Genomic DNA, 111182 nt, shown 5'->3' on the forward strand with positions numbered 1-111182 from the left:
ACAGGTATGAGGCTCTGGATGTGGAAGACCAGTCAATGGATCATGAGGATGAAGGCCCATCCACACCAGAGGTGTTGACAGGGTCAGGAAGCATACCTGCTGTATCAAGACCAGCTACACGAGGAAGAACAAAATGGGTTTCAGTTGTAGGTGACTCGCTTCTGTCAGGAACAGAAGGTCCAAAATGCCAGACAGACCTTCCCCGTAGAGAAGTCTGCTGCCTCCCTGGGGCCGGGGTTGAGGACATTGACATGAAACTTCTGAGCTTGGTACGGCCCTCAGACTGCTGGTCTGCCCTTACTGGTCTCCCATGCATAACAAACATACACACACAAACAACTCCAGTTCCCTCAGCTGTTCCTCCTAAGACTTGTGCTCTAAAATGCTGAAGGTGTCCCTGCTCATTTCGGGGGCTTGGAGTAGATGATCTTCAAAGGTTCCAGCCCAAACTATTCTGTGAAGATTCGCCAACACAGGCAGCCCTGGTTTGCCCCTCCCGTGGCTCTGCCTTTTGAAAGCATCCTTTTGCTGGCTGAGGTCACACGGAGCAGAGAGCTACAGTGGTGAAGGCAGTCAGCACATCTCCAGTGATTGTGTTCATGGTGCAGACAACAGGACACCTCAGCTTCACCACCACAGCCCATCAGAGGCTCCAGCTCGCTGTGTTTAAGCACATCTGCTGCTCCTTTGCCAGCTCCCACAGGGAGAAAGCTCCAGCAGGGCTGACAGTGCTGTGGGGTCAGTCCCGCCCCTCTGCTCCCCCAGCCCAGGGCTGTGAGGGACACGGGGCACAAAAGGTGCCAATGTGCCACCAGCTGCCCAAAGCAGTGTAGCTGGGCTCCTGCACACACGTGTGATGATCCCCAGGCAGCTCCAGCCCACGCTTGTGTCCTGCCCAAGGTCCTGTGTGCAGAGTGCCCAGGGACAGCAGAACCCCCAGCTGTGTCTGCAGGTACTGACAGGACAGGGCAGCACTCGGAGATGACCGAGTGTCCCTGCAATGGCAGTTCTGATCCAGTGTTCTCTCCCCAAGTTCTCTGTGGGAACCTTCAGTGGATGTCCTTGCAGGGATGTTTTGGTTGGAAAACAGTTTTGACTGAGCGCTCAGGGAGGTTTCCTGCACTGCTCGAAGTTTCCTTTAAAAGCAGAGACTTTGCAAATGCCCCCCACCGCAGGGTTTGGTTTTTTTCCCAGGTGAGGCAACTTAGTCATGGGACAAGAGACTTACCTGTGTCACGGGTAGGGCAATGATAACCACGTTTCCCGCATCACTATCCAACCATCTGTCCTCTAAACTGAGCTTCCACCTTTGCTGCAGCCCCTCAACCCCAGCCAGTTGCCTTTGGCACAGCTGGGACTAACCAGCTCCACATCTTGGGCGGGCGTAAAATGCACCAGTGAAGACGGGGAACACACAGCGCTCTGACTTGGTACAAGGGACATGAACGGAGACAGTGAGATGGGAACAGAACATTCCTACAAGACACGACTTGAATTTATGTTTATTTTATATATATATTTATATATATATACCTTTGTATAGATTAAACTGGGTGGGATTTTATCATATACATTGTTTTGGTATAATACATGAGAAACAGGAAAGGGAACATAGCAAGTATAAATCAGTACATTCCTTGAGCAAACTCTTTGCCACACTGAGACTGTAAAGTTGCATGCAATGGGGAGACAGAAAGGAAACCAATTTTACTAAAAAAACCCCAAAAAATAAGACAATCTAGGTACAACTGTCAACAGAGGAGCAGCACTTTATATGGCGACCTGTATAAATTAAGTTCCACTCTGACATCTACTATGCTTTAAAGTGCAATGAAGCCTGATTTATTTACCTACAGATACAGGAAAGATTACCCCCTCTCCCCATTCCAATCTATCCCTCAAAAAAACAACCCAAACAAACAAACAAAACCCAATAAAATAAATCTAAAGGATATACATTATCCACAGTCCTATAGAGACGCCTACATCTACTCAGTAGCACCAAGAATCTGATATGGGTGTAATTAAAATCAATTAAAAGTCGGGAGCAATGGTAACATCTGTTTGCTGCTTTTGCAGCCCTCCTGCCCGTTGTTAGTGTGTCGGAGGAGCGGCGGCTCTCCCTGTGCTGCCAGCGAAGGCGACAGTGCCCTGTCCCCTCTCCATCACCGGCCGGACTGTCTTGGCAGTGGGTTACAAAGCCACGGAGCACAGCGAGAGCAGCTGGGGTGACACGGAGGGGACGGGACGGGGAGCTGAGGCCCCACGTGCACGCTTGGGTGTCTGCACGTGGGTGCGTGTGTGTGGAGGGAGCGGGACTAATGTACACAGAGCTGAAGGGTTGTGCTAGTCCACCACACGCCACGAGCCTCTTCGGTGATGGGAAGGGAAGGGAGGGAAGGGGGGTCAGCACAGCCCCCCTCTCGTGAGCCTCTGGTTGTGTCGTCTTCCAAAGCCGGGGCCCGTGTGCCACAGTTCATCTGTCTCCACATGCCACCTCTCAGCAGGCCTCAGTAGCCAAAGGTCTCCTGGGATGCATAGACCATGTAGAGGAAGCCATCCTCGTCCTTCTCCTGCTCGTAGATCTCCGAGATGGGGGTGGACACGCTCACCATGCTGTGCTGGTTCACCAGCAGGAAGAACGCCTGGGTGGGATTCAGCTGCAGGCGACGCCTGTGGGGACAAGGGCAGGAGGGCTGGGGTCAGCCCACCGGGCACGCACCATGACAGCAAGTTCTGCCTCCCTCAGCAACACTGTTCACGTGGGACCAGGCCTGCACAGCCAGAACATGGTGTCTATGAGCCCAGCTGAGCTGCTCGGGGTTCTGTGGCCTCATGAATTGGGACTCTGCAAAGCCCCTTTCTCCAAGCACTGGTGGCAAGGGCAAAGCCAAGGAGCCTCTTCCATCTGAGCTGACGGACGAGAGAAGGGCACTGGGGTCGCCCCATCAGCTCATGGAGTGTCCCTGGCAGGGAGAGGTCACAGTCCTTCACCAGATGTGAAGAACCTGCCCCCTCCAGCCCCCTGTACCACAACACAAGGATGCTGTGGTTGTCATGTCCCCATCCCCACCCTCAGCAGCTGCCTCTGCCTCACCCTCGCCCACCACTCCGTGCCCAGGTTCTCGGCATGCCAGCTGGGGCCACCCCACTCACCGGATTATTTTGACCAATTCACTCATGTTGACATGGTCTGGGACAAGGAACTTGGTCTTGTCCAGCACTGGGAGCTGTTTCTCCCCTTTATAGCGTTCGATGATGACCTGGGGAGAAAGTCAACGGTAGGGTTAGCCAGAGTTTACCGTGTCCCAGGCACTGCCCTCAAGGTCAAACCCAAATCAAACTAGTACAAGTTAAAAAGTTGAGGTAAGGCCCCACTTGGCTTCACCCTCACAGGAAAACAAAAGAAAGGACATGAGCAGTGACCACCTGGTTGGCTGCAGACAGCTCTTCGGCAAAGAGTCACCAAAGAGTCATCTGTCTGTCTGAGCCACATGGTGGAGAGCACCTAAGACAAGCGAACCATTGCTCTGGCTGGCTGGGACGCAGTAGGTGTTAGGGTACTGATTTAGCTGCACCTCCCAACAAGCAGGAGACCCACAAGAGGAGTGAGGTGCATCGTAATATCACTTTCAGACTGACCAAAACCACAGGTTTTGCTGGCTTGAGCTAAGGGCTGAACTCACGTTTGCCTTCCCTTCTGTGGCACAGCTCTGTGCTGCTGCCGTTCGGCATCACCTTGTTTGCTCAGGAAGAGCTGCAGATATTCCCAAACCAGCAGTTCTTACAAATCGCTGCAAAGCCACCCAAAGCATCCCTTCAGAAAGGGAGAGGTTGGATTTCACCAGTCACAGCCCCCGTGCTAACGCTCAGACGCACTGACTCCAAAGCAGATCAGAAACCCATGGCCACTTCTCCCGTATGCCACAACGGTGGCACCATGGGGACAGCCCAGCCTGTCCTCCCCTGCAAGAGGTCTTGCTTGGGAAAGCTCTTACCAAACCTACATTCTGAAATGGCTAAACATGGATTTCTGTTCAGTTTTCCTGCTATTATAATTAATTAATTTCTTCCATTAAGGAGTGTCTGCCAACAGCTACAACTGCTATTCTAAAACAGCTTGGAAATGTACTATTTGTATTCTAAGAATCAAGGTGGTAAGTAAGTGATGATATGATTTATAAAGCTCAATATGTTCCCATGACAGTGATACTCTGACTCTCTCCAGTACCCAGTTGTTTTCTCTACAGAAAGACACTTCTATACTAATCAGTTCATCATCCTCTCTGAGTTGAGATTGAACATTATGTTTCACTATAAGGCAAGGAGTTCCCATAAATCATTTTCCTGGGTCTTTTCCAAAAATATACGGGACACTGCACATGCCCTCGGACAGTGGAGGGATGGAGCAGCGTGCAGAGATCAGGATCCCCAGAAGATGGCTCTCTGGAGCCGAAAGGATCAGTCAAACCTCTGGGAACACAGATTTGCCTTTCCTTTAATCGTCTGGTGACACACTGTTCTCTATCAGCAGCAACGCAACTCCTGCTGCCCATCTACACCAAAGGCACATCAGACGCTCTGGTTGGGATGTGGTATCACCAGTGAGCTGGGAATGTTCCGCGGGTTCTCCAGACCACACGGATGGTCTCAAGGTCCACCGAGATGGACCAAGCTCCGCTACAGGCAGCTCCCGGCTGAGGGAGGGTACGAGCTGCCGCGCTGAGAGCTCTGCACCTAAACGCGCTCTGAAGAACCCACCCCGGACAAAACCCAAGAGTCTGAGCGCTGGACAAGCAGCAAACGAAGGACCCCACGAGTCCACCAATGCTTTCTCACACTGGCCGTGTCTCCTCTTGATAACAAGCGAGAGTGCCAGAGGGAAACAACCAACCAACCAACCAACCAACAGGGAAAGCCACATACTGCTCCTTCAGCCCCTTTTGCAAGATGGGGACCTGATGAAACAATACTTTTCTGTAACAGACTAAATCATGCATCAGGATGCCCCTACCAACCTCCTAGCATCCCTTGCTCCCTCCAGGGGTGGGCAGAGAAAGGACAAAGACAAGCAGAACCGCCCTACTGTAAGCCTTACTTGGACAAGGAGTATTTTGGCTGTAGGGAGGTGAACAGTCTCAGGGGCTGGACACTCACAACAGCTCCGGCCACTGGGGAACACAGAGACAACAGCCAGACCTCGAGGTTTTAACACTCGTTTGCACAAAAGGGTGGCTGTGCAGCAGCTGTGCACACACCTTTACACGCACAGAGGGCCCGTGCACCTGGGCTACGCCTCATTTCTCTCTTGTATCTAGCAGGAAGAGAAGCAGATGTCTCCGATTACCAGCCAGTTCCATCCCACAAAGAAAAGCCCCTCAATTAGTCCAAGAAAGGGGCTGAAAGGGATGTCATGGCTGTTAAAGCAGCAGCTGCCTTGTGCCCTGAGCAGGCAGAACGGCTCCAAGAGTTTCTGTTTCCAGATGAGCTGCTATTTGGGTAACCCAGCTATGGGAACAGGTGGCCAATGGACAAAAAGTTCTTGTCTAGCTTTGGAGGGAAAAGCATGACCAAATGCTAATATTACATCCCTGTGGCCGCAGGGCCTGTACACAAAGCCACCTCCCATCCCGTATCCTCTTCCAAGCTGCTGCCGCAGGCCAGGGGGCTCCTCAGTGCGGGACATCTGCTCTTGCACTGGGAACCCACCACAGAAATAACACAAGCTGGGCACAGGTGGAATGGGCAGAGCCTGGGGTCCCGGTCCCACTGCAGAGGGGGCTTGGGCAGCATTTGTAACCTCAATCCTTGTTCTGGGGCCAGTCTGAAGGGGTGGAAAGGGATTATGATGGGGAATGGGGCCAGATCTGGCAGTCCTCATCCCAAACGGTGCTCGGGTGTTGGTCCATCTCGAGCCGTGTCAGCCCTGGACACTGGGTCTGCAGCTCCCTGCAACAGCCCTTGCAGGCGCCCACAGAAGGTTGTGCCTTCCTCCAAGCCTGTAATTTGGGTTTCCATCCACCACTGTGCCAGGGCAGGGCATTATTCGGGCTCCCTCACCCATCATTGCTTCTCTGTGCTCCTCTGAAGGTGTGCAGAGGAGCTTTTGATCATGTAATTTAATAGAGATGCCATCAGCCTCCCCATCAGCATGAGAGGTGGCTCTGCCCTAACACACCCTCTGAGCAGGACAGTCTCATCAGGCCTCACTGAATTTGTTATTACAGTGCTGGAAAATGGTTTGCTCCTGTTGCTGCCCAGCACAAGCTGCTCCCCAGTGATTTTAGACTCCCCAAAGCTCACCAGAGCTGGCTTGGAGCTTGCAGCTCGTCCTCAGCAGGCTCCAGGAGGGCACTGGCGCTGCCAGCAGGAGAGGGCGATGGGCAGACATAAGCTTGGGCTATCATCTAACAGTGCAGAAGGCGATTACTGAAGCACCTGCTGAGGCTGTGTATGGAGGTCCCAGCGAGAAGGCAGGAATCTGCTTGCTCTGACTGCTCAAAGAGGAGCCCCTAGGTCCTGCCTTTCTCCTTAGCACATGGGCCAGTGAGGCGTCCTGGGATGCTGGAGAGGGGCCAGAGGAGCCCCAGAAATGATCCGAGGCTGGAACAGCTCTGCTGGGGACAGGCTGGGAGAGCTGGGGTGTTCAGCTGGAGAAGAGAAGCTCTGGGAGACCTTACTGCGGTCTTTCTGTACTTAGAAGGGGCCAATAAGAAAGATGGGGACAGGCTTTTGAGCAGAGCCTGTTGTGATAGGACAAGGGGTGATGGTTTTAAACTAAAGGAGGGAGATTCAGGCCGGACATGAGGAAGAAACTGTTGCATCTGAGGGTGGTGAGAGCCTGGCCCAGGTACCCAGAGAGGTGGTGGATGAACCATCCCTGGAGACACCCCAGGCCAGGCTGGACGGGGCTCTGAGCAACCTGAGCTGCTGAAGATGTCCCTGCTCATGGCAGGGGGGGCACTGGGGAGCTGGGAAGGTCCCTACAACACAAACCATTCTGTGATTTCCCTTCAAACACAAGCAGAGAACTCCACACCTCAGGCAGGGTCCAGGTTATCTACTGCTTTGTGTCCGGTGGGCTCAGCCAGACACAGCACCCGCTCTGTCCCCACACCGGCCCCCCAGGTGTGTGTGGCACAGCCTCCCCCCAAGCCTGCCCTGGAAGCACCTCCATGGAAACAGCAGAGAAATGCCCATCCCTGGGCACAAAGCCAGGCCAGGCACTCTGCAAATCCTCCTGGCCTTCTGTCAAAGCAAAAAGGGACTCACCCAAGGGCTCTGAGGGGAAACTGGAGATGCAAGAAGAAGGGCAGCAGCTGCAGCACTGCTTGCTGTGACTTCTGCCAACAACAAGGGGGTGACCCGGGCCATTCTCCCTGACTGTTCCTGGGCTGCCGGGTCAAACCCCAAACCCCTCACCTAATTCCAAGTGCCTCTCCACAAAGCCAGGCTCCTGGCAAACACAGTTCCTGCCTTTCACAGAAGACCAAGACGTCCCTACAGCCCACCTGCCTGCGCTGCGCAGACCCACGGCCATCCCCCACACTGTGCTCCGTTCTGCACTACGAGGATTTGCTCACAGCCCGAGCACCGAAAACTGCATACAGGGACTTGCAGAAGCTTTGCTATGTAAAAGAGAAGAGACAGCAGCAAACTTGGTGTCAGGAGCCAATGGGGACCAGGCCTTTAGAGCCACCAAGGACACCAACAGTGCTGGGCTTCCCATGGCCTTCAACACCCTTCTCTCCTCCCTGTTCTATTTAAGCTCCAGTAGAACTTGCAGCTAGACTTATCCTCCTGTCACGTCGGTCAGCCCAGGGAAGCAAAGCTGCGGGTCCAGCTGAGTCCCTCCTCCTCTCACAGGGCTGGCACTCGGGACGCTCTGAACAAAGAGGCCAGTGGAGCAGGTGTGGGAGGGCTCCGGTCTCTGCAATGGCTGAACCTCCCCAGCCCTCCACACCTGGGCCAGGCCCTTCTCCTGGGACACCTGCTGCTGGACCCCAACGCAAAGGGCACTCCAGCTGTGGGAGCCCTCCCAGCACGTTTCAGTAACACTGGTGAAATTCTGCATGTGGATGCAGCGCCCGGGCTCCTTCTGCTCATTTCCCAGGCAACACACATCTGTGTACAGGCACTTGATACGTGTGTGTGCATCATGGAATCACAGAATGTCCTTAGTTGGAAGGGACCCACAAGGATCAGAGTCCAACTCCTGTCCCTGCATATGACAACTCCACAGTTCACACCTTATACCATTCTATTACTCTGCATCCATATTAAGTTACTAATTGTGACCAGAACAGTAAATTACCTATAGTGGCATATTTTGAACCAATTAGAGGTTAGTTTTCAAGACAAAAGGACTGATTGTCTTGAACCTTCAATTTTTCCCTATAAGAGGTGTAACTGTTCATTGGTCAGGCAGGGATATCCTGGGTTTTGGCATTTTCAAAGGATTTTCTCATTGCGAAAAAAAAAAATACCATAGCAACAAAATGTGGTGTGGTTTTCAGTTGGTTTTTTGTTTGTTTGTGTGTTTCAAATTAATGTCATTCAAACTTCTACCACAGCTGAGAACTTGTCAGGCCCTGGGCGCACCTTCAATTCCTTCCCAGCCTGATGCATCTGATGGCAACAGCCCAAGCACAGCGGCCAGTGAAGCTCAGCGAGCACCCAGACACCCAAATCTCCCACATCCATGATTTCCCATCAGCTGCAGGCATGGGACAGCCCTGCACTGGGGACTGTGACCTCCCCATAGCACGTATATTCTATGTACAACTTACTTCTAGCCTGTCCTTACTGCTAGAGCCTTAAGGCATTATAATTAGCTCAGCCACAGCTCTGGAGAAATGCAGAGCAAGCCTAATGCCATGAAAACCACGTTAAAAGCAGTGGTTAAATGTGCAGATGATGCACACACTGGTATGGACACCACACTGCTGGTGGAAGAGAAGAAGAGAAAGAATTCTTTTTGCTAGTAGATGTTGTGCTAAAATGAAAAGAAGAGCGAGGCAGGAATGGACAAGTGTGTGCAAAGAGCAGTGTGAGGCGTTAAGCCTTGAAGGCTAAACACGGAGGAGCTGTACGCATTTTAAAGACAAGACTGATGTGCATCCAATGTGGAGAGCAAGCTGAACTAGCAACACTTTCCATTTTTTGGTTATATGTGCTATGGTATTGCAACTACTAATGAGCAAGCCCTGAGTATGTCACCTCTCCATCTTCCCAGGAAGAGAGGCCAATACTCAGCTGGGGTATTTAAAGCACACTCACAGCCAAAGAGCAGGGCAGCGTATTAGGCCTGAAGAACTGGAAGGAAGAACTGGAGACAATTCAGAGTCTCACCTACATATACAACCATTTGGCTGTGGTATGAATCACCCTAACAGAGTCTCTTTGCTTTCAACAGAACAAAGATCATCTCACACATCTTTCCCTGGGCAGATGCAGAGAAATCCTTAGCATATTATCCAGGAAAAGTCAAGTAGCTACTGCAGCAACAACAACAAACACCACTGCAGAGTTTTCTCCTGCTTGCAAGTAAGTTTGGGATCAAATTGGTTCCTTGCCTCTGTGGCAGGCATGGAGCTTAACACAAAGATTCTATTTTGCACTGCTGACAATGTGGTCTGCTCTTGAGCACCAGCATGCACAGGGTGCTGGAGGCTTGTGGAGAGCGTCTGGTGTTGATTCTGAGGAGCAGAGCTTTGTAAGCTCCATGGCTGGTTATCCAGCAGCACAGAGGGCTCAGGAGCACAAAGTCTGATGCAGAACAGTGAGAAAGATAACTTACCGGGATTTTGTTTGGATGCTGCTCTCGGATCTGCTGTACTTCTTTGCAACGATCCGCTGGAAAGCAAGAAGTACAGAAATGATGTTAGAAACACATGGCTGCACTAGTTCAGGCAAAAACGAGGTAACGACCCTGCAAGCAGTGAAATTACTCTGACAGACATTGCAAAAGAAATACAAATGCTGTCCAGGCCTTTTCTGAATGTTTCACAGCAGTGAGATGGTCAGTGAGGTGTCAGCTTCACCTTCATGGCTTCCTACGACCGCAACCATCCCCCAAGCCATAAATGCAGGCAGCACACACAGATACCAAATGACTTAAACGAGCCCATAAGGATTACAAAACCGTATTCCTAAATCCACCTTGAGCAAATACAGCCCTCGATCATCAGTGCCGAGCGGCAGAACAGATTGAGGGTCCCAGCCCTGGAAGTCCTTTGTGTCTCCTGGCCGCCTCCCAGAGATGATGCTCCAGCTGGCGCTGGGCTCCAGCCGTTTCCTTCTGCCTGTTGTGCGCTTTCAAGCACTACCTGGCACGGCGCCTCAGTCCAAAACCAACCCACCTTGCCAAGGAGGACTCGTTCACTGTCACAGATCTGCAGAGTGGATACAACAGCTGCTGGCCTGACATACTGCTAGAGAAATCTCCCGTGTGAGGAAAAGCTGAGGGAGCTGGGGCTCTGGAGCTGGACAAGAGGACCCTGAGGGGGGACTCATTCACGGGGATCAAGATGGAAAGGGGCAGTGTCAGGAGGATGGAGCCAGGCTCTTCTGGTGACAACCAGTGACAGGACAAGGGGCAATGGGTGCAAACTGGAACACAGGAGGTTCCACTTAAAGATGAGGAGAAACTTGTTTGGGTTGAGGGTGGCAGAGCCTGGCCCAGGCTGCCCAGGGGGGTTGTGGAGTCTCCTTCTGTGCAGACATTCCAACCCGCCTGGACACCTTCCTGTGTAACCTCATCTGGGTGTTCCTGCTCCATGGGGGGATTGCACTGGATGAGCTTTCCAGGGCCCTTCAACCCCTGACATTCTGGGGTTCTGTGAAAACTTCAGCAAGATTAGCCACAGACTAAAAGATTTTTTGATGCAGTTGTTCTCACACTTTGTAACCTGTTTTCCTCCAGAGTTCACATTTACCGACACATATAAATCCTGTATGCTCTTGGAGCTTGCAGGAGAATTTCAGTGCCCTCCCAGTGCTCCACCAGAGAGCCAGCCCTCCGCTTTCCACAGCTCACAGCGGCACAAAGCCGGGGAAGCAGCCGTCCCAGGGCCAGGAGCAGCTCTGTGCCACAAACCATCGCCTCCCTCACATCACCACCACCTGCGAAGGGTTCAGAGCCTACAATGGCCCCTCTGCAGTACCCAGGGGAGGCAGTTTCATGGATCACAGTAAGTAAAACTGAGAGTGAAGGCCAACGTGTAAGCAGAAATGCAAGATCTGGGGATCACAGGGTCTGTCCTGGATCATCCCATCACTCACAGTCACTGCGGCAGCAGCCGCTTCAAACCTGGCTCCATACAGCCCAGCTCTCATCACCCACTAGGATCAAGTACAGCAGGATAAATGCACGTGTTCCAGTGTGTTTTCTCCCCACAAACATTGTGCAGTTCCCCTCTAACCACTCAGTAAAACCTTAATGCTTATAATTTGAATTTGGCTAGATATTACTTTGGGAAGAGACTGGAGTTTCTTTAGAGGACACAAGACTACAAAATCACCACATCACAGAAGATTTAAGCACCATTTCTGTCTCCTCTGAGAGGAAAATATCCCTCTGCTCGGAATTGCCAGACCTTTTTTCCGTAGGACTCCATGGCTATCAGGACAGAGCAAGATTATTTGGACTTCATGGAAAATTTGGGCATATCTGTTTTGGGTTTTACGAGTGAAAATGTAGCTCCTCATGTTTCCTTTTCACCCTATCCAATGCTTCAGGACATCCAGCGTCATCCTTGTGATACAGACAACTTTCCCCTGAGGTCTCAATCAGCAAGGAGAAATCAGTACTGCACGTGATGCTGGGACAGCAAAGGCTCCGCAGGAACGCCGAGGACATGGGGACAACAAGCACCCAAGGAGCAGCACCCAGCCTGGGGAGCCAGCCAGGACTGTGAGTCCCCTTCTGCAGGGCTCCCACGGGTTCACTGCAGCCGAGCTTCAGCGGGACAGAGCGTCTGAAAGGCTGGAGATTGGAGCTGGAGCGGACAACACTTGTCCAGGTACGTACTGCAGGCAGCTCAGACCTGCCGGGCACAGCAGAGCCTGCAGAGAGCTGTGAGCCCTCACTGCTGCCTCCTTTGTCCAGTTTCAGCAACCACACTGTCCTGTCTCTCCACACTATCAGATGGCCACATGGATGAACTTCCTACACATCATGCATTTCCCTGTAGGGTCACAGGACTGTTCACAAAAGAAGCCCCAACAATTCCAGGTAATTATGTCTGCAGAAGGCAAATGTGCAGCCTTTGCATGTTATCATGGCTAGTCATGTCAATAACCCCAGGGAAAGGCTGAGGGAGCTGGGGCTCTGGAGCTGGACAAGAGGACACTGAGGGGGGACTCATTCCTGGGGATCAAGATGGAAAGGGGCAGTGTCAGGAGGATGGAGCCAGGCTCTTCTCGGTGACAACCAGGGACAGGACAAGGGGCAATGGGTGCTAACTGGAACATAGGAGGTTCCACTTAAATTTGAGAAGAAACTTCTTCTCAGTAAGGGTGATGGAACACTGGCCCAGGCTGCCCAGGGGGGTTGTGGAATCTCCTCCTGTGCAGACATTCCAACCCGCCTGGACACCTTCCTGTGTAACCTCATCTGGGTGTTCCTGCTCCATGGGGGGATTGCACTGGATGAGCTTTCCAGGGCCCTTCCAACCCCTGACATCCTGGGGTTCTGTGTCCAACTGCCAAAGGGCAGCCACATGCCTGACACCCTCTACTGCTCCCTGGCAGCGTCACCAACTCCAGCACAAGGTTGCCAGACATCAATCACCACCTCTGCTTCCACGAAGGAACCCAAGGTGTCCCCTGCCCATCACACTGAAAAAGATACCACACAGAGAATGAAACGGTCCATCATCTATCCAGCTACACACCCGGGGCTCAGGATCCCACCCCAGAAAGCAGAGTCCTTTGTCTCCCACAGGGTGCAGACTGCAGGTGCCTCAGACACAGGCTGCAGCTCCAGCACATTTTTTTACAGGTCTTGCAGACTCTATGCTCAGCAGGAGCCAAGGGCAACGAGCCACCGGTGATAATGCCCTCAACAACCCTCAAGTGTGATGGAGCACAGAGGCAGCTCCCGCTCTTTAAGACCTGCCACGTGCCCAGGACCCGGTTGCTCTGGTCAGATGGGCCAGGGCTTTCACAGCCGTTCCTAATCTCAGTGGACCCTGCAGGAAGGGGCTGATTTGCAGGTTACCACAATGCAATGGCAGGAGATGCTGATCTGCTCCAGCAAATCCCTTCAGCTGCTGAGTGTGACTGCAACCACAAGCACCTAAAGCCCTGCACTGCTGCTTCTGCCCGGTTCAGACACTTCCTTCAGGAAGGCAGTCGGGAGCAACCCCACCTCAGCTGCTCAGGAGCCTGAAGATTCAGAAAGAAATTTCCAGGACATCTGACACTCTGATAAGGAGCACACTCGATCCCATCCTAGATCTGGAGAAGCAGGCTTAGGAATCAGGAGAAGCTGTCCTGCATCAAACCCTGCACAAGAGTCACTTCTGTGCACACAGCAGCTCAGGCACTGCAGATCTCCTGCAAGAAACAGGGAATGGTCACCCACACCCTTCTCAGCCTGCAGTGAGAGCTGGAGGTTGATCCTGTGTCTCATGAAAGCACCTTCAACATCACACAGCAAGGAATTTATATACCACCTGTAATTTAATGCATATGTAGTCTAACCTAAGCCAGAAGAATAAAGAGAAACCATTAAAGGGCACTTCAGAGATGCTTTCAGAGGTGCCAGCCTAGTGCCCAAGCGCAGACAGGTAACACTCCCTTCACCCTTTTGCCAGCAGTGGCTGCACACTCATGTTTCATACATGACACATCTGATTTTACAAGCCTTGCTCTCCTGCAGCTCCCCCAAATTATAGCTGTGCTAAGTGAGGTTGAGACTTCCCTCTTTTCTGCAGCACCTGGCTGTAGTTAATCCTTAGCCTATATGTAACGTGAACCAGAACTGTTTACACAACCACATCCATACCTACATTGTTTTTCTCTGGCCCCTCCTCGCTGCAAGGAGAAGTAAAACCCCACACCTTATTTCAGCATCTCAGGGACTCCAGCAGGAGGGGATGCAGGGGCTGCAGCCAGCTGCTGGTTTGAGGGAGCTGAGCAAAGACCAGCAAACCACACACAGAGGGAGCAGCATCGCCCCTGCTCCCGGTGTGGGCACCGCACACCTGCCACGAGGCGCCGGCTTCTCCCAGTGCCGTGATGGGAGAGCTCACTTTTTATTGGTTATTCCCTGCAAAATTTCACTGCTTGGGCCTACTGAAAGACAGGGGTATTTTCGTAGCATTGCATATGCCAGGAAAATTGCCTATTTCTCCTCCAACTGCTGTTTCAACTGTTAAGTACCAAAAGCAAAGGTTACAAATTGCCCCAAACACCAGAATCTCAGCTGTTTTCTTGACTGAGGTCCCTCCCAAAGATATGGGCACACAATGTATCCCAAGGCAATGCAGGATGAAATCATTGCCATAGTCAAGGAGAACAGTAGAAAATGTTAAGCCAGATTTCCCAAGCATTAACCTTTTTTTATCAGCAGTGCCCAGGAAGCCTGGCCACAGGAGCAAGGTCTCTGCTGTGATGCACACCATGCAGATATAGGATGAGAAGAGAGGTCTGGATGCAAAAGAGCTTAATCAGACAAAACATACAGATGGTGGAACAGAAGGAAAACACATGGTAAATTCTCCAACAGCACCGTTGCATAAGGGACAGCATTTTTCAGGAGACGATAGACAAACACTGGTCAGGCACCGGTGCTGCCCTGGGGGAGCACATGGACCCTACGACCAGTCCTGCAGCCTGCGACCAACAGGAACACTGTCAAGAAAACATAATGAAGAAAAACCACCACTTGGAAATGTCATCAATGTGGTACCAGGTCAACAGCTCCTGAGCTGAGGAAGAGCTGTGTGTGGAAAGCAAAGCAGAGAGCAGAAATTCAGCCAGGAGCTGCTGCCGCTCCCTGTAGTCCCTGTCCCAGGGCTCCGGGTGCAGATGCCCATGGCACCGAGGGCGCCACAGCCCAGTGACAGAGCCCAGGGAACGGCAGAAGATGAGCCAGGGGAGGGTCAGTTGGACATGAGGAAAAGGTTCTTCACCCAGAGGTGCCAGACACTGAACAGGCTCCCCAGGGAGGTGTCACGGCCCCAACCTGACAGTGTTCAAGAGACTGGACAACGTCCTCAGACACACGGGGTGACCTGTGGGGGTGTCACTGCAGGGAGAGGAGCTGGACCCCATGAGCCTTGGGGGTCCCTTCCAGCTCAGGACATTCTGTGATTCTCTGGTCAGTCCCAGGGAAGAGAGTCACTAGGACGCTGTCCTCTCTCCAAGAGGTTTTCTGCAAGGAGAGCAGGAATTGGATGGTTTGAAATCAGGATATGTCTGGGATGAGCTGGCAACAGCTGAAAACACAGGCAAGTTATGCAGGTCATTCCAGATGAACACCAATAAATATTTTTGTAATATCACACCACCCTGAGGCCAGACGCCTGTAACCATCAGGAAACACAGCCCTGTGGATGTGTCACGGCACACACAACAGCTGACCTGTCCCAGCCTAGGGCCGGAGAGCTTGATCTCGGGGCAGTGACACTGCGGGAGCAGCAAGGACAGACTCCCACAGCAGGACAGACTCCCACAGCAGGACAGACTCGCCCAAGAAAAAACATCCTCACTGCTGATAAAGGGATCTTGTCCCAGGTTACAGCAGTGTCACAGGAACCTGACAGCAATTCTGATCGCTAGTCATATTTTACTTCTGTCTGCAAAACTAGGGGTCCAGACAGGATGAATGACTCAGGTCCAAAACTACACTGTTTTGAACTTATTGCCTGATAGAAACTGTGTCTCTGTAACATGATGTACATAGAGCTTGATGCTCCACTGTCACAGGCAGGTGTTACCAATGTGAACGCGGAGCACCTGACGACGTGTCTGCATGACTGTCCATGACATTGTCACTGCTTCACTGCAAGATGTGCAGTGTCTGGAAGGATTTCTGAACACCCGGCTCCTGGAGCCCCGTGACTGCAGAGGGACCTCAGCACCCTTCATTTGCATCAGTTCCCAATTTTCTGGGCTCCAGAGCACAGCTTGAAAATGGATTTTAAAAGACAAACACAAACCACCTTCATTGTTGCTTTTTTAAATCAGTTTCCAAATTGAACTGCGTATGATGTAAAGCCTGGCTCCAGGAATGAGCAGTTGTAGCTGGCAAACCCAGGATAAGTGCTCAGCTCGTGACTAAGCAGAGCCACACGACAACTGTGAAGTCTAAATCCGTGTCAAGACACTTGTTCTCTGGTTGCACGTACCATGTCAGCCCCACCGCGGGCCAGGCAGGATGAGCACTGGACCCCCATCATTCAAAGAGATTAAAACATGCCTTCCAGCTCCCTCCACCTCCCGAGCACAGCGGGCAAACGGGCAATACCTTCTGTGCCACGTCTGGGTGGCATACAGAGTATTTACATCAGCAGTCCAGATAAGGACCTGTTTTTTTGCTCAATGTTTAATCGCAGTTTCACCAGCCTTGGAGAAAGAACAGCAAGTTCCCTGCGTATGAGACCGTCCTCGGCCAGGGCTTCCCTCTGGCTGCTGTTTGACCTTTTCTTCCGTTTCGACAACCTTCACATTTATGAGCGTCCAGTACAGCAGGAACACGCTCAGATTTCTCAGAACTACTCGGGACACTTGGAATTGCTCAAACCAAGAACTGGCGCCCCTGACAGAACTGTATTTCCATGCAGAACAGCACACACGTGAGACCTCGCACAGCCCGGGTCATTGCTATTTGTGCACAAACACGCCGGGACATGCACAGATTTGCGGGGCCTGTGTGGGTAGACGTGCCAGACACAGGAGTCTTGAATTTATTCCTTCATTCTTGCTAACAGCCTCTTTCCAAACCTGCTTCTGAAGACAAAAGGCAGCAAACAACTGCATGAGCACAGTGTCGGGGTGCTCACACAGCACAGAATGTCACACGAGCTGGGTGACACCCCAGAAATCCTCCTGAGTGACTCTCCTGACCACGATCCCCCCCAGGACTGACCACAGAAGCCAGAGCCAGGGGAGGTGACCGGGCTGTCACTCGATGACTGAGGATCAGGATTCCCAAATTCAGCCGTCTCCACCCTTCTGGCTCAGGGGGATATCTCGAGTTTTTGTAGTGGAGAAAGTATTAAGTACCAAACAAAGGACACAGAGGTTTTATTATTCCTGGCTGCCAGAGAGAAGCTTTTGTTCTATAAAAGAATAACAACAAAAAATTCAATATCAGTGGTCTACATGTCTGGCTGGCGTTTGTTCTGGATGTTTGTTTAGTTCTTCTTGTACTAATGTTTTCTTCAATGCTGATAATTAACCCCATATCAAATCATGTCACAGAATGTCCTCAGTAATTAATACAACCAGACACGGGCAGCTAAGCATCAATTTGCAGCCACAGCCTCATTTAAAGGAATCACAGTTCTTAAAGCACGACTGCTGGAGCACAAATACCCCGAGCACAGAGTATGAGGACAAGCTGACGCATTAACCAACCTCAGATCAAGACCAAGATGCTTTTCCAAGCCACCAATAAACAAAACCATTATGACAAGCACAGGGTTACGTGCGAGACTGACAATTCATCCCCCTGTTGATCTTCCAGTGGGTACCAGCATGGCTGCCTTACACCAGATGAGTCCCCGGAGAAGGCAACGCTCCACTTTTCCCCAGAGCCAGGAGAGGGAATTCGGCTCCACGCAAAGCCTGACGCCTCTTGGCAGCCACGCGAGTTCAAAACAACCACTTCAACAACAGAGGGAGGCACGAGCGCTGCCCAACGCTCCAAAGGACTCGTCCTCTTTACGGGAAGCGCATCGGTGTCGTCAGGCTGTGCAACAGCCAGGACTGCCTGTTCCTTTGACAGTGACCACAGCTTTGTTCTGGGAATTGTTTTGGACCCCTGCAATGATCTGATCTGCAGAAGGAAGCCGCCTCTGTCCACAGTCAGGTTCAGCACGTGGAAGCAGAGGGTTCTGCACCCAGACCGAAGATGCTCAGCTGCAGATGTGCCAAGGATGGAGCAGGTCACAGAGCGTCCCCTCTCACCACTAATGGCACAGCAGATGACAGGAGAAGGCAGCACAGGTGCCTCCAGCACCCCTTGGCTCAAACCCCAGCCGTTTCCCAGCCAGTCCCTTTTTCAAGCCCTGAACGACGATGAATAGAAGTCGAAATTTTATTCAGGACAAGCTCAAGACAAGGCAGATGAAGAAGCAGAAGATATTAATGGAAAAACAAACCTCAAAAACACAAGCAGGGGGAAAACACACATGAAGGAAAGCAGAACCTCCAGCAAGGGGTGGCAGACCAGACCTAATCAAGCCACTTGCCGTGAAACTGGAGCCTGGGTGCCTTTAGTAAAGCGTCATGTTCCTGACTCTGCCTTTTCTCTGTTTTTTTGGAACCGTTCCACTCCTATAAAGTTTTGAAGCCTTATAAATTAATCCATTCTGAGGGTACAGTGTCACTGGCGACGTTTTCCATCAGCCCTCTCTAACTGCATTGTAAACAATCGCTTCCTGCTCCTGTTGTGTAATGATTTGAAGACAAAAACAAGCTGTATTTACTTTCTCCAACTGAGCGATTCCAGCCCTGACCCAAAGCAAGCGTGTGGGCTGCCAGGCCTCCTCCTCCTCCTCCTCCTCCCTCCGCCGAGCTCTGCGGACCAGTCAGCTGAGAGAGCGAAAGGGCAGAGGAAAGTACACAGAAACAGGAGCCCAAACCCCCTCACCCCCCTTCCCTCCTGGGCTATTTTAATCCTGCTTTCTCTCAGCTACTCCGAGCCGCGGATTTTGTTTTCCTTCTGGCTCATAAAGAGCCTGAGCAACATGCAAAGGCAAATGACTCCTCCTGACCATAATAAGCTGATTCTCACCAGTTCAGCAGTAGGTAGTTACTAAGGGTTTAATTTGGGACTTTACTGCTTTTAACATGTAGCTTAAGAGAGCACAGTGGGGTCGCAAGCAAGTACTGCAGGGCACTCAGACTTCGTTTTATTCCTGTTTGTGCAAGTTCACTTGGCTCGGTCGCTGCGGCACGAGCGGGCTGGGTAAGCATTCAAGGCCGGAAGGGTTGTGCCAATGAATTACCAAATATTTACAGTTTCCAAGAGAGCAGCGAGGGGTGGGATCGGCAGTTCAGCAGGAAAACGCTCCAATTTTAAAACTCACATAGGAAACGCCCTCACCTGCATCTGGACAGTATCTGACACAAAATGAGCCTTTGTTTGGCATGAATACACTGATTTCAGCATTATTCAGGCAGTAAGGCTCAACCAGTATCTTCTTTGGGGTGCAACCTGCCAGAAACATGCACCTTTCCCAGCGCCAGCTGGCAAAGGTCAAGAGAAACAGCAGCCGACGTTTTGTCTGATCTCACTATCAGCTCTGGCAATCAAATCTGGTAGCTCCTCTGGTGACATCCTTTGTCATTGGAGTTTTCCCACCACATGTACATTAAACAAAGGGATGGCATGATGTGATCGTTAACTCTTCTAGGCCTCAAGAACAATTAAGGGAGGGTGTATCCAATTCTTGGAACAACAACTACTCCAATGCTAACGAAACGAGAAGCACAGGAGGTAATTTTTGAAGAGCTCATTGTGCTCTGACAGTCAAAGTGCAAGGACTGGAACCAGGGCAAGAGTGAAACAACAATATTTACCCTCTCAGCCTGCAGATGCCAGACCCCCCGCAGCCAGCACCCCCCCAGCCACCCTCGTCACCCGAGGGGACCCACCGGCCGGGACCCCGGCGGGCGGCGGCTCAGCAAACACCGTTTGTGTGCGACACCGCCGCCCGGCCCGCTCACCCCGCACCTGCGATGACGGCTTTACAGAGCACGGAGCGCGCTGGGGAGCGGTGTGCGCTGCCCGGGCCGCTCTGCCCGGGGACACCGCGGTGGCCGGTGCCCAGCGCAGCTATCAATATTTCGGCAAACGCGGGCCGGGCGCTGCGGGATCGTGTGCCGGGACACAGAGCGGCCGCGGGGCCGCCGCGGGGCAGGGGAGGCTCCATCGCCGCGGGGCACGGCCCGTCCTCCGGCTCCCGCTGCCCCGGGGCCGCTGTCCCGGGTGACATCACCGCAGCCCCGCCGCCCCGACCCCCCTCCCGAGGCCCGGCGGACACCGACAGCGGCCGAGGCTCCGCCCGCCCGGCGGCGGGTGGCTCTGGAAGGCATTGGGACGCGGGGCCCCGGCTCACCGAAGGTGCGGCGCTGCTTGAAGGGCCGGTCCGAGGGCATGGCGGCCGGGCCGGGCGCGGCTGCCGGCGGCGGCTCCGGGTGGCGGCGGCCTGAGCTGCGGCTGCGGCGGAGCGGCGCGGTGACGTCACCGAGGCACGCCCTGAGGGGGGCGGGGCTTGGGGCTGCCCCGCCCAGAGCCGTGTGCGCCCCCTGCCGGGGCCGCGGGGGCAGCGGCGGGGACGGAGGGGAACGGAGGAGTAAACGGAACAGAGAGATTGTATTGTTATTCACACACAGAACCCCAGAGTGTCAGGGGTTGAAGGGACCCGGAAAGCTCACCCAGTGCAATCCCCCCATGGAGCAGGAACACCCAGATGAGGTTACACAGGAAGGTGTCCAGGCGGGTTGGAATGTCTGCACAGAAGGAGACTCCACAACCCCCTGGGCAGCCTGGGCCAGTGTTCCATCACCCTTACTGAGAAGAAGTTTCTTCTCAAATTTAAGTGGAACCTTTTGTGTTTCAGTGTGAACCCACTGCCCCTTGTCCTGTCACTGGTTGTCACCAGCAGAGCCTGGCTCCATCCTCCTGACACTGCCCCTTTCCATATTGATCCCCAGGAATGAGTCCCCCCTCAGTGTCCTCTTGTCCAGCTCCAGAGCCCCAGCTCCCTCAGCCTTTCCTCACACGGGAGATGCTCCACTCCCTGCAGCATCTTGGTGGCTGCGCTGGACTCTCTCCAGCAGTTCCCTGTCCTGATGGAACTGAGGGGCCAGACATATTCAGTACTTCACAGAAATATGCATTCTTATAATATAAAGTGTCCATTTTCATCAGCAGACTATAACCCTCAACAGAATAGGAATTTAGAAATACATTCTGTTATAAATATATATATCAAAAAATCAAAGTCTGTAAACAAATACAGAAAAGAGATTATATGATATCCTAAATAATTCAAGTTAGTACTTACAATGTTAACTGTAGAATTTCACCGGAGAGGGACTTTTTACAAAGGCGTGCAATGACAGGACAAGGGCTTTAAACAGAAAGAGGGGAGATTCAGGCCGGACATGAGGAAGGAATTGTCTCCCCTGAGGGTGGTGAGAGCCTGGCCCAGGTACCCAGAGAGGTGGTGGATGAACCATCCCTGGAGACGTCCCAGGCCAGGCTGGACGGGGCTCTGAGCAACCTGAGCTGGTGAAGATGTCCCTGCTCATGGCAGGGGGGCACTGGGGAGCTGGGAAGGTCCTTCAACACAAACCATCTGTGACTCTGTGATCTCCAAGTGCAGCCGCTGGCTCCCGCCAGCAGTCGCTGACACTGTGGGTGTCGGGGGGACAATCCCCACGGGGGCGGCTGCTGAGACCGGTCAGACCATGGGGGCATCCGTCAGCTTCCACCGTCAACAAACCGGGTCATAAACCAACCTCACCCACATAATCAGGTATTTGCAATTCCCACAGCCACCTCCATCATTTCCCAACTAACGAGGCTGTTGTTTTCCCCGCTGCATCCAGAGCCACATCTGCACTGAATATTTTAGAGACCGCAGCACAACTACAAATAGGGCAGGCTATTTCTGGAGCTACCGTAAATGAACCAAAACATAACTGCAAACAGGACGTCAGCGCTTCGCAAAGAGCCACGTTTAATGTCCCTCCTCGATGCACGCCACAAGAAAAGCCGTGTTCTGCCAAGCAATGGCTCATTATTTACACCGAGTGGGCACGACACGCAAATGAACACAAAGTGTTACGGGATTCAGCACAACCTTGGTAAAAAAAGACATGAAAGACGCATCTACTAAAAAATTCTCCAATTATTGAAAGTGTCACCAATCAAAAGAAAAATATATTTAACTACAACTGAACATTTTTTTTTCCTTATAGAATTTATCCAAGAAAGGAAACAACGACTTTCATGGCCAATATCATGGATTTTCCTTGAGCAAGTGTAGCAGCAGTTCATTAAACGCATACTGGTAAGGAAGTGTAAACTGTTCAGATCACTTTTATAATTAAGATACAGGTATACACATTCATCTGTGATATAGGTCCTTTTAATCAGAAAATACATAAGGGAAAGCAGGAGTGTTGAATTAGATACAGCAAGCAGATCAGCTTTACAGACTGCATCCTCAGGCAAAGGATTTTTTATTACTATTGTTACAAAGCATTAACCCCTTTTTGATGAGAAGGATGAGGAACTCTTTCCAGTTTAGTGATCTGATCCCTGATTTTATCCATCATTGCAGAACTGGGGCTGTGACCCACAGGAGATGATTCATACACCCAGAATGGGAGAAAAGGCACCAGTTCATGGAAGCTCTGGAGCTCCTCAGCATGTTAATGTGTTTAAAAAATGGGGCATGGATCAAGGAAGTTTTACCTCTAATACAGCAGAGAATGATTTATACACTTCAGCCCTCAGCTCTCCTGAAAAATGGTGCGTGCAATAATACCTCTTGCCTGTTTGTATTGATGTCACTGGCAAAGCGCCTTATTTAAAGAGAGGCACTTCAGATCCAAAAGACCCCGGATCAAAGGTTTAATGAAGATAGAAGGAACCATCTGTATCAACCCAGCAGCAGCAAGCGCTGCCAGCATCACCTGGGATCAACAACAGGCTTTTCACATGCCAGCGCTCCCGGGGTAAACACCCCGATAATGAGCACCCTGGCTGCTTGTGAAAGCGCGTTAGCGGAGGGGAATCCTCCCGAAGGAATCCTGTCCTGCTGGTAAAGAAGCGTATTTTTGTCAGCAGATGTGCTGGTGCTGAGCGCTGACACGGGTTTGTTGGAGCTCACTGCCCTGGCTGCTCCTGCACGTCATGCTGGCTCCAGGAGCTGTGTGCTGGTTTGACTGAAAATGGGTTAATTTTCTTCCTGCAGTTAGAAACCTTTCTTTTCCATAGCTCATTATTTGCACTCAGTTTGAGAACAAGCAGATAACACCCAGAACAGAGTTAATGTTTTTACTTGCTCTGCTCTGAGACCAAGGACACGCCAAGCTCTGCTCACAGAGATGGGGCAGAGCTTAACTGACATCCAGATTGATCAGTAAGAGTATTCCATCCCATTAGCATCATGTTTCCTATAGAAAGAGTCCGGCTGTTGGGGGCTCTTCTGTTTTCTTGCCTGCTTGCTCTTGCTGTCGAGCGGGGGAGCTGGGTCAGGACACTCAGCCCGGCCTTTGCCACCCTGCAGAGCCTCTGGGCTTTTCTGCCTTTTTCCTCTCGTTTCTCTCTCTGGGATCGGCTTTAGGACCAGGCGTGGTTTGCTGGGAATGGCTGCTCAGTTGTGGATGGAGTTCATCTGGAATTGCCTTGAGTATCTTTTATTTTATATTCTATTTCTATTTTATATATATATATGTTTACTAGAACTGTATTAGTATTTAGTTATTTATTAAACTGTGTTCATCTCAATCCAAGTTTCTCCCTTCTCTTTTGATTCTCTCCCGTTGAGGGGGTGAGCGAGTGGCTGTCGTGGTTGTATTGCTGCCTGCGGTTAAACCACGACACTCTGACAGTGTAAGACCAGCCCGTATCGGTGTAACTACAGACTTTCACCTCTTACAGACGTGGCTACAAGTAACAGAAGCGTTAAGATAAGCTCAGACATAAATATCTCATACACAATGACGAGTGCTGCACAAGGCAGCTCAGCCATTGCCGGCAGAGCTGTCAGGAGGGCGCTGGAACAAACACAAGCTGGAGCAGCTTAAAAGAGCTGCTCCGAGGGGCATGGAAAACGTGTGTCCAAGCCTGGCTTCCGCAGTATTAACACATTATCACCTCTGTTGCTCTGCCAGGGCCTCATCCTGGCACAGTCAGCACAGGAGCGCCAGGTGGGGCTGGTCACAGCTGAGCTAACCTCAGGCTGGCCTTCCTTAGCTCCTGAATGCATGGGGCTGGTTTTCCAAGGCACGGACCGCAGAGCTCGCTGTTCAGACCCTCCTGTCGCACCCGGCGGTGTCTCCTGGCTGCAAAAAAGGCCATGATGCTCATTTTTTGATTCTTTCTCACTTTGGCAATAATTTTACCATACGAAATGGCCAGGCCCAAACTCAGCAAACACAGGGCAAGAGGCAGAACTGCATCCCATCGCTTCCTTGACCCTCTTTAAGATAATTTAGAAGTGAAATCCTCCCCTAACTTGCACACAGAGGAACAGCTGCTGGTCAGATCACTGCGACTCTCTGATGCTCCTGATCCAAGTCAGACATTGTTTTCTCCATAGTAAATGGAAGTTGTTGATCTTCAGCTTCATACACCTTTCCCTCTTTTTTCTAAAACAAACAAACCAAACCAAACCAACAAACAAAACCCCCCGAATTAAATTGAATTACCTTTGAATGCTAGTGTAAAGCAGCACTGGCACGTAAGCAAGGCCCTGCCCTGACCAGATGGATTTGAAAAGCTCCTGCATCCTCCAAAACCAACTTCTTCAAGACCCCTTTATTCAAGCTGCTGAGTGTATTTCAAGTCAGACTGCAAATAGTCCTTGAGAAACTCCCTCGAAACAAAACAGACACCAAGAACCAACCTCCTCCAAAACCCCAATCAGTCTGCACAGAACAGGAGCTCAGTAATTTCACTGCGAGTTTATGGTCTAAACACAATGCAGAAAAGAGGTATGATCTTTATTTTGCAATAGGGTTACTTAATACAGCTTGTTTAATAGAAAACACCTCAACACTGTCTCAAATTCAGACACCACACAAAACCACTGGTGGGGCAGCTGTCCTTAAGGAAGCGTCCAACATAAAGCAGGACACTACAGTTCTTTGCTGTTCAGAGTGACGCTGCCACCTACCAGGGACAACCAAAGTGTAGAAGCAGGTCAGCACCTCCGAGAAACATTTCCCTGCTTATGAACAACAAAAGACAGACAGAGGTACCTGAAGTCACTTTTTAATTCTGCCTTGCCTCACTATTCAGTTATTATCCGGAGACTTCAGCTTGCTGGAGATCATTTTTTGGAGACAGTATTCAATGACAACAGATCACACACATCATATAAGGTGCTGTGTGTCAGGACCATTTCAGCCCCTATTCGTGTTGGATGGCATGGCCTAAACCCAGATTCAATAATGAAAATAATTCATGCTCTGACAGTTATCTGTCAGTTTTCTGCAAGTAGGGAATGGATGTTTGTGTCGGTCCCTTCTTGGCACAGAACATGATCCCATGGCGATGCCAATGTAGTGTGGTCAAACACGTGCTGATGGGAGAAATGGTTCATAAACGGAGTAACAGCCGACACCAAGACATGATGACAGCAGAGATACACCCAGAATAGTGTAAAGCACCCTCCCCAGGTGCTGTGGGACTGACCACGGGTCGCAAACAGCATTTCTGACCTTCCCATTCATACACACTACCTCAAAAAATGAGACAGTCTTTAAATTAATGCCCAAGTCTGAAAAGGCATGGAAAGCAGACACTGAACATACAGGTGGTCTCAGCTGTTTGAGTCACCTCAGATCCACCTTGTGTGCTGAAACCCAGAAAAGTGTCTGAGTCAACACCCACATTTTTACTGATTCCAAAGCAGGAAAGCAGCTGCCTGGGACACCCAGGAACTCCTAGTGATGTCCTCAGTGTGGACAGCATCACACGCTCCAGCTACGGTTTGCAATTCTGACAGAGCAGGGCGAAACACGGGCGATGCGCTTCTGCTGACAGATACGTGAGCCAGGAGCGATCCCTCAGAGCACAATAAACGTCATCCCCTAATAAAACTGCAGTTACTCAGTCAAGGTTCTTCCTCTGATTGTACAGAACGTTTCGTGCCTGGAGGCTGTGGCTCTTTGCACAGGTGCACTTTGGTACAAATCCCTTTTGGACAGGTGAACACTGATAGACGGTTGAGGAGAAATGTATTGTGTAGACGGCAATGTATTGTGTAACTCGATTGTGGTTAATAATGTATGCAACGTGATTGGCTTAACTAACAGAAATAGGGCCTTCAAGAGGAACTTAAAGAAGATCACCTATCCAGCCTTAACTGCATCCTGGTGTGAAGCAAACTAAGCAACAAAGCATGACAAGGAGTCATGTATCAAATGGTTTCCAGGCCAAAGAGCAAGGGTTTATGAAAGTCCATCAAAAGGAAGACTGCTTACTTCAGCCCGAAGACCCTGATCGATGACCAGCAGGAAGCCGTGCGCATGCGCGACAAGGGGTGGGCATATTAAAATGATTTTGGGGAGCTAATTGTAATATGACTGCCCACTCTAAGAAACAGCATGAGTATGTATGAATTAACTGGCACAAAAATGGTGTGCAAGCTTTGGGAGTGATCCCCTTGCACATACTTGCTTTGTAACTCATCCTGAGTTGTAGAGTTTATTCCACATGTCTACACTTGTGTCACAATTGGCTCCACCGCCGTGAATCCCCAGCACCGTGGGATGGAGAGGGCTGAAGGAGCCAATGCTCCCATCACACTGCAGCGCTGGCTGTGCAAGCTGCCCAAGCACACAAACGCAGCGTTGACAGCATACGAATTGCTGAACCTGGGCCAGGACCGTCTGCACGTCTGTCCTGGTTTTGTTAAAACCAAGTTTCTCTTTTAGTGAATGTGCATGTCAGCTGAAGCTTCATATCAGCTGCATTTTCCTGGAGAACCAGATACATGTTTTGGTAAACATAGCAATGGAATGCGAAGTTATTGATCAGCATGGATGGACATCTCGGGAGAGGGGCAACGAGAAACTGGTGACCAAGGAACTGACCAACTGTGTATAACATTCCATTCACGTGAATACTTCATATAAAAGTGGGAGATCATGAGGATCTCGTCCCTTTTTCCTTATGCTGACATTAGGAGAGGACCTTGTGAGTCATCCCTGCAAACTGAGACCAGTGACAGACTGAATCCAGCTCCGGGTGGCTGCAGAGTCCAGTCCAGGACTTCAGGTGCTGGCTCTGCAGTTGCTGGGACTTTCAAGATTGGTTTTGTATATTTTGTATTATTTTCTCTATTTTATTAGTAGCATTAGTAAAACATTGTTAATTTTTCCAATTCTCTTCTCTCTGTCCTTCTTTCCCTCCCGATCGCCTGTGCTGAGTGGGAAGCGGCGAGAGGGAGGGAACGAAAGGGGAAGGGGGAAAGGAGAGGAGGTTAACAATACATCTGCCAGGGTTTGATTGTCACCCCGCAATCTAAACCCTCAACAATGTCGCTAGGACTCTTCGGGACGAGTCAGAGTTGCGTCTGTTGCACACGTGACAAACATCTTCAATGCAGATGTTTTGCACGAATTATTGAGCTCTGCGTGCAATTACAAGGCTCTATCAAGGCTACAAAAATAAGCCCTTTATTATTTTGGAGGACCCAGATGACCTTCTGTCCTTAATGGCCATGGCTAAACATTACTAAAGGAAGACACCAGATAAAGCTGGATACTGGATTGTGCTATTAGGAGAGCTCCAAGGGGCAGTCAATGGCCCTGCCACAGCGTTTCTGTCTAAAACAAAAAGGAGGTGGTAGGAAAATACGCAATTATGCATCTATTGCACACGCACTTAGACTAAAACCTTGTTTAGAGAAAGCAACAGATTAGTAAAAATAGTCCTAAGTAGGTTCTGTTTTCTGAAGAAAAACCCAGTCAATCATGAGAATAATTAAAACCTTCAGAAGGAAAACACATAAGGCAAAACCAGTCACTGATGACACTTTTTAATTTGATATGGCCAGACTCTTTCAAAGTAACTTGTAAAACCAACAGAATAAGACACAACCAGAGGACAGACAAGTTTCATATTTACAAAAGTAATAGTGTAAAAGTAATTCAAAAGTAATAGTGTAAAAGCATTTTTCAAATAGTGGTGACAGAAGCACGGAAACATACAAAGCATAATGTGTTTTAGAACATTATTATAGTTTTATTATATTATCTTCTTAACTATTAAAAGAATCTGTTGAATTTTACTGCCTGATTCTAATTCACCATCTCGTCCTCAAAACAACTTGCGATACAAACTAAAGAAAGCCACTTTTTCTGCTTGTAAACAACAAAACCACCTGCTTTTGTTTTCCCAGACGTGGCTGAAGTGACACAGCAGAGTTAACACGAACGCTCTATTCATTACCATTAAATTAACTAAAAACAGTTGAGCAAAGGGAAAAAAACAGACCAAATCAGTGAATCATTCAGTTGGATTCTGGATGACGATCAGGAAGTAGTCTTTATCTGGAGAAAAACAAAACACAACAAAATCATTCCTTCATTGCTGATATTTGTTCACAGCAGCAGTAAATGTCAGCATTTTTTCACATCATGTTGATACACTGGGAATGATAGAGTCCTGACATTCATTCTCAATGAGCAAAACAGGCTTGGCATCTCACATCACTTATGAGCCTTACTGAGAACAGGTGTCAGCTTTAGAAACTCCACGCTCCCAAATCAACTGAATTTAGCTCAGTTTGCACCTAGGAAACTCTAACTGGGGCGGCTGGAGCTGCGGTTTTGCGGGAGCAATGCTCATTCCTCTCTTTTCATGCCTCGCATGGAAACCAGAGGCTGCCTCAGCATCAACCCCAGAGCCGGGCTTAAGATCTGCCTCGGCCAGCCCCGAGGAGAGGTTTATTGCAGCTGCCATCCCCTGCTGCGGCACAGCCCGCCGTGGGGCAGCACCAAGGAACAAAGCCGAGTTCCTGCCCCATGAGCAACCTGCGCTCATCTCGCTGCTTCCCAGGTGTCCTGGCTTTGTTAAAACCAAGTTTCTCTTTTAGTGAATGTGCCTGTCAGCTCAAGCTTCATATCAGCTGCATTTTCCTGGAGAACCAGATACATGTTTTGGTAAACATAGCAATGGAATGTGAAGTTATTGATCAGCATGGATGGACATCTCGGGAGAGGGGCAACGAGAAACTGGCGACCAAGAAACTGACCAACTGTGTATAACATCCCATTCACGTGAATACTTCATATAAAAGTGGGAGATCACAAGGATCTCGTCCCTTTTTGCTTATGGCGACATTAGGAGAGGACCTTGCGAGTCGTCCCTGTGAACTGAGGCCAGTGACAGACTGAATCCAGCTCCGGTTGGCTGTAGAGTCCAGTCCAGGACTTCAGGTGCTTGCTCTGCAGTTGCTGGGACTTCCAAGATTAGTTTTGTACATTTTGTATGATTTTCTCTATTCTTATTAGTAAAACATTTTTAATTTTTCCAACTCTCTTCTCTCTGTCCTTCTTTCCCTCCCGATCGCCTGTGCTGAGTGGGAAGGGGGGCGAGGGAGGGGCAAAAGGGGAAGGCGGGGAGGAGAGGAGGTTAACAATATATCTGCCAGAATTTTATTGTCACCCCACAATCAAAACCCTCGAAACTAGGGCATAATTGGATGAAATGAGGATGTTCCCTGAAAGGATGGTTGCTGCTGCTACATTCTACAACTCATTATTCCAGCTGCAATATGCTCTATTACTTTTCTCTGAACTGGAAAATCTATTAGACTGTTTTACTTTATCACTTTGTCTACAGTGCGGAGCTGGAATCGCTCTCCAAACATATTCCTTTCCAACTCTTGTGGTTTTATACTGAAAGCACAAAACATGAGAGGCTGCAACACGCTCTCAAACGCTATTTAACACCTTCTACTTTGATCACCCTGAAATGAGGGAAGCGATTTCCCATATTCAAACGGGAAAAAAGCAAGTTTAGGTCAATGATAAAAGCTCTCGACTGACAAGAAAGCAGAACAGCTTCTTGGAAGGGATTATACAATATGAATAAAAGCAGCAGGCAGAACAGTCGTCTCAGGCTGACAGTGTCAATCGCATGAGAAAAGAGCTGCACTGGATTCCCTGATCCCTGCTCTACTCCACTCGCTTTTACCTGGTGCAACCATGATTTCGTTTTTCTTGGAGCGGATGCGCAGGAACGTGAGGTCGTTCTGGGGATCGATGTCCCGCACGGTGCTCCGGGCCTTCATGATGAAGCTGTGCATGAGGCCCGCGTACTGGATCGTCGTGGAGTTGTCCATAGTGCTTTTGATAGGGATACCTGCAAAACAGGGTCAGTGACAAAACTGCAGAACTAACTCCGCCGTGGGCAGCACCAGGTCCAGCTGGGGTGGCCATTTAACCTCAGCAGATGTTGTTGCTACACCAGGGATTCTTTTTAAAGGCTTAAATGGAGAACACAAACAGAAATACGATGTGGAAAGGCTAAGATCTGGAACTGCAGGTGTAGGCCAGAAGAACTGTTTACCTCTAGTAGCATCAGTGCGTTACTTTTGCTTTTTCATTTAATTGTTTACTTATGAAATTTATAAATTGAAATAAATAACAACAAAAATATCTGTGACAGAGAGAGGAAATACCAATGTTTCAATGCTTTTCTCCTGACTAGGGACAGCTTTTCCTTTCAGAAAGGCTCTTGAACATCACAGCTGGGCTGGGATCGGTGCTGATTACTGAGCACATCGGTTGCTGCATCACACAGGTATGGGGCCTGTACCTAGTGCAGTCCCTCAAGGGTCGGTACTGGGACCAGTATTATTCAATATATTCATCAACAACTTGGATGAGGTAACAGAGTGACTGTCAGCAAGTTTGCTGCTGACACCAAGCTGGGAGGAGTGGTGACACTGGAAGCTGTGCTGCCATCAGAGACCTGGACAGGCTGGAGAGCTAGGCGGGGAGAAATGTAATGAAATAGAACAAGGGCAAGTGTAGAGTCTTGAATCTGGGCAGGAACAACCCCAGGCTCCAGTGTAAGTTGGGGAATGACCTATTAGAGAGCAGCGTAGGGGAAAGGGACCTGGGGGTCCTGGGGACAGCAGGATGACCATGAGCCAGCACTGGGCCCTTGTGGCCAGGAAGCCAATGGGACCTGGGGTGGGTTAGAAGGGGGTGGTCAGTAGGTCAGAGAGGTTCTCCTGCCCCTCTGCTCTGCCCTGGGGAGACCACACCTGGAATCTTGTGTCCAGTTGTGGCCCCTCAGTTCCAGCAGGACAGGGAACTGCTGGAGAGAGTCCAGCGCAGCCACCAAGATGCTGGAGGGAGTGGAGCATCTCCCGTGTGAGGAAAGGCTGAGGGAGCTGGGGCTCTGGAGCTGGACAAGAGGAGACTGAGGGGGGACTCATTCCTGGGGATCAATATGGAAAGGGGGAGTGTCAGGAGGATGGAGCCAGGCTCTGCTGGTGACAACCAGGGACAGGACAAGGGGCAATGGGTGCAAACTGGAACACAGGAGGTTCCACTTAAATTTGAGAAGAACCTTGTTCCCAGTGAGGGTGTCAGAGCCTGGCCCAGGCTGCCCAGGGGGGTTGTGGAGTCTCCTTCTCTGCAGACATTCCAACCCGCCTGGACACCTTCCTGTGTAACCTCATCTGGGTGTTCCTGCTCCATGGGGGGATTGCACTGGATGAGCTTTCCAGGTCCCTTCCAACCCCTGACATTCTGGGGTTCTGTGAAGGTGAAGGCTCAAGGTTCAGCCGCAGGAGCTGACACTGTCCTGCAACGTCCCTGGTTCAGCTCTTGCGCCCCAGCCAAGAGGGCAGAGAAACCAACACACTTTGGCCAGAGCTTTCCCTCCATTATACTTCTGCCACCCAATAGATACGTTTCCCCAGAAAAAGGCAGCTAAAATTCAGCTCATGTGTCCGAACAACGCAGCAGCCAACTACCAACTACTGGCACAGCACAAAAACCGCTGCAGGTGTTTGTTCAAATAAGTGCAGCTCCAGCCTGGAGAGCATGATCCATTATTTACCATCATGAAAAAGCAGCGAGCAGGAACACAAGCTGCATATCAGTATAAAAGAATCTGATCTTCAATATATTCATATACAGCTGCTGTCTGTCATCTTTCCTAAGGTTTACTTCTAGGAAATATTCAATTTAAAAAGATAATGACACAATTTTAAGAAGCTGGGCTGCTTCCAGTGTATTTAGGGGGCTCTGAACAAGTCTGTTCTATTGGGCCCTTCACTGAGTCCAGAAAGAGATAACCAGCTTACGAGTGTCATGAATGACAAGGCGGTTGGGGCTGGAAGGGACCTCAGGAGACCATCGAGTCCAAGAGGCCGAGACTGCAGCGCTCTGGACATGCACAGCAGCAACATTTCAGATGCTGTGAGAGGTTTTAGCGCTACTGACAAAGCCTTTGAGCTAACACAGCCTCAAACACTGGCATAACTCAAGTATTTCTAAGCGTTTGCTATTTATCTTCATTTATTTACTTCCCAAAACAATAAAGAGAGTTTGCAAAAAAGCAGAAATAAGAAACCAATTTTTCTTGTCTCTCTGCTTTGGCTACAGTAAAATCTTCACTTAAAGACAGACTGGAATCTAAATGCAAGTAGCACCATCAGCAGTTTTTAAAGTGCATGTTCAGAAGTTACATCTCAGAAAACCGAGACTGACACTGTACCTTCAGAATTAACCACAATGATTCCTTGCACTCCTTTTTGGCTCTGGATTCGCTTCAGCGTTTCTTCCACCTCAGCCTGCAAACAGAAAAAGCCCAAATCAATAGATGAGAGCTGCTGTTTGCCTTCCACCAAAGCTCTGGATTCATGTGTCCAAGAATAAAGCTGCACCAAGATGATTCAGGCAGATTTTACCTACACCGCCCTATGCAGCGACATGTCTGTGCTTTGGTACCACCTCCTCTGCACCACCTTTTCAGTTGTTTTCCATCTTCGCTCTTCGCTCACTTGCGATTATAATCGTGTGGAAACTCGGAAGTCCTCTCTAATCTTTGCCCTTTCTCTGCAACCTCACCCATCAGCTCCTCACTGCAGGATGGCAGCTGGAACACTGCTGCGTCACACTGCTGCGTCACACTGCTGCCCCTCAGGTGGCAAGCAAAAAGCACATAAGAAAATACACGTGGAATTTATAATTTTTAAATTAAAAAAAATAATAATTTTCATTTTAAAAATAATTGTATATATATTTTTTAATATTTTTTCTGCATTCTTCATGCAAGGCTACCTCCCCTTTTATCAAATGAATGCTAAGAGCAATCACAAATAAGTAAGGGGAAAACCAGCGAATAAATACTATTTATTTCTAATTATGATTTATGCTGGGATAACTAACAAGATTATAACCACTAAAAATAATTTACAACTTTGTGAAATCAACTTAAAAAACTCCAAAAACTGAAGGCCAAGGCAAAAGTCCCTTTGTCTTTGTAAAAATCACCATCAACTTTGGAAGAGCTTTCAAACCTTTCTGCGCAACTGCAAGACATCAATCAAAATTCACCTACGTGTTCTCTGACAGGGTCATAAAGCCTCAGCACCGGAGCTTCTTCCACAGCCGGGTGAACATTTGGCACTTTCTATTCCCATTAAAGGAAACAGAGACACGCGGCATCTTTCAGGTCTTGCTAGAGAGTCGCACAGCAGCGCTCTCGTGGGGGCAGGAATCACCTGAACCTGGGGAAGGTGAGACCCACCCGGCGCATTTGGCCACGGCAGCTGTTCCTGGGGCATCATGAAAACCCTCTGTCTGATTTCACCCCACAGCACGAGAACGTGGGCTCGTTATAAACCCCGCTCCCTTGTCCTAACAAAACCACACGGCCTCAACCTCAGACCTGCAAACCAATTTTCCGCAGGGTGCTGTCGGTACAAGCAGCTCGGAGTAACAAACTGTCGCTGATAAGAGACGGCGCCACTGGAGTTTGTCTTTACGAAGCGGAGTTTTTCTGTCTTATCCAGCATAGAAAAATTCAGTCTTTTCAACAAAGCTCTTGATTATTTCTCAATGCTGGACTATTTTCAAATAGAAGACAAGGGAAGCGGAACAAAGACCGTGTGTACGGATGCTGAGAGGAATATGGCGGCATATTCAAGTCCAAAATAACTTCCTGACTTATTAGCAGTATTTAAGTCCTGATTTGTTAAATACTTTCTTTCATTGGACCTTAACTAATTCGTCTGGATGCAAAGAAGCATCTGCAGAGAACAACACCAATTTTTAATTTCTTCTAACAACCGATAGATAATCTAATGACAAGGGGGGTGATCTGCGGCTGACATGGGAAGGTCTTGCTCCTCCTGTTCTTACTCCCCGACATGGGGAGCTCTGGTGCTTGTCCAACAGCTCCGCAAGCCAGTTCAGCTCAGCAGAGCAGCAAAAACACTGCTGAGAAAAAAAAATGTACATTTAACTTGCAAAACAAACAAAAGCTATCTTCACAAAGGGATGGATAACTACAAAAGGTAGTAAATGGGGCAGGAGAGATGCACACTTCAAAAGGAGAATAAATACTCCCCATCACTGTTTTCCTCTTCCATAACCTTTGCTGTATATACAACAGTGGCCTTTGCCTTTCTGTTTTCATCTAGAATGCTTTAACTCCTCAGTTTGCTGAAAAAATCTTTTATTAGACCATTTCAACTCCACACCTTCCATTTAGGTCAATATATATTTCTTTAGAAATTTTTCCATGTATTTTCATCCCCCGTTTCACAAACACAAACTGGCCAACAAGACACCTGAACAGGAAACAACCTCCAGCACAACCACGACAAAATAAATATGGTCCAGGTTCCAAAGAATACTGAACAGCCAGTTGGCTTAAAACGGCCTTTCCCCTGACTGCTTCCAGCTTTAGGAGCTGTAACCTGGTAGCCACGAGAAACACAAACGTTTTCCTTGGACGGCACCTTCCCCCATCCCGGGGGGTGTTCGAGTGTCTGACAGAATGAACTGAAGGGTTCAGTCCCCGCGATGATTTGGGGCAGGATCCACAGCCCCAGGCGGGCCGGGTGAATCCCGTGGTGACAGCACAGGGACTGTCCCTCTGTCTTGCTCCAGCTGCCCTGGGCTTGTACCCCTCAGAGAAGGAGTCTGATCACACTCTCATGTCACCTGAAAAACCACCAGGCACAGCTGAGAGCAGAGGGACCCACCTCAGACCACGGCACGTCTCCCCCTTTCCTAAGGTCTCATCACCTCACTTTTAGCTTAGGAAACACACGGCTCATTTCACAACCCCAGCAGCATCTTCTCTGTCGCATCATCTCCATGGGGATTTCATGTCACACAAAGATGCTGTAGGGCAGGTTTGCATGCTGGAGGGAGCTCCCAGCCTGGGAGGGGAGGACACCCCGAGCAGCAGCCAAGTGTCCTCGGGATGGCACCGGGTCTGGGGACACGCAGCCCCTCAGGCTCACTGCCCACCGCCCCACAGCTCAGAGCAAACCTGGGACACGCGTTCTCATGGACACACCTGCAGGAAAGGACCCGCAAGATCAGGGTGACAAGGTGTGTGTGACACGGGGTGTGACCCCGGCCAGGCCACAATCAGCACAGACCCCCCTCACCCCCACTTCACAACACACCGACCGCACCCGCGCGGTCCGGAGCCCGAACCGAACCCGGCCCGAACCGGTGTGACCAGGGCAAACCGGATAGAGACGGACGGACAGCGGACGGCCCAGAGACCCGCCCGGGCGGGGCAGCCCCGGCACCGGTCCCTCCGCCCCGCTCCGCGCCAACACGGGCGTTTCCCACGGCGGAGCACCCGAGAGGCGGCGCCTCCCCAGCCGGCCCGGGGCAGCGCCAAGGGGACGGGACGGGACGGGATGAGAACGGGACGGGCCGGGACGAGAACGGGCCGGGATGAGAACGGGCCGGGCCGGGCCCCGCGGTTCTGACCGGGCCCCGCGCGCTGCCTCACCCACCATCTCGAGCCGCCTCCGCTCCGCCCGCTCCGGGCAACGCGCGCATGCGCCGCCCGCTCGGCCAATCCGCGGGAGGAGCGGCCGGAAGCGGCCCTGGCACCGCAGGGGTGGGGCCGAGCAGCGGCACTTCCGCCCGGGGCACGTACGGGCGGCGGGAGGTTGTTTAGGGCCGGCGCCGCAGCGCTCCGTGTGCCCGCCGCCAGGCCGCCTGCACGGAACGGGTAACGAGGGGCCTGGCGCCTGGCCCCGGCAGGGCGGAAGGACCGAGAGACGTCGGACTGTGAATCCTTAACGTAAAACACAGTCTCTTCCCGGAATTGTGCACACTGACACCTGTATTTACAAGTTAATTGAGGGGGAAGGGTAGCCAAAGTATCAGGAATCCATACTGATAAGGGGAAGGTATTGTATGTGTCGGGGCGGTCTGTAAATCCTGCAGTACCAACCCATGGGGAACGGGAGGGAAAGTGTGGTGGGGATTTTGGGGGGACATAAGCAGGGGCTTTTTGCCCTGTTAGGTGTGCCTGCCGTTAGGTAGAACACCCAGTCTTGCAAAATCATTATTAAAATACGCTTTGCTGAGAGATCCTGCCTGGGCCTGTTATATTTGCAAAATAATCGTTTCCTACATTCTCTGAAGAAAAAGCAGTTTCCATGCCCAAGCCCAGCGCTCTCAGTCCTGTTCATGACAGGTTCCAGTAGAGGTTGGGAAATTACATATTAGAGAGCAGTGTAGGGGAAAGGGACCTGGGGGTCCTGGGGACAGCAGGGTGACCATGAGCCAGCACTGGGCCCTTGTGGCCAGGAAGCCAATGGTCCCTGGGGTGGGTTAGAAGGGGGTGGTGAGTAGGTCAGAGAGGTTCTCCTGCCCCTCTGCTCTGCCCTGGGGAGACCACACCTGGAATCTTGTGTCCAGTTGTGGCCCCTCAGTTCCAGCAGGACAGGGAACTGCTGGAGAGAGTCCAGCGTAGGGCAACAAAGATGCTGAAGGGAGTGGAGCATCTCCCGTGTGAGGAAAGGCTGAGGGAGCTGGGGCTCTTTAGTTTGGAGGAGACTGAGGGGTGACCTTATTAATGTTTATAAATATATAAAGGGTGAGTGCCATGAGGATGGAGCCAGGCTATTGTCGGTGGCAAACAATGATAGGACAAGGGGTAATGGGATCAAGCTGGAACATAAGAGGTTCCACTTAAATTTGAGAAAAAACTTCTTCTCAGTGAGGGTGTCAGAGCCTGGCCCAGGCTGCCCAGGGGGGTTGTGGAGTCTCCTTCTCTGCAGACATTCCAACCCGCCTGGACACCTTCCTGTGCGACCTCACCTGGGTGTTCCTGCTCCATGGGGGGATTGCACTGGATGAGCTTTTGAGGTCCCTTCCAATCCCAAACACACTGTGATACTGTGTGTGATACTGTGACCCTTCCCTGGCGCTCCGGCCTGTGCCATTCTGCCCTAAGAGCATCATCAAGGCAAACGTGAGGCTGACACAGAATCCGCCTCGAACAAACTTCCCTGTTAAGATTACAATGAGATCCTTCTTGGGTGGAAATCAGTGTTTCTGAGCGTGGGCTCCCGTCGTGGCTTGTGAATAAAGATGAGTTCTACCAAGTAGCAAGTGACAGGAGCAGAGGAAACGGCCTCAAGTTGCGCCAGGGGAAGTTGAGGTTGGATCTGGGAACAATTTCTTCCCCAAAGGGCTGTGGGGCATTGGAACAGGCTGCCCAGGGCAGTGCTGGAGTCACCATCCCTGGAGGGGTTTAAAAGGCGTTTAGATGAGGTTCTCAGGGACATGGGTTAGTGCCAGAGTCAGGTTAGGTTATGGCTGGACTCGATCCTGAGGGTCTCTGCCAACCAAAACGATTCTATGATTCCAAAAGCTGCCCTTGAGAAGAAGTGGAATCAACATTCCTTCTCATGGGGCTGGGAGAACGCGGACAGGAGGGAATGGCATTGCCAGTGAGGCGTGGAGCAGCGAGCCCCAAAAACCTCATGCCAAACAGATTTTGGATATTTCCCCTCAGAGTTGGACCTATGGCTCGGGTCAGGGCCGTGTAAAAAAAAACAAACCTGCAGATATACGTGGAATATCCTCATAGTAGCATAGCTTAAAGATACCCAAAGCAGTGTCAAATTTTGGGTTTACACAACTTACTTTTAAGAGACTTCATTCAAAGCACAGAGGAAGCAACTCGAAACTTACCTCCCCTGCTGTGGAAAAAAGGTGATTATTATTGTGTATTTTTACTTTGCATAGAAAAGTGTACTTGGGAAGTGTATTAACTGAGGCTGTGTGAACATCTGGGACAGTAAAAGCAGAGTGAAAAGGCAGCGCAAGGGCTGCAAGCAGGACAATCACCCTCAATGGAGGAGGAGCCGTTTAGGAAACATTTGAACAAACTGGGCTAAACCAAATGGATGAACCTGGCAGGATGTGCCCAGTGCCACCGTAATGCTGGTCTCAATTATCTTTGCAGGGTCACGGTGATCAGGAGAGGTTCCTGATGACAGGACGAACGTAAATGCCACTTGTCCCATCCAGGAGGAGGATCAGGGTAACGACACAGCGGGTCAGTCTCATCTGAGGTCTTTTCCGCTCCTGCCTGTCCCCCGTCATTCCTGAACAGAAAAGGGAACACGAGCTTGCACAGTCATACCTCATTTTTGTGTCACTGCAATTAGTGGTACCAGAAGATGTGAAAGCTCCCGTAAAGCAGTTCTCCAGCCCATCTCCTTGGTAATGGAGCAGCAGCTTCGCTCTCCCTGGGGCAGCGTCCCACGAGCGCGGGAATTGTTTTACCTGCGTTTTTTAACCAGTCACACAAACAGCCGAGTCCGAAACCTCCTCCTGACTTTCCACTGCGATCAGCAATGGCCCAAGACGCGGCAGGAATGAAATGTTCCTGAAGAACTTTTCCAGCAAAACAACTTGGACAGGCTGACGATTTCCACACACAGAAGGAATAATGGCCAGACTACCAGCTCTTTAAGTAGTTTTATAAAAGTATTTGACTTACTGAGATACTGTTACAGTTACCTGAGTATTTGAAATTACAATGCAAGGAAATTCCAACAATGAGTTTCAGTACAGTATTTTACAATCCAGTGCTGCTGATCTCAGTTTATATACGAGTTCACTAGAGCACATATACACAAACAGTGAATCTTGAAGAAAATTAAAAGACACCACACAAAGGGGGCTGGAGATACCAACAGAACAGAGTTGAGATTATAAATCCAGTGCAGCATATAATAAAAATTCAAACAACGACAAAAAGCTCTTTTTTTTTTTGCTTTACTTTCCTCAGAATAATTTAAAAAAGCTTTGCTTTTTTTAAAAAAAAAAAAAAAAAACAGAAGCAACTGGATTAAAAAACCCAAACAACTTCCACACTAGATCAGATGAGGACGTGATGCATTTACTGTGCATTTCACTAGTGTATTAACACTTCCTGAGCTACCCAGAACAATAAGGCTTTGTTAATTCTTAGATCAGCAGCTCAGCGGAGTATTTCCTCATGTCATTCTCATAAGGCAAAATTCTAAATAAAAGTTCTCTTAATACTTGAAAATGAGGATCAATTGACAGTTTCATATGAATATACATTTGTGACATACCGTGAATTTATGCGGCTCGGGCTGCTAAACCCATCGAAGCAGGGGGAGACAAATTCATTAATCTCTGCTGAAAATCTTACTTCTAAGTCCAATTTGTCAGAGCTTTTATGTGGGATACCGGACGCTGTGGGATCATCCACAGGCGGTTTTCACCAGGTCCCCATAGAGAACAGAAAAGTGCACCAGTGGCTCATATTGACTCCTTTGTATTTCTACCCAACAGGCTATAAAATTAACAGATCTGTCAGCACTCACAGTGCTGACAAAGTAAAATGCCTAAGGAATCGTAACTTCCGACTTCAGAAATATTGCCCATTTAAAACAGTAAAGTTGCTTTCAATTATTTATATTTTGGTCAAATCCATGGGCTTTTTTCCCCCTTCGGTTTATTCTTTATTTATTTTAAAATAGTATCTGGTGCTTGGGATATCCAGCCCCCTTTCCCCCATCCTAATACAGCAGAAAAGACATATAAACATGCCATTTAAATTAAAGAAAGAAAAATGGAATAAGTGGAATCCCAGACTGCAAAAATATATACAAGCATTTACCTTTTTCCTGAACTAAACATTTCAACCATAAAAATATTCAACAGCCATACCCTATAGAACTAGGGCTAAGGCTATTTCAATTATAACTATTCTTTATTTTAAAAATATACGGCTGAAAGCCTTTTGGGTGATATTTATACATTAACAATATTTCTAGGTTCCCTACATGAATCATAAAGCATTATGCAGAACACAGACTATTTTCATAGCTTAATCTTGCATTATCTTGCTTAATTTAATCTCTCTCGTAAATATGTTAGATAACTACATTTCATTGTAAGAATTAATATAAACAGAAAATATTTATAAGGCTTTTTTTTCTCTCCTCACGAGCTGTATTAGTGTAATATATCCATCAAATGGTTTGAAGTTGGCAGATTTTCCTCCTATAAACCCATAAAGTTCTCACCATCAACGGAACTGTAAAAGAGGGTCATTTCTGGATCATCAGAAACTCTTTTCCATGCGTGACAAAAGAGCTTCTCACTCTAAAATGGAATTATTCTGCCTTCCAAGAGGCAAGTATCGCTTTGCGCGACCTGAAAAACTCCTGAAGTTCAGTTAAAACCTGTCGTCTCTTGGTTCTTCTTAGGCCTGAATCAGTTTTCACCTCTTATAGTTCAGCCAGAAGGGAAAGTAGGCAAGAAATCTTTGAAAGACTGGAAGTTGTGTTTTATAGTGTCCTGCTGCAGCTCTGCTATTGAGGAGCCTCTGAAAAACAGCTCCCGTCCCAAGGCTTTGAGCTGCGCTTATATTTAATATGTGCTACATGCGATTTCAAGTGTCTGGTCTCCTACTGCGGCTCACAGCTCATCTCACTGACGTTTGGTTTCCTCCCTTGAGGCAGGGGAAGAGCTGACCAGACCCAAAAAGTGCATTCAGTCTAAAGGAGCGGTAAAATTCAAAACGTTATTGTAAACCACAAGGGAATAGAAGATTAAGAGATTCTAAAAGGAAAGAAAAGATGTTACTAATCCAATAGGAACTGATTACAAAAGTCACTAGCTACAACCTTAAGGTGAATTAGCTTAGAAACCTCCCCCCCAAACTTTAGTTTCAGTCTTTATAGAACTATTTACTCATGCTCCAGCTCTTCAAGAATCTGTGATCCATGTCTGAACTTTCTAATCCCCTTCGCCCCAGCCAGTATTATGTATCAGTTCATCAGCAAAAATAAGTGTTATCATTTTCTGAATCCAGTTGTTTTTGCACCTCTTCTTGAGAACCCAATAAAGTCTCCTGACTGCAACACGTAGGAATAACACTGAGAACAATGTCCATTAACACTTTTGACAAGAAACATCAGCCTGCAAACAGGAATCTACATGGAATCAGTGCAATCCCAGGTGGTCTTGTCTTTTGCAAAACAAGCGAAGTACCACAGTGTTAGTGTTGATTTAAAAGTTAAAGGTGTTACACAGAAAAAATACCAGAATTCTTCTGAGGGCACACAAAAATGTTCCAACAACTTTGGGCGCGTGTCTATTTTGCTGAAATTAGCAGGATTGGGAAAAAAAAACAAACAAACCACAAAAAAAGACCCCAAAGCAAAGCTATGCCCTGGGTTTGTGCCACAGTTTGACATCCCCTTAACAGCAGCTTGAGTCCAGTGAGCACACTCCAGGTGAGGAAAAACAGTCTGGCCACACTTGGCTTAGAAAAAAGAGCTTAAGCAGTGGATTTGCTCCCGGAACGCAGAGGAGGGTCGCACGCTGGCTCTAATAACACTGCTGTCTAACGAGGTGTATGAGGATGCTGCAGCATTGCAGCTACCAATGAACTTCCCAGTGCATCAGTAGCAAAAAATGCTACTAAAAAAGGAAAGACAAAACTATTATTAAAAATCTGTCGGTCGTTAAGGACACATTCTAATTAACGAATGGTAAAAGAAAGCAGAGCCCAAAGCTGTATTAAACTGCTACTTAATCGTAATTCATTTGTAGCCGTATCTGATTGCTCATTTGATTTTTGAAAGTGCTCAGCAGAAATCCAGAGTTAATGTGGATAAAACCTCAGGATAACATCCATTCACTTACACATTAGTATTGTTAAATAAATCCAAGTCAAGTCTACTTTACAATGAAGTGTGCAACAAGCAGAAGTGAAGAACATACACCGTGTTGAGTTCACATTCTTCAAGGTGCAAATTTCAGCTATTCTTGTCCAAATCCTTCTGTTTCTTCGATTGCAAACAACAGCTTTTCCTTCAACTGCTCATAATTCTTATAGGGTGGAAGGTCTAAGCGATTGAAACTGAAAACAAAGAAAAAACTTAAGTACTGCAAAATAAGTGAACGATCACAAAAAATCCATTAGGAATACAGGTAATTAAACTTCTTGTTGTGTAGATGGATATCTGGATTTATACCCTGTGAAAAGCTGACTACTGACATAAATGTATATATTCCTGAGGGTAAAAGTTAGAGTTCAAGCACTTGAACAGCGATAGTTCTCTAAAATGCAGTGTACTTGGTAAGAATTTTCACTAACTTTTCCTAGTTGGTTAACTAGAGTCATCATTCACATTTGAGATTTTAAATGTGTGTGTTTTTACAACCACTAACACACCCAGGAACTGAGTAGAAGCTACTTTTTCTCTAGGGAAGAGGGAGTGTGAATGCAGCTCCTTCACTATCAAGGTGGAATCTACTCCGTGCCACAGAAGACTTCCAGAAGTTCAGCCAACACCAAAGGTTATTGGTATAACTTGGTGTTTGCTTTCACACAGCCTCAACCATGTCAGTGTTATTACCCATTTACTAAAATCTCCAGGTAGATTGTTGTCAGAAAGACCACAACGATATTCTGATTTGTTACATACTCACCAGGTATGACTTCTAGGTAACCAGTTTTCCTTTCCAACTTTTTCAATACAAAATTTTTGGGGTCCGTTGCTCCCTGGAACAAATTCAAAGAAATAAGGCATAGGTCTAGTTACCTTTGTATCAGAGAATCACAAAGAATCCCAGAATGTCAGGGGTTGGAAGGGCCCTGGAAAGCTCATCCAGTGCAATCCCCCCATGGAGCAGGAACACCCAGATGAGGTTACACAGGAAGGTGTCCAGGGGGGTTGGAATGTCTGCAGAGAAGGAGACTCCACAACCCCCCTGGGCAGCCTGGGCCAGTGTTCTGTCACCCTTACTGAGAAGAAGTTTCTTCTCAATTTAAGTGGAACCTCCTGTGTTCCAGTTTGCACCCATTATTCCTTGTCCTGTCACTGGTTGTCACCGAGAAGAGCCTGGCTCCATCCTCCTGACACTCCCCCTTTCCATATTGATCCCCAGGAATGAGTCCCCCCTCAGTCTCCTCTTGTCCAGCTCCAGAGCCCCAGCTCCCTCAGCCTTTCCTCACACGGGAGATGCTCCACTCCCTTCAGCATCTTGGTGGCTGCGCTGGACTCTCTGCAGCAGTTCCCTGTCCTGCTGGAACTGAGGGGCCACAACTGGACACAAGATTCCAGGTGTGGTCTCCCCAGGGCAGAGCAGAGGGGCAGGAGAACCTCTCTGACCTACTGACCACCCCCTTCTAACCCACCCCAGGTACCATTGGCTTCCTGGCCACAAGGGCCCAGTGCTGGCTCATGGTCATCCTGCTGTCCCCAGGACCCCCAGGTCCGTTTCCCCTACACTGCTCTCTAATAGGTCATTCCCCAACTTACACTGGAACCTGGGGTTGTTCCTGCCCAAATTCAAGACTCTACACTTGTTCCCTACATCAGTAGGGAATAATAAAGACAACTGGAGCCTGAAAGGCTTAAACACAAAACAATATTATTACCATTACTTGCAAAAATCTGTCCTTCGCTATACGACTCTGTCTAGATCAAAGTACGCATGTGGTGAAATGCATAAATTTGAAGTGATTTTGAAACAGGTGTAAACATTCCCCTCCATTTCTTTTTCTACGATAGTTCAAGTATATGCAAGACTTACAAAATAGCATAAGATGCGTTAAAAATGTCCATTAAAAATATAACTTGGTCTTAAAAAAATCCCCAAATGCATTATAGGGATTATTAATGCATACCCATGAGGTCAGCAAATCCTCCCACTGGTAATCTGCATGTTCCAGTAACAAACTGCAAGAGTCTCATTCTCTTCTCATTATCTATTTCTTTCACAAACTGCAAAAATAATAATTGAAATGAGCATTTAGGTAGAGATTTGCTATTCAGATTTTCACATTCTCATGCACAGATTAACAAATCACACGACTGTTAGGAACAGCTGGATTAGCAGTGACAATTCACACTCACTACAGATCTGTTCCAATAATGGGGATTATTGTTTGTTATGTTGCAGCTGCGCTCTGGAACTTTTGGTTTGAGAATAAAACGAAGTGTACGAACCTGCCAGAACCACACGATCTGCCTGCTGGTCCTGGTGTAGTGGCGGTAGATGGCGTGGCGCTGCCAGTCGTTCAGATCGATCTCCTGCATTCCACACAGAAGCACCTGCAGGGAGAAAAAGGAAAATGAGCATGTGAGTACAAGCCCTGACTTTCCACACAGAACATCAGCTGCATCCATACGTGGAAGCATCTGTGATGAGAGTACACTTGTTTTTGATTTTAAACTTGATCTAAAATTTCTACGACAAAGAATGATGACTGCTCGTGAAGTGCATCTGGAGAGGCCACCAACCAGAAAGCACCTCTGTCACGAAAAATAGAGTCACTGGTTGCATTTAGACATTCGTGCCAGGAACAGTTTCTCATTGCCCAGCCACACAATTCTCCCCTAGGAACAGGTCTGGGGTTTGTTTTTGCTTTTTTAAATTGAACAGATGTTTCAGAAAATGTAATTTTGAGAGATCAAATCCATCTTGAACCCGGTCTAGTTTATATAGGACCATCCACGGCGTATCTAGTTTGCTCTCCCTTTCTGACAAATTACTCATTCCTTGAGCACAACAAATCAAATCAAAATTTGATGTGTAATGACCTGGATCGAGCTACAACCAAACAGGCCTTTACCTCCAGTTCCTTAGCATCAAAATACTGCAGATACTGTTGTGGCAGAATTTCATTGAAGCCTTCAAAGAAAGCCTGTGTCTGCTCCTCAACACCTCGGGAAAGTCTCCACTCTGCTACTAGCCTGGAAAAGAAGATACAAAAGGATAATTTAAATGGCCTGTGTTAAGCCACGAGCTGAAAAAAATATGGAAAGTTCTGGGGATAGAGCATTGTATAATTTTATTAGTAACTTTTACTCTGTGCAAACTGTTTTGTTTCTTCTTAAAGTTAAAACCCTACGTTTCCAGCCATTCTGCTACAGACTCCAAAAGGACGCAGCATCTATTCACTGATCGTATTAACAAGGGCACAGCAGTCCCTGGGTATTTGAATAAAGTGCAGAGCTATCTGTGTCTAATATTCTCCCCAGAAATCTCAGTCATTATCCATGAAAAGGTAAAAACTGGGTCAAGTTGTACCAGTGCAGATAAGTAGGACTGCAGGCTTACCAAGAAATCACTATGCCCATTTGGAAAGTTCCATATTTGTTTCTGTTAATCATGAAACTTTGCTCTGTGGCAGAAACTCCACTTGCCATTAACAAAAGCGTGAAAAGCAGGCAGGAGACCTGAAGAACCTGAACCCAGGGAGAAGCAGATATTAAGCTGAATTCAAGCCTAACCTGGCAGGAGAACTGGAGGCTAAAGTAGGTTTGGCTGTCTTCTGATTTCAATCCCAGAAACTTGGGGGACTTAAAGCAAGACTCAGAGTAAGACAAAAGAATAGGAGTGAAACTGGAATGTGAGCTCTCCCTGGGTTCCTAGAAACTAGAACAGAATGGTTTGCTGCAGATCCTCCCTGTTTTCCACCCCAATATTAATACTTCACAAAATGCCAGTATGTTTCTTCTGCAAATACTCTCTTTTCTGTGAATCACTGAAATGTCTTCAGGTTATCCATGCGATGAAAACAACAGCCACTCCCCTCTCCCTCGCCCCTGGCTGTGAAAGAAGCCTTCAAAGAACACAGTGTAAGGAAGAGAAGGAAATTCTACTGTGATTCAGTTTATTTTGTGCCAACAATGTGGGACTGTTTGGTTTTTTGTGGTTTGTTTTTTTGCAAGCACATCCTCCAAGCTTGTACATTGTAGTTCATAAGCAGAGTATATGTACTGCTGCACGTTGGGGAAGAAAGGGCTATTTCAGGACAAAGCAAGTCACTGCTCATGTTTTTATTCTTTAATCCTCTGAGGCTTCTTCCCTCTTAACCCACTGCTTTAAAACATCCCAGTACTGCAGACAAAATCCTTCATTTATGACAGTACAACTTACAACATCATAACACTGTCCTGTTACAAGTGTCAAGACCTAATTATATTATACTATCAGACCATTTTGGATAAAACTAGTAGTGAGCCCGTGTATCTTTAAAAAATAGGAATCATCACAAAAGCATCCAAAAATGTTGGGTTTAAAAAAGCCGCAGCCATAAGTGGCTGGGCAGAATATCAGCAGGCTGTGAAGCAATACAATTCAATAATGCAGGCGATGATTCAATGAAATACCTGACACTCACATTGATTGTCATGATGTTCTGCTAAACTTAAGTATCTCTAAGAAGAAAGTGGACCTTCCACTAACTAATCTCTGGGAAAAGTGGATTTTAAAACCTTATTTCTGTCAGTATTCTCCTTTCAAGTATGATATCCAAACAATTGCCACTTGTTGCCCACAAGAGCAACTACTCCAGGACAGAATTTCAACAATGTTTCACATGATATAGCTTGACAATGTTTTCTTGCTAAAACTAAAGAACGGAAATGACGCCAATAAGAGTATTTTAAAATCTCCATTTATTCTTACCTGATATATTCTTCTTTGTTTTCTTCTGTGACCAGAATGTTGCTACCATTTGGCTTCAAATCGTGGCTTTTGATTTCACCCAGAATTTCTTTATCAACCGAGAAAAACATTTCCAAGTCACATTCTTCAATGTTATTCTCTCTGTAAAGAAAAAAATGACATTTTAAATAACTGTGTCAACACCTACTCAGTAGAGATGGGTATGAAGAACCTTAAGAAAGAAAGTTTGGAGCTAAATAAGCAAGAGAAGGAACTGTTCCTTACACAATAATGATGGTTTTGCAAGAAGTACTGACTCATTTTACCAACACTCATATGAGAATTGTGCTCCTGATCGGAAGTTTTTGATGGGTAGTACCCTTAGATTTACCAGTCACAAGGCTGACAAACCACCTGCTGACTGATCTGTGGAATGTCTATGGAACACTGAAACCTTTCCAGCAATGACATTTTTGCACATTTAATTGCACAATCGCTGCTTCTAACAGATCATGTAAGGGCTGTGTTAAAATGTAGCTGCCACTTTGGCGGAAAAGAAGCAACTAAGAAAGACTTCGTATGCTTTAATGAATTATCTTCAACTTCAGTGTGTTTATAGGACTATCTTGTAAGCATAGTCCCACTGGCCACACTGTTCCTGATACAAGCCAGGATGCTGGTGGCCTTTCTGGCTACTGGGCGCACGCTGGCTCATGTTCAGCCGCTGTCACCAACAACCCCAGGTCCTTTTCCATAGACCGGCTTCCTGGCATAAGTGAAAATCAAAACCATTGTGTTGCTATTTCAAGAACAAAATCAAGTCAAACTCACTTTACCCAGATGAGAGAGTTGTAAAACTCTGGGTCAACAGATTCTAAATCCTTGAGTCCCACTGGCTTGTTCAGGATACGTTTATAGAACGGCAGAGAGAAACCAGTGTCAATGAACTTCCCATGGAACAAAGCCTGCAGAACATGAAACCAGACAAAATAACACAAAGGATGATTGACTAGTTAATATGACAACATTCTGTACTCTATACCAATGAAATTTGACAGCCAAATAATTAAAACCACCTAGAATATCATGACTGCTAATATGCGGAGGTAACTTATATCAATACTAGTTCTATCCAAACACCTGATGATAGCTTCAACTCCAAAATGAATTGTTTAATTATCCATCTGACAGTACAATATTCATTTATAGGAAAATTACGTGAATCTCTTTCTACTTTTGAACTTACCATGGCAATGAATCTTCCAATAAATCGGAAATATTTCAGATGGTCTGGATTAATATAGGAGGCTGGGTTTATCTGTAAGCAGTAGTTATCTTTCCCTGCATATTCAAACAGGCAATACATTGGGTTCAAAACTTCATGCGACAATAGAAAGAACCATTCCCTGAAATCACACAAACAATAAAAACACGTTTCAAAATAAATTAAATTGGAAATTGCTTTAGCTAACTCATGTTGACTAAGGAACTTGTTGGCACATTGGTGATCGAGCTGACCTGTGCACCACAAAGTACCAAACTGAAACTAACACAAATTATGAATTAATATGCAAAGTTACAATGATATGCGACTGTCTGTGGTTTGGATCGAAATCACCCTCACTTAAATGACTGGATTAAAAGTCAACCACTGACTTAAACTTTAGAGTTTTAGGGAATGCTAATTAATATGTGCACTTCTCGGTGAAATTCCAGTAAAGGCTTTTGACTTGAAAGTAGATGTATATTGACTTTTCCAATAAACTTCTACTTGGACATTAACGGGTGAGCCAAAGGCTGACTGTAGCTCAGGAGACTGCATCTCTTTCATCACCGAGACCATCCAAGTAATTCCTAATGCGAACCGAAACCAATTTCATACAGTTTTAAGACACACATACATCTTAAAGAACTGCCTTTCTCAGAATAAACTTCACTAATATTTGAAAGCACTGCAGTTTGTTTTGTGGAAGGCTTCACACAACCACTTGCAGAAAAAGGTCTGATTTCCCATTTCAGTTTAGTTTACCTTGCAACACCTCCATAATCTAAGCCTTCTTCACCAGGGAAAATAACCCATAAACGTCTCCGGAGATCTTGAGGGCTGAAGCTCATTATCTGAGTAAAAGAAAAACAAGTAGTTCTTTTTAAGAAAACAGCTGTAAGCATCAGCTACACTTATTACTATTCGCTATCAAACAATATAGTGTTTAATAATTCAGACTATAAAATGAACTATGAGTACGTGAAGTACTTGCTTCCAGCATGTTCATGAATTTGAAGCGTTAGTACAAATGTATTTTCCAAAGATGGAAAAGAAATAATAATTCTGAAATCAAGGACTTGGGATAATTAGGCCGGCAGCCTGTCTATAAATGACAGAAATCCAGCCAATAAATAACAGGCCCAAAGTGAGTCAATTCAGTATTTATTAAATACCGGACTGAATGGTATCCCAGTTACAAGCAATGAAGGCACATAATCAAGGGCTCAAAGAAATAAATCAGAAACAAAACAATAATCAACATACACTATATATTTTTTCATTTTACAGCTTCATCTCCTAAAGAGGATAACAAAAGTCTAGCTGGTTGGTTGGTATGGCTTTTTTAAACTTAGGTAGAATCATAGATAGTAAGGAACTTCACTAATCTTGGTTTTAATACAATGACCCCATTTGTAATTATGCTGATTTGATCAATTGTGGCAGGTTTACCTAAGGAAATTTCACATAACGCTTTTGTAAGTCCAAGAACCTTAAGTTTTTGGTTTACAATGAGAGATACAGAATTTGGGTCGAGATTTGCAGTTTCAAATCTCTCCTAGATGTCTGTAGGAAGCATCAGAAACATTTTTATCACTCCAACAGAGATATCTGCAAATACTGAACGACTAAGAAGCAGAAAACATCACCTCAGGTCTTTGTGATTATGTCATCTAAATGATTGATAATGCACCCTGTTTGCTGATGTTTACAGAATTACATCATCTCTTGATTCTTTCCAGGACAGTATAATTTTATTATCTCTACGGTTACCCTAAAAGGCCATTTTAGAAAGAAGGCCAGAGCTAACTTTCAGTTACAGGATTTATTTTGTCCCCTTCTAACCTCTTTTACTGGAAGGCATCACTGTCCAAAAGAAAAGACGAATTGACTGCACCATTTGTTGCTTCTGCTAAATCAGCTTCCAGTAATTTGAACAAGCATTAATCCTCATTTAAGAAAATAATTTGTCTCAAGACATATTGTCCTATTGATTCAAATTCCCTGGCTCAACACATCTGTGATAATCCCTACAAGAAATGAAGCCTAAAGACATCGAGGAAGATAAAAATATTCAGCTAGGGACAGAGGAGGCGAAAAGTTCTTGCCTTCTTAGATAAGGTTTTCTGAAGCTGTTTTTAAGTCAGAAAATGTGGCAGAATGCAAGCCCCGCTCTGTCCCCCTCCCTCCTTCGGTACGGAAGGAGTGGACACATCTCCCTCTCTCTGTTGCTTGAGGCTGACAGCTGCTTTTGGTTGGCCCCAGAGCCTCCTGGCCAGGGCTGTCAGGACAAGGGAGAGCCCAGGTGCCAGGGAGCCGCTGGGCGCCCGTGGCCAGTGTGGGGGGTGTTTGGAGCCTTCAGGGGCACCCGCAGCCAGTGTGGGGGTGCAGAGAAGCTTCTGGAATGCCCACAGTCAGATCTGATCAGCCTATAAAAACGGGATTCTCGTCGAGGCGTGCGGCCCTGCGTACGATCTCTTGGAGTGACAACCTTAGCCACTGCCCCCAGGAGCCATGACACCCCCCGCCCCGATGGAGACTCCGCTTGCCTTGCTGCCACCTGTGTGAGTAAAATTAACCCTTGCAGGACTGTGAGTGTATCTACTTTCCGTGCACATTTGCACGTGTATTTATACTTTCCCTGCTCAATATGAGCACGTGTATAAACTAATCCTTGCAGAATTGCGACTGTATTTTCCTCCCGTGCTTCCACATAAGCACGTGTAACATTCCGTGCACATTTGCACGTGTATCTCTCCTTGCAGGATCGCGAGTGTATTATAAATGTACCCTCGCAGAATCGCGAGTGTACACTTTCCGTACTCAATACGAGTACGTGCATCCCTTTAAAATAATCCCACACCGTATTCAGGCAAGTGTGGACTCTTCCCGGACTCAGGGGCGGCTCCAGCATTGTTTTTGGTGAAGCCACGTGCATGGACACTGTGGACCTTCTGTTGTATTAGTTGCTGCCCCTTAATAATTTTCCTCAGCTGATATCCAAACCTGTATTCAAGTCACATTTGGAGTGCTAAAACCCTGTTTATCACCGGTTTAATAAAAGTTGTTTTGGACCCTCTTGTCCCTTAAACAAACCTCGGGGGGCCTCCGGGACAGAAAAATACAGAGGTGGCCAAGAGGAACATCTACCAGAGGAATTGTTCTGTGCACTTCCAAGCCTGTTTCTGTGTATCTTAGACTGACAAAGAGCTGCTCTTGGCTTCAGTTTCACAAGCAACGGGAGTGATTTATTGCCACTATGAACATTCAAAAGTAAAAGTAAAATTCAAATGCACCTGAAAATATTGTACAGGAACAAGTTTTAACCATGGTTTAGGTCTATAGACATTAACAAGAATTTTGCTTCTAATAATCTACCAAGAATTATTAATTTTGTTTTCTTTTAACCCAACCCTTTCATTACTTAAAGAGCTATAACGCCCAGACTAAGATGAGCTTAATCTGTTTTTCTGGCTTATGCTTATAGCCCCCAGTTGGGAAAAATGTGCTGAACATAAGCACAACGTGGAAACTTGTGGAGAATGGGGAGCTGCTCCGCCACAGCGCTCCCCTCAAATAACTCACATTGTAAGGAATTCTGAGGAAAAATTAAACAAAAAATGAAAAATATCACCTTCTCTGTCAGATGAATCAGCCTTTAAAGCCAGAACTTGACATTTGAGCATGACCTTTTAATATATTAACTATGAATGTATCCTAACTATTAAACTAGTGGGTTTTTGTTAGTCTCACTTAAAATAACATTAGCAAGATGTCAAAGAATCAAGAACGACGTGACAAATTTAATCAGCTCAATGCTTCATACCCACTACTATAATGTTTCAATACAGTACCTGTTGAAATGAGTCTTCAAATAATGTTTTCCTGCTCACTGTGATCTTGATGTGTTGTGGCATTGCCAGTTGCTGAAAGGACATTTTTGAGAGGTTAACTGTATAATCACATAAAGCTTCTGAGTTTGGATTGTTATTTGTTGCATATGTTGTTTTAAGAGGTGCAGTTAAATTTCACTAAGCCATATAAAGCAAACCCAGCAATCAAGATAGTTGAATTGTAATTTACTTGATACCTGCAGTCAGGTATCAGTGCCTCCAGCTCCTGCTCCAAACAGGTTCAAATACTCTACTCTCACAAGATGTTGAAAAACATTAAGATCAGTAACATACTCTAAGCCAGCAAGGCTTTCTACCCCAGAATTCAATTAAAAAAATAGAAAATTCAGGTTATTCTGCACAAAATTCAAAGTAAAAAAATTAGGCTAGTCTCTGCTTTTTAAAGGATCATTCACTGACTCCTGAAACTGAAACATTTAAATCCTAATAATTTTTCCTGTGTGCCAACTTACTTGATCTTTTGATATACTGAGAGTTTTGAGGACCAAGACTGATCGGCTGGGATTTGGTGCAACACAGTATATTCTTCAATGTTTAGACGTGAGTGTTCTGTGTCAAATCCCTGTGTTTTCTTTCACAAGTACATATTTGTGCGGAAAGTCACAGAATCCCAGAATGTCAGGGGTTGAAGGGCCCTGGAAAGCTCATCCAGTGAAATCCCCCCATGGAGCAGGAACACCCAGATGAGGTTACACAGGAAGGTGTCCAGGCGGGTTGGAATGTCTGCACAGAAGGAGACTCCACAACCTCCCTGGGCAGCCTGGGCCAGGCTCTGACACCCTCACCAGGAACAAGTTTCTTCTCATATTCAAGTGGAACCTCCTGTGTTGCAGTTTGCACCCATTGCCCCTTGTCCTGTCACTGGTTGTCACCAGAAGAGCCTGGCTCCATCCTCCTGACACTCCTCCTTTCCATATTGATCCCCAGGAATGAGTCCCCCCTCAGTGTCCTCTTGTCCAGCTCCAGAGCCCCAGCTCCCTCAGCCTTTCCTCACACGGGAGATGCTCCACTCCCTCCAGCATCTTGGTGGCTGCGCTGGACTCTCTCCAGCAGTTCCCTGTCCTGCTGGAACTGAGGGGCCACAACTGGACACAAGATTCCAGGGGTGGTCTCCCCAGGGCAGAGCAGAGGGGCAGGAGAACCTCTCTGACCTACTGACCACCCCCTTCTCATCCACCCCAGGTCCCATTGGCTTCCTGGCCACAAGGGCCCAGTGCTGGCTCATGGTCACCCTGCTGGCCCCAGGACCCCCAGGTCCCTTTCCCCTACGCTGCTCTTCAACAGGTCATTCCCCAACTTATACTGGAACCTGGGGTTGTTCCTGCCCAGATTCAAGACTCTACACTTGCCCTTGTTCTATTCCATTAAATTTCTCCCCGCCCAGCTCTCCAGCCTGTCCAGGTCTCTGATGGCAGCACAGCTTCCAGTGTCACCACTCCTCCCAGCTTGGTGTCAGCAGCAAACTTGCAGACAGTCACTCTATTCCCTGTCCAAGTCATTGATGAATATATTGAATAATACAGGCCCCAGCACTGCCCCCTGAGGCACTGCACTGGATACAGGCCTCAACTGGACTCTGTCCCGTTGACCACGACTCTCTGGCTTCTTCCCTTCAGCCAGTTCACAGTCACCTCACTACCCGGTCACCCAGACCGCACTCCCTCAGTTCAGCTGTGAGGATGCTGTGTGAGACTGTATCAGATGCCTTACTCAAGTCAAGGTAGATCACGTCCACCGCTCTGCCATCATCCATCCATCTTGTTATGTCCTCATAAAAGTCAATGAGGTTGGTCAAGCATGACTTCCCCTTGGTGAAGCCATGCTGACTGCCCCTAATGACCTGCTTATACCTCACATCCCTTGAGATGGCACCAAGGATAAGTTGTTCCATCAGTTTCACAGGGATGGAGGTGAGGCTGACCGGTCTATAGTTACCTGGGTCTGCCTTCTTGCCCTTTTTGAAGACTGGAGTGACATTTGCTTTCCTCCAGTCCTCACGCACCTCGCCCATTTCCCAAGACTCGGCAAAGATGATGGAGAGCAGTCCAGCAATGACCTCAGCCAGCTCCCTCAGCACCCGCGGGTGCATCCCATTCGGACCCATGGATTTATGGATGTCCAGATTGCCCAACTGCTCCCTAACCCAGTCCTCATCAACCCAGGCAAACTCCTCCATTGTCCTGCCTTCCTCTGGGGAGTCAGGGGTACGGGGCTCCTCAGGACAGCCTCCGGCAGAGTAGACAGAGACAAAGCAGCATTCAGTAACTGCATTCTCTGCATCTTCTGTCACCAGGGCACCCACCTCGTTCATCAGTGGCCTACATTGCCTCTGTGGCTAGTTTTATCTGCCACGTATTGGAAAAAGCTCTTCCTGTTGTCCTTGACCCCTCTCGCCAGGTTTAATTCTAATGAGGCTTTCCTAGGTGCCTCCCTACACCTTCTGACAACAGCCTTATATTCTCCCCGAGTGCCCATCTTGTATGAACTACAAAAATGCTCTGCCTCCATATATTCCCTTACTAACAGCAAAAAGGAAACACTATTTTGAAACCCACCACTTTAAATGTAGCTAAATTGATGTTTTCCTTTATTCTAAAAAGTTTAAATCCACAGCTTATTCAGCTTTAAAGCTTACATGAGTTTGTACAGGTCCTGGATTTACTCTGTCCTAATTAACTCACCTTTAATCTTAAAGTAGTTTGATTTCCTTTATTTACAAGACAGTAAAGAGTTCATTTAAAGCATGTACGCAAAAAGCAAAAAAGCAAACAAATATTCCCAATAAATGAATCCATACCTGACACCAGAATCTGAAATAATGGACCTTTGCCTTGAAATCACGCACATAAGCGATCTGGGGTCCATTGTCTCTGGAATCAAAGGGAGAATAAAAAACAGATTTCAAAAGTGTGCTTGTAGTTTAAGCAAAAGCCTGCAAGTGTATTGATTATGAAGTTGTACGGTGTAGTTGTCTATCTAGCTGGAAGATTCTTATTCACATTTTTTGACTTGGGGGTGTAGTTTTCTTGCTTCTAAACAACAACAACAAATCTTCCTTTGTGAACTGTGGAGTGCATACGCAGCACTTGTTAACCAGTCTCTGAATATTAACTGTAAAAAGATTCTAACAAGCAGGATGGGGTGACATTCAGCTAATTTAAGTTGGGAGTTAAGTTCGGGTTTTAACTCCATTCTGGTTCCTAAAATTCAAAAGACGGAAAGGGTGAGTGTACTTAAAAATACAGTAACTGGAATGAAGAGATCTGGTCATCGACAGGACTGATGAAGCTCTCTATCTTCAAATCTTACACAGGGCTTGGCAAGAAGGATTACAAAACATTCAAAACACCACCTTCCTCTGGGACAGTTATTGGGGATGAAAAACCCCCGAAAATTACAAAGCATTACTACATGCAAAACTTTCTGCACGAAAAAAGCACAAAGAGGAAAAACAACTTTCAAAAATGACGCGTGCTAAACTCGGCTTTTGAAAGCTTTGTATAGATGTTAAAAACACTTACAGAGCAGACTTGCCCGTGCGGGGGTCTATATACGTAGTGGTTCTTCTATTGTGATCCACAAAATACGGAATGCCATCCACAGTGAATCGCATTTCCCAGCCCTCTGGCAAGGGTTTCTCATTTAATTGACTATGGATACAAGAAAACATATGGTAACTTATCAACGGAATGTATTAAGTCAATTGAACAATACCTGCGATAGTAACAATTTTGGCAGATCTAGAAAAACTACAGATGGAGAAACTCTCCATTCAATATGTATTCTGTCTTTTTTCCCTCTCACATTTTCAGGTCAGCTCTGAATTAGACCGAAATGACTGTTTACATAAACATGAGCTCATTTGGTCGCGCTAATTGGAATAACGGCAAATAAAAACTCAAGGGAAAAATGTAAGCAAGGTTTACTGATGTTTCCTACATGTAAACAAGATAACTTTATCTTCTAGCTATTAGGTTTTTACTCAAAAACTGACATAATTTGTATAAGCAGCTTTTGGTACTTCATGTATAATTACAGTAGGCAAAACCATAAAAGTTTCAAAATGACAAAAATAAAATGCAAATACTGATCTTGGGGGTTTTTTGACAACTTCTAACTCAATTTAGCTATGGACAAAACCGAACCTCAAGATATTTGGAAGAGCTGAGTAGTGTCACTCTCAAGCGCTCTGAGTGACGTCCCACATCGTAGGACCGTATTTCCTGCCTATATTCCCTACCTCAGAGTCAGAGTGACAGAGACCGAAACAAGCAGTACTCCATTACTTTTAGTAGTGCCTCAAGTTCTCTATCTTTCCCCTCCCCGCCTTTTTTTCCTTCCTATTTTTTTTAAAGCTGTGAGGAGGGGCACTGCAGCTTTTTAAGTTTGTCTTCTTAGCTATTAACTGTCTAGGAAACCACCATTCTTATTCAGGATTCTCTGCACTATCCCATCGCCATATGAAAGAAATCCCTTCCTCCTTCCATGATACAAGCGTTTAGATATGTCTTTTTTTAAAAAAAAAGAGTAGGAGCTGTTCTGGGGAATGACCTTATTACTACTGACCAAGACTTTCCTGGTAATTGCACTATTACTAAGTAATATTCTGACAGTTTCCATTTTGGCTAGTACTTTTTGATATTTTAAGGGGTAGTCTGAAGTTTGTGTAGGACAGGCCATGTTTCAGCTGTGGGCAGTATTTCCTAACTCCCAGTCTCGCTACTCTGTTACATTAGTGATCCTGAGGGTCTCTTCCAGTCAAAATGATTATATGATTTGCATTCCAGACTCACATGAAGCTGCAAGTGATTTCTTACCCCTGACTCCTGGGATCTTCCCACTGAGTGATCCGTGTGTTGTGATTGACAAAATACACTCTGCCGTTGCTGTCTGTTCTCTTTTCTGAAAAGACGCAAAAAGAAAGGAGAGCACTTGATTTATTTCTGAGACTACATAAAATTAAACAAATTGGAGACAGTAACGTAGGATTCATAGTCAAATAATGAGCAGGGAATAAAATATGATCCATGTCATTTCCAAGAAAACACATTCATATTTTCTCTCAGTTCAGTGCAGACCCATGACTGAACAAAGTTTATGATAAATGCCCCTGATTTGGTTTTCTGTACCATTCTGTGGCTCTTTATGCAAATTGTATTGAGCATTGCAAGAGAAATACAGAATACAAATTATAAAAACAGGCCAAAATCTATGACATGTAAAAACCTTCGGTTTACAAGAGAAGTCTGGAAATAGACACCTGTCCATGAGTTACACTGGCAGCAGAATCCAACCTGACGTGCAAACGCAGTTTTGTTGTTTATTGAGCAACACCAGCCCCAAGAACTTTCTTTGCAATGTTCTATATGCAATGCAACAAATCACAAGTGTGGGGAACAACAATTCTATGGCTGGAAATTGCATCAATACCAGAACTAAAAATCCAAATAGTTATGTTTGAAAACAAGAAGAACCAAAAACCCAGGCCTAACTCTGTCAAGTCACAGAATCCCAGAATGTCAGGGGTTGGAAGGGCCCTGGAAAGCTCATCCAGTGCAATCCCCCCATGGAGCAGGAACACCCAGATGAGGTTACACAGGAAGGTGTCCAGGCGGGTTGGAATGTCTGCAGAGAAGGAGACTCCACAACCCCCTGGGCAGCCTGGGCCAGGCTCTGACACCCTCACCGGGAACAAGTTTCTTCTCAAATTTAAGTGAAACCTCCTGTGTTGCAGTTTGCACCCATTGCCCCTTGTCCTGTCACTGGTTGTCAACAGAAGAGCCTGGCTCCATCCTCCTGACACTCCCCCTTTCCATATTGATGCCCATGAATGAGTCCCCCCTCAGTCTCCTCTTGTCCAGCTCCAGAGCCCCAGCTCCCTCAGCCTTTCCTCACACGGGAGATGCTCCACTCCCTCCAGCATCTTGGTGGCTGCGCTGGACTCTCTCCAGCAGTTCCCTGTCCTGCTGGAACTGAGGGGCCACAACTGGACACAAGATTCCAGGGGTGGTCTCCCCAGGGCAGAGCAGAGGGGCAGGAGAACCTCTCTGACCTACTGACCACCCTCTTCTAACCCACCCCAGGTCCCATTGGCTTCCTGGCCACAAGGGCCCAGTGCTGGCTCATGGTCACCCTGCTGGCCCCAGGACCCCCAGGTCCCTTTCCCCTACGCTACTCTCTAATAGGTCATTCCCCAACTTACACTGGAACCTGGGGTTGTTCCTGCCCAGATTCAAGACTCTACACTTGCCCTTGTTCTATTCCATTACATTTCTCCCTGCCCAGCTCTCCAGCCTGTCCAGGTCTCTGATGGCAGCACAGCTTCCAGTGTCACCACTCCTCTCAGCTTGGTGTCAGCAGCAAACTTGCTGACAGTCACTCTATTCCCTGTCCAAGTCATTGATGAATATATTGAATAATACCAGCCCCAGCACTGCCCCTGAGGCACTGCACTGGATCCAGGCCTCAACTGGACTCTGCCCCGTTGACCACGACTCTCTGGCTTCTTCCCTTCAGCCAGTTCACAGTCACCTCACTACCCGGTCACCCAGACCGCACTCCCTCAGTTCAGCTGTGAGGATGCTGTGGGACACTGTGTCAAATGCCTCACTCAAGTCAACGTAGATCACATCCACCGCTCTGCCATCATCCATCCATCTTGTTATGTCCTCATAAAAGTCAATGAGGTTGGTCAAGCACGACTTCCCCTTGGTGAAGCCATGCTAACTGCCCCTAGTGACACGCTTATCCCTGATATCCCTTGAGATGCTCTCTAATAGGTCATTCTGAGAACTCTGCCTACATATCATGAAACTTGAATTCTTCTATCTTCTTGACAGTCACACCAGAGATTAGTTTTACATTTATATTTTTGTACACCCCTCTATGAATTAATTGTAAATTGTTAACCTGTAAAAGTACAAAACCAAATTTATTCCAGGGAGAGGGGCAAGTCAAGACGTGTTCAGTTGTCATTATAAAAACATCTTCAGCCCAACAAATTGGCTTGAAGAGGGAAGGTGGCAGTCTGATTTAGAGGGAATTTAAAGTGTGATTTGGCAGGAACAGGATGGTGGGGAAGAATCCTGCCTAATCAAAGTGGTAAAAAAAGGATGATGGTGTGAAAGAAGCTATTATGATAATTACAGGGTGCAAACCAGAATACTTCATAGTTTCTAATCTACTTCGAAACCACACATCCTTGTCAGGACTCTGTTTTAACAGCACTTTTGATTAATTTTAAAAGATTTTTAATCCAGATTTTCATTTTAAAAAACTAGCCTAGAACGGCCAACCGAAGAATCTGGCAGAAGTATGCTTTCATGTTTAATTATACTGTATAACAAACCACTTTCAAGGCAGTCTTACCCCATCCATGTGGCAGAGGGCCAAGGGGATCAAACTCTTTGTTCTGTGTGGATGAAAAGTCCTGGTTCTGCAAGTGACACAAACAAATGGTGCATTAATGACTAGTCATTTGCTTTCCAGATGTTCTCCCAGAGCTATAATGAATTACTGCAGTAAATGCATTTTTGTTCATGTTACGTATAAGCAAAGATGCCAACAATTTCTTTTTCTCCACAGAGAAGGCCTATCCTACAGACCTTGGCATGCTTAATTAACTACAGTGCCAAGAAAATAATTATTCTTTGTTTAGAGCCCTTGCCTAGGCAGAACGGAAATTAGCACAGTAGCACCCAAAATGATCAGAAAGCAAACCACTTCATTCCTGCACTCAGTACCATCCTCCCTACCACTGCTTATGAGGCCGTTTCTACACATGCAGCAAATTTAGAACCTATGCCATTCTTGATGGACTAGTAGCATGAGTTGGAGTTATCCAAAGTCTACTATTCATCAGAGGTAAACAACGGATTTAAAATTCCAGAAGGATTATTTTCAATTTCGCTGCTTTCAGAACATTCATTGTGTGTATTTCATTTTACCCAAAGTAGAAAGAGATGTCCTGTGAGCTTGCTCACCTTCCAGATCTTTGGCCAAGCCAAAGCGAGGCAAAAGAAATAAACCAGCTTATTACTAACCACAGAATCACAGAATGTAAGGGGTTGGAAGGGACCTGGAAAGCTCATCCAGTGCAATCCCTCCATGGAGCAGGAACACCCAGATGAGGTTACACAGGAAGGTGTCCAGGCAGGTTGGAATGTCTGCAGAGAAGGAGACTCCACAACCCCCTGGGCAGCCTGGGCCAGGCTCTGCCACCCTCACCAGGAACAAGTTTCTTCTCAAATTTAAATGGAACCTCCTGTGTTCCAGTTTGAACCCATTACCCCTTGTCCTGTCACTGGTTGTCACCAGAAGAGCCTGGCTCCATCCTCCTGACACTCCCCCTTTCCATATTGATCCCCAGCAATGAGTCCCCCCTCAGTCTCCTCTTGTCCAGCTCCAGAGCCCCAGCTCCCTCAGCCTTTCCTCACACGGGAGATGCTCCACTCTCTCCAGCATCTTGGTGGCTGCGCTGGACTCTCTGCAGCAGTTCCCTGTCCTGCTGGAACTGAGGGGCCACAACTGGACACAATATTCCAGATGCGGTCTCACCAGGGCAAAGTAGAGGAGGAAGAGAACCTCTCTCAACCTACTAAGCACTCCCCTTCCAATCCACCCCAGGATGCCATTGGCCTTTCTGTACTTTGTTTTGAAGCAGAGGCTTTTATCAATATTGTATATCAATTTAATCAAAGAACAGCACCTATATTCAGCTGATAGATAAACCACATCACACTGCATGTGCTGCCTGCAGTCATTGCAAGGACATGAGCTGAGGTTACCAATTATTACCTCCCGCCATGCTACACAAACAAAGATACTGTATTATCATAAAAAATACACCATAACAAAGTCTGGTATATTTATGGGGAAATATGCCCCAAACCCAAATTAATATATCCTTTGAATATGCAAAATAGAGGCTAATAGGCTCAAAATCTGGAAGAGACGCCTCTTACTCAACCTGTACAGTTGTGGTTCTATTCCTTACCCCGTAGATAAATCTCTGGTTGAACTGCTGCATGGCTCCCTGCAGCTGACTGCGCTGCAGCTGCCACTGCTCGTAGTTGCGGACAGACTCCAGGGTCGGTCTCTGCCACGTTGTCGTTCTAGTGAAGTGGTCAACGTAATAAATTCTCCCCATGTTGTCAACTCGCCGCTCCCAGCTTTTAAAAAAATCACAAGCAACGGTTCTCAATAGCAGACAATTTCAAGGGCTCAGAAACACTTTCAGGCTAACAACAGTGTGTAGGAAGTGGATATAAAGCAAGGGGTGGGCAGCAGCCTTGTTTTCTCCTTTTACCCACCACTAAAACGATGAAAGAGCTAAAACTGTTTGAGAAGGATCACTTTGTTGCAAACTACACCAAGTCAGACTCATTCCATTTACTGTACTTTCAGGATTTTGTGAAATAGTTTAAGTGCTACACAAACCACTACCCATACTATGCTGCATGTATCCCACCCAACCTATAAGACCATAGGCTGTTGGTTTTTCCTAAAAAGACAGCAAATCCCTGCCAGCTTGGGCTGTACAATCAAAGATCTCCTCAGAGAGGAGAAAAGGAACGTGTGGGCATTGTGGTTTGGGGTTTTTTTTGGTGTATATGTGCTTTTTCGTGTGGGTTTTTTTGTTTGTTTGGTGTGTTCTTTTTGGGGTTTTGTTTGTTGGTTTGGTTTTTTAGTTATTATTATTTTCAGTTCATAGGAAGGCAGTACTGTTTACGAAACTCGAGTGAAAACACTACCATTCTGAATAAGTTAAAGTAACACACTTATCAACCTCCTCAACACTGAGTATAGGAGCTGGGTTCCCTTTATTGGCCTGTCTGCGAGTTTTCGTTCTTTAATACTAAGTTCTCTTTACCGTCCCACATTTTAACTCTGTAATTCTGTATAGTATGTGACCCACTGAGTATGAATGAAAGGGAACAGGATAATTCTTACAGTTTGCTTACATTTTTTTAAAAATAAGAAACAGAAGAAATGAGAACATTGCTTTGAAGTAGAGATTAACATCACTGGCTGTTCCGAACAGCTGGAAACGCCAAATAACCAAAGCTGCTTTATAAGAGCAGAGTCAATGAGCAGCTGGGAACCCTGAGACAAGACTAAGTGGCTGTAACCTCAGGATAAAGAGGTGACCAAGGGTATTCCTGCTCACACTGATAGTCACCTCAGTCCCAAAAGATTTTTCAATGGTTTTGGTTCTCTTTTACAGCTGCAGGTGTCTACTGTCTATAACTTACACCTGTTTCTCAGTAAAGATGCACTTGCTTAATCTCTGACAGGAAATCCAGATTCTGTTGTTTTCCACATCCTGTGTACTACGCATTTTGGCAGAACTCCTTGGAGACAACCTGGAGCAATTCTTTACACTGTGTTCACATTTCTATTTACAAACACGCTTTCTAGCTTTAGTAAACTTTAGTTAATTAATTTCTATCCTAGACAATTACATGATTTTTGACTCACCTTGGAGGAAGAGGCTCGGGCCGATCCCACGTTGTTCTTTTTTCAACATGATCTACGTAGTAAATTCGACCATGCTGGTCTACTCTTTGCTCCCAACTGAAAATAAAACAGTATTTTAATCTTCCTCTAGATGAAACTACTCCAGGCATTCATCTACAGTATGAGAAGTGTTGGTTTTCATAAAAATGCTTACTTCTAGATAAAATGCTTTAAACTAACACTTGGTTCGTGAAATGCACCAAAATGCCGTGCGCTATACAGTGGTACAATGTTATTAATATTAACAAGTAATTCTATGTCAACTAGAATACAAAGAACATTTTACATGGCCACCTTCAGAAACTGAGGCTAAAATTCATGCCTATGCATAGAGTTTTAGGAAGCAATAAAGCAAAGTTTTGTATGCAATATCATTTATATCAATAAGCTGCTGAGCAGAATAATCTGTAAAACATAATCCCCTTAGAGAGTAACGTTAATTCCACTTAATTCCTCAAAATATGCAAATTTTGCACAGACCACATATATGCAGAGCTCATCATAAGGGCACCGGTCACTTATTCTCTGCATATGCAGCCTTTGTGATCTTGACTCACCCTTGTATTTGCAGCAAATGTAACATGGGGAATAAAAGAAATTCACCATTTCTGTGGAAATCAAAATGGTAACACAACAACTGGTGTTTTCAAGACCGCTTTTCTATTTCACACTTATCCTCTAAGCGAGGTCATTCAGACCTCTCCTAAATTTTGGTTCAGCTGCCCACAAATTAAGACAGATATTTCAACAATTCCACCATTCACACTGGGAAGCTTTTTCTTTCCCTTGCTCAAATTGTCCTGATTTATTTAAGTTTACAATCTAAACGGGAGCTCTGAGGCAACAGACCAACCATGTGGCAAATTCCACATGTGCCTGAAACAACACAGGAGCTGCGGTATGAAGCCCAAAACTTCAGGACAAATTGTAGACTGTGCACAGCAACAGCAGCTTTTCTTCCACTTATCTATACCAACATTTTACTACCTGACTTCATTCTAATAATTCTAATTTAAAGGCAGCAAGCTGCCACATTATGTACAACTTCTGTGTTTCACCGACATGGGAACCTATGGCAAGCAGCCAAAATATCAGAAAGATTAATTATTTTCTTTAATAAGCCATGCCTAAGGGCTTATCAGACAAAATAGTTATGACATCTTCCCAATTAATATCGGGGTGGGGGAAATTTGTTGGGCAGCAAAAAGCAGACGTTATGAATGTTTTGTTACACCTGCTGTAAGGAAAATAAAGTAAACCCAGAAATGTCGGTACACACACAAGAAAACACATCACTGAACTCGTACCCAGGCGGGAGGGGACCTTGACTGACTGTAGAAAGGCCCTGAGGAGGAGGATTTACTGGCTGGACTTGTCTTGATACGGGAGGTGTGGTGAGTGCAGCAGTTGCAGGAGTAGTTGTTGCAGGAGCGGCTGTTGCAGCTGTTGTTGCAGTTGTTGTTCCAGCTGTTGATGCAGATGTTGTTGCAGCTGTGGCCCCCTCAGGGCTCTGCTCCGAGGATGTGTTTGCAGCTGTACCTGCCAGTGATCCTGCACTGGCCCCATCGTTTTCTGTGGATGTGGACGAAGGACCATTTACACTTGCTGTGATGTCAGAGATATCAAAGAAGAGGGGAAAAAAGAAAAGCCTTTAAGTGATATTTATGACCAATGTATTTTAGAAGTTGTAAGTCACAAAAGTAAATGCCCAAGAAGCGGTATTTCGAAGGGTATGCATACAGTCCAATTCTACAGCTGACAGAAAAACTGAAAAGCAATTCTGTCTCATTTTGTAACAGTGTTTTAATCCAAGAACTGTCATCAATGGCACAATTTTGCTATTTCTGATAGAATAAATCATGCTTACTGAAGGAAGTTGCCTGCATTCTGCAAACACTAAATTATCAATAAAAAACTACTTTCTTGCATTGATGAGTTAATTATTTTCGAAATATTATTTGGAAAAATAATTTAAGATATAATAAGCATAAAATTTTCAAGAAGATATCTGACATTGTATATAAATTAATTATCTGAATGGTAAGGGAATACATACATTCTTTAAACATCTTCATATGTTTCTGAATGCCATTTTGTGGGTGGGATTGAAAGTTGTGCACAAGTCAGGTCTGATTATTGAACGACAGCCAATTAATCTTTTAAAGTCATTATTATCTTGCAGATTCCCATCCAGACTCAGCATTTATCAACTGTAATAATGAAACTACTGAAACCAATCACAGTGTATGGGGGGAAAGGAGTTACCCTAAAAACATCAACTAGCTTTTCAGGACTACTTGTCCTGAAATGTTGCAGTTTCTAAATAATCAGATAAATTTAAAGAAAAAGAGTTATCAATTTCAGTGCAAAATAATAATGATTTTTCGGTAACTAGAATTGCAGAAACAAATAACTAGTATTTCAACACCCAATATTATCAATTTGAGACAGTTTTACGAGGTTTCATCTGGAGCCTCAAGCTCAGCGGTACAGTATTATTCACCTGTGTTCTTTTGGTCCCAGCTCCACTATATGCAGCAGTATCACTGCGATCAGTACTGAGCAGACATGGCAGCTCAATACTGATCTAGTACTACTAGAAATAGGAACTCACGGCGTTCCTATTTCTAACAATAGGAACACTGATTAAACATGGACTGAATGCAAGGTAAAAAATGGTCCTTCAGGAGTTATCTGCCAAAGAATTTACCCTAAGAACATGTAGTTAAAAATGAGCGTCATGAACAGGGCTGTTCATTCATAGAGTGTGAAGCTCCGAAACAAACGCCTGGCCCCCCACACATACCAGCTGCTGAGGGGGGTCTGCGTGGCGTGGGGGGCGGCGGCCGCGAAGGCCTGGGGGGTCGGGCGGGTTTGCAGTTGCCGTTTGTGAGTAATGGAGAATCGCTGCCATTAACCGTCTTGTTTTCACCGGGAGCAGCGTCTTCACAGCTTTCCAGGCCATTTGAGTTCGTCCTTTTGTAGGAAATAAAAACCAAACAGAAAGAACTATTCTAATAGTGTATGGATGACATTAAATTTTGGGGAAGACACTAGAATGCAATACTTATGATTACATGAGATTCTTACATTCATAATAATTAAAATGACATCCACATGTGGATGAACATACTAAGAATTTATCTCCTGAGGTATATGACACCTCAACTGATGAAAAGACTGTGAAATAGATATATAGATATATAGATATATAACATCTGTCCCTGAAATCTCCGCTTTCGTTCACCAACTTGACACACCCGCCTTTAGGCCCAGGCTCCGGATTTTGCTGCTCAGCTATTTCTGCCCATGAATTTCACCCTAATGAGACGGGAGCTGAGTCAAAGTTGGGAGCAGCCTGTGTGCATTCGCTCCACAGGGCAGCATATGCTCAGAACACACAGCATATTTCACATTTTTAGAAAGCTTAATTACACATATACTATTTTTCCCTGTAAGCTCAATGCTGGAAAGGGCTGGAGAATTTAGGACTCAGCATTAAAGTTTTGAGCAAAAGCTATGAATATAAGCTTCTCAACCTTACAAGAATTAAGAAACTAAATAGCACTACTTATCCATTCTGTACTGTTCAGTTATACCTACCAGTGTATTATGCTGGTATATTTGTAGCTCCCTAAGCAGAGTTACAGGTATCCACAACTTTACTTCTAAGGCGTTTTATTTACAAAATATGTTGAGCAAAATAAAAAGATTGTCATCTCGAATTCTAGTGGATTGACAGGTCAAGTATATAGGCCACCAGTAATGAAACCACAGGTTACAGTTTCAGTCCAGTACCTCTAAAATTCCTTTCCTTTAAATGTACACAAAATAAAAACCAGGAGGCAAGCCTACATCAATCACAAAGCATAAAGGATCAAGTAGAATCGTGTACATTTAACCTCAATATCATTGTCAAACACACTTTTGCTCTATACCAGGTGTGGTGCACGTGATTTAATGAAATATAACAAGGGCAAATGTAGAGTCTTGAATCTGGGCAGGAACAACCCCAGGTTCCAGTATAAGTTGGGGAATGACCTATTAGAGAGCAGTGTAGGGGAAAGGGACCTGGGGGTCCTGGGGGCAGCAGGGTGACCATGAGCCAGCACTGGGCCCTTGTGGCCAGGAAGCCAATGGTACCTGGGTGTGGGTTAGAAGGGGGTGGTCAGTAGGTCAGAGAGGTTCTCCTGCCCCTCTGCTCTGCCCTGGGGAGACCACACCTGGAATCTTGTGTCCAGTTGTGGCCCCTCAGTTCCAGCAGGACAGGGAACTGCTGGAGAGAGTCCAGCGCAGCCACCAAGATGCTGCAGGGAGTGGAGCATCTCCCGTGTGAGGAAAGGCTGAGGGAGCTGGGGCTCTGGAGCTGGACAAGAGGAGACTCAGGCATTCCAAATACCCAAAGCATTGAAACATTCTTCAGAGTATGAAAAGGAAATGGAACAAAAAGTCTTTCACGGGAAGACTTCAGATGACAGTGAGTTATTATCTATTAAAAAAACCCATTAAATTTAACTTATGTACTCCAGATATCACCCAAGAGTGTTGTGCATTGTACAGATCCTTAAAATACTTGTAGTCCTGGCAACTGGGTGGCAGGGTGCTCACTGCAGGTTAATCCACCATCAAGTATGGTCACACTTTTATCCTACCAAGCAGCAGGGCACCTAATGTGATATCGGCCTTAAAACACTGCACCTGCCAGACACTTCTTGGTATCTTCTTTAAGTTAAATATAATTCTGATACTTCCATGCTATGAAACGAAACAGTGTAAAAATAACCAGTGTCATTTATATATATAAAAAATCCCAGTGGTGAATGTATTTTTTACTTTGGTTAATCACCAGTAGAAGGACAAGAATACAAAAGAAACACAAAACACAAACAAAACCAAAAGATGGGTCAGGCATGGAGGCAAACTGAAGCGAAAAGATGGGGCTCATATGGAAAACAATTTAATATGTGAATGTACAACAGTATAGTATTTTTATTTAGTACATGCTCAGACCTTAAGAGTCACTATTGCAGGGCATACCCAGAAGTTTTTCAATTGTCTTTACAATACATAAAATTCTTCTTTCAAAACTGCAATCACTAAAAGGCAGTATAAAAAGAAAGAGGAAGAAAGTCTTACCGTGTATCGCTCCTTAGTTTGGAGCCATCGTTCTGTGTAGGACCTTAAATACCAGAAAGAAAGACAATATAAGCAATATGCTATAAGCAATATTCTGAATAAGTTCTGAGAACAGAAGCACTCCTCAATGCTCACATTTCTTTCAAATGTGGAGGTGATGCACCATATACTACTTATGTGTCTTATTTCAAAACTGTATGCCTCTATAAGCATGTGTGTGTGTATATGGTTTTTTTAAACCACTGCCACAGTGAATAATGTTTTTGCCTTATGGAAGACATAACAGGCTATCATTTGACTCCAGCCTGGACCCTTCCCTTTCTCTGTAAATTATTTAGCCTAAAGGCATTCAAGCAAGTACAAAATGTGGCAGGACTCCAAAGAGAATTACAGCAGCTCAGCCGAGATTTGCAACCGTTTTGCAACTGCTTGTTCATGCCGTCTGTGCTGGCATTTGCAGGACTTGAATATGCAGCACAGAACTGCTCATTCATGTAGACAGCACCAATATTTGATTTCTGTAGAATTAAACAACAAAGAAATCAGTTCTGAGTTCTGACGGGAACTTTGGTCTAAGCCAAAGACAGGCATGGAATCCTGCAAAGCCTTGTGATAATGTGCTGTTAGTGGGCAGCACACAGAAGGGATTTTAATCCCACAAGCAGAAATCTTATCTTCAAAAGCTACTCGATAAACAGTGTATTTGCCTGTAAGCACCTTTAGCCTATACAGTAAGAATGTGTTGGACTACTTTAACACTTCCCTTGTGTGCCCCAGTCCCCTGATGATCTGTGAGCCCTCTGGCTTGGTGTGTCAACATCTGTCTTTACTGTCAAGCCCCAAACTATCTATAGCACCCAGTTCCACTACCCACAGGCCTTTTCCTGCACCTTTTGCTCAGGAGGCGAGTTTCAGGAAATGGAACAATGCAGAGATGAAAACCAAAAAAGCCACCACAACAACCCCCAACCAGCCTAAAACTTGCCAATTAAGCATGTAGCTAATTGCTACAGCTGACAGTCCCTCCAATATTGACTGCTGGAGAAATCTCTACTTTGCAGGCTACAATACCCTTAAAAATGCTCCACTGCTTGTCCTGCACCACCAGAATCAAACCCTCTTACTTATTATTTCAGTGTGATTACTCATTTTACATGTATTCAAGATTTTAAATTAAAAATCATCCTAGTTATCTGAAGCTGACGACACCAACTAAACAGAACAGTGGATCATTCCACAGGGAACAAAAATCCATGAAAACATTTGAGATATTTTAAGAAAAAATACTATAAATCCATGCTGAATATTATTATTATGAGATCAAGCTAACTTATTTTATATTATTTTCTGTTAACGATGTTAGGAAACATTCAGGGAAGCTAGAGACTTCCATTGAAGTCTGGGATTGCTAGATAGAAGTCCACAAAATCAAGATGCTGATGTTATTTTTGTTATGGCAAGGCTGAAAATCTTCACTGTGGACTATGACTCCACCTCAAATAAAAACGCAGAAGAGTTCTGGTTTCTACAAAGAGGAACTTATAGAAAAAGCTGTTATTATGTGAAAGTTACCAGGAAAAAAGCTTTGTCTCCCAGATATATGTAGAGGGTGCATTTGAATTCAAGTTACGTACTTCTTGTACTTGAGGCATCACCGTTGGTGAGGAGCTCAGGATCTACCTGCAGCCCATCTAGACAGACAGACAGATCTCCCACCACTTCTGCTGGTTCTCTGTCACCGAGAAGATGCAGCGTCACCACTACCTGCTCAACTGAAAAAATATGGAAAATAATTTTACTACATGACCAAAAAAAGCACGTTTTATTCAAGAAGCCAATCACAGGCCACGGTCAGAAAGGGAAAAACACCCCAAACAAACCCCAGAACTCTCTCCATATTTTTTCTTCAGTTTTGTGTGGTAAAACAAATCATTTCCAGGTGTTATTATTTCTACAGAAAGGGGAAAACTGGAGCATAAGTTTGTTGCTGCCTAAAGAAAGGATTAACATCAGAGCAGAAGTTGAGTCTTGTGTTTCTGCCCACGCTTCTAAAGTAATTAATGTACCTGTCCTCAAAAATCTATAGTTAGGAAATGTAATTCACCTTATTCCTCATGCAGAAGAGATTTCCATTCTACCTTCTCATTAAAATATTTCACATTTATCTAATGATGTCAAGATTCGCATTTAGAAGGCAAACATTTTGCATTGTATTCCCAGACCGAGTGTATTTTCAGGGTAAATAACTGTTTTTCATTGAAACAAAGTTGTCAATAAACATTCTTGCTTAAAGTTTGAACCAAAATCCAGTAGATTACAGCAGGGTATCTGATGCCATACAGCATGATGTAGTTACCCAAGGTAATTTTCCCCCATGTTCCCACCATGTTTTCAAGGACACCATAGCAGACCGTGTATAACCAAAAAGATCACACTGAAAAAGCCAGAAGCAGCTCATCAATGCAATCTGTAGCAACTAAAGGAATTCCTAAGGGTTTCCTTCCTCCTCCAGTTGCCCAGAGCACTGATTAACAAAATTCCTGACAAATTCTGCAACATTCCAAAGTGTAGTTAATCTTATACTTACGTTTCATACTGTTTGATTTCAAAGTCTCCTGAATATCCAGAGCAGCACTTCCCAGAAGTACATCTGATTTCAACGTTTGATGGCTCCAGACTCGAAAGTTTAATTTACTTACAGGAGTGACGATTCTGAAAAGAAAAAGTTGAGCACCAGGTAAGGGCATTTATTGGCAGGGGAAGCGGCTGAACCGAGCAATCTGCTTCAATTTTAAATGAGTCAGCCTAGCAGAAAAGACCATTTCTAAGTTATTTATTAACTGAGTCACTCAAGTTGGTGTTATCTGTAAACTTGCTCATGGTGTCCCAATCCCACTATCTATGTCATTAAAGAAGTTGCTAAATAATATTGGTCCCAGTATGGATCCTTGAGGGACACCACTCATTACTGGTTTCCACTTGGACATTGAGCTGTTGACTATAACTCTCTGGATACAGCCACCCAGCCAATTCCTTATCCATTCCATAATCCATCCATCACATCTATCTCTCAGAATCACAGAATCGACTGGGTTGGAAAAGACCTCAGAGATCATCAAGTCCAACCCTTGGTCCAACTCCAGTCCATTGACTACATCACGGCACTAAGTGCCATGTCCAGTCTCAGTTTCAAAACCTCCAGGGCCGGTGAGTCCAGCACCTCCCTGGGCAGCCATTCCAATGCCTGACCACTCTCTCTGCACAGAATTGCTTTCTAATCTCCAGCCTCAATTTCCCCTGGCAGAGTTGGAGCTCATGGCCCCTTGTCCTATTGCTGATGCCTGGGAGAAGAGACCAACCCCCACCTGGCTAGAACTGCCCTTCAGGTAGTTCTAGAGAGTGCTGAGCTCAGCTCTAAGCCTCCTCTTCTCCAGACTAAACAACCCCAACTCCTGATCTGAAAAGAAGAGGCACAAAAAAGGTTTTCCTCAGGTAGGAATGTTCAAGGTGCCTCAAGAGTAATGATCTAGAATTTAAGCCTAAGCAAATGTGCAAGCACACACCTGGCCTCTATCTCAGTGTTCCATGCAACACATTCTCAAGAGAAAACTAAATTTTATAGAAGCTGCAGATCATTTTTTTCCTGTACTTTACGCTTCTTGTCATCTCACAACACAGACCCTCGGCCAAGCAGACACCAACAGCTGTGTTCACATTCAATCTAATGTTAGTTTTGTACTCTGAAGGCACAAATTAATCAGGAATTTTGTACTTATGATTGAATTTAGATGTGTGCAAGACAGAGTTAACTACCTGTTCTGCAGCAGAACAGTCGCACTTTTCAGCCATATATTCCTGAAACACCATAAATTTAAATGTGACAACAAAAACGTGCGTGGGACTTCTCAGTTTTCATCTCAAATTATCTTCCTTTCCTTACTACACACAGAATTAAAGCTCCTTTGATACACCACATACATTAATAGAGAATAAATGGCTTCATTAGCACTGTGTCCTTTCCATAGAAAGTAATGCAATAGTTTGTTAATATATATTCCAGACTGTAGTTCAATTTGCTCCAAAAAATCACACAAATATCTTCCTACCATGTAACACGTAATTCCTGGCTTAAAATAAAAACGCAACCCTTAAGTCCACTGTCAATTGCATTACTTTAGCCAAAATAAGTTGGAAAGCAAACCCATCAAACCTACACTGTAAGATGCTGTTTCCACTTCGGACTGTTTGTATTGTTGCATTTTTCTGTCTTCTTGGACTGTCCATCTACCGAGACTTCCACATAAGGGCTTGGTCCAAACCATTTATTTTTTTCTTTCAGTTTCGCTGAAATAACTATTAAGAAAGAGAAAATCATTTACTCAATAAGATTTCGATCTCAAATAATACTTTTCAGTTGTGTGCTTAGTATTTGAGTATCAGGTCACTGATGCACGACAATAAAGCTCAAGAAGAAATATATTAGATGGACAAAAATGCTCTTGCATTCCAAATCACTTTATACAATGCTATAGCTCACACAAATGCCTAAAACATGCAATAGTACTTCATAATATCAGACATTATAATTAATAATAATCAGTATAAGACTGATAACAGCACTTAGGTGTTGAAAGCAGAAAATAGCCTCTAAAACCTCCTCCTGTCTATCACCAGCCAAGAGAATTACTGGAGTTTATTACACGTGCTTGTTAGAAAGCTCCAAACATGATCTGTTTCACTGGGGAATTACAGACAACTGCTGTCAGGGCTGGTGAAAAGAACACCATGAAGAACAAGAACTTTGCGTTAAATTATCTGTATCAAAGCAAACTTACAGAAAAGTGAACTGAAGGCAAAGTCCTGAGTTCCAACAACCACGTACTGTTCTAGAAACACAAAATCCCGGACAGGACCTGCACCTCCAGAGCTGTGACTGGGCAGGGGAAGAATGAAGGGGGGGACATGTTTGTGTGTTTGTTTGTTGTTATTTTTGTTGTGTGTGTTTGGTTTTTGTTTTGTGGGGTTTTTTTGTCTGTGTGTGCGTTTTTGTTTGGTTTTTAGACATTTAACATCACTGACTGCAAGGCTCCTCTCTGACACCCCATATAGCCAAGCAGCATCGTGCGCACGCGTCTCTCCCCAACATTGACTCTTAGGAGTGTTCTTGGATTCCTTGGCAATAGTAAACTCACTAAACAGTACTCAAACCAAAGATATTACCATTTCCAATAGGCCAGGGAACTCCACTCCCTTCTGACAAACAACAACTTGGTCTCCTGTGTTTTTGTCACCCACCTCAGCTGCACTACATCCTGAAAAAAAAGATTACTAATTCAAGCCCATATGGCTAATCTACCTAGATTCCCTTTATAGTCTGCGCTCCTTTAGAGATTTAGACAAGGAGCTTAGTATAAACTGCTCTGAACTGCTCCTAAAAGAAACTCTTTCTCTCTGTATTACAGACATCTTACAGAAATTCATTTAATTTTCACAAATATCTCCCCATCCCCTCGCGTCTTCAGTGCTGCAGCATGTCCCACCTCAACAGCACCAGCTGTGTCAAAGGCACCAAGAACTACAGGGAGGCAGCACGAACCAGCAGTTTTGTCATGACTTTCGAGGTTCTTACTTACCCAGACAATCTGAAAGTTCATTTATGACTAAGAGAGCAGAATGGGGAGGCAGGGGTAGGGTAGGGCAGGAGGTGGGTGCTGCTCACAGAAACGTCTACAAAAAGGTTGTGCCTGCTCACACACTGGGGCTGAACTCCTACAGCAATTAAAAAACATTCAAAAGTCTTAATGGTCTCAGTTCTAAACACTGAGACACTTCAGTTTCACTTTATGTGAGTCACAGGCCTTTAACGGAGCAAGGCTCAGACAGCAACCACCGCTTCAGTCCGTAGTGCTGCTCTCCGTACCATGCGGAGGATGAACCTCCAAACTGCTTCTGTTTTTCTCTCCAATATCAACCTGTAGGGACAGGATTTCTACTAAAGTCTCACAGCCTACGGAGAAAAAACAAGCGTGTGACCTCAGTGTGGCAGCTGCAGTCAGCAGAACTTACTCTGTTCCAACCTCCTGTCTGGTCTAAGGCTTTCCCATCTATTTTGCATGATTCTTTTCAACCCCACAATATCAGTTTTGTGAAACTTCTGCATTTACCCACAGACCTCCCACACTGATGGTGCAAAATTTGCCTCTGACGCTTCTAAACACAGATCTGTGTACACCCCCAGATCTCCCCAGGCTTCAGCAATGTTTGTCAGGGAGCAAAAGTGAGGAAGAGCTGGTAATTTTCAACAGCTGCTCTGTTGGTGCTCAACGACAGTCATATTCTCACCAATGCTTTTAATAAAGCTCCTTTACAATGGAGCCCATCAAGACATGGGAACAAGGGAGAAGCAGTAAGTCACATCGAATCAACAGCAGTTCACATTCACTTAGCTTGAGATGGAAAAACATTGATAGGAGAATGTGTTAGATTCGGTGTTATGTCAAGTGTTAGTAACTGAAAGCAGCATCATATCACATCTTACATTTTGAAAAGGATTGTTCTGTACAATTTACTTAACAGCATTCAAAAATAATTATTCCTTCCTTTTTTTTTGGCACAAAAATGAATCATTTTAAAATGCATTTAAGATAAAATCCTGACTAAAATAGTTATATTTCTGCCAAGTAATGATGGTATAACACCATCAATTTTATCATGCGACTTGTTTTGGGTTTTGTACAACTCAAAGCTCCCTGAAATGCAACATACTGGTAACTTCCATTTAATTGTGGGAAAAACACTTTACCATTTCTAACCAGAAAATCTGTATGTTTTCCAAACGCTTACCAGTGACTTGGAGCTGTGATTTCATGGAAAACCCACCGGATGGTCCTGCTCTGGACCCACTGCCAGCCATAATATGGGCTGGATCTTGAATCTGGGTGAAGAAACAACAGAAACATTTGAATCAGGAATTCAAACAATAAATCATCTCATTTTTGACATGTAGATACATTATCCTGAAAACAAAACCACACTTGTTTTCTACTTCCTTTCCCTTTTGTCAAAGTACAGAAAATGGTTTACAAAGGGCTTAGTCTCTATTACGTAATCAGTAAATACTCCTGTCTGAGGCAAAAGAGGTCTTTTGATTTTGTCCCTTCAATTAGAACGGAGAATAAACGAAGTTCTAATTGCAAAGTTTGCTGTACCCCTTATGTCTGCAAATACCGGCTTATTTTGATGTCGTAAGTTCCCATATCAAATATTACTTGTCTTAAAAAAAAAAAAAAAAGGAAGAAAGCCATAATACACAATCATAGGAAAAAGGCTGAAAAAATAATTATTAAATTTAAAAGCGAATTTCAAATTTAGAGAAACCCGTTTCTGTATTTCTCTCATTTTCACTTGGTCAGATCAAGTCTATAGACGGAGGCTGTAATTCCACAAAGCACTTCACTAACAGAGGAGATACATCACTCCTGAAAGAGGGTGAGAAAACCTTCATTTCCAGCACCCCGACCCTCGCACCCATGGCTCGCCTGATCCTGCACCAAAGCAAGCAGCTATTTCTAATATTCTTTGAAATGAATTCAATTCAGTATTTGGTTTTGGGGAGCAGGGGGAGAAGATGGGCAATATGCATCAAATAGCTTCTTTATTAACGGGCAGAAATGGTGTGCTGTTATGTTAAAAATAGACATCGCTTTGGAAATATCCAGATATCCTTGCTCATATTCATGTTTAAAACACTTTTTCAGCTCCACATCCCAAATGAAGAGGCTATATACCAGTGAGTCTTCTACTGCAGATTACTCACTGGAAAATGAACGGGTTATTGAAGACTCCAAACCACCTGCTGGATCCAACTCCCAGACTCCTTCCTGCATCCCCCTCACACCATGTTCCCTCCTCTGTGCCATTTCCTCAGTCATCTCTGCTGGTAACCGCCCACCAAACCTTCATCCCCCTGAGTGTCTGACCTGGCTCAGGTGCTGCGGCCAAGGGGGGGCTGATCTGCACACCTGGGCTCAGGTACCGAACCTGCGTCCCGAAGCAATCAAACACCACGTGCCAGCTCTGCAGGTGCGTTCTGCACACGTTATTGCCAACAAGGAAGGGAATGTGTTTGCTTAAGCTGCTGCTATCTGTATCTTGAGTGCAAGGGGCGATTTGTATGAACTTACCACCTGATAACAGCACAAGCAATGTAAACCAGTGCCTATCTTATCCTCTGCATGCCATGCAAAACACAATTTGTAAAGAAGACCAGATCTGAATATCACAACTTTCTTTTTAGAGGCTGCAAGCTAAAGCAAAGTCTATAGACTGTGACGGTGACTGTGAAACTCATAATTCCACAGGTATTTTGAAAGCAATAAATGGGAAGTTCTTGCATCCTACAGCTTGCTGGTGCCAGTCTTAACCACCGGAGAATATCACACTGCCAAAACAAGTACTAATGACTTGCTTAAATAGTATATAGTATTATTACTGGAGTTCAATACTGTTAATTACCACATTCCAGATGTGAATCATACAAATCTAACTTTCTGTTAGAGTGAAAAAGCTTTTAATGTAAGTATTTCAAAAGTAATCTAAATTTAAAAGACCTGGAGGACTATACCTAATTCTGATCCCATAATTAGTTCTATCAAACCCAATAGGTATCATTTATGCTTTCAAAAAGCAGCTGAATAGCATCTGGATCAGCACAGACATACTGGACAGCCTGAAGGAGTTTGCATTGATAGGAGAGCTGCTGTTCTCCACCCAGAGAAACAACACTGCACACACAGTAAACACATACAGCATACACCATTTGTTCAGAACCATATGTTAAAGCTGATTTTCATTTCGAAGCCTGCAAAAATACCCATTAAATATGTATTAGTATTTTATCATTTTCATTGAGAATATGCAGAAAAACATAGAGCCGATTAATCACATTGGAAATGACTGTTGTGCAAACAGTTGCTGGGTCACACATGTGTATGTACACGTGTGTACATAGTGACACAGTTTTCACTAATCAGTGTAAGTAAAATTTCAATAATCTATCATCTCCCAATACTTCTTAAAAAAATAAACTATATTACACATTGTTTAGCCCTCTCAGCTGCCATCAAGTTTCTAATTATTTCTGACCAATAAAGCAGAACACTTATTTTATTGCATGCTTGCTAAAATCCACTGGTGGCTCTTTAATGCAAGCGCCATTAGTTAACCAGGAAAAAGGAGAATTCAGAGGAAGAAGCAGCAAGCAGCAATTTACCTGTGCCCTGCCCCTCAACAGCCCTATTTCTCTTTTCCTATTTCAAACACCTCGACCCAATGTCTCCTCTGCTCCCTTTACCTGCCGGCTGGAAAAGACTCAGCACGTCAAATGGGTGGTTTTGAGCCAAGAATAACCACGGAACTCACAGTGCAGCTTTCCTCTCACCTGAGCGCTCTTTCAAGCCTCTTCCCTACCACGCACGTATATACTCCATCCAGATTTTCCATAATTCATAGAAATTAATCAACTTTGATACCTCCATTGATATTTAGATAGAATGGAAAAGTTTGTAGCACAACACACAGAGAAAGGGGGAGAAGCAGAACAGGACTGGCAGGTGGAATTGTATACATCTCATTTTCTTGGGAAACAAGGCTAAAATACATTAATTACTCCAACAAGAATCTTGTGATGATCAGCAAACTGCACTTTGAAGAAGCACAAAGAGACTGAAAAAACCAATAACCCCACAAGTCACACACATCCAGCTGATTTTGACATTTAAACTTAAGTTTCTAGCATTTAACTCCTGTTTACCTAACAAGCACAGATATCTATTTGGAAAGAAATTACTGTATTAACACCTATTTTTAATGATTGCACATGATTTCAACAGCCAGGCTAGGGCTACTTAGAAACGTAATCACAAAATAAGACAACATACACTCTTAAATCATTATTAAAATATTTTCAGTTAGTTTTATGCCAACAGAAACAATATTTAGGATTGTGTGAAAAAATAAATGTCTTTATTTAGGACAAGTAATTCTGTCAGCAGCTGGATGCGAATGGATGATCCCATGTGAACACCAAGGAGCATTTCAGCTGTAGCAGAACATTGGACCCCTGGCCAGTATCACAGAATCCCAGAATGTCAGGGGCTGGAAGGGACCTGGAAAGCTCATCCAGTGCAATCCCCCCATGGAGCAGGAACACCCAGATGAGGTTACACAGGAAGGTGTCCAGGCGGGTTGGAATGTCTGCAGAGAAGGAGACTCCACAACCCCCCTGGGCAGCCTGGGCCAGGCTCTGCCACCCTCACCAGGAACAAGTTTCTTCACATATTCAAGTGGAACCTCCTGTGTTCCAGTTTGTGCTCATTGCCCCTTGTCCTGTCACTGGTTGTCACCAGAAGAGCCTGGCTCCATCCTCCTGACACTCATCCTTTATATATTTATAACCATGAATGAGGTCCCCCCTCAGCCTCCTCTTGTCCAGCTCCAGAGTCCCAGCTCCCTCAGCCTTTCCTCATACGGGAGATGCTCCACTCCCTGCAGCATCTTGGTGGCTGCGCTGGACTCTCTCCAGCAGTTCCCTGTCCTGCTGGAACTGAGGGGCCACAACTGGACACAAGATTCCAGGTGTGGTCTCCCCAGGGCAGAGCAGAGGGGCAGGAGAACCTCTCTGACCTACTGACCACCCCCTTCTAACCCACCCCAGGTCCCATTGGCTTCCTGGCCACAAGGGCCCAGTGCTGGCTCATGGTCATCCTGCTGTCCCCAGGACCCCCAGGTCCCTTTCCCCTACGCTGCTCTCCAACAGGTCATTCCCCAACTTACACTGGAACCTGGGGTTGTTCCTGCCCAGATTCAAGACTCTACACTTGCCCTTCTCATATTTCATTAAATTTTTCCCTGGCCAGCTCTCCAGCCTGTCCCCGCCCAACACTCAGAGCCTGATCACGCAAGTATCATTTTCTTATAAATGAACAAGACTAATTATTTGGTGTATAAAAAGATTTAAACCAGATCTAATATCTTGATACTAAAAACAAACCACTCAAATGCTTGCCTGAATTTCATCGGAGGCTGCATACCTACCCCCAGGTAGGTCGGTTTGTTTTTATAACCTGCTCCCACAACATGTGGATTAGTAGATAAATTAAGCTCAGCTTCATCACTGTATAAGCTATTGTTTGCACCCAAGGTAGGTTTGAACAAACATTGCTTAAAATAATACACCAATAAATCCATACATCCTGCTGGGATTCAGTTCTTTGAATTCCATCTCCAGGGAGGATCTTCCTTTTTTTTTCTTGTAACAAATCCTGAGAAGGAGCGGGGAGAAAAGCAGCTCTCGGAGCTTCTTGGTTAAAGAATCATGAGGAAGAGGTGGGAAGGAGCTTCTTACCCTGCAAAATCAGGGAGTATAAATAGAAGAAAAATGCTATCAAAGGCTTGAGAGATCTTTAGAGTGTCACACCGATTCAACTTACAGTGACTTTATTCAGTGATGGGATTCAGCTCTTGAGGAACTGACTTAAAGAAGGTCATTTTGTTTCATATTTATTCAACAGAACAGAAGACACAACTAAGTCAGAATGAAACCCTGCGATTGCATATTATACATACATAGCTTTGAAAATATGTTGGCACATGCTCTTTATAATTTACAAAAATACTGAAATAATTGCACACTGTTGGCTGCTCTAAGTCTTACGTTTAGTAATTTGAAGAACAGGCTGAACTGCTCTTCACAGGTGGGTTAAATCCACAGTGTATCTGCTGTTTCAACAGTGGAAATGAAAACTACATCATTAAAATCTTGCTTTAACCTACCTAGTAATTTTAACAATGGTTTTGAGAATCTCACTGTGTAACTCGGGAATTGTAAAATACACCACGTTTCGTTTAAAAAACTGCACACAAGATGTAGCATGTCCTCTTCGCAACAGTTAATTTTCTAATTAACACGTATGTGAGTTACAGCCAATTAATAAGAAATTAGGCTACATATTTCAGAGAAAGTTCAAAGTCACTTGTTTACATTAATACTGCACTTTTTTGGGTGTGAGAAATTAAATACAAATGCTTGTTCTCCTTCGCACAAAACACTGAAGCCTCTTTTTAACTGAAGGCATGTTTAGTGTGGAAAAGCTATTTTCTTTTAACTGTTAAGATACACTTACTCAGTAACCCAGGCAGAGACAGCTCCTTTGGTAACTTACTTGTTTAGCAAATCTGTAGTTACTTTAACTGTCCAAGTTTTATCTTTAAGTAAAAAGAGCTGTTTTTACTGTTTGACATTTTTATAGGGTTTTTTTTCCCTAAATAAGTTTTAAGGACATGGTTGGTTTAGTCCAAACAAGTAAGAGGACCTACAGAAAGAAAGAAACTGCTGAGTAATCAACCAAGAAAGAAAGAACAGTCACAGATTACAAGGGTGTTGAGTACATGTTGGGAAGGGAAGCAATTACGAGGTTTGCCTTAAAGGTTATTTATATAAGGAATACAAACAGAGAGGGGTTTAGCAGCAGAATGCAGCCTGGCTCCCTTGGCCATTACTGTGTGTGAGCAGCACTACACCTATTTACTGAAAGCACGGTAAAATGAACTATTCTCTGCCACAACAGATCTGTTAGAATTTAAAATCCAGACACCTGAACTGTTTTTTCTGAACAAATGTGAAATACAACACATAGTGGGTCCAACACCAGGCTGGAGGTTGAGTTCCTGAGCAGCTGTTGTATCTGCAGTGCTATTGATACCTGCGCTCCCAGAGCCAGTGTGGACACCCGCTCAGCAGGACAGACAGACAGACACACACCTCCCTGCTGCCCTGTGCGTGCCGCTCCGTTCAGCCACTGACAAAGCTGTCGTACGGGCAGCTGTTCTGCTAAGAACAAGTGAGATGGAGGCTCAAAGACAACACTCTAGCCAATTCAATATACTAGCTAAAAATATATTTGTGGGAAATACAATTTAATCAGTTTAGGCAGCAACCCAAGCGACACGACCTTCAGAGGCTGCAAGGATGGAAAAGCAAGATATAAAACCATGAAACGCAGAAGAGCTGCCCAACTTCTGGCCTTTCCCTACTACGGACTTGCTAATGAGAAATCCTTGACATTGAAACAGAAACTTCATCTGTCATGCTGCCTTAAGAATGGATGTTTTCCATTTTGTCCTATCTAATTCATGTATACAATATATGATCCATTGTACTTTTGGCCCAACACAGGAACCACTTTCTCATTATGTCTGCTTACAAATTATAATTTCTACCCCCTTTCACAGTACAGAGCCAGAAGACACATCTTTAAATCAACAGATTTAAATCTACATATATTTTATGAGTGAAATCATCTGAATCTATTCTAACTACCATCCCGAATCTTTCTTCTGGATGTCTAATTGGTACAAGTAAACATACCTTGTAGAAAATTGTAATGGAGATGTTCAGATTGGTATTAAAAAAAATGAGTGAAATTGTGCGTGTATAAATGAGAAAATACAGGAAAAGAAAGGACAGAAGAATGGCTTTTATTGATTACAAAGGACACTTGTTGCAGCAATAAAACTCAGTGTTTGTGGCAAGACCAAGATGCCTCCACCCTGATAACACCGCAGTGCAGTGTTAGCTCATCAGCCTTCATTTAAGACTTATGGAGATTGAATTAAGTCAGATTCCAAAGCAAAGGCCTAGCATAGAACTTTTGACTCCCAAAGGACATAAAATATCCATCTGTAAAGTAGTTTGTTGTCAGCAAAAGGAAATGGGAACATGATAAGTAGTGACAGTTCCCGTTAGTTCTATCCCCCATGGTGCACATAAGAGACACTGGCTACACAACCTCGACACACAAAAACGTGCTGGTGCTTCTGCACACAGGAGTGTGAGGGAAAGACTAAATGAAATGTATGAGAGAATGAGTGTGAATCTGTACAATTAATTTGAGGCTTTAAAAGTAAACAATACATTTCTTTTCTGTAAAGTCTCACACTGAGTTTTATTATATGAATGACAATTAGCCTGACACCATATTGATATAATGCAACGGGATCACAAGAGGGCTCTATCCTGTGTCATGAACAGATTGAAAATTACAGTAGCAAAGACTAATGAACTCCAGACAAACAGCCCTAAAGACTTTTCCTAAAAACACTCAGACAATTATTTATGCAACACTAATCCTCAGTGCTCATTCCTTGTTTTTCCTAAGTATCTAACACTTCAAAAGAGAACTGAACATGGGAAAAATCTTCTAAATCCAAAATTTCTAAGTCAGAAGAGCCAAAATAAACATTTAACCTGACTATCAAAACAAAAAGATTGCCCAAGGAAAGACGGAATAGCTCTGGAAACGTTGTGGCCAGACACTCAGTGATATTCACACTGGAACCTTTACCTCAACACCAGGGATCACCAGTGTTCCCTATGCAAACTGCGCAGATTAGAAAAACTGGTCCATCAGCTTCCAACTGCAGAGAACAATGCTTCCAACTCTGCTTGCAACCCAAATTAAAGTCTGTCTTCAGACTTCTCAAACCCAAGACATCAAAATTACAGAGAATTCATTCATTAGCATTTCTCTGCACCAAGCAGTCTGCTTGTCCAACTCGCGCCTCAGCAAAAATATCTCATATGACTTTTTTCTACATACCTATAGCATTTGATGCTCAATAGAAGAACTGGGAAAAAGATGTGTAAATAAATAGTGCTGCAATATACAAAATGCAAAGAAAAAAAATCATGCAAATTGATTTTTTTCCCCTTTCAGTAGTACATCAGTAATTCCTCAACCACAAGCTGTTCTCACACCAAAACTGTGGCAGGCAGGACAGAAGGGACAAAACAGGCTTGGCCACAGCTCAGGTAACTTGCCAATGAATCTCCTCTCTAAGTGAAAGCATGTTCGCTTTTACCAACTTGTAAGAAATGTTCAAAGAGGGGGGGGAAAAAAGAGACCAAAGTGTACATGGGTACATGAACATCATATGCCTTTTGCTTGATTCCAAAAAGCCTGGCAAGAAAAGGCACTGCAGAGAGCTGCGCGAGATAATTAAAACCATTTGTGAAAACAAAGAGATAGTCTATTTTTATTTCAGCCATTTCCTTCTTATGGTACAATCCATTGCAAAGAGGACAACAATTCATATATGCAAACCACTAAGCTAAAAGTGGTTCGCTGCTGTAATCTTAGAAATAGAGCAACACTTTAAATGGCTGGTTCTGAAATACCACTGTTGGAAAACAAGATATATTAAACCTGGCATGCTAACCCTCAGTAGAGAGAACCAAATCGGTATTAGGAAGACAGAGAAGACAGTGAAACCGGCACTGCTGTAACTACAACAAACTTAAACAGATTTTTAAACCGCTGGATTTACTGGTATTAACTGGACATTAACTGAATTAACTCCTGCATTTTACAAACCACTGCTTTTAGAAATTCATTTTGGCCTTTGAAACTATTTTTTAAAAATCTTCTATAATAATATAGTTCCAACACTGTACTGCATTGATTCACAACTACATTTCATCTTAATACTCCTATGTTGAAGCTTCAGGAGAATTTTCCAGCAGTAGCGAACGACCTGAACAACGTTACAATCTGTGGACAGGAAGGCAAGAAGAACCTTGCTACTCGCTAAGCAAGACAAATTGCTTTTTGTTCAAGAAACTAGATATTCTATGGCTGAAAGTACCCAGGGTTTATCATGGGCTGACAATACACTCGAAAAGTTTGTTTATAGGGGTTCGTGCTCTTCTATCGATTGGGCAAAATGATTCTCCTAGGCCCTTGTCTTCTGGAAGCTTGCCCTACAGGGCATGATTTTTAAATCACCGGTGGTTGCCTTTTCCTCATGGAGTAACAAACCCCTCAAAGTGTGAGTACAGAACATTTTTACTTTATTTATCTGTCAAGGGTTTAGATTGTGGAGTGTCAATAAAATCCTGGCAGATGTATTATTAACCTCCCCTCTTCCCTCCTCCTTCCCCTTTTGGACCCTCCTTCTCCCCCCTTCCCACTCAGCACAGGTGATCAGGAGGGAAAGAAGGACAGAGAGAAGAGAGTTGGAAAAAATAAATATGTTTTACTAATGCTACTAACAAGAATAGAGAAAATCATACAAAATGTACAAAACCAATCTTGAAAGTCCTGGCGACTGCAGAGCTGGCACCTGAAGTCCTGGACTGGACTCTGCAGCCAACCGGAGCTGGATTCAGTCTGTCACTGGCCTCAGTTCGCATGGACCACTAGCAAGACCCTCTCCTAATGTTGCCATAAGCAAAAGGGAAAAAGGGACGAGATCCTCGTGATCTCCCACTTTTATATGAAGTATTCACGTGAATGGAATGTTATACACAGTTGGTCAGTTTCTTGGTCGCCAGTTTCTCGTTGCCCCTCTCCCGAAATGTCCATCCATGCTTATCAATAACTTCGCATTCCATTGCTATGTTCACCAAAACATGTATCTAGTTCTCCAGGAAAACGCAGCTAACATGAAGCTTTAGCTGACAGGCACATTCACTAAAAGAGAAGCTTGTTCAACAAAACAAGGACATTATCAAAGACAACTAATCAAATTTAGCCCCAAACCTGTCTCCATAGTAGGCTCTTGTATTGGATTTGCACTGTGAGAAGAGTCCAGAGGCTGTGTCCATATTGGACAGAGCTGGCTCCAGTACAGACCCAGCGCTGGCCATAGCTGAGCCCATCAGCAATGCTGGTAGTGTCTGTGATAACCTATTTAACAAAAGGTAAAAAACGCTGTGTAACAGCTGTGTCAGAAAATGTGAGAGAGTTTTCTTGCCCCTCCTGCAGAGAAGGGAGCAGTGTGGTGGGCGGCCAGGGCTGAGCCATCACACTGCTGTGCTCTGACCGTCACGTTTCGGTTCCAGCCCATTTCTTTTAGGATGGTTTTAAAGGAAATTCAGCTCCCAGCAAACAAATTAAACTCACAATCTGAAACCTGCCAGCTGACAGTATTATGACCCGAGCGTTGCTACCCTGAAGAGGTTCCAGAACTGGGGGTGACTGACTACATAGTGAACCAGCTTCTCAGAATGAGCCATATTCTTCTTTCACATGGAAACATCCTTTTAGCACCTCCAAGTACCAAAGTTCCTCTGACCTTATGGAGTTCCTGTTATTAGGACTGTTAGACTGTTATTATAGATCTCTCAGAAAATGCATCAAGTTCTAGTAGTCAGAACTCTCAAAAATTGTAGAAATCCCTCCTTCATTCTTCCACTTCCTTGCGCTGTGAACCATGTCCTCTACGGAGCTCTGTGAAAATGCAGGTTAAAAAATAACCTGTGTTGTAACTTCAGGGAGAGCCTTCCTCAGAAAGGAGAGACAAAGCATACAGATATGAATTGAAAAAGCCCTAAGAGGCAAAAAGCCCTTTCATATTCCACTTTGAAAAAACAACATCATTGTATTTCCAGGTTTCTAGAAAGAAAGCACCTAGAAAGCATCCATAACATTTGCCACTGGTAACCTTGGAAGAGAATTTTCTCAAGGGAAAAGCAGATAGTGTGGCCAGACAGTTCGAGCAGTCACTGTTAAACCACACACTAACCTCACCAAGTGTCCAAAAGCATTTGTGCTTTGAATTGCAGCTCTTTCATAAACACAATACTCTACAGCATGCAGCCTTGCTTCCAGTTCACCTAAGATTGCGTACCAACTGTAGAAATACAGTTTTGTAATTCAGAGATTCCATTTCTCAAGGCTTCTCAAGTTTTACCACAAATGACGACAAAGAAGCACTGAGGAGAAGCCCAAGATAGTTACAAAACACAGAGTTATCAAAAGCAGCAATATTTTTTGTTCTGTCTGCCCTATCAAATCTCATTTAGCCCCACAGCTACGTTTACTCTCCAGCTGGCTCTGGGGCTAAGAGGTTCCTACAAAGCAAAAATCCCAGTCTTGAGAATCTCAGTCAAATATTAATATTGGTGCTGGCAACAGGTTATTTTGGACCTTGTCATGAAAGCATGAAAAAGAAATCTGAAGAACTCTACCCAAAGACTCTTCCTGCCTGTTGCTATGGGAAGGGAAGGAAAGAATTTCTCTGGAGGTGTCTGGTTATCACAGTTTTAGCTACATGACACAGTAGTGAGAAGAGATGGTCACACAAATCCACAAGCTACTTATTCATGCTATTCAATTAATTTTTAATTAGGGCAAGGAAAAAATCTTAATGTGATCACTCAGAGCCAAAATATTTCCCCTTTAAGCAATTTTCTTACTTGCAATCTATTAACTGATGATTGCCTGGAAGAGGTATTTCAAATCATCTCCTTTTTACCCATCTTTCTGCAATTTTAACAGAAGTTAGTAGAAATAGTCAGGTAAAACACAAATTAACATGGCTCTTTTTCATTATGGCGTATTTTAGAATGGCAACAGCCTTTTTCCAGCTATGACAGTCTTCGAATTCACTGTACCTTGCTATCCTGTATCTGGATCAGCACACAGTGCAATGCGATAGAAATGGAGCCAGGAAGCAAGACAGGTCTGTAGACCAAATACCAGCACTGTACACGCTTCTGGAGTTTTACTTTGGAACAGCTCTCTCCTGATCCCGCAGCTCCGCACCAGTCAGACCGCAGCTTCCAGTTTAGTTTCAGCTAAAAGCAATTCGGCTTCTTTGATCTGAGCTCATTTCACAAGCCAAATCAGAGTACAGTCTGTGAGAACGATCGGGGGATTCATTCCCAAAGCAAAGCCCCCGTCCAAATGAAAACACCAATTCAGATGCATACCGTTTCCCCTTCACCCGTTCCTCTCTTGTATGCATTCCAGCCATATAGAAATCTCCACAGGTCTAAATTATGGCCACTGACTCAAGCTCATTCTTTTGTACGACTTCTGTTCTCTCTCTTTAATTCTGTAAATGTGGATACAGGTATTTTCATGCAAGAGTATGCCAAGTCACTTTGTTGCAAGACTTCTACCTTTTACTCTGTTTGGACAGTTTCAGGGGAGATTGTTTCACTGAATGTTTTCCTTTATAAATATCTAAAAAGGAAACCCCCAAGTTTCCCACTCTCCATCACTGGGATAGATCTGTTTTGTTGATCAATGCTGTAGGTAAAAAAAGAAAGCTCTGTTATAAAGCACAAAGTATATGTGTTTTCAAACAGGGTAGCAGATTGTGTTTCTGAGGTCTAAGCAATGAGCTGGACAACATAACTACTTGTTTCATGTGGAAGGAAGACTAGTAACTGAGTACCACCATCTGTGTAAATCCCAATGTTTCTTTTTACAAGGAGGATAAATTTCAAGAAGTATTAATCTATAGAGATGCTGAAAAATGGAAGTTTCTTTTCCCATTCACTCTATGCACTAGAGAAAACCATTCATCAAAATTAACATTTCTGATAGATCTTTGAAATCATGTTTCAGCTCAGTGAAGCCCCTACTGTGCCATGTAAAAGTGAAAAGGTCACGGAACTCCTTTGAGTGACCCTTGGCAACCCCAAGTACTAAAAAAACCCCAAACAAACACCATCTCCTCATAGACAAGATGATGAAATGTGGGCCAGACAGAGGGCTGTGGGGTGGGCTGAAAACCTGGCTCAAAGGGCTGTGATCAGCAGGACGCAGCCCAGTGAGAGGCCAGTCATTAGGGCTGCACCCCAGGGCCAACACTGTTGAACTTCTTCATTTATGACCTGGACAATGAGACCAAGCTCACTTTCAGCAAATATGCTGATCAAAAAGTTCCACAAAGGGAAATGCAAAGTTCTGCACCTGGGGAGGAATAAACACACGCACCAGGAAAGGCTGGGGGGCTGCTGGACAGAAAACAACTTTCGGAAAACATGGGTCCTGTTGAACACAAACTAGCAATGCTTGCTTGCAGTAAAAAACAGGGTCTCCAACATCCTTGGCTGCCCTGGGAAAACCATCATTAGCAGGATGAGGACGGTGGTTCTTCCCCTCTACTCAGCACCACTGAGACCACAGCTGGTGTGCTAGTGGGTCTAGTTCTGCACTCCCCAAATCAAGAGCGACACCAGCAAAGGGCCATGGAGATGATAAAGTGATTGGAACATGACATATGGAGAGAGGCTGAGAGAGCTAGAATTGTTAAGCCGGGAAAAGAGAATGCTCAGGAGGATCTTCTAAGTGTGTATATCCCTGAAGGGGATATAAAGGGCTAAAAAGTATGAAGCCAGACTCTCCCCAGCAGTGCTCAGTGATGGGACAACAGGCAGTGGGGCACAAATACAGGAAATTCCACTTAAAAACAGGACATTTAGTTATTTATTTTACTGTGAGGTGGCTGAAGAGTTTGTCAAAAGAGGTTACATTGCCACCCTCAGAGATTCTCCAAACCCGACCCAAGATGTACTGACCGCTCTAACTGGCCTTGCTTTAAGCAGATGGGTTTGGACCAGACGATGTCCAGAAGTCCATTCTAACCTCAATTATTCTGTGCTTCAACTTCCATAAAACAAACTTAATAATTCCTGCCATACATGTCCTGTTCTTTCTGCTTGTTCCCTCTAGGTCTCTTTCCTGGAGCAGATTCCTCTTCTAAAAGATATCTAGCAAGTTGGTCATATAGTTTGTGTTTTGGTTGGTTGGTTGCTTTGGTTTCGTTTTGTTTCTTTCTGCCCAAACTGAGGTTCCCTTTCAGTGCTCAGTTACTGGTTACAGCTCAAGTTTTACTAGTTTGAACAGAAAGGCACAGACTGCATAAGCCAGCACGCACCTTCTTCAGGTTCAGTAATCTTCATCTTGAGTATCATTTACTTTAATTTCTTCAGCTTTTCCCAAGTCCTATATTCAAATTAAATGCACAAGCCTACACAAGGTTATTTTTTCTCACTTCCAAAAACTACTTCCGTTTACCTTATTGCTGTTCTCTATTATAAAGAATAAAGCAATACAGCATTGAGTCAATCTTCTACAAAATGTCCAAGTCTATAAATACCAATTAATGACAGTCAGGTAATGTGAAACCTAAAAACGTGCAAAAATCAAGGCCAAGTTCAAATGTCCCAACAGAAAAAATGCTATTGGACACTTCTTATGCACACTGCTTTCTGAGTTTATTTTCATTTTCTTTTGCCCTGATAAGAAACCTCATAAACATTCACATATCACTGCCTTGGAACCTGTGGTATCCCTTCATTATTTACATAACGTCAGAGATGGGGTAATCATTGAATATGGTGGTTGATACTTTGTTCACACAAAAGACATTTTACTTTGCTATTGGCAGGTGTTCGACTGTTCCTACTTTTAAGAATTTCCTTCATTTTACCTCATATGGTGATAACTTCCCAGAACAAATCTGGAAGGTTATCCATATGTCGCTCTGTATCTCTCCCACACATCTATAGAGCTTCTGTCCCAACCTCTGCAGTACTTACAACCAAGCTAATTACTCTTGTTTTACATTAAAAATACCCCATGTGTGACAAATTTGGGCTGGAGTGTCACTTAAAGGATGTTGATCCTCTTAACAGTTTCTAAAGGTGTCTCCTTTGTATGGATACTTGTAGGTATCTCTATAAATTAATCCAAACCTCAGTGGGAAAGAATAGCAATGGAGTTTCACTTATACTAAAACCAAACAAAAAAGATGCTGCCAAAAATCCCAATGATATAAACACATAACATCAATATGCTGTGCTACTACTTTAGCCTTATGGTTTGAACATATGCACTAACTTTCAATCATTTCACACTTCCCAGTGCACGCATTTAACTCCCCTACCTCATTATTAGAGAAATACTCACATAGCATCACAGTTCAGATTACAGTTTCATGTTATTTTCCAATCAAAAAGGCAGAAATCACTAACCTTCATGAGCAACTTTCAGCAAGTGCAGAGCTGAATTTGATGCTCATGGCAAAAGAGATAAAAGACTGTACTAGTAGATATGTTGGAGAACCACTTGAGCTTTAACTAATTTGACCGGTTATTTTGTGATTTGGCATCAGAAGGAAACTAATGTTTTTGTATTACAGGTATTTTTAAATGTATTTCAAAGGCACTGCTTTTGAAGCAATGAGAAACAATATCTGGATTATAAACTCTCCCAGTAATACAAAATAAAAGGTCACCACCTGCTATTTCACCATCCACCTTGCAGCTTTGAAACAAGTCACTTTCAAAGCAGTTATATATTCAGCTATTAACAGAGGACAGCAGCTACAGATGATTTCATAATCTCTTTTTTACAGCTCAACGCTTGCTTCAGCATATTTCCCCATTCCATTCCCAGCACTACATTTCATTACCAATGGTTCACACACACCCTTATTCAAACAAACCTACATAAAGTTTTTAAGTCTATGGGGAACGGAAAAGAAACAGAAAGCTTGACCATTAAATTACGCTATTACCTGTATACATTACCAAGAGTGACGACTTCATCCACTATTATGGTTGTTTTAAAGAAGCCTTTTGGAAGGCCATTGTTTACTAGCAGGTTATAAACCCAGAACTAAAACCAGATCCTGTCACCTGGAAGACTCAGATCTTCAAAAAGATACATTTTTCAAAAGCATAATAAAGCTGGCATCTACATTAACCTAAACTGGATTCTTTAGTATGTTCCATACAGATCTGCAGAGCACACAACACACTTTGTGTTAAGTGTTCAGGTGCACTCGTGAAGGTTCAGACCTGTACAAAGGTACCTCGCTCTGGGTTATCACAATGAAGAGAGCCCCAGATACACCTTCATTTCTCTGCTCCCAAGAATACAGATTAAAAGGGCCATGGAGGTAGCAGGAAAAATTTGCCTGCAAATGGTATCGCCTGACAAAAACTATCTTGCTAACAGATTGTCACCATAGGTACCTGAGCAATAAACCAAATCTGCAATTCAGCCTGGCAAGGCTCATCAAAGAAATGATGAATCATTCGCTACTACCAGTGATAACCACAGACCTGACATTTGCTGATCATTTAAAATCTCTTGACAAAGAAAGTTCTTTGTCATTTGCTGCTTGAAGTTGCTTTAGCAAATGTGATGGCATACGAGACAGTTCCTCTGGAGTAGCTTTGGCTCAGCTGTAAGAACAGGAACTACTGCAGCCAATGCACTCAAATTCTCACAGTTAACTAGTCACCAAGCTATGACTACACATGCACTGCCCCATGAAGAAAAGAAATTGCTGCTCTGAGTACCCTTAAACATTACAAATAAAACTGGACATCTAGGATTTACAAAAAAAAGGAAATAATTTTCCTGTGTGCTAAATTCAATGCCAGCCAGAAATAAAGGTTGCATCTTTCCAACCTAAATTATGCATTACTAAAGTCAAGCACACAAATCCAAAAGATGTAACAGAAATAAAAATTAGGAAAAAAAAAAACCAACATTGAGGTATCTGAAAGCCTACTATGGTTCACTGTCTTTTTTTAAACTGCAAACTGCTGCAAGCAAAATCTTGATTTCCAGAGGAATCACCTTCATGCTTTCTAACTGCAACAGAAGCCCATCACCTGCTTCCTCGGAATCTTTTGCAAGTGACCAGATGGCAACACAAAAGCATAGCCAGGAGTGGACAACACGACCAGCCCAACCATGTAAAATGTGACCGCTTGCTACATTCCAGCTCATGCCTCTCTGAAAAATAAACCAGAAATTATAGGAAATAGATGGCTTAGAACTGCACCACTATTTCAATATTCCCAGCAATTCCATCTGACTTGGTTTTCATGGGGCTGCCCTAAAACCCTTTTGTCCTTTATCAGAAGATATAGTAGAATTCACCTCTGAAATCCTGAGTTACCAAAGACTGCCGGCTCTAGTGCTAAAAACCTTGAATGAAAGTTCCAGTCTTCACATCCTAGCTCTTCTGTGTGAAGAACTGACAATTTCATATTTAAAAAAAGAACCTCATTATCTGTTAACAACAAACACTAAACGCATCCTTCTGTTTCAAAGGGATCTCCATACTTCAGGGATACAACTTAAAGCCCATAGGTCTGTGAAGAACTGAGAACTGTTTCCTAAGCTAAAACTTGACAGTGAGCCAGAGGTAACTGTACAATAGGAGTGACAGCAACTCAGCTGCTGCAGCTATTGGGGAGCGCACATGGTGGGTTCTGCTCGGACAGCATTGCTGATACTGAACAAGTGGTCCCACCTGCCCCTTCCCGCTCCCCCTAGTCACGCAGCTCCTCCTGCTCTTTGTGCCCATCCTAGTGCTAATTTGACACTCAATGACCTGTTCAAATTCAGTAAATCTTCAGGGGAAACCAACAAAACCTAGGGCCCCTGATAACTGCAAAACATTTCTTTTTTTTAAATAAAATAGACATACTTTGCATGCCTTGGCAAAGTATTCTGTACAAGGAGTGTAATTCAGTGTCAACACACACCACCCTTCACAGTTTACCTGTCCATGCATTATTTGGCAAACCAAAAAGGTACCTGCATACTGGAGCAAAAGTATAGGCCCACAGGGTTATGATGCTGTGCAATGACCCTCCTAATCAGCATTCTTGCAGATGCAAATCCCAGGTCTAAGTCATGTGAGGAGTTCCGACAATTGTTCTTCTACATTCTGTTCAGACGCTTTTACTTAGTTTGTAATGCACCAGAACTTGTGTTCGATTATAAGTCATGAAAGCAGAAATATAAAATACAAAGTACGGAGTATACTATTTTAAAAATAGGAAGTGAAGTTCCAAAGAGCAAAGAAATCGCAGCAGTGGCACAGGCTTTCTCTCATAATAGATCCGTTCCCTATCATTACTGTCTGCAAAGAGCCTCCCCGCATAACTCCCACATCACCCACCCTTCACCAGGAATTTCATTTTGCTGGTATCTCCTCCACTCCAATGTGCAGTTCACTGGGAAGTTCACAGCTTCTAAGTGAACACACATCAGCCTGAAAGCATTTTCATTTCTACTGTCACCATCAGAATAGTACTATTTTGTTCAGACATTCACAACCCAGATGAAAGCAAGACTTTTCTTAAATGTTATATTTTGCTTTAATAACTCAAATTACCACTAATGCCATAAAAGTCTTGTAGTTCTGAGGTCCTGATGAGTGCTGGAAAGGAACGGAAAAAAAAAGAGGATACCACACCTCACAGCACTACGTTTAAAACCTTTAAACCATTGAGAATACTTAAATAAACTACCAGCAATGTCAACAGGTTTCCACACTGAGCAAATCCCCTTGCTCAAATCAGATTTCAGAAGAGGGGTTAAAAACACTGATTCAACAGGTGCACAAAAAGAAGAGCAATGACAACACGGCTGCCTTGTGATAGCTTATTCATTGACCCAAACTAGATCTGGTTCAGGACAATGTTTAACAAAGGTAGCACTGCCCTGCAAATGGATCATTCAAATATATAGCACATGCCATATTTGCAAAAGACAAACAAGATATGCTAGTGTCTTACTGGTAAATTCAATTTAACAAGCACAAAATGGAGTATGCCAGTTATCAAGTATTGCCCACTGGTTATAAGTTTTCCTCTGTATCTTTAGGTGTCACACTTTTAAATGGAATTAGAAACGTTACACGTGGCCAGTATTTGGCAAGCAACATGATGTAAAAAATCCCTGAAAACACAAGTGACAGGTATGTAGTTTGGACAGCTATAGAAACTTTCTAAATGTAGAGTGAGGTGGCCAGACTGTTTTTTTATACCTTCCCTCCTCTTTGTTGTTATTATTATATCCATTATTCCCCTTCAAGCAGCTAGAATAAGAAGCTGCTTTGAAGACTGCATCATTGATGACAACACATGTACTGGATGAATTGTACACATTTAAGAAGAGAAGCAGCCTTTTTATCCTTAAACAAAAAACAAGTCAGTGTCGCACTTACTTTTCATCTTCTAAGCTCCTGTACTTTCTTTTTTCTCACTTCCTTTATAAATGGAAGTGCCCTTCACGTGCAGGACCACCCCAAGAGCTCTTAACTTGAACAGATAGGAAAGTGTGTTCAGGTAAAATGTAGTGAAAATGTGCAGCTCATCACTCTCACAGAAGTAAGCAAGCCTGGTTAAAGATTAGATTCAACACATTATCACCTTATGAGCATTTTTATATATTAATTACCACATTTTTACCTAGTCTCTGAAATAATATTTACAGCAGTAGGAAATACACACATACATAAAGACACAAGGCATGCACACACTTGTAGAGGCAAGTCCTATGAAGATAAATCAATCAGAATGATCCTAAAGTGAATTAATTCAGGCTCTGACAAGGCCTAAGTATACAAAAATCTTTAAAGTTGAGGAATCCTTGTAACGAATGAACTCACTCCAGGTAGCTGATTGCAAATAAATGGAATTCATGGCAGAGCAAAACTTAAGGTATAAGAAAAGTATTAATGCAGAATTTGGAAAAACAGGTCTTAATCCATTCAAAGGTTTATGAAAGCAGCAGTGAAGAAATAAAAACTTGGATATCTGACCACTCCAACTGTCAAGCAAGAGTAATGACTATAAATATATGATTAAAAGACAGCTAGCACTGAGGATAGGAGCGAGCACTGGGGATGGATACTGGATGGGATGGATAGTGACGCATGTTAAAAATTACAGAACCACAGAATCTCAGAATGTCAGGGATTGGAAGGGACCTGGAAAGCTCATCCAGTGCAATCCCCCCATGGAGCAGGAACACCCAGATGAGGTTACACAGGAAGGTGTCCAGGCGGGTTGGAATGTCTGCACAGAAGGAGACTCCACAACCTCCCTGGGCAGCCTGGGCCAGTGTTCTGTCACTCTTACTGAGAAGAAGTTTCTTCTCAAATTTAAGCGGAACCTTTTGTGTTCCAGTTTGAACCCATTACCCCTCATTACTCACCCTTTATATATCTGTAAACGTTAATGAGGTCACCCCTCAGTCTCCTCCAAGCTCCAGAGCCCCAGCTCCCTCAGCCTTTCCTCATAAGGGAAATGCTCCACTCCCTTAATCACCTTTGTTGCCCTGCACTGGACTCTCTCCAGAGTAGAGGGGCAGGAGAACCTCTCTGACCTACTGACCACCCCCTTCTCATCCACCCCAGGTACCATTGGCCTTCCTGGCCACAAGGGCCCAGTGCTGGCTCATGGTCATCCTGCTGTCCCCAGGACCCCCAGATCCCTTTCCCCTACGCTGCTCTCTAATAGGTCATTCCCCAACTTATACTGGAACCTGGGGTTGTTTCTGCCCAGATTCAAGACTCTACACTTGCCCTTGTTCTATTTCATTACATTTCTCCCTGCCCAGCTCTCCATCCTGTCCAGGTCTCTGATGGCAGCACAGCTTCCAGTGTCACCCACTCCTCCCAGCTTGGTGTCAGCAGCAAACTTGCTGATAGTAAATTAATTCTTTGAGTTGCTTCAGCATCTAGTCTTCCTCAGTTTTTTTCACTGTACTGGACAAGGCAAATGCTAGAAAGTGCAGTAACCACTTACACATGAATCGCACAGGCAAAAATTCCATCAGGATCATGTGAAACAGAAGGAATCAAAGAGCCCGTTTTATTTTTAAGTAATGAACATAGTCCCACTAACAAACTTTATATTATTGAAGGGTATTTCACTGCCAGTGGCTTCCCATTGGATGAATTAATGAATAAATCAGAACCAGATTACAAATCTCTCTTTACTATGTCTTTTTCTATTCAACATAGCTTTAAAACTTAACAGATCTTTCTTTTCCTTAATATTAAACTTCAAAACAATTACCAGGTGTCTAGCTAATACAAAGAGAAGAAGCATGTGTAAAGGCTACCCTTGACAAAAAGCTAGACATATATATATAGAACAGAAAACAGCATAAAGATTTTATAGAGGCTGATAGTAACACACACTTCTTCAAAGCACCAGCTTCCCTATCATGACCTACCCGATCCAAAACCCGAGATCTGCACATTGCAGGTAAAAGGTACGTCACTGAACTTTCACTTCTTGATCAGAAACAGGGTTCCATACAATAAAACTTCAACAATCTACCTGAAAAGAATAGGCCTTTTCTTGCTCAACAACAATACCATTTGAGCCTAAGCTCCGAAATTGAAAATCAATGATCTAAATGCAAACAGGTAAGTAGTTCTGTTCATGACTGAAACAATGGGCCTCTCCTACTAGCAGTTTAGAATAGCTCAGGCAGGTGGGTGGAAGGCAGGCATTATCAGTTTCTAAATGAAAGGACTGTAATAAAACTTTTCTTAAAGAAAGAACAGCATAGGAACATACTGCCAAGTTTTAGAAAAATTATTTGAATAACCAGTGTAACAAGATCTAGTATCATACTTCCTCAGAGGGGGGAAAAAAAACAACCAGCCCTTGATGTTTTACCAGGAAGTTTGTTCTGTGCCCTAGTATAGTAAAAGTAGAAATTCCAGGCATAACTTAAGAGCTGGTCATATGAAACAGGGCCTTGATTTCTTTAAAATGCTCTTTCTCAGTTTGTTACAATACTTCCATTTCTATTAAGTGTAATTTGCAATTCTTATCTAGGAAAAGATCAATGGTTCAACTGCAGCAACTTTGCACTACAGTAAAACCTGAATGTCAGTCACTTACGGAAAACACTCAAGTCCTCATTGCTTTATTCTTCAGATGAGAGAGAAGAAAAACCACCTTTCCCTCTCCAAAATGTGGACACAGCCTTAGCTCAGGTAACAATCAAACCAAGCCCAAGAAAGATTGCCTAAAACCTTGAAAAAATACTCAACTTATGAGACAGTAAAAAGAAAATCTCTAGAAAAACAGAATACTCCCAAGCTAGACTATAATCATGGCTTGTCTACTTCATCTTCTGAGGCGAGCGCACACTTCAAAGTGCTTCTACAGCTGGGCAGAGCTCGGCTGCAGTGAGCAACGGAGGTAAATACCCTCCTCTAGGTTATGCACATGTATTTGCTTTCCTGAGGTGTGAGGACACAAAGGAGTTCCTTCAATTACATATAAATACAGCAGCCTGACAAAAATTAGACCATTACACAAATGTTAACTGGACAGCCTAACAGAAAGGCTTAAAAATAAGCAGCATCAGTAACTGCGCTCCCAGAAGCTTCACCATTACCATTTGCAAGGGGTTTTTCTTCTGCTCTAACCCTATCAACTCTTTATCTTGATTTAAAGTAAGGATCTAATTGGTTTTGCTGCAACTTGAAAAGCACTTCACAATGGTCCAACACTTTTACCACTTTGTCTAGACAGCTTAAATTTACAAAAGACGTTTATGTAGATGCTATCATCAGATGATATTGATAATGCTGTTGAGAAGTGACCTATCTACTTCATGTGCTGTAAAATACAAGAAAAATAATTTATTTTGTAAATCTCTCATGAAACATTTTTCAAGCAGTCCTAAGGCAAACTTTCTTAGAAAAAAAACTAGTAATTTAAACTCTAGAAGAGAAACATCATGCTACTTTTCTACCTGTCTTCCTATTCGTTTATTTATTCTGTAGTTAACCAAACCATTGTGAAACTTTGAAACAAACATATTTCACATCTGTTTTAGCACAGAAGAAACAAAACTTTACAAAGGGAAAAAAAATTGAGGGAAGACAACGAGGTGATGCTGCTTAACTAATAAATTGATATAAATAATCTTCTCTCAATCTCTCTTAAACCCCAAAATAACTGTTTAATCTGTAAGAAGCTTTCAAAGCTAGCACTCAGAAGTCTCAGTTATTTTCCATTGCAACATCACCTTTCACATGTACTATATTAGTTCTTTGTTTTAAAGGCAAGAAAATTCACTTTGGATCAGAACGCTACATATTATTCCGATGATCACTCGGAGGTGAACACATTCAGTGCAGCAACTGAAACTGTCAGCCAAACCACAACTAAGAACACACACTAGACCAAGTTCAGATTGAAATGGCTGTAGCAAAGAGCAACGTAACTGTAATTAAATTAGAACTGCTTTGGACTTTTGCTGCAAGAAAAGAGAAAATAATTTAAATGTGCTTTTTCAAACAAGATTTTTTTAAGCATTCAGATCCTCAGAATTGAAGACAGCTTGCAGTTCATGTTTCATTCGTGAACATCTATGCCTCTTCAGGTAAATTAAAGCAAGCAATAGCTGGATCTACTGTGATTCTCCTGAAAGAGACTGTCTCCTTGCAAATATCAGTCTGGATTTCTCTCCTTTTCTCCTTGAAAAGGATGAGTGGAAGAGTAGCAGAGACCAAACAAAACAATGAGAAACTCATTAAAGCAAGCAATAATATATTTGGAAAAGTAATCCTAAAACACCCTGGTTTCTCATCTTTTCAATTCTAATTAAGGTATAAAGACAGGTTTTGCTGGGGATATTTTCTGAAATGTCAAGTGTAAAGGATGCTACATAAACGACAACAGATAACCCAAATGCCACACCGTCCTTCTCTCCGCATCACACATAGATCTGAAGTTCTTTTGCCAATTAACGTGACAAATTAGAGCTATGCAAACAAGCTGAATTCTTGGCTATCATAACCAATTAGATGAATGCACCCTCCAACACTCTCTTCTGCTTTGATCTGGATACTATTGCCACACAAGGTCAAAGACAAACCTAACTGGAAGCGGGAGGGTTAACAGCTAAAACTTGTCCGTGTTTCCAAAATAAAGCGGTGGCACCAGCTGCCATTCTGCCGTGTTTACAAGAGGGAACACAGCTGAGTATAAACCTCCAGCTAGAGCCGTGCTTTATCGCTAGGAAACAGGACTCCCAGGCACGGCTGTCCCCTGACAAGCCGAAGGCAGCGAACCCGCAGCCGGCCCTGGAAGGAGCCCCGGGCGGGGGGGACGCGGGGGCCAAACACAAGGTGCCGTGCCACGGAACGCCTGCCGGAAAGCAAAGCGAATCCCCAAGGCCCCAAGAGGAAGGAGGTTTAGAGGCTAATCCCGGCGACGAGGAGCCTGGAAAGGATGGCAGGGGCCGCCCGGGGAGGGGAAGCCAGAACCGCTGGGGACAACCGGAGCGAGCGATGCAGAGCTGCGGACAACGGGCCCCCCCAGCCCGGGCTCCGGCCAGGTGTCCCCTCCAGGCGGAGCGGGGAAGGGGCTCGGCAGCGCGGGTCGGCACAGCCGGAGAAGGGGCGGCGGAGCCGGGCAGCCCTCGCAGGGGAGCGCTGGAGTCCCGGGACCGCCGCCCCGTCCCCGGGGAAGGAGCGATGCTGCCGGCCCAGCCCGGTCACTGGCCCAAGGGCTGCCCCGCCCGGGCCCGGGGAAGCAGCGCGGCAGGGAGGGCTCCCTCGGCGAGGGCGAGAAGCCCTTCCGAAGCCAGGCGTACGCCCGCCGGGGTCCCCGCGCTCCCGCCGCTGTGCCACGGCCGCCCGGAGCTGAGAGCGGCGAGGCCGCCGTGCCGCGCCCCACCGCCCCGCAGGGTCCCGTTCGCACCGCTCCCGCCGCCTCCGCCTCCCTCTTTCTGCCCCGCCCGCGGCGCGGACCCCCGCTCCCCTCACCGGGCACGGCGGCGCGGCGGCTCCGTCCCTCGGCCAAGATGGCAGCCGGTCCCGGCCCAACCTGAGGCAGCGACTTTACAAAGTCGGGCGGGATCTGCGCATGCGCCGAGTCACTCGGCGCCCTCGGGGCGGTGACTACAAGTCCCGGCGTGCCCCGCGCCAGCGCCGCGCATGCTCAGAGCGGCCTGAGGGGCCTTTGCTGACCGCGGGGGATTCGCCTCCGCTCGGGTCGTGGCTCGGTTTCGTGTCCCCGGGCTTTGGCGCTCGGCGCTCGGGAACGCTTCGCAATGGTGCTCGATTCCTAGGCCGCTGCTGGTGAGGCTGCCCTGAGCAGCAGGGAGGCGTTTGGGCCTGCTCGTCCCCTCAGCACTCACACCAACCCTCTGGGCCGGGTCCCTGGAAAGAATTACAGAATCGCTTTGGTTGGAAAAGAGCTTTAAGGTCATCGAGTCCAACTGTTAACACTGTGAAGTCCACCTCTAAATCATGTCCTTAAGAACCTCATCTACACCAGGATGAGTCCAGCATGTGCATGGTCCTTAAGATGCTGCAGGGAGTGGAGCATCTCCCGTGTGAGGAAAGGCTGAGGGAGCTGGGGCTCTGGGGCTGGACAAGAGGACACTGAGGGGTGACTCATTCCTGGGGATCAATATGGAAAGGGGCAGTGTCAGGAGGATGGAGCCAGGCTCTGCTGGTGACAACCAGTGACAGGACAAGGGGCAATGGGTGCAAACTGGAACACAGGAGGTTCCACTTAAATTTGAGAAGAAACTTGTTGGGGGTGAGGGTGTCAGAGCCTGGCCCAGGCTGCCCAGGGAGGTTGTGGAGTCTCCTGTGCAGACATTCCAACCCGCCTGGACACCTTCCTGTGTAACCTCATCTGGGTGTTCCTGCTCCATGGGGGGATTGCACTGGATGAGCTTTCCAGGGCCCTTCAACCTCTGACATCCTGGGATTCTGTGATGTCCATCTAAACATATCAAATGGGTGAAAGAACCTCATCAAGACCCATTTTGGACTCCCAGCTGAATGGACCCTGATGTGATGAGTGGGTGAGGGTGGGGAGGGCAGCATCACACCTTCACAACACTCCAACCTCCCTCCTCCATGACCCGTCTGCTTCCTGCTCTTCAGAAGAAGGTTGGTGGCATCTTCCTGCACCCAAGGCATCCCTTAGCACTTTCCTCATGGATACAAACAATATACAAGCTATGTGTATATATACACACATGCATAGAGTATGTATATGTGTGTTTGTGTATGTATATGTACATTACAATACAGATAACTGATCATCAAAGCAACCCTGTGGGCTGGGCTAATGCTCCTCTGAAATTACAAGAATACCTTTAACGAACCTCTGGCCATCCATGGTGCTGGGTTATCACAGTAACACTATTAACTTCAAATTTTGAATAGGACAAAGGGACATACTGGTTCATCTGTTTCTACCAGTCAAGCAAGTGGGACATCACTGGTAGCAGTGTGGGCAAGGTTTTACCGTTCTGATGTAACCACTGCAGATACTTAAGCTATAACCTTTATATAAAACCGTTCTTGTTTCAACAGTATTTTTTCTTAATCAGAATGTGCTATTGCATAAGCGAATACATAGTGATCACAATGCACCTCCTCTTTTGACAGTGAAGAATGAGAGTTCAGTTTCCATGCACTGAAATCAGAGAAAAGACTCCTTAATTTTCAAAGAGTAGGAGAACATCGTCATTAATTTTTCAGGAAAATCGCATATTTCATAAGTGCAAAGTTTAGCATTTTCATACAACTGTTAGGGATGTGAAGATCCGCCTTGTCTTCCCTACTTCACACATTAATGAGAAAGGTCCCACAGGTACGATGAAGTGAGCAATTTGCACTGACGAGGCCTACGCAAGAAAACAACTCAGATTCTTTTCCCCTAACAGAACAACATCCGGGTTTCAATGCAAATTAGCCATCTGCAGTTATGATTGACCAAGGTACATATGCACATAATGTCAAGCACAGGGATCACTTTATTTCCAGCACAGACAGTATGTGCTGCTTAGTCAGAGCATGTGAGTGCTGCAGGGTTGGAACTGTGGGGCTTTGTCAGAAATGTGCACAACCCTGGGAAGCAAATTTGATGCCAAAGTTACAGCCCAATATCACAACTAAACAAACTGAACAGCTGAATTAAGTTCTGAAGTTTGTTTTGTTGTTTGTTTGTTTGTTTTTTTCCTCTAAAGCTTTTCTACACACCTTTAAGTCTTCATGTTCATTTACAGCTATTTGACCACATATACAGATCCACATTTAAATGGTCATTCAAGTTAATAAAAATGAGTTGGTGGCATCTTCCTGACTTCAGCTGGAGTTCCACATCTGCAGATCTGGGTTTCCTTTACAGTGTATTTGTTCCCTCTCCCAGCTGATACATAATATTTGGCTTGTTTTTGCAGATAGCCTGTGTTTTCATTCCCCAAACCATAGGAACATTGCAGCTAGGTGTACTATACCCTCTTACCCCAGCAGTATGAATTAATTTTAACTTCAGTAGAAGTTTTGTGTTTGTAGGAAGAAGCTGAATGCTACAGCAAGTACACATGTATGTGACTTCCATCGAATTCCACAGATGTGCATATATCCCTAGGGCAGTGTGGCGATTTACAGGCTCTGTTTTTGTATGTTTTTTGTCTTTCCAGGGTAAAGGTTGCTAAAGCAGACACCAACTAATAACATTGTGTCTCTTTTCAAGGACACCACGTAAGTTGTCCTGTGTGTTATCATTTTTTTCCTCCTTTTGTAACTGGCATGTTGGTAAAGTGACTGTTCAACCCCAGCAACCCTAATCTCTTTCCTTTTCAGCTTCTGATGCCTCAAATCAAGTTCCACCGGTGCTATCCGCTCTGTAAAATTCATGAGAAAAATAATGCATTCCAGGTGTACAGACTACCGAGCAGTTTATGCTTGCCAGAGCATAGAACAATCTTCACATTCCCACTCTTTCAGAGATCATTTTCCCTGTTAAAAATCATGGCCTGTCAGTGAGGTGGAACAACAAATAATAAATTAACCCTGGAACAATGTGGCAAACACAGATGAATACAACTGAGTGACAGATGAGCTGTGTATCCAAGATTTTACCTTTCTTTTGTTTGCTTACCTAGGGAGAGGAGGAGACTCCTTGATTATTTTCTTTCTCTCTACACGTTCTATGACACAAGATACTCAGGTGGGATGGAATTTTCTTGCTATTCCCTGTCATAGCTTTCTTTTGACTAGTGAGAACCCCAATAGATTAAGAAAGTTTGCTACAACAGTGATCTTGTGCAAAGGCTTTTTAGGAAAACTGTGTATACTTTATAACTTTCCAGATTTCCTGGGTTTGGTATGGTCGAGCAGTGCTTCTGGAAGTAAATTTCTGAGGTATAATATTTACTAATATTAATAATATTTTTTCCATTCTTTGTCAGTCCAATCCAGATTTCAAGGTCACTAGGACAGAGATTGTTTCTTGTGGCAAAATACGTATAGTGTTTATTCTCAGCTGGCCTATTGTAAGTAGCAATATTCAAATCACTAACACACTGTTAACTGTGTTGTTACAGCCAGAACTATTAATAGCACTGTGAGTTAGTGCTGTTGGTGCTGGGAGTTGACTGGGAAACCACTGAGGATAAGGGGGTGTGTGACAGCGTTGTATAAATCACTTCCATGTTTGAATCTTTCATGTAGTAATAAAAAAATCCTGCAGGATCATTAAAATATTGCAATTCTATTAGATTTCTGAACTGAAGTCTCTCTCTCTGATACCTCAAAGGTGTAGCGTCCCTTGGCTAGAGGGCTGGGACTAGACTGTGTAGCAGAAGCACTGCAAACCCTTATTATTCTGCTGTCCTTGGAGTATGAGGGTTCTCCTGAACCAACCCCTGCCCTCCATCACTCCCTTTTCCACTCTCAACCAACAGATCCCCATTGACCTCACATATGATAAATGTATTCTTCCCAAGGTTACATGATTTAGTAAAGGTTGCACAGCAAGTCTCTGTCAGAGTTGGGAATAGAGCTGGGTTTCTTAGCTCCTTGACAAGTGTTTCATGATTTTTTTTTATTTTTTTTTTTTAAATTTTAGTGAAATCCACAACAATCCAGGCAGAATCACATAAATACAAAATAATTTAGGTAGGAAGGAACCTCTTGAGGTCCACTCCCAGCTTGAACCAGGACCAACTGGGTTGCACAGGGTTTTGTCCAATCAACAGATGAATATCTTCAAGGATGGAGATCCCACAGCCTCTTCATGCCCTGGTCAAGTGTTTGATGACCTGCCCAGTGATTTTTTTTCCCTGTATCTAACTGGAATTTCACTTGTAGAAACTTTTGCTTCTTGTCCCTCATCCTGTCCCTGAGCACCTCTGCAAAGAGTATGGCTCCATCTTCTTTACACCCATCCCATCGGGCTGTTGTAGACAGCGGTAAGATTCCCCTTTGCCTTCTCTTCTCCAGGCTGAACACAACCATCTCTCTCAGCATCTCCTCACACGTCCTGTGCTCCATCCTTGACCATCTCCTGGCCTCCCCTGGACTCTGGTGCATCAGCACCTGTCTTAAACCAGGGAGCTCCAATTAAACCCAGCACTAGCAGATGGGTTCTTATCTCTGCGAGTAAAGGACAAGGTTCTCTTCTGTGACCCAGTTGCTACACTCTTGGTGACACAGCCCTGGACACAGTTGCCCTTCTTTGTCACAGGGACACTTAGTAGACACCTACTTGTTTACCAGGACCCCAACACCTCTTCCACCAAATTGCTTTCTAGGCAGTTGACCCCATGTCCTGTTAAACTGGAGTTAATCCTGCCCAGATACAGAAGCTTCTTTGACCACCTGCATTTCTCTTTGTTGAGTTTCCTTTTGTCCAAGTTCATTTAGGACCTCAGTCCGCTCATACTGTATAAGTTGACAACATAAAGCTGGTCCGGGTACTGAAGAGACCACAGTGACCATCTCTCCACGGAAGCAATTTTGGTAGTGGGAATGCTGACCAAATTTGGGCTACACGCAGCCCCAAGCAAATGTCACACAATGACTGTTGAATAGTCATCAGATGTCATCAGCTCCCATTAGTTGCTAAGCTATTGTAAATCTTTAACAGTGGCTTAACACTTCTGTCCTACTTAAGGCTTTGTAAAGTTGGTGGTTTATAAATGCAGAAATATTTTGTTTTCACATAGTTTTTCATTACTGGATTTCAAAGCAATTTATAAAAAACTATAAAGTAAGTTGTACAAGTAAGTCTTCTGGAGGTTTTTGTTAACTAGGTAATTATTAGAGCAAGTGCTTTATATTTTAAAATTTGACTTATCTTGAAATTGTCATCCCCAAAAAGAGAATTTTTGTTGTGCTACGTTGCCATCTGAGTCTGAATTCATGATTTCTCTCATGAAGATAACAGTGTGGTGTCAGAGTCTATCTACTGCTAACTGACTTTAAAATCAGAATTGATTAATTTGACTTGGGATTTAGAAAAGTATCAGTAGGAAAAGATAAATTACTTCCTGTTATCTGGAGAAGGAATTAACAAAACCCTCAGGTTGGCGAGCAACTATTATTATTTCCAAGTAATCTAATTAAATAAAGACATGTGGCTACTTAATTAAGTATTTTATTACTCAATTGCTCCACAGTGCATAATCAGAGAATTGGAAGGAGCAATTAGGTGTCTTGAGAACGGAAATGACACAACCAAGATACGCAGATGTTTTAAAGGAAGGACAAGATCCTGGGAAAACCGTTCCCCTCTTCCCCAAGCAAAAGGCTGAACATTCTTTTTCCCTGGGACTGAAGAACATGATACTGTAAATCTGCTGGGGAGTGTTCAGAAAAAGCCATGACATGCTGGTGCTGGGATATGTGGAACACACCACGTGTTTTGTAACCAATGGCTCCGTCCAGTTCCTGTCTGCTCAGAGCCCTTGGAAGCAGCCGTCAGGTCAGCGGGGCCGGTGCTGGGGCAGGTGGCAGACGTGCAGGTACCCACAGGCTCCACCTGCACCCCGGTTACGGCTTTGCCCTCTAGATGCTGCATCCAGGACCCATAAGGGAGAGAAACAGTGAGGCGGATACCTGATTCTGCCAGGCTCTTTGAGGAGAGTATTTGAAATGGAGCTGCTGGTAGAGAGGGAGCTTTTATCTTGTTTAGACCCAGGTTTATTCCTGTCCCACCCTGATAACTTCCCTCATTTATGCAGTTGGAAATGATCTGCATCAGAAAGGCTGGCTCTTCCTCTGAGTGGTTTACCTCCTTGCAAATTGCCCTGGTGTAAATCAGCTTGCATTTCAGAGCAGAACAGATGCTGACAAAAGCTATGTAACATCAAAACTAATACAAAGGGAGAAAGTACAATTTAAATACCTGGGGTTTGATCCAAAGCCAAGTAAAGCTCATGAACTGGCTTCTATTGTGAATTCTTTAAAAGTCTGTATCAGCTTCAGGGGGCTGTACCTTCTTTACCTTATTTAGTCCCTTGTAGCAGGATATCCCAATGCTATCCACTAAAAAGAACAAAACCACTCAAGTTACCAGTCCTGTTGAGCAAGAGGCCAAGTTGTGTGTTCCACTAAGTCCATCTGTCCCTTGGAGCTACAGCATTACACTTCTGAACAAGAACTCTGAACCAAACCTCAGTGCTTGGACTGCAGGGAATCTAACAGGCCCAGGCTTTCAATATCCCAGGCTGACTAGTAATCATGCTCATTCGCTCTATTTATTTTATCCAGCCTTTCTCATGCTCAGTGTGCGCTAAGTAACTGGGCAGCTGAATCGCAAACTTGAGGTGAGTAATAGAGAGGGGCAGGAAGGTTGCTGTACCAGTCCCATGGCATGCCATTAACATACCAGCTCATAATTTCCCAAACTGGATTAAGGGAGAATTTATGTGGTTAAACTTGCTCGACAAGGCTCAGGGCTTGGTCCTCAGTTCGTGTTATGCTCATGCTTGCTACAGCTGTGAGAGGGAGGAGAAGCTGATGTTGTACCGATTTACCACCAACCCAGAGCCTCAGGCTCTCAGGGACTGAACCAGCCTCTTGTGTAACCGGCTGGCCCCAAGTTCCTCTAAGAAAAACGTGGTGGTTTTTTCTCTTGTTAAGGATATAAGGAAAATAGGAGGCAAGAGGTAAAATTAGTCCAAACTTCCCATCACAGGAGATCATTTATTATCTTCTAGCATTTGGTTCAGTTCATGCTTGTACTGGGTGTACAAACAGCATGCTCACAAGTAAATAATTTCTAGTATTCTTGCAGCAAAAACAGAGACTCCTTTTAACCCTTAGACTAACCGTACTCCTCCCAAAAGGCATCAGCTTGATCATACCAAACTCTTATTGAAGTGTGGGTAGTCCTCATTCACAGGGAAGTCAAAAGGAAGGCTACCTCTGCCCTCTGTTGGGCAGTTGACAAGGGAAAGTGGATGGTACCACAAATATAAAATCAGGACCTGGTAAAGTGCAGAAGTCTTTACTGAGGAGAGTGGTGCAGTGAATCTGGAATGTATTGAATTTAGTATCGCCGGGGTGAATTATAATATAACCATAATGCTAATGCTTGCTACTGTAATACAAATGTTGCTGTGGATTGAGGTAGCAGTAACTGAACTAGATCCTCAGTGGTGTTCTGTGCTGCTGCACAAGATGATCCTGAGGGGGAAATCACATTTCGAAGGTCTTAGTGCAAACACATAAGGCAATAGGCAATATGTCTCAGAGTTTATGCTCAAGGCAGGTAGGGAGAGTTTACTTGTGGCATGAGCTGCAACACATTTCTGAGTACTCTAAGTGTCTGTGCTACCTGTAGCAGCACTATGTTAAAAGCAGATTTAAGGGATGAACACCAAGGGCTGTCGTCCACATGGGACCCCTGCTAAGCTCAGTTAGCAGTGTGGGTCATCCAGAGCTGCTGCAACCTCCAGCTGCTGGCTGGGGCCCTCGGGAGCAGGAAGGCTACAGAGAAAACACTTAGAAGATGCCAGTGATGCCATCACTGTTACAACCTCCATTAGGCACCTTGTGACATTTACCATGATACAATCCAAACGGGTCATCAAACATGGTCCCTGACTCACTGCGCAGAGCTGCTCGTGCTGGCTGGAGCAGCAGTTCTGCTGCACCTCTTTCCTCAGCATCATTCACTGCGGGGATTCTTCTTCACTCCTCATCAAACCCCTGCGCAGGGTAAACCAATATTATTTCCTAATTCAGGGTGCACCTGAATGCTGCCACCACGATATTGTAGTGCTTCATGGGCAAAAATGAATTTATTTTTGCAATGTGTATCTAAGTTTGTGGGAAAGCGAAATCACCGTTTGTAGTTTATGGGTAAGGGTGAACTGAGGTATAGAACATAACATCAGATGATCTCATTGTTTTGGGGTACCACTTTGGGACATGCAGGGTTTGTTTTGTCAGAGTGTTTGGCATTTTGCTGGATTTTCTAAGCTTAGTGATGTGCTCTGGACTTCAGTCCACACAGCCTGGCAGAGCATTGGTCAAAGAACAGGAAAAAGCAGAGGATGATTGTTATGGGCACCTAGAAAATGAATATGCAATTAATGATCACTCATGCAAAGCCTGTCCTAAGGGACTGAGCCAGAACCACAGGGGCTAATGTGCTACGGAAGGGCTGGGACCCAGTTCTCCACACTCCCACAGCGCTGCATTGATAGTCAGGCCATTCTTGCCACCCTTTCTACCCATCTTCCACCTGCTGTGACAAACAAAGTCCTGTGGACAACAGCCTCTTTTGGGGCATGTTTCTAATTCACACTCAGCACAGATACTCCCCGGGCACTGCCAAGTGAGAATCCTGTTGAACAAATCACAGACATTCTTTCAATAAGGAATTGCACAAAATCCTTCTAAGAATGTATATAATATATAAAATGCCCCAGTCAAGTAACTAACTGGCTTTATATGCAGTACCTGTGTGAAGCGTCACCTGTATTATACAGAAGCTGAAAATGATGTTTTCTCCTAGTCTTGACATCTACAATATTTCCCAGCCATGCTAGTAAGCCCAGTCTATTTTTAAATATAGTTCTTAAATATAGTTCTTTAAATATAGTTCTTAAGAAATGTCATATGTTTGTGGCTTGTTTTTTGTTTGTTTGGTTGTTTTTTTCCCCTGAGTTTCCCAGCTTTTCAGTGACTGTGAGATATTTAAATCCAACCCAGAACTTCCCTAGGTGAACTAGGACAGTAAATGAAACAGTTGCAGGATGTATAACATGAATAACATCCTGTCATTGTTTCATGTACACTGTTAGGTAGTGGAATATTGGGGTTTTTTTGTACTCTTCTGTTCTTTTTCCTGTTCTTCCTTCTTCACTATATCTTTCTCCCTCTATTTTGTGCCTATCGTGTGCCATCTGGTGTCCCAAATCCACCAGTGCCAGCAACAATGAAAGGACCAGGGTAAGAGCAGTCGAGGCACTGACTACTTACACATTAAGATGTAGCATAGCACAGTGTTTTGAGGTATTAATGTCCTAAATCAGGTCAGAGCAAATGATGCCGCTGCATGACTTGTCTGTAAGCACTTCTTATGCAGTTATAAAGAACTGTGAATATTTTGACAAGCGTTGGAGCACTTTCACGCTGGGTGGAGCTGATCTGTCCTCATTTAATAAATACTGTCAGTTCCCACCACCCACTCCTTGGCTTCACTGTCGTCAGGTGCTGGTCCCTTTCAGCTTTCATAGGGAAGTGTGCCTTGAGCTGAAATTAGTGGGAGTTAGATTAAACGATGTCTTTGTTCCGGCCTTGTTCATTAATTTCGGAAGGACATTTTATGTGTAGCAGTTTGTGGGAACAGCAGGACGTGCGGGCCTTGGACAGGTTGTACAAAAGTATGTTTTTTATGAGTGTAAGGAGTGATAGTCCAGGCCAGTGAGAACGATATCTTGGGCCAGAAAACCACCCCTGTATGTATGATGTGTGAATGGGTATGTGAATAAGTGAGCCAGAACGCCTCCCACAAGATATGCATGGGAACGTGACTGAAAACAGTCACAACATGAGTGTGGTGTGTTTGGAATAACATTTTTCAAAAAAACATCCTGTCTAACCTCTTGGTCCAGGCCCGTATCTGTAAACCTGTAAATTGAGAACTGTTAATAAAAGTCAGCTCTGCCTGGCTCAGCTCTGCTCTGTTCTGCTCTCACTACTAGCGAGAACTCTGTGTCAGTGCGTCTCTGCATCTTGTATATGTTGTTCTCATCGCCGCGGCAGTTGCTAGGGGTTAGTGCATAGAGACATTGTCCGTAATTGACAAACTGAAGATCAAGTTTGCTGGGGAGGCTGTGGGCTGACACCTAATGAAAGGCATATTTGGAGCATTTTGCTGCCCTTGGGTCACGCTGTATAACGCAGGGCTGTCGGGAAGGTCCTGGTTTGCCTGTTTTCAGAGGCAGGTGTGCAGGAGCAGCAGACACTGCAGTCTGCCAGTGATCAAAGAATCATTTCAGTTGGCAGAGACCCTCAGGATCATTGAGTCCAACCATAACCTAACCTGACTCTGACGCTAACTCATGTCCCTAGGAACCTCGTCTAAACACCTTTTAAACCCCTCCAGGGATGGTGACTCCAGCACTGCCCTGGGCAGCCTGTTCCAATGACCCACGGCCCTTTGGGGAAGAAATTGTTCCCCAGATCCAACCTCAACCTCCCCTGGCGCAACTTGAGGCCGTTTCCTCTGCTCCTGGCGCTTGTTCCTGGGGAGCGGAGCCCGACGCCCCTGGCTCCAAGCTCCTTTCAGGCAGTTCAGAGATCAGAAGGTCTCCCCTCAGCTCCTGTTCTCCAGCTGAACCCCCCAGGTCCCTCAGCCGCTCCCATCACACTTGTGCTCCAGCCCCTCACCAGCTCCGTTCCCTCCTCTGCGCTCTCTCTAGTACCTCAATGTCCTCCTTATGATGAGGGGCCCAAAACTGACCCCAGGATTCAAGGTGTGGCCTCACCAGTACTGAGTACAGTGGCACAATCACTTCTCTAGTCCTGCTGACCACACTATTCCTGATACAAGTCAGGATGCTGGTGGCCTTTTTGGCCACCTGGGCACACGCTGGCTCATGTTCAGCGGCTGTCACCAACACCCCCAGGTCCTTTTCCCCCAAGGCACTTTCCAGCCGCTCTTCCCTGAGCCTGGAGCGCTGCCTGCTGTCCCTGGTGTCCCCGAGGAGCGGGTGGGGAACTGCCAGAGCCCCAACTCCTGTCCTGCTGCTGCCAGCCAGTGCACTCGAACTGTGACAAAAACATTTTGGTGATGTAAACCAACAGAGGCGTGACTGACTTAGATGAACCTGCCCCAGAGGAAAGAACACGCTTCTCTTTTGGGCATCTTTAGATTTACAGAACTGCTTGGTATGGTATCAGGTGTGCCGATACACCTGTAGTGCTCCAAATATCAAACACAGATGCTACCATTTGTATGTGTACTGGCTGTAAGGCTACAGGCTACTGTGGCTTCTGTGTTTCTATGTGGACTGTTTGCTACAGGACCAGGCACTGAAGGTCGGCTGCTGCTCATATAACAAATACTGAACCTCATTTACAGGGAGCACTGTGAGTCGGGGTGTTGGGGTGAACTCTGTACTGAGAATTATTTCAAACCTTGCAAAATAATTCAGTGAGAAATTATGGGTATGAGAAAGTCTTTCCTTTAAAATATTTCACAGCTAAAAGGGGTATATTACACCCTGGTTGCGAAATTTGCCGCAGATCATGACTGAAGCTTATGAAAAACGTATTTCAGACGTTAGAACAGGACTGGACGCGCGTGTGACCACAGGCCAAGGCTGAAGCCGGGCTGTGCCTCCGGTGTGTGCCGCAGGCGTCAGCTGTGCCCGGGGTCAGGGTCCGGCAGCCCTGCCCGCACCTGTCCTGCCCTACACCTGCCAAACCGGCTGTCGCAGGAGAGGGGAACGGGCCACGGCCAAGTCCAAGGTCCAGAGGGACTCACGTGCGGCGCCTCGGCTGCGGCCGCCCGGCATCTCACCCGCACGCTGCCCGGC

At 45.1% G+C, this 111182-nt stretch overlaps 3 protein-coding genes across 10 annotated transcripts; all 3 read right to left on the reverse strand.

Moving 5' to 3' along the window:
* Positions 1–1497: 1497 nt before the first annotated feature.
* MAP1LC3A (microtubule associated protein 1 light chain 3 alpha) lies at positions 1498–20399 on the reverse strand. 2 transcript variants are annotated; one of them, XM_080354483.1, is made up of 4 exons: positions 20298–20399; positions 9800–9855; positions 3157–3263; positions 1498–2673 (listed from the first exon to the last, which is right to left on the reverse strand). In XM_080354483.1, exons 1-4 carry the CDS (start codon positions 20335–20337, stop codon positions 2511–2513), a joined length of 366 nt encoding a protein of 121 aa, XP_080210609.1. In that variant the 5' UTR covers positions 20338–20399; the 3' UTR covers positions 1498–2510. The 2 variants fall into 2 exon arrangements, with proteins under 2 accessions (XP_080210609.1, XP_080210608.1); XM_080354482.1 differs by lacking the exon at positions 20298–20399 and adding an exon at positions 19913–20181.
* Positions 20400–27949: 7550 nt separating this feature from the next.
* On the reverse strand, positions 27950–35991 carry DYNLRB1 (dynein light chain roadblock-type 1). The gene is made up of 4 exons (XM_080354604.1): positions 35940–35991; positions 32669–32744; positions 30128–30295; positions 27950–28479 (listed from the first exon to the last, which is right to left on the reverse strand). The coding sequence occupies exons 1-4, from the start codon at positions 35940–35942 to the stop codon at positions 28436–28438; spliced, it is 291 nt and encodes a 96-aa protein (XP_080210730.1). The 5' UTR covers positions 35943–35991; the 3' UTR covers positions 27950–28435.
* Positions 35992–38313: 2322 nt separating this feature from the next.
* Positions 38314–99197, reverse strand: ITCH (itchy E3 ubiquitin protein ligase). 7 transcript variants are annotated; one of them, XR_013922897.1, is made up of 25 exons: positions 99142–99197; positions 74572–74662; positions 71943–72081; positions 70316–70440; positions 69363–69500; positions 67729–67771; positions 65399–65568; positions 63900–64197; positions 62554–62649; positions 61070–61244; positions 59443–59509; positions 56892–56976; positions 55596–55724; positions 54872–54944; positions 52015–52086; positions 48926–49014; positions 48143–48302; positions 47728–47861; positions 46918–47058; positions 45077–45197; positions 44451–44555; positions 44129–44225; positions 42928–43000; positions 41182–42355; positions 38314–38552 (listed from the first exon to the last, which is right to left on the reverse strand). XR_013922897.1 is itself a non-coding variant. In XM_080354349.1 (25 exons), the coding sequence occupies exons 2-24, from the start codon at positions 74639–74641 to the stop codon at positions 42256–42258; spliced, it is 2700 nt and encodes an 899-aa protein (XP_080210475.1). In that variant the 5' UTR covers positions 74642–74662; positions 99142–99197; the 3' UTR covers positions 38314–38552; positions 42217–42255. The 7 variants fall into 7 exon arrangements, 4 of the variants coding, with proteins under 4 accessions (XP_080210475.1, XP_080210474.1, XP_080210476.1 ...); XM_080354349.1 differs by having other exon boundaries at positions 42217–42355; XR_013922898.1 differs by lacking the exon at positions 38314–38552 and having other exon boundaries at positions 38950–41345; positions 42139–42355.
* Between the last annotated feature and the right edge of the window lie 11985 nt (positions 99198–111182).

Source organism: Nesoenas mayeri, assembly GCF_963082525.1.
Source record: "Nesoenas mayeri genome assembly, chromosome: 16".
Lineage (NCBI taxonomy): Eukaryota > Metazoa > Chordata > Aves > Columbiformes > Columbidae > Nesoenas > Nesoenas mayeri.

Bases quoted from the DNA above. Each gene is read 5' to 3' on its own strand.
- MAP1LC3A (XM_080354482.1), bottom strand. From the start codon at position 20,174: ATGTCACCCGGGACAGCGGCCCCGGGGCAGCGGGAGCCGGAGGACGGG. The intron at 9,856-19,912 runs GTGCGGGGTGAG...CTTGCTTTCCAG, and splicing joins CTGTAAAGCCGTCATCGCAG to CGGATCGTTGCAAAGAAGTA. The intron at 3,264-9,799 runs GTAAGTTATCTT...CTTTCTCCCCAG, and splicing joins AGCATCCAAACAAAATCCCG to GTCATCATCGAACGCTATAA.
- DYNLRB1 (XM_080354604.1), bottom strand. The intron at 30,296-32,668 runs GTACAGTGTCAG...CCTGTTTTGCAG, and splicing joins CATTGTGGTTAATTCTGAAG to GTATCCCTATCAAAAGCACT. The intron at 28,480-30,127 runs GTAAAAGCGAGT...GTTTTTCTCCAG, and splicing joins CGAAATCATGGTTGCACCAG to ATAAAGACTACTTCCTGATC.
- ITCH (XM_080354349.1), bottom strand. From the start codon at position 74,641: ATGGCTGGCAGTGGGTCCAGAGCAGGACCATCCGGTGGGTTTTCCATG. The intron at 59,510-61,069 runs GTAAGGAATAGA...TGTCACTTGCAG, and splicing joins ACCAGAGATTTATCTACGGG to AACCAGGACTTTTCATCCAC. The intron at 48,303-48,925 runs GTAAACTAAACT...GTGTGATTTCAG, and splicing joins GATTATGGAGGTGTTGCAAG to GGAATGGTTCTTTCTATTGT.